At 39.0% G+C, this 144,179-nt stretch overlaps 1 protein-coding gene across 4 annotated transcripts; it reads right to left on the reverse strand.

Moving 5' to 3' along the window:
• Window positions 1-3,763: 3,763 nt before the first annotated feature.
• Window positions 3,764-98,871, reverse strand: KITLG (KIT ligand). 4 transcript variants are annotated; one of them, XM_067697505.1, is made up of 10 exons: window positions 98,652-98,870; window positions 54,611-54,724; window positions 43,472-43,534; window positions 28,419-28,589; window positions 26,952-27,111; window positions 26,431-26,514; window positions 17,639-17,748; window positions 17,192-17,259; window positions 15,865-15,941; window positions 3,764-8,134 (listed from the first exon to the last, which is right to left on the reverse strand). In XM_067697505.1, the coding sequence occupies exons 1-9, from the start codon at window positions 98,664-98,666 to the stop codon at window positions 15,902-15,904; spliced, it is 825 nt and encodes a 274-aa protein (XP_067553606.1). In that variant the 5' UTR covers window positions 98,667-98,870; the 3' UTR covers window positions 3,764-8,134; window positions 15,865-15,901. The 4 variants fall into 4 exon arrangements, with proteins under 4 accessions (XP_067553606.1, XP_067553608.1, XP_067553607.1 ...); XM_067697507.1 differs by lacking the exon at window positions 98,652-98,870 and adding an exon at window positions 43,956-44,074; XM_067697506.1 differs by lacking the exon at window positions 43,472-43,534 and having other exon boundaries at window positions 98,652-98,871.
• Between the last annotated feature and the right edge of the window lie 45,308 nt (window positions 98,872-144,179).

Genomic DNA, 144,179 nt, shown 5'->3' on the forward strand with positions numbered 1-144,179 from the left:
GCCTGCGCGTCCAGAGCCTGTGTTCCGCAACGGGAGAGGCCACAACAGTGAGAGGCCCGCGTACCAGAAAAAAAAAAAAAAAAAAACAGACGGATAGAACCCTAGGACAAATGGTGAAAGCAAAGCTATACTGACAAAATCTCACACAGAAGCATACACATACACACTCACAAAAAGAGGAAAAGGGGAAAAAATCATAAACCTTGCTTTCCAAGTCCACCTCCTCAGTTTGGGATGATTCGTTGTCTATTCAGGTATTCCACAGATGCAGGGTACATCAAGTTGATTGTGGAGCTTTAATCCGCTGCTCCTGAGGCTGCTGGGAGGGATTTCCCTTTCTCTTCTTTGTTCTTACAGCTTCTGGGGCTCAGCTTTGGATTTGGCCCTGCCTCTGCGTGTAGGTCACCTGAGGGCGTCTGTTCTTTGCTCAGACAGGATGGGGTAAAGGAGCAGCTGCTTCGTGGGCTCAGGCCGGGGGGAGGGAGGGGTATGGAGTGCGGGGCGAGCCTGCGGCGTCAGACGCCGGCATGTCGTTGCACTAGCCTGAGGCGCGCCGTGCGTTCTCCTGGGGAAGTTGTCCCTGGATCCCGGGACCCTGGCAGTGGCGGCTGCACAGGAATGGGGGTGTGGATAGTGACCTGTGCTCGCACACAGGCTTTTTGGTGGCGGCAGCAGCAGCCTTAGCGTCTCATGCCCGTTTCTGGGGTCCGCGCTTTTAGCCGCGGCTCGCGACCGTCTCTGAAGCTCCTTTAAGCAGCGCTCTTAATCCCCTCTCCTCGCACCAGCAAACAAAGAGTGAAGAAAAAGTCTCTTGCCTCTTCAGCAGGTCCAGACTTTTCCCCAGACTCCCTCCCGGCTAGCTGTGGCGCCCTAGCCCCCTTCAGGCTGTGTTCATGCAGCCAACCCCAGTCCTCTCCCTGCGATCTGACCAAAGCCGGAGACTCAGCTCCCAGACCCCGCCCGCCCCGGCAGATGAGCAGACAAGCCTCTCGGGCTGGTGAGTGCCGGTCGGCACCGATCCTCTGTGCGGGAATCTCTCCGCTTTGCCCTCCGCACCCCTGTTAATGCGCTCTCCTCTGTGGCTCTGAAGCTTTCCCCCTCCGCCACTCCCGTCTCCGCCAGTGAAGGGCCTTCCTAGTGTGTGGAAACCTTTTCTCCTTCACAGCTCCCTCCCACTGGTGCAGGTCCCGTCCCTATCCTTTTGTCTCTGTTTATTCTCTTTTCTTTTGCCCTACCCAGGTACGTGGGGGGGTTTCTTGCCTTTTGGGAGGTCTGAGGTCTTCTGCCAGCGTTCAGTAGTTGTTCTGTAGGAGTTGTTCCACGTGTAGATGTATTTCTGGTGTATCTGTGGGGAGGAAGGTGATCTCTGCGTCTTACTCTTCCGCCATCTTCCCTTCTAGGATCTCTAATGATGTTCTTAAAATAAACCTTACTCATTAGAATATAGAAAAGCTGGATTCATAAAAGTCTCCAAAGGAGGAAAAGGAGGAGGAGGGGGATAAGGAAGAAGCAGCAGCTGCAGCCAAAAGGATCATTTATATGTGTATCAAAATCCCAAGAAATAAGACAGGAGTACAGATGAGTGACAGTGAAGTAGGTGCTCATGCCATCAAGAAATGAAGGAGAAGAACCTGAGAGTTAGTACATGAAAGCAACAGTGAATAGCAGTGGGTATGTAATCTGATAACATGAGATTCAAATCTGGGAGGGATTAAGGAGTGATGACCCAGAAGCAGCAATGAGGACCAGAGAACCCACTGCCAGACCCAGTGACAGTTATGGAGGAAACACAGCCACCAAATGAGAGGGCTGAAGAGGCAGATATATCCTCAAAAGACAGCCTCATTTTCATTTTGAAGAAAAAGTTCTAAAAGTACATTGGATTTTGCTAAGTATGGACTGAAATTCCAAAAGGCACACATTATAGTACAATTTCAATGTCCATCTATAATTTCCTGGCTATGGTAGTGGATAAAGGTTTATTTGGGCTGATGCAAAGTGTTACACATTCTTCTAATAAATGGGAAAAGTAAGGTTAGAGGATAGTATTACATAAATATGTATGTACACATAGTTTTTCTGAGGGTTAACAAGAAATACCTGTTTTCCTGTGGAGGAAAGAACTTTAATGTTGGAGGGAGAATTTTACCTTTATTTTATACTCTGCTGTAGTACAATATTGCAATGCATGATGATGTGAGATAAAATATGAATACTTATTGGGTCTTTGATATTAAGGAATAATTTTTCTTAGGTGTGACAAAGGTATTACGTTCTAAAATTTATAATTTAGAGATACACATATAAATATTTACAGATCAAATATTTGTAGGTATTAGCCTAAAAATAATATGAAAGGGGTGGTGGGTAAGTGGTGTAGTAGGTGACTTAGATAAAATAAGATCATTCAGCACTTAAATAAGATTGAAGCTAGGTTATGGTTACATGGAAGTTCATTACACTACTCTACTTTTGCATATATTTCAAATTGTCCATGATAAAAAGTTTTAGAAAATAACTTTTAACTTATTGAACATTGCAATAGGTAATACCTATTCAGATTCAATTTTGTTTCAATTCCATGCTTTATTATTGCATTAAATTGGGGGAATGCAATGATATAAGTCTTCACGGTCCTAGTCCTCATGTGTTTATAACTTAAAGGGGAAAACAAACAATTAGCAACCCCCTGCCCCCCCCCAAAAAAAATTATGAGATGTGTCGAGGAGGGCTTTATAAACCATGTTGAGTTTGGGTTTGGTCCTGAAAAATAATGAGAAGCCATTTCAGTGTTTTAATCAGAGAAAAGTATTATCAGTTGTCTCCATATTATTCACTCTAACATGAGGAACTGATTGAAAAAGGGCTAAATAGTGGAGGAGTGCGATCAGTTACAAGGCTATTATCGTCTAGGCTTATATTGATGGAAGTCTGTAATATAAAGCGTGAGCAGAGGAGGAAAAATCAGCAAAGAAACTGAAAAGAAATGGTGGGTGAATAAGTGTGATGTCATAAATCTAGAGGATGTGGTCTCAGGAGTCCAATACCAACCAGGGGCTAGGCAGGATGATTACTTATTGCCTAAACCACATAAGCCATAATGGTGTATGATCTTGCCATTCCATCCCTCTTCTCAGAAGCACGCAATGGCTTCGCATGGCCCCTAAGAAGAATCTGCCCTCCTGTGGCATTCAAGGCTCTGGTCTCATCTCACTGTGTATCCCTTTATGCACTGTATGCTCAGGATTGGATTTGATGGGATAAATTGAGAAATTTTAAAACTACTTGCTTTGGAAAACACTGCTCAGGCTGGGCATAATTATCCTTCTTTATCAAAATTTCTCATCCTTGTAAATCTTAGCCCAAACACCAACTCCCCCATGATCATCCCTAGGCTATCTATTTCTTCTTCCTGTGTGCCCCAAGTACATTAACTAGACCGCAGTTTTGCACTTAGGTAATTACTTCACTGTGGCTTTATGCAGTTGACAGTGGTTTTCCTATCTTCTCCCCAACTAAGTTAGAAACCCCTTGAGATCCAACAGTGTATTAATTCAATTTTACCTTCTTTGATTACTTTACCTATCTTCCTTGATTACTTAACCAATACATATTTATTGGAATAAAATAATTTATCTCCTTTTGTGCATATTAGAATAAAATCTAGATTAATGATGTTTTCCATAGAAAACTTTGAGTTTACCTTAAATGCTCAACCATGTTATGAACATGTGTGATAACTTTAAGATAATGACAGGGCAAATTTGAGTGCATAAAATTCTTTATTTAGAACAATAAAGTATGTGTATATATAATGTAATTTCAAATTCAAACCTGTATAAAAAAGGGTCAGGACATAAACCTATTTTAAAAAGTACACATACAGTACATACACATCACATTTTACAACCTTTTTTATTTAACTTCAGTCATAATAAAACTATAGAATAATGTTGACATACATTTACATTACAATATGCAAACTCCAATCTATGACTGAACTAGCAATATATCTGTGCATCCATCTAAATGTCTGAATACTTTAAGTCCATTGATTTAAAAAATAGTGGCAAGTGGACACTATAATCACACATTAATCCTTAGAATATAGGAGAATAGGGTATTTTGATTGGAAATTTTTATTTAGTGAGTCATAGCTCAGAAATCAAGTAACTGAAAATACTATGTTTTTTTAGTTTAAACAATTTTATTTTAAAGAACAACATAAGATGTAATTGGAGACGGCGGTTATAAATACATGTACGATGCTTAAGAAACATTTTAGGATCAAGAATATCCATTTTAATATGGATTATTTCTAAAACAGTATCTTGTTAGGAAATGAAAGTACCATTATTTTATCTTTACAAAGGCATTTCCAGCAACACCATAAACTGTGTGATCAAACACCACAAATGAACTGGTTGGAATTTCAATCTGAATGTTTATATTTTAATGCCAATTTCAGAATAATACTGTTTCAAAACAAGCTGGCTTTCTCTAAAATTCTTATCCCACTTTCCAATCCTGAAATATAATTTATGGTTTACCCATCTCCAAACGGATTCGAAAGTATCTTTTTGCACTTAAAAACTTTATGAGCATCTTACATTTTCTGCTCTTAGCTTTTAAGAAAAATGAGAGCATTTAAATGCTTGATTTGGTACACTTCCAAATGTTACACACATCTCATCTTGGGTAAAATGTACTCTTGGTTTTCATTCTTCAGAGGTGATCCAAAAATGTTTATTTAAGCAACGGAAAAAGCCATCTCTTGTGTAAGTGGTTATCCGACTCACCCTACAGGAGACTGATTTTCACTTTTACGAATGGACCCTATTTACATTACAAACAAGAACAGCCATAGCTTTTTATGTTCAAATTGCTTATTCACAGAGATCAGAGTTGGATATTTTATATGCGATAGTTTCAGCTCTATTTTATCATCTTTGTCAGTCACATATCAATAGGTTTCTCTCATACCTATGGTATGACTTGACTTCACCATATAGATAAATAAAAATTGAGAGCCAAAGAAGGGCAGTGATTTACCAATACCTGTTAATGGCAGAGTGGAAGCTCCTGACAATTTTTCCTAACATCCATCCCACTATGTCCAACTGCCTTCTTGAAAAATATATTTCTTAGTTAAATTAGAATAGGTTGGGAATGGCTAAAAGCCCCATACTGGAATTACATTTTGAAACCAGAACCTAGCTTCAGAAAAACATTAAGAAATATCCATGAATTCTGCGTGGAGTTTTCTATTAATTTAAAACTTCATTTGAATTAGAATACCAAAATATGCCACAAAGTTTCTCCGGAGTACTTTAATTCTTACTAAAAGCAGATATTTCATTGTGAACATACTTTATCATACATTGTCATTTTTCACATAGTTAATCCTTTTCAAAGAGAATAGGGTACTTGTTCTGTTAAAGTATTGAAAAAAATAACTTGTTTCTGACTCATTAGAAAGTGGCTGTGTGGTAAGCACATCAGATTATAATACAAAATCAAGCAACGCTTTGATATCACAGGGCAGGCACCGTTTATCAGTGCCAGTTTCTCTATAGATTTGGGTTCTACCACAGAGGTACAAAGCTTAATTATACTTTACTCTAAAGTATAATTTAGCATCTGCAGACTTCTGAAACCATTTTAAAAGACAATTTTGAAACATTACAAAAGAGAACTATCAGATACATGGTACCAGTTTAAAAGGTGATTTCACAGTTTAAGATGTCAGTTGTGAGTTTTCCATGATTTATAAAGGATGTTCAGAACACATATTGGATAAAATAAAGCAAAGACATATATGTATATATATATTTTAATCTCCAAGTAGATATGAGAGTTCATTCCCAAGCAACTACCAACCAAAGTAATGTTCAACATTTTTCTATTGTTCGTGTATTTTACTGAATTTTAGTGTTTTAAAAATTGGTAATCCACACAACTCTCAATGAACCAATACATTTAATTAGGCAGAATACATCTCCCCTTGCCTACCGTGCCAGATTTCATAACTTGCTGAATTTGTTTATTTAACCCTATCAATTAGGACCATGTCCTTGTGTGTTAAAACCCAGCTACCAGCTTTGAGAACAAAAGTACATCTATTATACTCTAAAGCTCATTAAGCAGCATTTTTACATACTTACAAAAACTGAAACCATTGCTGAAACAAACTATTAGATTGAGAAGTATCAATCTTCTCAATTGACACATGACCTACACACATACTCATGTTAATCTATGTCTATTTTCTTCAAAACAATCAACATCACACACTGAGACAGGTCCTTTCAGCCATTAAATTGATCTCTGGTTTTATTATATATAATTGGTTGTACCATGGGATATTTGAGGGACTGAATAAATTAATGCAACTTCCCAAAGCATCTGGGTTGTATCTTAGAGACATGACTAGTGTTTGAGGAACCACAGCACTTTAGAGGAGGGATCGTAGAAATCATCTGAGCTCTTTGGTATAAAAAAGAGCAAGGGCCACTTACTAGAGTTGTATTTGAATTAGCTTTGAACATAAGCTAAAATCCAGCTCTACTAGAAGTTCTTGGACTTTTGAAAACAAAGGAAAGATAGCAGTTTTTCATGCCCTTCTCTATCACTGCATTGAAAACAGTCATGTGATGGTGATAGACATGGCAATGATGTTATCACAAGGATCAAGTTAGAATGGAAAGCTTTGGATTCCTGTATGTGTACGTTTGTGATATATTAAAAGAATCTTCATCAAAATAAACCAAAAGAAATCATTCCTTGACCTTAGTCAGATGGTCCTTTGAAATAAAAAAAATTGGCAAGGGAAATTCACTTAATGTCTTACAAGTTCTGGTTTAAAAATGCAATGTCCATCTTGGGAATTCCTGCCAAGTTCACTCAATATGACAAAAACGCTGTCGCATATTTTAATAGCAAACTGACATGCGTAACTACATAAAGCTTTCTTTTTATTTTTAATTCATAAACCTTAATGAATACAGAGTGCCTGATTTTAAATAAATGGATCCTTTAAACAGATAATGGTGATTATACTATAAATAACTAAAGTTTCCTGATCCCCTGCATTCTTGTAAAAGCCAAGTCACCTAGTTTTCAACACCCATATTAGCATGTGTGTGGTTATCTAACCGTAGATACTAAATATCATAATTTATATTTACTCTCTCCCACAGCAGAAATTGAAAATGCGGCCTCCATACATTCAGTGATTTCTCCTAAGTCCCTTTACATAACTCTGTGATAGTTTTAGAATATAAACATTTTGTAATATAATTTGCAAGCACAATTTGTACACGCCATAGTGGTCAAGGGCAAAGGCTGACTTCACCAGGGGTGCCAGATGCCCCCCTCGGCAGACTGTTCTGCTGGGCAGTGTCCACAGCTTCTTCGTGTGATGACTCTTTTGGAGTCTCTCCTCTGCAAAGGCATCACTGTTGTGTAATTCAGTACTGGCTCCCCTGCATGACTAAAGTCAGACAACCATGTCCGTTCGTCTAGTGGGATACGGTTGAGCACACTCTGTGTCAGAAAGAGACCAAGCTCAGACCCATATCATTCCTTGATCAGCAGCTAGAAGGCTGACCTGCCCCTACCCCCACCCTCTTTTCCCACTGCTTTCTAAATGAACAGTGGCTGATGCTATGGAGTTTTTGTTTTTTGAATTTTTTCTAGATCCCTTTGATAAAAATGATGACCCCCACTATCCAGGCTGAAATCTACTTGCAGAGACCAAGATAACTATGAACTGCAGGTTGTAACTGTAAAATAAAGCTATGTGGTTTTTCAACAATTAGACGTTTCTGGAGGCATGCAAAACGGTACGTGCAGCCTGGGACACGTGCTTTCTCTCCCAACATCAGCTGCAAGTTCTAATTGAGACCACAAATCCCCCAGGTCCTTAAAATAGAGTCCTGCTAGGTGCAAGTTCTTCTTTACAGATGATTAATTCAGTGCCAGTTTCACAGTAAAACACTTTGTTCCAATTTCTGAATCATCCACATAGTCATGGGTAGCAAGAACAGATAAAGATGCGGTCTGTCACTCCAGACAGAATAGGAATTTGTTTAAAGCTGCTTCATTTATGAAGCAAACATGAACTGTTACCCGCCTAGAGAAGAAAAAAGAGAGATTATAGCATATCTGCTTTCTACCTTCTTTTCATTCTCAGTAGCTGAATTCATGTGGCTTTGAATGAGTAATAGATTTACAATGCATGCTTCACTTACACAGCCTAAAATAACTTGACAAATGTTTCCTAGATGCAGTGATCAGTCACTTGCTGATCTCCCTAGTAACATTTTACATAATCTGAAATGCTCTTACTGTTTACTGAGTGTCTCTTCCCATTAGAATGTAAGCCCCATGAGGAACATAGAGCTTTTGTTTATCTTTTTCACTGCTGTATTCCAACACCTAGAACAGTGCCTGGTACAAAATAGATACGGGTGTCCCCTGCTTTTCAAAGTTCCCTTTATACCACTTTGCTTTTACAAAACACCTACTTTAGTACCTGTTTTCAACAAACGAAAGAAATCCAAAGAGGATTTTTGCTTTTATGAAAAAAGGCAAAAAGAGACCGTCGCATTCAGGGTTTGTTCTGCAGTGAGCCTACAGAGGCAGTGTGCACCGCCAGCAGTGAGAGTGGCACCGCCAAGTTCTTCCCCGGAACTACACTTAGCCTCTCAGCATAAAGCCACCATAACTTTGAATTGTGTCTACGAGCATCTGTGCTTTACATAGATTTATTTTATGCATCGCATTAGCAAGATGTATCCTAAGGTGATTGCGTCTTTGCTTTAGGCCATTTTGGTTTAAGACAGGTTTCATTGGAATGCTCTACTTTTGCATAGCACTGGAGGGGGACACTTGTACTCAATAAATATTTCTTGAACATAGAGTGGATGAATGAATACCCTGTGGCTTTCATACCCCCAAGCACAGCACAGATTATCTCCATTTCTGATGAGTGTTATCAATCTATGTAGCCTTGAATTTCTCTAACAAGCCTTTGAAGAGGTTGTAAACAGGTGGTGAGGGGAGAGGGTCTGAAGAACAATGGCGGTGTTCAGAGTGGAGAAGTGGAGATTGATGGAGTGGCATGCAAGAGATATCTGGGACAGGCGGAGAGGCTGATCAGAGGCCACCCACAAATGACAGCCTCCTAGCCACAGATCAGTGCCAGTATCCTGACTGCCTAGCCAGGTTCTAGCAATCACTTCTCCCAGCTGAGGAAAGAGCAGCAGTAGGATCTCCTTCAGTGCTGTCAGCCAGAAGAAGAAAGATAGAAATCCTGGCACCACATTCCTGACAAAGCCTCTGGGGAAGTTCATTTGGCCTCAGCACAGCTTACTGTACTTGCTGAAGCATGAAAGCCAGACTCTGTTTTAGCTTTTCAGTGCTGGTGTTAAACCACTGAGCTTTGGACTCAGCTTTCAGATTTTTCAGCTTTCAGGTGAAGTATTTGTACTTCCTTAACTTTTTTTCTTTTTTAATTATAGGCAGCCTTTGCATGCTATCTTCAATCACAACCCCTAAATAAATGTGTATTTTGCATTTAGTTTCTTCCCTACTCTTTTCCTATTTTGTCCTTATTTATCAATCCCAGAACCAGAGATCACTGGTTTTAAAATGTTTGAGATCATTACATAGGCTATATATAAAACTTTATAGTATGAGTGATAAGAAGTACAGTGTTTTTTTCCAGTAATATGCTAAATGTATATTACTCTAATGTAATATACGAAATGTATGCAATCATTAAATGTAATATATTGAAAATGTAAATATATAAAATGTAATAATATACTAAAAACCATATTACATGACAATTTACCAAAGAGAGAACTCTAAAAAATAGAAAACCTGTATTTAGGAAAGCAGAATTAAATACTGGAGGAGAAATTAACAGGCATTAAGAGCAAATTTCAGAAATGCAAATTACTTAGCAGATATTTTAAAAATAAAACTTGGTTAGAAAAGCAGAAGGAAATCACAAAAAAGCAAAAAATATATATATTTTTTGAAAAAGCTACAAATAACTTGAAACTCTAAACGTAAGCGTAGAGAAGCAAGATTGGAAATCTATTCTGATTATGTCTTTGGATCATTTCGCAAAGAAAACAAACATAAAAACCAACAAATGGTTTCCCATAGAACGAAACTACCATTTCTATAATAATACCATGGATTCTGGCAACAACCTCACGAAATAAATAGGGTGAGTATTATTATCCTCCCATTACATTTGAAGAATCAGGGGTTAAAAGACAACTGACTCATCCAGGAACCTACAGCTAATTAAGGTGCAGATTAGACCCAAGTCTAATCCCTTCTAATCCTCTGCATCACAATGTATCTATACAGAGTGAGCTCCAAACCAAAACCTTCAAAATTCTAGAAATTCTTAGGAAATATGTGGTAAAGAGTCAAAGATCTGGCCATTGGTAACCAACCATTATTGAGTCCTGTGCAATAAATGTCCCAGCATAACTTGCCCTCATCCCTATTCCAATTCTAGGATCGACTTTCTTCTGTCTTAGATCTACTGGAAACTTCCAGGTTGTGTTTCTTTTATGAATCTCTCCACCAGCCTAATTATAATAAGAATTACTTTCTAGGGGTTTCCCTGGTGGCCCAGGGGTTAAGAATCTGCCTGCCAATGCAGGGAACATGAGTTCGAGCCTTGGTCTGGGAAGACCCCACAGGCCGCGGAGCAACTAAGCCCGTGTGCCACAACTACTGAGCCTGTGCTCTAGAGCCCACAAGCCACAACTACTGAGCCTGCGTGCCACAACTACTGAAGCCCACACGCCTAGAGCCTGTGCTCTGCAACAAGAGAAGCCACTGCAATGAGAAGCCCGTGCACCACAACGAAGACCCAACACAGCCAAAAATAAATAAATTAAAAAAAAAATTACTTTCTACACTTACCATGCTGGGATAAGTCCCTAAACACCGCCATCTCAGTATCTACAAACTCATGCTATTTACCGTCAACCAAACTGGGCCTTCTCCGTGATTACACGGTCCTTCTCCCAAGGTCTCAATTAAAATTCTTCGTGGATGACTTCCCAATCCCCAATCTATTATTTGCAGCGCTTACTGTACTCTGCATTTCCAGTGAAGCATATTTGGCCACTGGTTAATAATTCCTAACGGCTCCTTCTCCCATTTTTTTCTATTGGCACTGCCATCTGGTTAGTCCCATAGGCTCCAAATCATCCCTGATTACTGCCTGCGATGTCAAGCCTCACATCCCATTAGGAACTAGGACTTATTCTTTTACTGCAGTGACTCCAAAATGGCCTATGCTTTCCTATCTCCATGGCTGTGACCCTAGTTCAGGTTGTCATTCTCTCACACCTGTTTTGAAGATTGGCCTCCTAAGTGGACTCCTTGATTCCAGGTCACCACTCCCATCCATCTGGCCACGCCAACGTCTGATTACTTTCCTAAACCTCTGCTTTGATTGTATTATGTCTTTTCTAAACCCTCCAACGACTCCTTATATTACTCAATAAAGTGTAAGCCCTGTACTTGGAATTCAGACCTTGTTTCAAACTGATGCCCATCCTTTCTCAGCATTTTAACCCTTTATGTGTACGTCTACTGGAGTCCAGCTGTACAAACTCTTGAACACAGTCTGTACTTTCAGCTCCCTGATTTAACTTATGCCATTTGCAGTATCTGGATTTACCACTTCCCTATTGCCAGTAAAATTTTAGCAATCATCCAAGATCCAGTTCCATACAAATGCCACCTCCATCACCCTTACAATAAAGCCTTTCTCCGAATGATTTCTCTCCCCAGTTAAATAAGACAATTGTATATGGGTGGTACAATTCTATGGGATGCCATCTGTACCAGTCATTATCTAGAGCTATGTTCAGGGCACATCCTCTACAACCATATGCAGTGGCTTTGCCTTTGACTCATTATTGCATTTCTTTGTCAGCTTCTTTTGTTGTTTTTTAACCAAAATCTCCTTTAGTCTGTTTTAAAATAGGTTATTATGCATATGTCTTATCTCCTTTTGTAGGCCATAAGCAATTTGAGGACAGAACTAGGTTATATTAAGCTTTGCATCCAACAGTGCACGTACTAGAGCTTGTTGGTGTCACATTTGTGGTTAGAATGAAGAGTAAAATTGTGCTATGATCTACTCTATTTCTTTCTCTTAAACTGTGCTACACGCAACCCAATAAATGAAAAATTCTTCTGGGATGCCACATACGTATACTTGTCATTAGCTAGTTGACTAAATACATTTTTAACTTTTTGCAGAGATAATTTCACGTTTGATGTCAAATAAACACAGCTTTTGTATATTTTCTCTTAGAGGCAACTTCTTTTGTTTCTGGGTCATTATCTACATTCCTTCCTTGTATTTAAAATATCAAATCCTCCTCTTCATTTTCCAATTATAGGTTGGAGAACTATTCCATATGTTTTCTATTCTAGTGTTCCAATATTTGTCCTGGTTTAATTTCTTTTAGTTCATGAAACTTCTATTTCAGGGAGAAATCCTTGCCACAAACCTGAGTCATTCCTTATATTTTCCCCTTTTTTTGTGAAGCAAGAAAATGACTATAATCCAAATTATATCCAATTTTTAAAATATATAATTACAACTCCATATTTCATTTCTATCTTGGTACTTTTTACTACTGTTCTTCTTATTTCTTGGCATATTTCCTCTCCTACCATGTCGCAGTCTGTTCCCCCAAGCCTTTCCCTCCACCACATCCCTTTCCCCAGATTATACTCAAATTTCCTTGGCAGGTTTTACCAAACCTCTGTTGATACAAGGAACAGGCTTTCTGTATACGATGGGTACTCAATAAATGGTTACAAATGATACATATATATTTTGACTTCGGGGTTTGCAGATTCATGATAATGAGCTGCTTCTATTTTCCTCCTTTTATCTATCTTGCCCTCAGTATTTGAATTCTTATTTACTTCTACCTACACACGTCTATTTTTGTTTTTACTCCATAAATTTTATTCTCACGTTACTGCAGTTCTCTGAGGTATTCATCCATCTCTCCATTCATTTATTCAACAGATACATTCATCACTTGTATGTGCAAAGTGTAAACTATATAGTTTAATGGGATTCCAAAATGATATTCAGAAACCAATCCTGTCCTCTAAGAGCTTATGGTTTAGAAGAGGACACAAAACGTCTATGTAAGTGGCTGTGAGTAAGTAACGTCTATGTAAGTAATGGTAACTAATACCATATTAATATTGTATGAAGTGTAATACAAAATATAATTAGAGGGCCATAAAAGAGAGATTACTTTCATTTGGGAAGTTAGCTTTTTGGAGGTGGTGGTTCTGAGCTGAGCCTTGAGAGAGCTTTGCAGAAATGGTGAGAAGTAAGGTCATCTATTTTACACCAGCTCCTCAATGGTATGTGACGAGTTTATTTCTAAACAATTTGGGGCTTCTTTAACCTAATTTCATTCGTTTAATTATATGAGTAACATTTCAGATTTTAAGAAAAATAATTTAGCCATTTCGCATATGACTGTATTCCCCCTTGCTGTACATACTCTGCTGTCCTACTGACCAAAATCAGCAAATTAAACACACACATACACATACAAGATAAAAATAAACCTTACTGCACTTTTTAAAAGATTGTTTTAAAACATCTTATTTTATTGCAGTAAGAACACTTAACACAAGATCTACCCTCTGAACACAGTTTTAAATGCACAATGTAGTTTTTTTAACTCTAAGCATTATGTTGTATAGCAGGTCTCTAGAACATATTCATCTTGCAAAACAAAAGAACCTTAAAAAAAAGGCCACTTCAGCAGAGCTATCTTCCTTACCACTTGGTAAGATTTTCATTTAGGGTTTATTTATTCACTCAGTCACTTCAACAGACATTTATTGAGCGCCTACAGTGCTTAGGCAACAAGTGAGGTACTTGTGAGGAGATATAGCAAGAACCAGACAGACTCACTCCCTGTCCTTGTATATTCCCTGACCAGCATGTGTAAGTTGCTTGACTACAGCTGCTTTAAAATGCCATCTTTCTTTCTCCTAGACAAGTGCCCTGGGCTTTTCCATCATAATCCATTTCCCAAATGTCACAGGACAAATGCCACAATTAAACACCACATCACCTATGTGCCAAAACAGGATCCCAGTGATGCCATTGAAAAGCAAACCACAGAGAACATTACTTGAGCCTTTAAGGTTCAATTAACCATTTAATGTGTAGTTGGTGGATGTCTGGCTTAAGGGAAGTGAAACAGCAGTGGGGAAAAAACAGTAGGTTTGTACTGGGATTGGAGGTCAAAGACATGTTTCTTGGAATAACAATGATTTCAGCTTGGGGAATGCTGCACCCGAAAATAAAAAGGGTCAAGTGAAGGGTTTATTCCTTTACAGTGTTTGACAGGAAACATGAGGCTAGAGGACAGCTAGGATGGGAGCAGAAGAGAGGGTGCTATTCGTGCTCCAGACGTGGTGATCAAGGGCATGATTCAAGGCAAAAATGAAGTCTGTGTAATAGCAGGGTTAAAGTGTTAGAGGCATATGCGACATAATTACTATTATTATATGATGTTATTTTTGGGTTGTTGAAAAATGATGTTTGATAAAAGTGAGTTCCTGGAGGAGACAAAGGCTCTGTGACCCAGTTTCCCTGGGGAAGGTTCAATCTAGAGAGAAATCTCTGAATCTGGGACAGAAGGGAAAGCTGGAAGGACAGTGACCTGTAAGGAAAAGGTGAAGCTCACCGGAGACCATGTCTGTAATAATTGGGCGAGTAAATGATCCTCTAACCACGAGGGAGTGCAGGGGAAGAACTGAAGATTTAGGAAGATGAAAGAACACTTATACACCACTGTAATAAATGGGGGTTCATGAGCAGAACAGAATTAACAGTGAGTTGGCAGAAGTACAAATGGGAAGAGCATGCATGACGTTGGATCAGGTTAGTGCCATTCAGGGTGCTCCCTGCACCGCGTCTGCAGCTTGGGAGTTGAGAAAGTAGACAGGAGAGGGGAGAGGAAGTATAAACATCAGTGCCCTCTGGTCATGTTTTCCTAGTCTCCTTTCTCCCCAGGCCCTTCACAGACCCACACAATCACAACAGGTTATCTGTCCCCGGTTTATATTCAGTGTGTCCTGGGCTCTGGACGGTGATGAGGCACAAGTATTATGTCATGTGGCAGGTGGCACTACCTTGACAATTTCCCTCTCCTACTGTATGGGATTTTTTTTTTTTTTTACTGTATGGGATTTTGACCTTTTCTACTTTTCCTTAAAACAGCAGGGCAATGTTTTTGATTTTCATTTGTTTCAGCATTTAACAAATGAGATACTTTTCCTATCATGTTAATCACACCTAATTGAAATTGATTTTATTTATTCTTCTTCTATTAATAATATTTTATTTTAGTCCTATTTAGTCCAAAATATTTTGCCCCTTGTCTAATTTATTTTCTGGCCTCAAAAATAGGAAACACTCAGAAATTCCCTGGTGGCCCAGTGGTTAGGACTCCATGCTTTCACTGAAGGCACGGGTTCAACCCCTGTTTGGGGAACTAAGATCCCCCAAGTCCCAGTGGCGCAGCCAAAAAAGAAAAAAATTAGGAAACGCTCAACTGTTAATGCTTTGTATATCTCCCATACAAGATGAATCCACTACACTGGAATAATACTGCTTGCCTCTCAAAACTTGAGAATGCACAATTACATAACAGCTTCAGCTAACATACTGACCCCAGCTTGATAGAAGACTTAATAAATTTTGGTGTCTAGGATGCTGCATAGTTCTTGTTACATCTTTTAGCTTGAATTCTTAATACTTACCAATGTACGAAAGTAACAGTGTTGATACAAGCCACAATTACACTTCTTGAAACTCTCTCTCTTTTTCTTGCAACATACTGAAAAAGAATAAGAAACTTGCTTATTTGCATTTAGACAGAGATTCTGAAGCAACCATGATCTGGGCATTGTAAAGGGCAGTTTTTATTTTTCTGTAAATACAGTAGCAAAAGATTGCAAAATTGAGTGGGAAGCTTACCTTCATAATATTACTGTAGGGAAGAGGGAAGACTTCATCTGCTTCCACATAGTCTCCCCAAGTAGTTAAAAAATTCTCTACGCATGTGCAGATACACATACGGAAAATGCTTATATGCACTTAATTTGTGAATATGTACACATACAGCATAAGAGAAAATAACATGCCAAATGAAAACTATAACTGAATGTAAAATCAAAGCATTGGTCCTGGAGCAGTATGGGATAGGGTAAAAACGTGATCAGCGTCAGCCACCACTTGTTTTGTGGCAAGGTCTCACAAAACAATTTTTGTATTTGGCTTTGAATAAAATACTGAGTAGGTTGAGAAAAATTAAGGGCTCTGAAAGCCAGAGTGAGGTCAAATATATGAAGTATGCAAGAGAAAAATAACTGAAAGTATCTTGACTAGGAAGTGATATTAAGAATGGGGTTTAGGGCTTCCCTGGTGGCGCAGTGGTTGAGCGTCTGCCTGCCGATGCAGGGAACACGGGTTCGTGCCCTGGTCCGGGAAGATCCCACATGCCGCGGGGTGGCTGGGCCTGTGAGCCATGGCCACTGAGCCTGCGTGTCCAGAGCCTGTGCTCCGCAACGGGAGAGGCCACGTATGGGCAAAAAAAAAGAAATGGGGTTTACAGAAGAATGAGACAAAGGTGGAGTTTAGAAAGGCCGAGGAAAAGAAAGATTCTGTGGTAGCAACTCAGTCAAGACATAATAAAGATATGGATGAAGATAATGACTATTGCCAAAGAAAGAGCTAAGCATGTCTTGGCTATAGTGTGGAAAAGAGGAGAATAAGCAAACGTGCCTCCTGAGCTCCATGACCAGGAACGTGAGCAAGATTCTGCTGTTTATAGAAATAAAGAGAGCAGAGACGATACCATAAGAAGGGTCATGAAGACAATTATATGAAGGTATTTCCCAAGCAAATGGAGATGTAGGATTGAAGAGACAAGGAGAGATCAGAAATGTGGATAAAACTTGGAAGACATCAGTTGGGAGCTGCCACCATAAGAGTGAAACACTTCTTAAAGATGTTATGAGCACATGCACGGTATGTGAAGTGGCAAGGTCAAGCTTACTTATGCACACATTTAGTAAAACAAAATACCTTATCTCATTATCCTCTTCATTAATCTGTATATTTTCAACTGCCCTTGTAAGATTTGGTTGTTTCTTCTGGGAAAAGAACAGTGATATATACATATATTATAAAAATATCAATATATCATGTACTATTTAAGAGGTAAACAGTCTCCACTTCTATGTTTTCATCAGCATGCAGCATATAAAAATACTTTTGCAATAAGAAATTATGAAAAATGCACGGTTTTATCAACTCAGCATTTTTAGGATGTTGGAGATGAAAGAATAATAAAGAAACTGAAAGATTTAAATAGTAATCAAATGAAAAATATTGTTTTCTTGGTAGGATCCTTTCTTAGAAAAGGGCAGTTTGTTAGCTAATCATTGATGTAATATAGTATGAACAAATAAATATATAAAGTTCAGAAATTTTGTGATCAAGGGGGAAGAAAAAAAGAATAGCAACACTTACCTTCCAGTATAAGGCTCCAACAGCAAACCCAATTATAAGAGAAAAGAATGCCGGCAATGCTACGGCTGCCCATTGTAGGCTGGAGTCTTCAATGGGATTTGAGGCCTTCCCTGTAATTTAAACAGTACAGTGGTGAACACAGTACCTCCATGCCAGAGGTTTTGCTCTTATCCTGTGGTTGTTCCCAACTGTTTCCGAAATGTACTCTTGACCTATCTGTTTAAAATATTTAAAATGCTGATTTTCCTGCTTGCAATGCAAGTCCATGTAGTCTCCAAAAGATACAAGTTGAAAAACGAAAGAAACACCACAGACAGAGGGCTATTTGACTTGGTTAATGCAGACCCATATGGAACACAGATGACATATACCTGCAGATGATTTCTATCATCAGGCAAATCCATCTTCCATGCCTTTATCTTCTAATATCTTCTCACTTTCTCACACTTCACATCTTGCCAAGAAATTTTAAAGAAGACATTTTGCAACCCGGATCAAGGTCTGGATGCATGCCTCGGGCTATGTTTGGCCTGCCTCAAATATTAAGTTAATACCTGTACATTGTGGTTAGAGTACTTTTAGGGACCTCAAGTTTAGAATTATGGTGTCTCCTCATCACATCTTCAGCTGACATTTATTGGATGCCAGGTAGGGCCCCGAACTGTACCATGGAGTAAAGGTTTGAATTTTCAGACTTTCTGTGTTCGAAAGTCTGAGACTACTGAACATGAAAGAATGGCTGGAAGTACCAGTGTCTCCTTAAGCTGACTCTAACTATGTAATTTAGTGAGAGAGAAGACACACACATGAGTTTAACTTGGGACACCTCCCTTCACCCTGCTTTGCTCTTCCATGAGAAGCAGAATGATTCAGGAATTAAACAACACATCTCCCCCAAGCGTCTCTTGTTCCCAACACAAAACTTAACATTTTGACAGATTTTTCTGTCTATCTCCTTACAAGGAACAGCTTAGTTGTTTGAAAACATTGACACATATGTGTCAACTTGTAAGAGTTAAACTTTCAGTTTTCTGTTGAAGATGTAATACAGTTAGAAATTGTACACTTTCAACAATCGTATGATCAAAATGTAAACCAATCCAAGGGAAAGTGACTGTTTTGGGCTATGATATTTTGCAATGATACTTGGGTACTGTGTCAGCCTATAGTCACCTATTTAACATATAAAATACCTAAAGTACATGATATAAAAGAACCAAACCACTGTATGTGTATCAGCGTTTAAGATGGAAAAATAAACTCATAGATTTAACCGAAGAGGCAAGAAACAAATGTTATCTATTATAGTGAGAACAGAAATTGCCCATTTCCCTACCATTGGTAAACCTGGTACAGGAAATTCATTAATTCTATGATTCTTATGTTTCCCAAGAGGCTCTCAAAACAGTAAGTCTGTGTGTGTGTGCTGGGGTAGGAAATGGGGGGGGGATGTAGTGAGTCATGGGTGTCCCTTATCCTAAGGGACATTGGGTAAAGTGGAATCTTCCATTCACGTAACCATGGATCACTTCCTTAAGACTAGACTGACAGCTCTTTTGGCCCACCTCACATCCTATAACCCCATGGGAAATATGTTTTAGGCATCTTAAATTAAAGCTCAACATGAATTCTATCACCAAATTAAGGCTTAGTTATAAAATGGGATTTGGCGTAACTGAAGTAATACTGTTATTCCAATAACATAGCTATTTTAAGGGTTATATAAGATTATGTGTACTTGTCAGGGATTTTACTACCATTTATAAAGGTGTTTTCTATGAGGAAATGGATTTGGAGTTAACACGCAATTCTGACCGTTTTAGAAATGCTTATATCGTTATCTGTAAATAACTTGGCTGTTTGTGTTTATATTCCAGTGACATGTTTGAATTCTCCTTGATGGCCAACCCACGATGGCCCACACTGTCTATTGGGATTGCTGGCATGTGATTATGATTTGGCCAGGTGACATACATAGACATGTACAGAGAGAACAAAGAAAGCTGTTAATATTTTGTCCCCAGCTCCAAAGGAAAACTAATGGGCTAAGATGGTGCTATGGAGAACTCCATTACCTATGTTTGGGCAGCCAGATGCCCCAGAATCAAGGCAGCTAAAACCCTGCTCTTCTTGTTCTATCCAAAAGCCAAATCTTGAACTGCATCGATCAGACCAGAGGAAAGACCACACCCACCAGCAATAAGCAAAAGGAGCTTACTACAGAGTGAGGTGTTCTGGGACTCCCCACTCAAAATCTTTCTCAGGTAGGAGGACAGCCCCTGAGGGAGGTGTTTCTTTAGAGGCTAAAGAAAGCTCACCTCCCTCTACCAGAGCACTGTGACTTTTTAACCACTTTAAACTTCCACCCCTAGGACTATGGCCCTGAACAAAGTTCTGGAATCTGACTAACACGCAGCAGCAGTCCTCCGGCAGGAGAGAGGGAGGGAGAAGGGAGGGGGTCAGACCCACAGGAACTGCACCTCCCTCCCACAGAGGTGTCACCTCACTTTGCTTATTTCTCTTGTTAATGCAAATGGCTTCACAGCCAGGCCTTGGCTAACTCTTCAGTGATCCTGCCAATTCCTCTTCCAGGGAGAGAAAAATTGATGATATCAGAAAAGGCTTGCTTACGCCTCCAGGGCATAATACTTACTACTGCTGCTATCAGCCAGGGATCAATGAGATCTGAATTATGTGCCTCAAGGCCCATATGAAGGGTATTAGGGCCAAAGCTTCTCTTTTATGAAAAGATCGCCCCAGAAAGTGTATGGGGTGGTGGAGCTCATCTGGACAGGATTTGAGTAATCCCAAATTCCTGGGTTGTTTTCATGTTAATTGTATCATTATTATGAAAGCTGTCCACAGTTCAAAATTTGTGGGAACTGATTTGTGTGGTTTGACTAATAACATCAGACATCTCTACAAACGCAGAACACAAACTGTGCAACAATTTTGCCGAACTCCTTTGTAGAGTAAGTCTGCTTATGGGGACCATGCCTATGAACATGGCTCTCTCCTTGGTCCTTAAAAAGTATGCAACTCAGTATTCTCTCCCTTGATTCAGGTTCAAAGCTCACCGCAGGCTTGCTGGCACTTCAAAGCTCACCACTGACCCAGCCTCGGTGCTAGATCTCATTGTTCTAATAATTAATGATGAACACGTACTATACATCAAGCACGGCTCCAAGTATACATGTGCTAACTCATTTAAAACTCACAGAAGGGCTTCCCTGGTGGCGCAGTGGTTGAGAGTCCGCCTGCCGATGCAGGGGACACGGGTTCGTACCTCGGTCCGGGAGGATCCCACATGCCACGGAGCGGCTGGGCCCGTGAGCCATGGCCGCTGAGCCTGCACGTCCAGAGGCTGTGCTCCGCAACGCGAGAGGCCACAGCAGTGAGAGGCCCCCGTGCCGCAAACAAAAACAAAAACAAAAACTCACAGAAAACCTGTGGCGAGATTATCAACCTCCATTTGATTGAGGATTCCAGAGATTAAGACAGTTGCCCAAGGTCACATAGCTAGCCAAGGTCTAGAGCTGGGATATAAACCCAGGCAGTGTGACTCAAGACTGTCTGGAAGATGAGTAAGTTAATGCCAAAGTAAGGATTTTCTTCTCTATTATTTAAATATACTATCTGTAAGAATCTCAATCATTTTAAAGACATCCTTTTAGCTTGGTACTAAGGATATTACTGTAACTTTGAAAACACAGTTCCCTTTGGATAACTTATACACTTTTACATTATCCCATGATTTTCCCTTATAAGCTACAGAGAGGGCATTACACCTCTGGATTCCTCCTTCATATGCACTGGTCCTCTGGCCAGCCTGGCCACATTTGGGGTCTGTCTTATCCCTGAAAACCAGCATGCTTTCTTCAAGTTTCCCTGACCCTACTCCCGAAAAAGTCTTACCTCCTTTATGCTACAACTAAAAGCTTTTACATACTTCTATTATACATATTATATTATAAATAATATATATTATAAAATACTATGACTTTTTATTTGTGTCTGTTTCTCCTATGAGAATGTACACCACATAAGAGCTAGTCTTGTGCATGGGTATCTAAGTGCCATATTCATTCATGAGTGACAACACCTGGCCAAAAGCTGATTATGCAAGACCCATATTTTTTACAAAAAGGAAGAAAAAAGAAAGGAAAACAAAAAAGAAGACTGGTCATTCACGTTGCAATTTAAAAAGTACCTATAAACTCAGAGGTACAGGACCAAATAGGTGTTTTATATTCAGTTTGTCTTTTAAAGTAAGTAGAAAAGACTTTTTCTTCCAACCATGATTACAGCATATTAGCCTTCCCAACTTAAATAATTATTATACTAAACAAATTATACGAGGCAGCTATTTTCAGACATCAGCCAAGAGGCAGCCCAAGAGTGTAATCCCCGAGAGAGGAAAAAACACACGTGGTAAGGCTCACGACTGTCCTGATTTTCTGGCTGGGAGGCACCTTCAGACTTAGTAGTCTCACTGAGGTAGGGAATCAGAGAATGAAGTTCAGGGTTGCTGCCCTAGCTGGAGTTTATGAGGCAGGGTTATTTGTGGGAAAGGAGCTGTGCAGAACAGGAGCGGTAGAAGTCTCTGGAGGAGTCTCCTTAAGTCATTGGTTGACTAATAAGCTGTACAGGCACAGGGAACGACTTCACAAAACCTGGCAATAAACAATGCCCGGGAAGCTATGACTTTAACAGAGACCCTGGCAGTCAATTCAGAGACGAAGGAGTTCTGACAAGCAAGAATGGAGAGATTTTCCAGGTACTCAAGAAACATCTCAGAAACTCTGTGCCTTAGAAATAAAGCTACTCTCTCGCCTCCCTCTAAGAAAGCTTAAAAAACATGACTGGGAAGGAAAATAAATCTGATCTGCTAGGAATTGAACTGCCTACCAGTAAAAAAACCTCAAAAGTCTCTGAAGGAATGCTACAAAATCCAGATATTCAACAACATAATATCCATAATATCCAACATATGTTCAAAAATTACTAGCCATCTAAAGAGACATGTGACCCATAATCAGGGAGAAAAAAATCAGTTAATAGAAACCAAGCTGGGATGACCTACATGTTGCAGTTAGGAGATAAGAGCTTTAGAGCAGCTGTTATAACTATATCCAAGGGCCAAAAAACAAAATATTGTTATAATGAATATGCAGATGAAAAATCTCAGCAGAAAAATGTAAAATATAAAAAGAATCGAATGGAAATTCTAGAATACAAAGTACAAACTTAGAAATGAAAAGATACACTGGAATCAAACCTGCAGACTGTATACCACCAAGAGTGAACCCTATGTAAACTATGGACTGTGGGTGATTATGATGTGTCCATGTAGATTCATCACCTGTAACAACTGGACCACTCTAGTGGAGGATGTTGATAATGGGGGAGGCTATGGGTATGTGGTGGTAGGGGGTATGTAAGAAAATCTCTGCACCGTCCCCTCAATTTTGCTGTGAACCTTAAACTGCTCTAAAACAATAAAGTCTTAATAAAAAAAAAATTTAATGGCAAAATGAAAATTTACTGGAAGAAAAATTTAGATTAGAGATGTCAGAAAAGCCGGGGAACTTGAAAACAGATAGGTTGAAATTATTCACTTTGAAGACTAGAGAGAAGAGAGGTTGGAAAAAAAACCAAACTGAACAAAACCTCTATGATCTGTGAGACTGATATTATCAAATTGCCTAACATATATGGGATTGGTACATGTGTGATTCTACATGTGTGTGATTCCTCTCAAAAGGAGCTGAGAATGAAGAAAAAAATGTTTGGAAAAATTATGGCCAAATTTCCCCCAAATTTGAGGAAAATAAGCTTACGTATCCAAGAAGCTTGGCAAACAACAAGAAAACCACTCCTAGGTGCATCTTTTTTAAACTCCTAAACAGAAGAAAATTTTGAAAGGCAGAGGGGAAAAATGATCCAGTACATACAAGGGAAAACATCATACAAATGCTGCCTGCCTTTTTGTCAGAAACAACAGAAGCACGAAGACAATGAAGCGACATCTTTAAAGGACTCAGAAAAAAAATTCTTTTAACCCAGAATTCCATGTCTAGTAAAAAGTACCTGCAATACTGAAGGCAAAGACATTTTTCAATTAAAAGAAAAAAAAATTGTTTTGGTGGCAACAGATCTGCACTACAAGAAATGCTAAAGGAAGCTCTTCAGCCAGAAAGGAATTAACACTAGACAGAAATTTGGATTTACAAGAGGGAATGAGGAGTAACAAGAAATAATAAATATGTGGGTAAATATAAAAGATTCTTTTTCCCTTCTCTTACTTTCTTTAAAAGACATATGATACTTTAAAGTAATAATTTTAAGACTGCATTGTGGGGCTTATAACCTATGTAGATATATGTCAACACAGCACAAAAGATGGTTGTGGGCAAGTGGAACTATCCTGCTTCAAGGTTCTTATATTGTTTCTGGATGTGCTACAACATTAACTCTAAGTAGAATGTTACAAGTGAAGGTGTATGTGGTAATTCCTAAAGCAACCACAAAATGACGTCAAGAGGTGCTGTTGAAAAGCCAACAGAGTAATTAAAATAGAACACTAAAAAAAAAAAAAAAAAATCAACACAAAAGAGGTCTGTAAAGGAGGAACAGAGTATCAACAAACAAATGGGGCCAATAACAAAATGGTAGACCCACATCCAACCATACCAATAACTGTACTAAATACAAACAGATGAAACACTGTAATTAAAAGTAAAGTACTAGATAAAATAGCAAGGCCCAACTATATCCTGTCTACACGAGATGTACTTTTAAAATAAAGACAATATGTTGAAAATGAAAGGAAGAAAAATGATATACATGAAAACAGTAAGCAGAAGAAAGGCTGGCTCTACTAATGTCAGACAAAATCCACTTCAAGACAAGAGCTCTACCAGAGTTAATATGGGATATTGCAGTAAGATATAAAGGTCACTTAATCAGGGAAGACATAACAATAATAAATGTATAAGCACCTAATAGTAGACCTGCAAAACAGACGAAGCAAAAAACTCAGAACCAAAAGGAGAAATAACCAAATCCACATCCCACATGGAAAAGGAAATCCCATTTCCTTTTCCAAAAGGAAAGATTTTTAATGTCCCACTCTCAGTAGGTAATAAAAAATTAGACAAAAAACTTAATAAGGATATAGAAGATCTAAACAACACTATCAACTACTTGGATTAAATCTGAGAATGCTACACCCAAAACTTAAATAATACTCATAAAATGTCTCAATAAATTTCAAAAGATTACAGTGTATGTTCTCTGACAATAGTGGAGTTAATAATAAGATATCTAGAAAAAACACATATTTTTAGACAACAACCCACTTTTATATTACCCATGAATCAAAGAAGAAATCACAAGGAGAATTAAAAGAAGTATTTTAAAGGTATGATAATGGAAACACAACATATCAGAATGTGTAGAATATAGCCAAAGCTGCTTTTAATGAAATTTATATATGTGCTTATATTACAAAAGAAGATGGTTTAGAGTCAATGATCTACTTTTTCTACCTTAAGAACTTAAGAAGTTAGAACAAATTGAGCAAATTAAACCCAAAGTAGAAGTAGGGAAATAATAAAGATAAGATTAGAAATCAGTGAAATACAAACAGAATTTAAGAAGACAAAATTTCTTCTTTGGAAAGATTAATAAAATTCATAGTTAGTAGGAAAGACCTTAACTGACTAACATACAAAGTGTCTCTTCAAAACTTTTCAGATCCAATGTGTTATGTGATTCAGAATTTTAGATCTTAGAAGGTTTGGTCCTGTAAATATTGTATATTATATAATATTTTCAATGAGGTCTGGGTAGTACCCTATAATCAAACACATTAATATTTCCTAGTGAAATGCATAGATATTCACCTTTAGAAAGATAAATATTATAAATAGCTTCATCACAATTCAGGTCAGGTTTTGTTGGCAAAAAATCCAAAACAAATTGGATTTTAGAGCTTTTTCTTTTAATTTCTGAATTGTAGCATTGCTATTGTGGATTTGTATTAAATTGATTACTCCTTTTTACAGATAGGTCTTTGATGTCCTTGAACACATGAGAGTGCCCCATTACTAAGTCTTAAGGGATGGCTTTCTTAGCTAAGATCAAAGGATGAATTTTTTCCCCCTACAGTTGCCATGAGGCTAGAGGATCAGGATACTTAGTAAATCCAATGACCTTTATAGTGACCTTTGCCTCCATTTGAAAAAAAGACATTAGACTTCCAGGTAACTGGGTTCTTCTTCACCACCGAGGACAGAAATCTCAGAGAAAAAATATTCTCCCCTAACATGTAATTTTATAGTAAAATAACAAAAATCATCAAATTTCCAAACACAATAGTAAATAGTGATGTACACAACAAAACAGAAAATATCCTTGGAATTTTATAAAACCAGCACTTGTATTTTCCACTTTAAAAGTCCATTTTCGTCAGGCAAATTCTACGCGAAATATACTTTAAGTCAACAATGAAAAAAGTTCATAAATCATACATCTAAAAGTAATTTTATGCCTTATTTAAAATAATCTTAGCAGAAAATTTATTGCCCCGATTAAACATTATCTCTAGCTATAGGGAAATCCAATTGTACAAACCTAATATTTAATTCTCAGGAAGATCATAAGAGGAAGAATAGCAACAGAACAGCGTTAATAGTAATGATTGTAAAAATTTCCTTTAAAGCCCATGCAATACTCCTACAGATGCTAATTGGAGCCATGCATGCATTAAATCAGATACATGTACTTACTATTACTGCTACTGCTGTCATTCCTAAGGGAACTGGCTGCAACAGGGGGTAACATAAATGGTTTTGTGACACTGACTCTGGAATCTAAATAGAAAGCAATAATGTGTCAGTGTTGCATGGTGATTTACATAAATTACAGAGTCCTCAAAAGGTGAAGTGCAATATCAGAGTACTTTCCAGGTCTGCTTCCCAAATCTAGATTATTCAGATTTGAGAAGGGGACATTAAGAAGACTGGAGGTGAAGAATAATATAATTGTACGTTACTAGCAAATATCAGATAAAAATATGACTATCTCATATATTGTTTACTCATGCACAATAAGTGTTGTTTTGGCTTGAACACCAACAAATCTACAACTGTTTGTTTCTTTCATGCCACTGATATTTGCTTTTATATTAGACATACACACATCTTTCCCTAGCTACACATATATTTGAGTCAAAGGTAGATTCTTACCTATACATATAAGACTCAAACTTGCTTTTTATACTTGTATTAGAAATGCTTATATGTCTTACCTTTTTCAGGACTTGATGTTGAAGACATCACACATTCACTAGTTTTAGAAGCCACCATCTTCAAGTCCTTGAAGGCATCGATGGATTTATTAAAAATTCCAAAGAATTTTTCAGGAGTAAACAGCCTAGGTTCTGGGCTCTTAGATGATTTTTTTACATTCTAGAAGAAGAAAAAAAAATAGGATTATATTTTTCAAATAGTCTATAGATTTAACTGATGTCAAGGTAATAGACTATAAATGTGTCCTTGAAAGATTCAAGTGAAACGGACACTTTTAGACAACTGTTTTAACACATATAATTCAAATTTGTACTGCAGGGTAAATGATCCCATCCAGTTCAGTCTGGGGCTCAACTCCGGATAAAAGGAAGAGGGTGGTGGTGAGGGTGAGAAAGGTGAATACAACATCATAACAATGAAATAATCCTAACAACAAATTACAGACACTGTTCTTTAGAGATGCTCATTAAAATTATTACTCCTCATTAAAAAAAAATACCCCTCCATTAATACATGCTCCAAATAGTCAATAATTTAAAAGTCTGACGATAATAAGTACTGGCAAGGACATGGAGCAGAGGGGTCTCTTATAAGTCACTGGAATGCCATAAATTGGCACATTTGATGTTACCTAGTAAAGTTGGACATGCGCCCATCCTGTGACCCAGAAATTCCACTTCTAGGTAAATACTCTGAGGAAGCTCTTGCACAACTGCACCAAGAGGCATATAAGAAAGTTATTTCCAGCAGTGTTTATAAACCCTTACACCAATAAACAGGAGAGTGGTTTAATAAACAGTGGTGTATTGAATCAATGGAATGCTCTATAAACAGTAAACACACACACACACACACACACACACACACACAAAACTACAGCTTTATGTGGATATATCTTATAAACATAACGCAGAGTGAAAGAAGCAAGTCTCAAAAGAATAAAAAGAGTATGATTTTCTATAAAATCCTCCAAACAAGTCAAAGCTCTATTTTAGGAATTCATAAATACATGATTATAAATAAAAGCAGGTAATAATAAGAGTTAACACCTATGTAGCACTTACTATGTACTACTCTATGATTAGTAAACGGACATTCTCTGGTATTTGGAATGCTCTTCCAGACACTGCCATTTACTGACCACCTAACTCATCTTTCATGCCCCAATGCGTATGTTATTTCCTTCATGATACCTCGTCTAATATACCCTACTTTTTGTGACCTCTACTTCTTATCAATGCCATTAGCACACTATTTGTACTGATACGATTAGCACTCTATTTGTACTGATACGATTGACATAAAAAGAGATGTTAACTCTAAGAGATGTGCTCATCTTAAAAATTTTTTAATTAAAAATTTATAAATTAGAAATCTCACAAATATGCCCCCATCCCAGCCATGACCAATCAGCACAGGTTTTAGAGAAGAGTAATAAAAAGCAATCCCAATGAATACAAAGTTACCTCAAATGAGTGTTCTTCCATGCACTCCACAAGGTCATCGACTATTTTCACAAGTTTGTCTATGATAGAGTAATTACTCAAGCCTTCAGAAATATTTGAAAACTTGTCCAGAAGATCAGTCAAGCTGACTGACAATTGTTCCACCATCTCGCTTATCCAACAATGACTAGGCTGTAAGAAATTGAAAGAAAAGAAGATAAAGCACCTATTTTAAGTACAGGTGGATTACCTGTGGATTACCCTTCAAAGCCATCAATGTTTCAGTAATGGACTCCCGGACAAAGGATTTCCTTATATCAGAACAGGTTAGTTCTTATGTTTTGTTTAAGTCATACCCAACATCTGTTTCAAAATTTACAAATGCATAAAGATCAGAGGAAACTGTTGATGGTAAAGATTTTGCTCTTCCATGGAAGTAAAATTAAGACAAGAGCCAAGACAGAGTCCTTGACAAGGTTCAGATACTAATGGAATTTAAAAGAATTTTAGGCCCAGAGGAAACTACAAAAAAATTATTGTGGGAGAGAGTCCTAGTCTTCAAGGAACTTCCAGTCTTTTGGTGAATTGGAAAATGAATCAGTGGATTAATAATAGATTATTTTTCTAAAGACCTTGATAGATTTCAAGGCTTCTTCATAGATGAATTCTCGTGCGTGTTTTTTTTTTTTTTTTTGCGGTACGCGGGCCTCTCACTGTTGTGGCCTCTCCCATTGCGGAGCACAGGCTCCGGACGCACAGGCTCAGCGGCCATGGCTCACGGGCCCAGCCGCTTCGCGGCATGTGGGATCTTTCTAGACCAGGGCACGAACCCGTGTCCCGTGCATCGGCAGGCGGACTCTCAACCACTGAGCCACCAGGGAAGCCCCCCGTGCGTGTTTAAAAAACTAAAAAGTAGCCCTGGCAGAATGTGGTCTGAGAGAGAAGCACGTTTGCCTTAGTGGCAGGACCAGCTACATAATTTGTGCGGCCAATGGCAAAATGGAAATGTATTTATTGTTCAAAAACATGTTCAAAAAAATGATTAAGAGTTTCAAGATGGCGACAGCAGAGCATGAAACCAAGCATGGAGCCCCCTCCCCATGAAGCCAGACCTGCCCACTGGTTAGAAGCTCAAGCCTTGGAGTCAGATATAACTGGGTTCAGTTCTGGCTGAGACTCCAGACAAGCTACATAAATTCTCTGAACCTCACTTTGCCTCTCTATAGAATGGGAATAATGGAAACAAGGTAGTTTTGAGGAGATGAGGTACATAATTTGAATGTAAGTTTCATGAAGGCAGTATTTTTATAAAATCTTGTTCCCTACAGTGTCTCCTGGGGCCTAGAACAGTGTCTGTCATATGGGAGTTGCTCAGAAACTAATTGCTGAACTGATGTAGGTGTGATTAAAAAATGAATGAGAGGGGCTTACCTGGTGGCGCAGTGGTTAAGAATCCGCCTGCCAATGCAGGGGACACGGGTTCAAGCCCTGGTCCGGGAAGATCCCACTGGCCACAGAACAACTAAGCCCATGAGCCACAACTACTGAGCCTGTGCTCTAGAGCCCGCAAGCCACAACTACTGAGCTTGTGTGCCACAACTACTGAAGCCCACGTGCCTAGAGCCTGTGCTCTGCAAGAAGAGAAGCCACCGCAATGAGAAGCCCACACAATGAAGAGTAGCCACCGCTCACGGCAACTAAAGAAAGCCCGTGCACAGCAACGAAGACCCAAAGCAGCCAAAAATAAAAAATAAATTAAAAAATAAAAATGAATGAGAAAAAATACTCCATCATAGGGGTCCATGTTTTTCTGGAAAGGGCTAGATGGTAAATATTTTAGGCTTTCTATGCCAAGAGGCAAAAATCAAGGATATTGTGTAGGTCCATTTATACAAGAGAAAATAAATTTCCACAGTTTCTTTTATTACAAAGTTTAAAAGGTAATGATTATATTTGAATATAATTTCTTTTGCATAATAACTGAATTTAGGGCTTCCCTGGTGGCGCAGTGGTTAAGAATTCGCCTGGCGATGCAGGGGACATGGGTTTGAGCCCTGGTCCGGGAAGATCCCACATGCCGTGGAGTAACTAAGCCCGTGCACCACAACTACTGAGCCTGAGCTCTAGAGCCTGTGATCCACAACTACTGAAGCCTGCGTGCCTAGAGCCCGTGCTCCGCAACAAAAGAAGCCACCACAATGAGAAGCCTGCGCACTGCAACAAAGAGTAGCCCCCACTCTCAGCAACTAGAGAAAACCCTTTTTGCATGCAGCAGCGAAGACCCAGTGCAGCCAAAAATTAAATAAATGAATAAATAAACTTAAAAAAATTTTTAATTTCTTTTGTAATACAGGTCTACCAGTAAAAAGAATGGAATGCTTTATATTGGGTCAACATTTTGCTTGGGGTTAAAAGCATTCTCTACCATCAAGTAGACTGTAAAGGTTTATCTGTAAAAAACAAACTCAGCTACCTGTCCATATAAAAGTAGGCAGCAGACTGGATCTGGCCTATAGGGTATAGTTTGCCAACCCCTGCTATAAATGGCTGTGGATCAATAAAGGTTTAGATTATTAGGAAAAACTTCTTAGTATGTTAGAATGGATTATAATTTTTTTAAATTAATGTGACATCACTTAAAATATAATCATTGGTCATAAATTCACATACTTGGTATACTGTAACGTTATCTTCTCTCTTATAAAGATCTTTAAAGTAAAGGTCCTGATTTATTTTTTTAACTCTGTTAAAATGTTATACTGAGAAAAATAAGGTAATTATTGGCAAAGATAAAATGGCCTTGGCTTATTAAGATCCTAAATAATTTAAAATGACTCCTATTGTAATAAAAATGTTGTAATCAGAGAGAGTAACTGATGCCATGTAAAACGAATAAAACCACTAAACTTTATTTCTTTACCTACCAGCAGAATATCTCTGTGGGGGAAGGTCGAGTAATTTATGTATTCTAAATTATACAAGAGGGCCATTTTACATTTATTTAACAGAACAGTTTTAATTAATATGATTCAGCTGAAAGGGAAACTGGCTTATCTACAGATAGGTAAGCTGCAATTTCTGGAAGCATTAAATGCCATTCAAAACTTTTAGGGAGTGTTGGCTCTGGCTTCAGATAAGTAGAATAAACAAACCCCTAAATGGGAATTAGTTCAATTAGGCCATTTCATTTGACACATCAACCAAGTTCTCAAAGACTGTGTTTCCAAAACATGTTGAGAATGAACTCTTTGTTTTGTAAAATTAACGCTTATCTCAAGCATATGCAAGTTCATATTTGCATCGTTAACAAGTCTCTTTACAAGCTGTCAGTCTTTCTTTTGGGGCTGACTGCTCTCCAAGTTTCCGCCTGTTTAGACAGTGATAATTCCCTTTAGATAGTCAGCCCTATCAGCAAGGGGCAGATTTCCTAGGATATAGGAAACAACACATTCTGTAAATACTGCCTTAATAGTACTTATTCGGTAGAACAGCCTTCACCAATTCGTTCATTCCGTTGAAATTGTGCAAATTTTTCCATGGCAAGCAGATCTCATGTATTAATCTTTTCAAACTCTGTCCTTGCTCCACTTTGTGAATAAGCTTGCCTGTCCTCTCAGATCCTCTGATGTGTAGGAACCAAAATCAAATTCCCTTGTTCTGAACTAAGGTACTCCTTTTGTTTCTGTGGTCTTTGCCTTAAATGAACAGGTTGGTTTTTTTGTTGCTGTTGTTTCTTTTTGGTTTTGTTTTTTGTTGCTTTTTTGTGGTTAAAGCAGAAAAGAGTTTGTTTGTATGTTTCTTATTTTTAACTGGGAACTCGGGGGTGCTTACTGCCACTTCTGTTTGTCTCTATTTTCAAATGAACTCTATGTTTACATTCCATATTCAAGTTCTTATTTAACTATGACTACTCGCCCCATGGCCACCCACCCTTGTTTTCACATACCTAATCAACAGTCCAAGCAATCAACTTTTCCCAGTAACATTTTCAACCCTAAACCTCTAATTTCTTAGTTAAATCCTGCCTAGCCCAATAGCTGCCCTTTTAGAAGGACATTGAGTCAATGTCCAATTGACTCAAAAAAATTGAGTCAATTTTTATGAAAAATTCGTTGATATTTGATATAAACTTCTGGACTACACTGCTGAAAAATATATTTCTAAACGTCTTTAACTGTATTTCATTCATTATTCATTCTTGGAAAAGACTAATCCAAAGTTCTTTCTTGTCACTAAATTTGTTTAAACAGTTATATTTTAGCTTTTAAAGATTATTGGATTTATTAAAGATAAAATTGAGGTAAACAATATTAAATATTAGCCAGTTTTAACTCGTCTGCCTGCAAGAAAGGAAACCAGTTTTGACAAGAATATCAAGCAGTTTCGCATTTTCTTTTTAATTAAATATAGTCAATGATTTGCAGAGAGAACAAAACTCAGTGAACTAAATATTTCATTTCTGAGATGATAGGAAGTCTCTCTGTTTTTCACCTCTTCCAAGATTATGATTAGGAAATAGATAATTAAAAGTTTGAGGGTCACAAATTTAATTTTTTCCTTTACCTTAATAACAGGCATTATTGTCACTCTTTATCTTTCAGAGACCATTTTAAACAAATAGTTTTATATAAATATTAACTCACAACATATATCAGAAGAATGTAAGCTATACATAATGTTCTTTATTTCACTAGAAGAATGTGAAGAATTAATAAAGTTGATAAAGTCACCCAGGATGTCAAAGAGGTGATGTAAGGAGTACCTTTCAAATTCCTGAAGTACACATAATTTAATGTTTTATTCACCCATATACATACAAAAAGAAATATAGTTTTTGCTTTGAAAAACTCCAAACTCCTTAACTCCATACTCTTAATTTCTTACCTTCTTTCTTGGTAGCCTCTGTCTTACATTTTCTGGGTCAATTATAGCAGCTCTATTTAGGACTACTGGAGCAACACATGCTTTCTATTCATCTTTGTATGTGTGTGTATATATATATATATTATATATGTAATGTATATATATATATATACACTACATATATATATACACACACACACATATAACATGTATCATTCTAGAATGCTAACTGAATCAATGATATTGACTCATTGTCCTTGACCTGCTAGCATGCCACCACAGAAGATCTGGGTAAAAACTGTGAACTTCCTAAGGGATTTTAAAATACCATAAGCACCAAATTAATGATTTAACAATTAAAGATATAAAAACTACTACAATTGAAAGCATTCTAAACATAACCAGGAATATGACCGCTTCCAAAAACCAACAATGAAAATTTAAAATAGATGATATATGAATTTCATAAGATGTATGACATAATACCTCTGTGGACCCAGAACTGGTAAATTTGAGTCGCTGGCTGAAATAAAAACATCCTGGGGACTTGCTAAATCTGGCCTGCTTTCTCATCTCCATCCCCTGCTTCATTTAAGAAACTGTTCCGGTTTAATAGTAGAAAACATTTGACACACTCTTCCACATCAGTCTTAGATGAAGAGAGAGTCCCTAAGAGCAGTCACCATAAGCCTTTTGGAATTAAAATCTGAAAGTGGACAAAACATACTCTAACATTTCTTCATGGATGCACTTGGCACTACTTTTCCATTTGGAAACTGTCTTAGATACGTGTCTGCTTCGTTAGTGGGCCTCATGGAGTTGTCTGCACTGTGAGGGATTTCTCCACAACGGAGCTGGGGTAAAATATCCATTAGAGACTCAGAGGGAGGAGAGGCCTGGCTCATAAGCTACGAGGCTTCTGAGGAATAGTCACAGTCGGTCTTCACTCCATCTTCTAATCCAACCAATCGAATTACCAGGATTACCACCCAGTTTGATCGCTTTTGTTTGGTTTTCTTTAATGAGTGTCAACCCTCAATCTTGCCAGAATTAGAGAAATAGAGGTATGGATGCCCAGGGTACAAAAGCATTCCTTTCTTTCCTCTTGTGCTTCTAGCATTTACCTACTGGCTGGGCAGACAAAAGAATCTAGAGCCATGCCACTGGAATCACAATGGTTTAGATCTGGAAGAAATGCTGAAGACCATCTGGTCCAGTCCCACCAATTTCATAACTGAGAAAACCAAGGCCTAAAGCAGTGAAGTTGCTTGCCAAGATTACACAACAAACTTAAATATTAGAAACCAAGACTCCCAAGCACTCGTCTAGTTCTTTTATCAGTGAATACAGTCAAAGCACATACAGCTGAAGTATTTTCTTCTGCTGGGCTCTCCATGACTCATGTGGTCTCACATCTGGACGAGGCACACTGGTCCTTAACCTCAAGAGATTTCTTAAGAACTGGAAGTGGCTCTGTCTCATTTCAATGAATCCAGAGCTATACTACGGAAAGAAAATTTCTCCCAGCAATCGTTGCAACCAAAGAGCAAATGCTAATCGCCTTTAGCGAACTCTCTCTGGTTTTTACTCTTAGGGCTAGAAAGCTGACACTCCCTGCCACTCTCAAACATTCCATGGGCAGGCAGATTTAAAACATTCCTACAATAACACTTTGTAAAATATTGTGCGCTCACATTACTACTGTAGAGTCTCCAAAATCTTAACTCCCTTTTAGATGAGCTGGGTTTTGTCATTTATTTTAGTCTTCTGTCTAAACAATTAATTTGGGTTTTCAGTGTTCACTGTAGACATCTAACTTTGCATTTTCTTGTTTGAATTAAAGTGATGTAGAAACCTCAATCTGATTAAGATGGTAATCAGTCCAAACACTATAAATATGTGATGTTTCCCGGGGCAGGCCTATAAATGGCCTCTGAACCAGACACAAAATAGCACCATGAGGAAGGATCAGCGTGGGGAGGTGAGGGCAGCAATGATGAACTAGAGGCTGTGTCTAATTCTAACTCGGTTAACACACTTCGTGATTTTAGGCAAGTCACTTATTCAGAACTTCAGTTTCTCTATAAAATACAGGGGTCTGTCTAATCTGTGCTAGCTGATAGGGGGTCCGTTAGCCACCTTCAGCTACTTATCACTCAAAATGTGGCCAGTGTGACTGAGGAACTAAAATATTACTTTTGCTTAACTAATTCAGTCTGTTGAAAGTTAAAAAATCAATACTTGATTTGGTGACTGGAAAACTTTTAAGTATGTTTGGAAAAGCTTAGGTATGGGAATATGCATTTTCAACTGTAAACTTTATAAAAAGCTAAATGAATAAATATTTCTGATGAAAATTAATGTCTTACTGGAGTGTACTGTAGGTATGAAATACACAGTGGATTCTGAATAAATATAAAAAAATGAAAACTATCCCACTGATAATTTTATATTGATTGTAAGGTACAATGATAACATTTTGAATATATTGGACTAAATAAAATTTAATATACTTAATTTTTCCTGTTCCTTTTTATTTTTTAAAATGTAGCTACCGGACAATTTAACATTACATATGTGGCTTCTATCAGATAGTAATGGTCTAGATGTTCTGAAAGTATCTTAATATAATCACTTATTTATTAAGATGGGCCCTGTACTTTGAGAATACAAAAGAGCCACTTAAAAATCGTATTTAATCTTATATTTCATTCACTTACCTAACATTTTACACTTACTCCTTTGAAATACATACTCTATTATATGAGAGATAGAAGTAATTAAGTACAGTGTCTACTTGACTGACATCTATTTCTATAGGGAGCACATCAAATCATAGGGGAGGATTCTGAGGATCCACACTTACAAATAGTGAACTTGCCCTGCAGCCACAGCTGACTGAACAATAGTGCCCTCCTGAGCCAGATGGGTCAATCAGAAAGTCCCTCCCCAAAACTGGTAGTAATGATAGGAACTGACAACGAGTCTCTGAGCAGGGTCAAAACCAATATGTAAATGTGGGAGCTCTGGGGCAGCGATATGCCCCCCAGGTGACTGGAACAGAGAAAAATTCTGCACAGGCAAAACAGAATGAGGCAGAGCTGCAGAGAAGGGGAAAGGAAAACCTGGTAGCTTTCCAATCCTGGCTCCAGTCCCTTCATGAGGCCTGGCTGCATCCCTATCCTTGACTGGAATGCTATTCTTCAGTCTCCTTAAAATAATGGGACTTTTTTGTTTTGTTTTGTTTTGTTGGTAAAGCTTGAGTTCATTACTGTTAGTGAGAACCAAAGGAATATAAACAAATGAGATGGGCTCCTCAAGATTTGGAAATCACGCATTTTTTGCCAACAGTTAAATGTTTACTGGTAAGTAGTTTTTGAGTAGCTACTACCTGCTTAAATGGTAAGGAAATACAAAGGAGTAAAAGATTTGATCCCTAATCTTTAGATAAATACAGCAAAAAGAGAAAACATAACAACAAAATAATTGTGATGACATAGGACAATCATTGTACGTATACTATATCTTGGGTTTTTCATATCTTAATTATTTCTCACAACAGTACTTTGAGACAAGTCCATAACGCATACGATTTTAAACAGCTATGTAAGCAATATATGATCAAGTACCCCAAATGATTTGTTTCTGGACAAATTCTATAGAAATTCAGAGATAATAAACTAAAAGGTAAGGTCCACAGAGCAGATACCACATCAGTGTTGCTGACTACTTGTCCCCCACAAGCATCAAGCAGAAGCACAAAATAGGGGTGATGTCAATTTTTAGTGGCCAAATGATATGGGGAAGAGAGCATGGTCTGGAACACTAGGAAATGGTCTTATGAGAAAGAGGGTTCTTAAGTTGACCTTGGAGGCGGATGACCACTAAAATGCTTTTAGCCCCAGGGTATTGTATAATTCTGTGGGTAGAATTTGGATGAGAGGATGGGAGAAAAGAAAATTCCTAGCAAAGGGAAGTAGTACTAGGCAGCCTTGGAATTGAGAATAAGCAAGGTGATTCTAGGAGGCAGGGATGCATCTGGCTGGAGGGGCGAGTCTGTGTTGGGGAAGAACGGGTATTAAGATGAAGTGGTTTTGGTGGGGGTAAGATTAGGGAAGGTCAAGAACATCAGATTCAGGAATTTGGCTTTCAGCCTTCAATCGCTGAGAACAATGAGAAGGTTCTTGATTAAGGAAATGACTCAATAAAAGTAGCGTAACAGAAGGTTCACGGAAACCATGATTCCTCAGAATTGCATGATACAGCTCTTAGACCTAAGAGTTTTTACAAAACGCACACATATCTAAAAGAAGATAACAGTGTGACATTGAGGTGCAGATAATGTGTGATGAGTTACAGTTATTCGCCTCATCATCAAAATCTTGTAGATTCTATTCAATTGGTGCCTCAGGGAAATTACAAGTGATTACATGTTAGGGCACTTTCCTCCTTCCTTCCTTCTTCATTTTCTTTCAGCAGATAATTTATTAAGTGCCTATCATATGTTGGACACTGAGGATAGAAGAGCAAGATTATACAATGCCTGCCCTCAGGAAGTTTACAGGTGAATAGAAGATTATCAACTAAATTCCACAAATAAACGAAAGCACTACTACTCTGAGGAGTGCTATGAAAAGAGTTTCTAATAGGAGGATATGGCTTCCTCAAGGAGAGGGAAGGCTTCCTTAAAGAAGTGACATTGAAAATGAAAGAGTCAGACAAATAACAAATGCTGGAGAGGGTGTGGAGAAAAGGGAACCCTCTTACACTCTTGGTGGGAGTGTAAGTTGGTGCAGCCTCTAGGGAGAACAGCATGGAGGTTCCTCAGAAAACTAAAAATAGAGCTACCATAGGATCCAGCAAGCCCACTCCTAGGCATATACCCGGACAAAACTACAAGTCAAAAAGATACATGCACCCCTATGTTTAGAGCAGCACTATTTACAACAGCCAAGACATGGAAACAACCTAAATGTCCATCGACAAATGAATGGATAAAGAAGTGGTACATATATACAATGGAATATTACTCAGCCAGAAAAAGGAATGAAATAATGCCATTTGCAGCAACATGGATACAGCTAGAGATTATCACACTAAGTGATTAAGTCAGAAAGAGAAATACAAATACCATATGATATCCTTATATGTGGCATCTAAAATATGGCACAAATGAACCTACCTACAAAACAGAAACAGACTCACAGACATAGAGATCAGACTTGTGGTTGCCAAGGGGGAGTGGGGGAAGGAATTTGGGTTTGGTAGATGCCAACTATTACATTTAGAATGGATAAACAATAATGTCCTACTGTATAGCACAGGGAACTATATCCAGTCTCCTGGGATAAACCATGGAATGGAAAAGAATATGAAAAAAAAGAATGTCTATATGTGTATAACTGAGTCACTTTGCTGTACAGCAGCAGAGCAATCTCTGCTACAATCACAGCATTGTAAATCAACTATACTTCAATTAAAAAAGAAAACCATAGAAGGAAAAAAAAAAGAAAATGAAAGATTCAGGAGTTACCTAAACAAAAGGATTGACCAGCACTCTAGGTACAGAGAAAGGCATGCAGGAAAGGAACAGTGGCAGCAAGGAACATGTGAGGTTGAGGGACTGAACAAGAATTTGGAAAGGTGCCAGATCACGAGAACCTTGGAGGCCTTGTTTAAGGAGCTCCTTTTCCTAAGAACAACCATTCAAAGCTTATGAAGAGGAGGGGTAAAATGATCAGGTGTATTTGTTTTGTTTTGTTTTTTAAAGAAGAACCACCCTGTCTTCTAAAGAAGAGTTGAAACCTCGCATAATAAATCCTGGAATGGCGAGGGAGATGAGAATATCCCAGAGGGAGCAAACCAGGCAAAAGAAGGTGGGGACAGTTGAGATAGTAAAATCGTACAGGAAGGGTGCTACAGAGGGAAGATGGCTGGGAGGCATATTGTTAGAATAACATTATGTATGGCCAATGGCTTATTTAACCTTGTCTTTAAAAGAATAATGATTAAAAACTGACAAGACAGTAAAGACTGGTTCAGGTAAAAATCATCAATAGATGCTAAATCCACGAGAGAAATTTTGATGAAGAACTGTACATGGTCTTCAAGTGTCTCCCCAAAGATTGCTTCTTAGTTGTTAATGAGTAAATACACAGAAATGGTGGAACACCTGAACCAGGAGATCAAAACATGCAGCAAGAGAAGATGGACATTGTGTGCCTTTGGATGTGATAACCTGAGGACACGTCATCACTTAATGTAGCATCACGGCTTGGAATGCTTATTCTGAATATAATCATTAAAAAACATTAATTGTTTCAAAGAGAAATATTTTATCGAAAGGGGAGGGCTGTATAACTCAAAAATCTCATTGTCATAAAGACAAAGAAAGGCTGGGAAGTCTTAAAGTAAGATCAAAGAGACACGATGCATTAGTTTCCATGAACTTAGTGGGCTTAAAAGAGCACAAATTTATTATTTTATAGCTCTTGAGGTCAAAGTCCAAAATGGGTCTTCCTAGGCTCAAATCAAGGTGATCACAGGGGCTGTGTTTCTTCTAGTGGCTCTACAGAAGAATCCCTTTCCTCGCCTTTTCTAGCTTTTAGAGATCTCCTGCATTCCTTGGCTTGTGGCCCCTTCATCTTCAAAGCCAGTAGCGTAACATCTTCTCTCTGGTCCCTAAACTCCTGCCTCCCTCTCATAAGGATTCATGTGATCAGACTGGGCCCACCTGGATACTCCAGAATACTCTCCCCATCCCCAAATCCTTAATTACATCTGCAAAGACCCTTTTGCCATGGAAGGTAATATAGTCACAGCATGAGACATCTTTGGGGGACCATTATTCTGCCGATCATGGATGATATTAAAATGCAAATCATGATCCTAGATTAGATCTTGTACTAGAGGGAAAAAAATGCAAAAAAAAAATTTGACAAAATTGAAATACAGCCAATAGATTGAAGTATTTTAGTTACTGCTAAATTTATTGAAGCAGACAACCATACTGTGGTTATGTAAGAGAAAATCCTTAGGAAACACACACTGAAGTATTTTAGGGGTTAAACAGCCATTTTGTATGCAACTTACTCAACGGGTTTAGAAAAATAACACATGTGCACACAGAAAGCAAGCATTTAGTAAAGCAAATGAGGCAAAATGTTAAAAATAGATGAATCTGTATTAAAAGGTATATGGGTGTTCTTTAAATATTCTTATAACTTTTCTGGAAATTTGAAAGTATTTTCAAATAAAAAGTTAGAAGAAAACTGATAAATATGTAATTTAACTAAAAAGGGATGCATTTTTTTACTCAAATACCACAAGCAACTCATAGTTTATATCATTTTAGAGGGGTCAGAATGACAGCAGATGTGTGGCCCAAATTCAGCAACTCAGTTTTTGTTCTTTCTATAATAACATTACTTGTAAGTGGAAAGGGTCAGAAATGTTTAGGATTTTTTAGTTTAGGAACTTAAAGGAAATCCTAACAGTCTGACACTATTATAGTTTCAAAGAGTTTAAAATAAAATTGGTAATTATTGTTAGATTTAAATACCAACCAGTGGATCACACCCTGCTATTTGTGAGAGACAATCTGCTGGGTAATTTTCTTAAAAGACCCTTAGAAAAGTAACCTCCCCTTTTCAGGAGTATTTAGCTTATTTTTAAAACAAAAGCAAAAAATAAAGTGTATTCTACCCTATTGCTTTCTTCTGCCTAGTGCCTCTGGAAGAATTTTACTGCTCTGGCCCCAGAGAATCTTTCTGGTACCCATACTGGCTCCCACTCTACCCTCTGTTGTTTAAAGACAAAAGATACAGCAGCTGGGGCTCTGACCACTGACAAATAATCAGGGGCCTCTCCACTGGGAAACTCCTCTGGTCTTGGCAGAAACTAACATTTTAAAATGAAGGTAAAACAAAGCGTAAGACCCCCTATTTCTACCCAAAGGCCTATGCACGGGCTTGTTTTTCTTGCCAACGGCGGTAGCCAAGAACAAAGTTTCTCCAGTTGTGCCAGGACAGTGTGCCAAGACCAAATAATAGCGGACTTTTCTCAATTACAGAAACAAGAAAAAAAAAATAGGTGGCAATGAATCAGCTTTATTTTTACAAGTTTAGTGCTTGTTATCAATAACCGATACTGAAATATATGATTTAGCACAATCTATGATTATACTAGCACAATCTATGATTTATACCAGCACAAAATAATCTATTTCGCTATTTTCAGTTTAACATTGTTTTTCAAAGAGTTGCGTGATTTCTTTGAGAGAGCTTGGCAGTCCCAGGCCTAAGTGCTTCTATAGTCAGGAGCAGGGTGCATCTTTATTACTTAGATGCTTCACTTAGAACACTTTTCCTTGCTATTATAATTATTTAGTTACCCACATTTAGGGTTAAAAGTCAGATGACCTACGGTTTCTTTTTAAGGCTCTATCACTTTCTAGTTGTTTAACTTTGGGCAAAATGCTTCTGGGTTGTAAAGCTCAGGGTGTCATTTGTAAAATAGGAATCACAGTAGCTATCCTGCTTTCCTCGCAGGGTTTTTCTGATCATCCAAGGAGATTAAAAACATGAAATCATTTTGAGAATAGAAAAGCATTATGAAAAGGCCAGCTACTCCCCCCACCCATTATTATTAAAGTTTTTGAACATAAGGCTAATTGATGTATATGTTTCTTAAAGTGTCTCATAAAGTGCTAGCTCCATAGTGTTTCCTAAACGGACACTTGCTGAGTGAGTAAGCAAATGATTAATTAAGTTTCAGGCTGCTATAATGTTACATTATTATTTCCAGAGAACTCTCCTAATTCAATAGGACATTGACCTAGACTTGCTAGGTCAACAAAGAGGATAACTTGTTCAACAAGAAGGTACATGTTCTAAGGAATTCTAAGGAACGTAGTAGAGAGTAAATATTTTAGTATAAACGAATGAAAAGAAATATGCCTTTCAAGAGAATGTTCTTGAAATGACAACCTTATAGTCTTTGAAAGACATTTTAAACACAGCACTGAGTGGCGTGCTTAACATACTTGAACTGGTAATAATTTTGATGGACTCGTCCACAGAAAGGACTCAAAGTTTAAGACAACTTGCACAAAGTCGATGTGTAATAAGTATTTTTGTTAAGTTATGGAAAGATGTCAAGTTGCAGAGCAGAGAGTAACGCAAATGATTTTAAATTAACTCAAAGGAACAATACAGTAGTTAAAATGAATCAACGTGGAACATGTTATACGTCAAAGGCATGTTGCAAAATATAAGCAAGTTGCAAAGTGATACATGCAGTATAATGGCATTAACATAAAATATGCAAAAAATTGGTATCTTATGAATGGATGTACAGTTTGCAATCAAAGTATTAGAGCAGGGCTACTGTGGGCTGTTGCACTCAACACAGCTCCAAGGGGGTGGTATCTTCAGGTCAAGCCTTGAAAACATGCACTGGAATGAAAAATTCCAGCTCAGAATACTTATTCCTAAGAGACAAAGTGAGCACTAATGGGTATAGGAAAGGGGCATATATGGGGCTTTAGTTATATTTATCATAATTCAATATTAAAAAATACATTTGAAGCAAATACTGCACAATGGTACCATTTGACAAGCTATGTGATGAGTACACAGGCATTACATTATTCCCTATGCTGGAAATATTTCTTTATGTATGAATACTGATACTATGTAATGAGAAAAACAAAATTGCTTAGTTACAGTAATAAAGGAGTACCTATAATCATAGCCACATATTTTTATTGTAAGGTTTTAAGAATCAATCACATTGCAAATAAATTCAGAGATAAAACATTTGTGTTCTCAAATTAACTCAAATTAAATAGGAGACTTATATAGGACCTTTTCAGGTATGAAAATAATTTACATAATTTTACACTCAAGCCTTTTTTGGGGGAAGACTGAAGGAAAGAGAGAAATCAGTGGCTAGCTCTAAGGAAGGTGATCTTATTTACTTTGGGAGTACAGGTGTAAGACACATGTGCTGAAATGCTCATCCAAAACTAAAGTTTAGCAGTTGCCTGAGGAAAAAAAATATGTAAGTCAAATTCCAAAGATACCTTCTTCAAATTCTGACAATTAGCAAACTCCTAAATGGCAGATAATTTCCTATCTCAATATGAATGAATGATCCCATCTCTTTTGTCAGCTACCAAAATGAAACCCAGAAATGTACAGTTTACATACCAAAACGTCCATCCCGGGGACATATCTGAGGGTTATCTTATACTCTTTTGGAAGATTTGCCACCTACAGAGACCAAAAAAAAAAAAAAAAAAAAAAGGAAAAAAATATCTGTAAGAAAATCCATACATATCAGTCATATTGTTTTTAGTGGTTTGGAGAAAAACACCTACAAACCTATTATGCTTTTAGTTACTACTGAATTTCAATATTTACATATATAGTGATTTTTCATTCTTGATTTCCCTTTGCAATCAAAGGCACTCTCCAGAAATAAAGTGATAATACAAATCTTTTTTCCTCCAAATTCAGTTATGGGTGGCTAAGTATAATCTACTGAGTTTTGGAAACATGATTTGAATTTCAATTTCCATCTGTGGTCTTGAAATTTCCCTCTAGGATTATATTCCTATTTGTTCCTCCAAAGGATCAGTAACACAGTATATTTTTCTTGTAAGTGGTTTACCAAGTGATATATCAACATCACCATGGAATCTGTAGAAACGCAGTCGCGGGCCACACCAGACCTACTGAATCTCATGTAACAAGTCCTCCAGGTGACTCTGATGTACGCTTAAGTTGGAGAACTACTGTTCTACGTTGATCCTAGAAAAAAATGTTTGCGAAATTTCAAAAGATCAATGATACTTATGAGTGGCAAATGCTTTATCACTTAATTAATTTAGAAAGATTCAGTTCTGTGATATAACTTAATCCACTTAGCTGGTGCTGAACGTTTGAGCTGCCTCAAGTGTTTATCTAGCTTCTTTTAAAGGCTTTCAAAGACTATCTAACCCATTTCCACCAGTCACTGTGGCAATAAGTTGAACAAGCACCTGATTTAGAACCAGGGAATTTGGAACAAATCTAAACTGTACTTTGGTTTCTCTCATCTGTAAAGTGGAGATAAAAGTACCCATGTCTGACAGTCAATTTATGAGCTGAGATGAGTGAACGTGCCAATCAATCCATATTCTTCACTGAGAGCTATACTGTCAACTGACTTCCAAGGCACACATCCTGGTAACTTACAGAGTTCTAGGTTCACTTGTCTCCTTTTCTACATATAGTACCACCTCTTACATCTCACCCTTCTAGCACAGATAAAATTTCCATCTGTATCATATGGCCCGTTTATAATATGTATAAACTGACTTAGCCCATTGAGTCTTAAAATAATATACAATGTAAAAAAAGTGGTTTTGCTTTATTATATCCTCAATGGGTCTACCTTGCCTTGGTGGACTCATTTTCCCCTTTACCCTGTCTCTAAAATCATTCCTATTCCCCATAGTAAGCTGGGATGTTGTGCATGTTTGCCAGACTAGGTCATCTCTGACAAGTCTCCCAGAACACAGTCCATATGGTTTCTTCTTGGCTTTGCCAATAGCTTCTGGAATCTGAGAACAATTTGGTGAGAAAAGAATCTAGTTAAAGGCATAAGCAGTCAGAGGGGAGCCAAGGAAGTAGATGATCCCACTGTGCATGCTACCATTCTACTTCCAATGGTACCATCTCCCACTCATCTCAGCCTCCAGCCTAACACTTACCAAATATTTATGATGTGCTGGCACTGTGCTTATCAAGGGCTTATGTTGCATGATCACATCCAAGCCTCAGAATCCCTTTCACATACTATCTCTATTTAATGAATGAAGAACTTAAGGCTCAAAGAGGTCAAGAAACTTGACTAAGGTCACACGATTACTACGTGTTAAGTCTGGACTAGAATTCAGGTCTCTGACAGCAGAGCCTCCCTTGCCTCTTAGCTCAACTACATATTTTCATCTATCTACTCTCTGCACACTTGTCCTAGATATTTTCCACTTGTGAGGCTCACCATCAACCCTCCTCATGCCACCCCCAATAAAACAGTAAAGTCCTGGGCTTCCCTGGTGGCGCAGTGGTTGAGAGTCCGCCTGCCGATGCAGGGGACACGGGTTCGTGCCGTGGCCGCTGGGCCTGCGCATCCGGAGCCTGTGCTCCTCAACGGGAGGGGTCACAACAGTGAGAGGCCCACGTACCAGACCTTGTTATTTTATGTAAGCCCCAGTGGAAAACATAGCTGACCTAAAAGCTGGAATCAGAACGAGCAGCAACATGCTGTTTTGTTATGAACCAACCGTGTAAATGAAAGTCATTCCAGATGGAGAAACATGGCAAGAAGTGGCAGGTGTTCTGAACACAAGCTGCTTGACAATCTAGCCGTCCTTAAGCACAACTAACATTATCAGAAAATAAACACAGAATTGACCGAACTGGTATTCAGATAACTTAGGATCTGAGTATGTACCGAAAGGGCAGAAAAAATGTAAGCAATATGCTGGCCAATTTTGTTTTATTAGTAATCTATACGTAAAAATTGGTGCAAAGAAACCTTACAAGAAGTTCTCTGACCAGCACACTGAAATCTCCACACCTTACCACTTGGGGGGTATATAATAATAATTTCTGCATTAAACTGATTTACTGATATTTAATTTCTGGTAGAACTGAAAAGTAATACTATTTTTGAAAAATGCTTTACAGTTTAAGTTTTCATACACAGTCTCTATCACGACCCCAGAGATATGTTATTAAGCCTATTTCACAGAAGAAAACACAGAGAGGTTAACTGGCATCCCAAGGTCACAGTCATCAGGAGTACCTACTGGAGGTAAGGATACAAATCTTGGCGCTGTGCGCTGGTCTCAGCACAGTTATCTACAGATCAGTCTCCGCATTATTACTTTCTTGGCTTGCATTGGTTTGTTTCCAATTACATTTGGAAGAGAAATTAGGAAGTCAAGTTGTATATTTTTATGGCTGCTTCATGAATTATTATATTACTTTCCAAGCATTTATAGTATGTTAAATAGCATTCAGAAAGCACAGAATTCTCTTATGTATATTGAGCACTGTGGAAATTTGATAAGAGTAGAGGGAGCCTTTGACCTAGAACTAGGAAGATAAGCTGTTCCTTCCAAGCAGTTAGTTTGATGTAGGCCTCACAACACAGGTCCCGGGGACACACTGCTCAGGTTGGATCCATGTCCTGCCACGTGCTAACTCAGAGATCTTAGGCAAACTACTTAATCTTCTTTAGCCTCAATTTCCACATGTGTAAAATGGGAATCATAGAATCGAGCTAGTGGATCTATTAAGACTAAACAAGGATTATATAACTTGTTTAAAATACTTAGTGCTTGAGCATGGTGTATGAATGAGTATGAGTATTTATTATTAATTGCAAGGGAGTGGGACATTCTAGGTATAGGGTTATATGTAAAGACAAAGACATGGGAGACCAGGGACAGATCATTCAGGCTCTAGCAGGTAGGAAGTAAGAAATACCCCGGGAAAGCCATTATTAGTGAGGGACCTAAATGTTGGGCCAAGGAGGCCAAGAGGGAGGCAGTGAGGTCCAGCACGACCAGTTCCAGTGGAACAAGTTCCAGCGGGACCAGTGAAACCTCTGCTCCTCGTCTGTAAGATGAAGAGGGTGAAGTAGATAACTATGAACAATTCAGTCTGATTTACCTTTCTCATGGAATTAAGCAGTGGTGCTATACTGCAGGTGTTTAAGCTGGAAGGGAACATGACTGTCAATTTAGAAAGGTGAGTCTGGAGGGATGGATTGGAGCAAGGAGAGAATAGAGACTGGGGGCAGTTTAGAACACCATTAGGAAAGTACTGAATATGTATTAAATATTTATACAGAGACCGTACGCTGAAAAAGCAGAGACGTGGTTTAGATTCCAGGGAAGCATACTGTTGGGAGGGTGAAATGGATACATAACCAAGGCTCCAGATTTTGAAAAAACCAATCTATTCTCGTAAAATATGTTCAGGGCAAAAAATAAAATAAAATAGAACCTAACTGGTGGAAAATTTACCAAAGGTCCAATTATTCCAAAGGTCCAATGAACTTTGTGGTGTGGAACGTGAGGATGTAAGTACTGTGCCAGATCATTAAATGCATAAAACTGCAAAAACAAGTCACTCTGTGATGGGCTCACTCTACTACTAGATGGGCCCATTTGCTATCTTTTTCTGGATGTCTTAAGGACTGACCATACTCAGTGACACGAGGAGGTAAAATGCATACGAGAATGGCATGTAGAAATGCCAGAAACCCAGCCAAGAAAAAGTCTTTGCAAGCCAGACAGGCACTGGCTGCCTACCATACCCTGCAGGTATTTGGACTCAGGAGAAAAGGAACTCAAAGTCAGAACATTTAACTCCCTCTCTAGATCACTTATCTAAAATCTTTGGATTTCATGATTCAAATATCATTGAGGTCTCCAAGTCTCATGAAATCAGTGGCTTCTTGGACATCTTTAGTGAGACACACTTGTCTCAGTTGTTTCTCCCAAGTTCTAGATAAGAATCAAAATGCAGCAGTAATAACTCATGATTCCCTTGACACTACATAAAATGTTGCACATATGTGAACTTTCTGAGGAAAGAGTCCAGTTTTCAGAGTGCTGGGAGACCCAGAGAAGTTTAAGAATCACTGCTGTAGAGCAAAAAACCTAACCTTCTACACTTACATTTTAAATATCCCAGTTCACTCCTGCAGCAGCTTACTGTAATGCTGGTTGTTCAGTCTTCAGAAATAACACAGGACAAAGATTTTTGCCTTTAAAAAAAAATTAATTTATTTGGCTGTATTGGGTCTTCATTGCTCCACGCGTGCTTTTTCTAGTTGCGGCGAGCAGGGGCTATTCTTCATTGCGGTGTGGGGGCTTCTCATTGCGGTGGCTTCTCTTGCTGCGGAGCATGGGCTCGAGGCACGCGGGCTTCAGTAGTTGTGGCTCACGGGCTCTAGAGCACAGGCTCAGTAGTTGTGGCGCACGGGCTTAGTTGCTCCGCGGCGTGTGGGATCTTCCTGGACCAGGTCTCAAACCCGTGTCTCCTGCATTGGCAGGCGGGTTCTTAACCACGGCACCACCAGGGAAGTCCCAGCTTTTTGTCTTTTTATTTCTCCTTATAAGCCATCTCTTGTTAATGTTGACTAAAAATCTAACTAACCAAGTTAATTACCCTTTTTTTTCCTTTAATAACAACTCAATTAGTGATTTATAAAAAATTAACATGACAACTCAAAGACTTTTCTGGGTCATATTTTCTCAGTGAAGAATATCTAAATGAAGTTAGATGACCCTCATTCTCCTTTCAGATAGAAGAGATTAAAACATTTTTGGTTTATTTCATAGACACACTTTATAATGTGGATTCCAATTAAGTAGTACTAATTGAACTTCTATAATACGACTGCTTCCTAATAAGATAAGGTGACTACTACCTAGGAAATAAAATTCAAGAGGATGGAATGCTAATTCTTAAATTTCAGTTGATATTGACATCTTAAGTTAAAACATCATAAATTATGAACTGGGTTCTTATGCTCTAGAGATGGGCAGTTAGGGGTTCAAACCTCTATTCAGCTCCCTGTTTCCAGGTGAGGATTGTCAGGTTACTAACCATCACCAGGCCTCAGCTTCCTAATCAATAAGCTGTTGGTAAAAATAATTACCTCCTAGGGTTGTGATGACTAAAAGAGAAAATCCATACAAAGTGCTTTGCATGGATACTCACACAATAAAGATTACTTTAAAAAGTCAAGGAGCAGGAGATTTTGTACCTAAGTGGTTTATCTTATAATGGAAGAACAATTTTTTCTTTATGATAAGATTGACATGCTTGGTAACATAGCCCGCTACTTGTCAGTTTTTACGACTATTATTTCTAATACGCTTCTGTCCTTTCTTTGCATACTATAAGTCCTAAATTTAGCTTAAAACAGAGAAAAGAATTTTCTACTGACCACAGGAGCAGAAATTTAAATGCTAAATATTGCAAACTAATCAAAATAAACTTTAAAAACTCTCCAGCTATCAAACCATTGTTCTTCAAGGGTCAAACAAAATTATGTGAGACCTCTGCTCTTAAAGAGAAGATATGCTTAATAAAGCTCAGAGTTCACCTAGAAATGGGAAGTCTCAGAGACTCCAATCTTCCATTTTAAGGCAGTGGTAATCATATCCAAAGAACATCGTATTTGAAGAAGAATAAAAATTCCGCATCATTCAAAACTGTCCATTCAAAGTGTGAAATTTGTTATCTAAGTATATTTTTATAATCTTCCATTATTTTAAACTCTAAGAGTCATGTATTAATATAATCTACTTAAAATAAGTGCCTACTTCAAGACCAGGAAAACCACGAATTCTTGACTTTTAATTCTACTCTACTCATTTGTAGACTGACCTTGAAAAGACAGAGTAATTTCACCTTTACAAGATGGGGCTGGGACAGCAACCTGCCTTAAACATTTTGAGGAAGACAAATAATTACTCAATAGATAGTAAAAGATAAAAAGGTTTTTAAAAAAGCAACAAAGTCATATTCAATTAAATTCCCCCAAATGAAGGAAAAAATACCACAAATGAAAGGAACAGCAGGAAGAACAAAAGGAAAAATTAATTTGAACTATTTCAATATTTGGATTCCTCCTTAAATTAACACTTAAAAATCATTAAAAGCTACAGCTGAACCATCCCATAGATACAAGTTTTTAGAGTTTCATTCATCCCCTTCCCAGATACTTGACCCTTTCTTTAGGTAGGTCTGAGTTTGCCATTTAAAACAAGTCCTGCAACATTTTTTGGAAACAAAGCAAAATGTTCTGTAAATAGATGAACTATTATGCTGAGTAAACATGCCAGAAGGATTTCAAACGAAAACCACGGGGATTGCAGGGGCAGTAAAAAGTGTCCAATAAGAAATTTAAAAGGAAATGACAGTAAAGTCATAAATCGTGTGCTTCTGTGACATGACAATCACCCCAAGCAAACAAACTTAATGTTTGTGGGCACAGTGCAAGGTGCCACCTAAAGCAAAGGAGGAACTGGCAGAATGGGCAAAGGAATGATTTCAGCTGAAGAAATTACTATGAAAAGCAAGGTAAAAAGGTACTCTCAACCCACTTTCTTTTTCTCAAATAAAATGTACCAAAGTTATGTCTGCAAAGAAACCAGATCCTCTTGTTCGATATAACCTCCTTTTGTCAAGGCATAACTGAAGCTTTCCAAAAGGTACAAGCTAAAAGAAGTATCTCCATGGAATAAAAGAATCTCAGAGCTAAAAAGGGTCTCCCAAGTTATCGGATTTAGTAGTTCTTATCTTTTTGGGTGTCACAGACGTCTCTGGGAAGCAGATGAAAGTTATACATGCTCTTCTTAGAAACACACATAAGGCACACGTAGGCATAATTTAGAGTTCCATTTGCAAGAATTTCAAAGTTTATGAATCCTAGATTAAGAACTAAGTATTGATCATGTCCTAGTTCCTCATTTTCAAAACCACAAGTTGAATCCCAGAAAGGTCTAGGGACTTATTTGTCCAAGGTCACACAGCTGGGTAATGGCAGAGCTGGTATTCAAACACCCCGGTAAGCCTGACCTACTTGAAGATGCTTTTTTGCCCCACTGTTCTCTAGAGAGAGGCTGTGATTATCTATATCCATAAAACTCAAAAGTGACTCATGTTGTTGCTTGAATTAGTGAAATTATGAGTTTTAGGCTAAGGATGGGAACACAGCTTCTTTTCAGACATGGAAACAACCCAATATTGTAAGTATTATGGCCTAAGCGGTCCTGCCACTTCTATGCAAATAACTATCACCTGGCATATTAGTCAGAAACATTAACGTTCCTACATCTCATCTCCACAAGCTGTGATTCCGTATTTCTGAGGCAGGGCCCTGATAGCTATACTTTTAACACGTACCCTAAGAGATTGTGACTGGATGGTTCTCAAATCATATCCCACAAATGCTGATTTAAAGCAGTGGCTTGCAAACATTTTTTTAAAAGCTCAATTGTTTTTTCAAGCCAAGTCTTATTTAGAAACCCAGACACATAAATAATAAAAGCAGAGAGGCTAGGTGGACTCTTGAAGCCAGTTTGAAAACCACTGTCCTAGAAGATACAGCACAGGTAATGGGATCAGGAGCTGGGCTTCACCACTCTTGGGTCTCAGCTTTCCTATTTTGGAAGTACTTCGTCTAGATTGTTTCTAAATTCCCTTCCGACTCCAGTATCCTATGACCCCACAAATGCCACTACTACCATTACTGACAGACAGTATTTAGCAGGCACTTGCTATGTTCCTAGCACTGTTCTATTCACTTATTTAAAGTTACTCTATGAGGTTAAGTACAGTTGACCCTTGAACAACGTGGGTTTGAACTACATGGGTCTACTCATACCCATGTTTTTGTTTTTGCTTTTTTTAACAGTTAAGTACGGCAGTGCTACATGATCCATGGTCGGTTGAATCTGCAGATGCAGAACCACAGCTAGGGAGGAAGCTTGTATACAGAGGGCCAACTACAAGCTGTGAGAAGGATGTTCCACTGCTAACTCCCACGTTGTTCAAAGGTCAATTGTACTGTTAATCTATTACACTGATGAGGAAACTGAGGCACAGAGAGGTTATGTGATAATAACTGTGGTAAAAAATTTATATATACATTCTCTTATTTAATCTATACTACAAAAGGTAAGGAAGAACTGAGATTTAGAAACGTAGTTACTTATCTAAGGTCAAAGAGCAGGTGTGCCAGATTCTAAAACCATTCTTTGAACCAATAAATTAGCATAGGTTGGTTCCCACGCTATACCAGAAAATCTTTCAAATGGTATCCATTTACGTGTGGTTATTGCAGACTGGGTGATATGCACTCATATATTCATAGAGATGGGTTAGCTCCCAAACTAGATTATAAACACTCTGAGACCAGGGATTATTTTATATCTTTCAGTGTCCTACTCTATGAAATATTGGCTGGGCATTAAGTAGGTCTTTATTCAGTTAGAAGTGATCTTCTAAGTCCTTTCTCGTTACTAACTTGATTTTTCCCCCCCGATAATCCAAAGTAAACACACTAATTTCATTTAGATCAACTCTTGAAATTAAAAAGTTCCCCTCTGAGTCAGGTGCTCGAGGGGTGACAGAAAGATTTTTTTCAGTTTAATGATTTTTTTACATTTGCCCTTGGGGGAAGGAATTATATTTTAGTGTTAATAAGTATCTCTTTCCAGGCACTTCTTTCTCCATGCTTCCTGCCATTTTTCACTGTATCAACTGATAGGTAACAGACTGAAAATAAGCAGATGGTCAAAGACAAGAGTGGAAAATCTTGGAAGGTGCTTATAATACCTACTTGTGCCACTTGAAAATATCGGTTTGACATTTCACAGGAAGTGGTGCTCATTAAGTAGTGTTCCTCACACAGCAAAAAATAATGACTATAAGTAATTTTTCTTAAATACCATTTTAATTTTGGACATGCTCAGCGTGTGGTCAGATACACCATCACCTTCCATCTATGACTCCTTGCCCACATATTTGAAACTGGACACCTAGGACCACTTCAGACCTCCCCTGCTCATCTTAGCTCCATGGTTCTACCAGCAGCCCCATGAGAGCTGTAATTTCCCAGTTGTGGCCTACTTTAAGCATATTTTGGAGACTCGTATTAATCTAACATTTATATAAATCCATACAACATAGATAAAACTACTCATAATAAGAAATGAGATTAAATCAAGGTCACAATACTTTGGTCTCTAAACTGTGACAGAATAGACCATCTAGAGCACTGGTTCTTAAACCTCCTTTAAGGAATGTCTTTAAATGTAGATGCCTTCAGGCCTGCTGAATCAGTGGGGCCCAGACACCTATGATTTTCGTAAACGCCACAGGTGATTATGATGCTGCACCGTGGTACACATCCTTACTTCACTGAACAAACATTTCATGAGTGCCTTCTACTGATACCAAATTTCGAATATAAACCTTTTCTTTTTAATATAGTTTCTTGATTCACAAACTAACATGCAGCTTGAGGGAAAGGATCATGATACATGTTTTAAAAAAAGTTCTTCATCACCCCACCCCCATCCTTATACCTAGCTGGGCATATAGTAGGCAAATGTTGCATTGCTTTGGTCACCAGCTCCTCAAATAAAACATGGTGATATATCTTCAGGCACTGCACCAGACCTGGACTTTGTAAATATCCAAAGAAATCTGCATGGGGTGTGTGTGTGTGTGTGTGTGTGTGTGTGTGTGTGTGTGTGTATTCTTAATTCTGCATTGAGACTAAGCCAGCAAGACTCAGATCGTAACATTAAACTTCTGTTTTGGAATTTGGCTATGAACCCAAAATAAAACACATAAACGGGGAAATGCATATCAAAATAGGAAAGATAAATATCTCAAAAAATATACTTTTCTTTCTTTCTACATACTACAATCCTCATTTCTTTCCTATTCTCACATCACGTCCGTTCCGTAGACAATATTCAAATAACTGAGTGCCATTTGGCTCTTTTGAACCATGAACTTAGAAAACTGCTTCTCAAACTTTGTTCATCCTGAAAGCACACACTGTAGCTCAAGTGAGCATGTACAATCACCGCTAGATCGTGAGAGTTGGGAGGAAGGCATTTCAGATGCTGTGTCATGCTCTCCCTCTCTGTGGTTTGCATCTTAAGAGAAGCATGGCACAAAGCCGGCAGTGACCAAGGGGCACCAGTGTAAAATGGCTTTTCCTGAGGGAAGAGTTCCAATGTGATGGATGTGGGAGATGAATCTGGTCAACATTTGGGCAACAAATGACTCCAACTGTGTTTACTGAGGGAGCAAACACCCACCCGCATGTGACAGGGTCTTCAAGCTGCTGGAAAGGGGAGAAAGACCATCTCAGATCTTTTGTTAGGCTCGTTAGAGAAGAGTAGGAAGGCATGTGGAAGGGAAATAAAACACTTTTAAGAGATAATGGGGAACAAGCTAGTGCTGGCACATCAGCACACAGAGAACTCGCCAGTATCCTTCACTGCCTGTGAAGGAGATGAAAAGACCAGCAAAGAAACAAAGCCACTTCCGTGGCGTGCAACAGGCCAACTTTACCAACAAGATGCTCCATGACCTTAAATATCTCCCTAGCTGCTCTCTACAAACTCTTTAGAATAACTCAGTGACTTCTCTCCTGGTCTTCGAAAAATACTAATTTGGGGCAAGGAAAAAGGAAATATTTTTCAAAAAGTACAAGAAAAAGAGTCACAGCAATTGAAAGCATTCCTTACTTACCAATTTTGTAACGTCTTTCACATCATCAGTCACACGGTTCCTGCAGATCCCTTGAGTTTTGACGAGAGGATTAAATAGGAGCAGTTGAAGATAAATGCAAGTGATAATCCAAGTCTAAATGAAAAGACAAAAAATGCTGGTGATCATCAGTGAAAATCCGTAGTCACTAAAACTATTAACAATTAACATCTTCTGCCTTAATGTGGAAAAGGGAATCTACCTTTTTTTTTTTTTTTAACGCTACTGGCTTAAATACAATTAGATGCAATTAGATGCTGAGCATTCAAACTATGCTGACCAAATTTTTAAAAAATTTCTTTTAAAATATGGTTTGGATTTTTCATTTCAATGACAGTATTGTTAACTTTTGTCAAAAGCTTTCTACGGGCAATTCCCCAATGGCAATTAGGAATGAACTTGTAGCAACATGTGAAGTATTTATCACTTAAGGTGTTTTCTAAAAACTAGGGAATGCATAAAATTCATACCTGAAGGCACCAAAAGAAACTTTCTCTACTTTAAATGTAGACTGGCAAGTAGCAGCAAAACCCTGAGCAGTGCTTTAATCCGATAATCTAATAGTACACCCAGTTAAAGTGAGGGGGAGAGACAGAGATTCAGATATAGGACAGAATTTAACCTAACTGTGAGACATCAAAAGAATCATTGTTTTGAATCACAGCTTTTTGGCCATTTAATAAGGAAAAATATTTTCTAGTCAATGGGAAGATATTCTTGAATCCTAGCATGAACCCACACTCACACGCCCCCCAAGACACCTCTCTTTGAAAATAACTCTTTCAAATATGTAAAATAGTTACCTTTGTGCATGGCTTATTTTTTCTTATTACACTATATTTTATGTTTTTAAAAATCTGGGCATCTATTTTTTTTCTTCAGTATCTTTACAACACATAGCAGAACCTTGAATATAAAAAACTCTTAAATTTGCTGGGTGAATCAGTGACCAAGGTAAAAAAAAAAAAAGAGTGTAATGCTTCAAATTTGATACCGGTTTATTGAGCCTGTATTATGAGACAGGGACTGAGCCAGTCACTAGAGAAACAAAGGTGATAAGACACCCTTGAAATGCAGATGCAGGTAAGTGACACCCACACCCCAGTGATAAATGCTTTGGGAACTCGGAGGAGGAAAAACTTAATCAGTTGACCTTAAGGGAGAGAACTCGTGGCAGAAAGACAATGCCAAGAAAAGCCACAGAGAAAATGTGACTCTGGCTGGATTTTAGAGGACAAAAGAAGAGTTTGCAAGAGTTGACAAGGAAGGGACAAGTATTCCAGGAAAAATAAACAGCATGAGCAAAACATGGAGATGTGAAGATATTTTAAAATATGAGAGTTCTTTTAAGAGTTAACATTCATCTATGGCATCTTAAAATTACACAAAGGCCCATCTGCACATGGCTAGAAATCTTTCCTACTTATTATGTAACCAGCCATGTATTATATGGAACTGGATTATTATTTTCAATTAATATCTGAAAGCTAAATAGATATTACACTGGACCAAATTATAATTATCATTTACTAAAATTTCTAAGACTCAATGCTACCTACATAGATAATAGTGGCTTCGAAACAAAACTAAAACCCTTTTATTGTTTTACCACTGTAATCTATGTCTTTTAGCAGTAATCCTGCTTAATTTTGTTTAAGGCTACTTTGAGCATGGTGGGGTCCCACTCTTCATAGCATCATCTCCCTTGGACCAAAATGAAGACTGAATTGTGTAAATGATTTGTTTGGGGGATTCTTCTTTTTGGACAATCCCAACACATAAAATATCCTCTAATATCCCTTCATGTATGTAAGTATAATTGCTTAAACTCAAGCTTTCTTTCATACTGTCATTGCTAAGACCTAACCCTCCCTTGAAATATATTTCTCCAAGATCCTCTTCCATGATATGATTTTGGAATCCTCCCTAAGGACCTCTGTAAATGGCCAATCTCACTAATAACCATATTCATATTCTAGGCTCTAAGAAATATAAAGGCATGGGGTGGGGGAGGGGGAACTGGAGGAAGGTGGTCAAAAGGTACAAACTTCCAGACATAAGATAAATAAGTATTAGGGACGTAATGTACAACATGATCAATATAATTCACACTGCTGTACGTTATGTAAGAAAGTTAACAGAGTATATCCTAAGAGTTCTCATCACAAGGAAAAACATTTCTATTTCTTTTGGATTTATATAGATTTTGTATCTATATGAGATGGCAGATGTTCTTAATATGGTAATCTTAATATGGTAGTCACTGAATGATGTATGCAAGTCAAATAATTATGCTGTACACCTTAAACTTATACAGTGTATATGTCAATTATACCTCAAAAAGACTAGACGAAAGAAAAGAAATATAAGGGCAGAAATTCTGTTGACTTCTCTTTGCCATGTCTTATGCCTGACACTGAAGAAACTACACAAACATTTGTTCACTCATTCATTCATTCAGCAGATATTTATTAAGTACCTAGTGCTACTGTGCCAGGCACTGTTCTAGATGCTGGGGATATATTAGTTAATTAAAAAAAAAGCAAAAATTCCTGCCATCATAAACTTAGCTTTTAGTGAGGGAAGGCAGACCATAAACAATAAACATAATAAATAACCAGATTATATAGGTCAAAGGTGTGCTGTGAAAAAAGAAAAATTAGATCACACGAAAGGGGATCAGGACTATAATGCCTACTCTGCTCTACTAGCAGCATGGTCCTAGGTTCAAGGTGCCAGTCACACTCATAAGGCATCAGAGGCTTCACGCAGCACCAAGTGTACTACTGAACTGATATCTGATGGGGCCACATTGGGAAGGCAATGTTTTATCAAAGATGAGATGGAGCTAAGGGAGTTATCCAAGCAGATGTCTATGGGAGAGTATTATAGACAGAGAAGCTAGTGCAAAGGCCCTAAGGTCTATCTTGTGTTGTTGTTGTTTTCAATTGAATCTTTCAAGATATTTTATTATAAAAGTAATATATTACCATTATCAAACATTTGGAGAAGAAAAAGAACTTAGTTGGAATGTCACTACCCTGACAACTTAGAAAGTATATCTTTTTTCCCCATTATTATAAAATAAATGCATACTCATTGATTTAAGGAATCTGCTTTAAGGAACAGCAAGAATAAACCAGGGGGGCAGTGAAGTTGATGATGTCAGAGAGAATGGAGAGGCCAGATCATGTAGGGTCTTGTATACCCATCTGGACTTTTGACTTTTACTGTGAATGAAAAGGGATTCATTGCAGGATTTTGAGCATAGGAGAGATATGACATATTTAAAACTTTTTTTTAAAGACACTGTTTGGAAGTTTCTTACAAAACGGAACATATTCTTATGATCCAGCAATCATGCTCCTTGGTTCTATCCCAAAGAGCTGAAAATGTGTGTCTATACAAAGACCTGCACACTGATTTTTATAGCAGCTTATTCAAAATTGCCAAAATTTGGAAGCAACCAGGATGTCCTTCAGCAGGTGAATAGTTAAATAAACTGTGGTATATCTGGGGAATGGACTTTTACTCAGCACTAAAAAGAAATGAGCTATGAAGCCATAAAAAGACATAGAGGAAAAAAATGCATATTACGAACTGAAGAAGCCAGTCTGAAAAGGCTATACACTGTTTTTCTTTTGTTTTTTTGTTTTTGTAGTACGCGGGCCTGTCACTGTTGTGGCCTCTCCCGTTGCGGGAGCACAGGCTCCGGACGCGCAGGCTCAGCGGCCATGGCTCACGGGCCCAGCCGCTTCGCGGCATGTGGGATCTTCCCAGACCGGGGCACGAACCCGTGTCCCCTGCATTGGCAGGCTTACTCGCAACCACTGCACCACCAGGGAAGCCCCCATACACTGTTTTGATTCCAACTACTATGACATTCTATAATAGGCAAAACTATGGAAACAGTAAAAAGATCAGTGGTTGCCAGGGGTTGGAGGGGAAGGGATGAATAGAGCACAGAGGATTTTTAGGGCAGTGAAAGTACTCTATATGATACTATAATTCTGAATACACGTAATTATACATTTGTCTAAACTCATAGAATGTTCAACACCAAGAGTAAACCCTAGTGTAGACTATGGGCTCTGGGTGATTAAGATGTGTCAGGGTAGGTTCCTCAGTTGCAACAAATGCACCACTCTGGTGGGGATGTTGACAATGGAGGAGGCCATGCATGTGGGGGGGGGGCAGGGGACACTGGGGAAATCTCTGTACCTTCCTCTCAATTTTGCTATGAACTGCTCTAAAAATATAAATTATTTCCAAAAAAAAAGAGATCACTTTAATTGCTGTGACTTTAGGCTAACAATAGGTAGAAACAGAGTGACCAATTTGGGGCTATTGCTATAATCCAAGCAAGAAAGTGTCGTAGCAGTGCATTGCCCAGAGGTGGTTAGATTCTGGATGCCTCCTGAAGATTGAGCCGATAGGATTTCCTGACAGTTGGAGAGTGCTTTGAGAGAGAGTCAAAGACAACTCCAAGGATTCTGGTCTGAGCAACTGGAAGGATGGTGTTGCCATCAAATGATATGGGGAAGGCTGAGGGGTAGAGAAGGTTTGGGGGGCAGATCTGGAGTTAAGTTTTGAGTGTGCTCAGTTTGAGACGTGTTTTGAGACATCCTAGTGATGAAACTAGGTCAGGATATTTCAATCTGGATTGAGGAGGGAAGTTTGGGCTGGATATATAAATATGACAGCTTTTGATATATAAATGGAATTTTAAGCAAAAGAGTAGATGAGACCATCAAGGGAGTGAGTACAAACAGAAAAAAGAACAAAGAACTGGGTCCTATGGTGCTCTAACCTTAAGAGGTCTGGCAAAAGATTTAGAACACACAAAGGAGCCCGAGAGAGGAGCCAGAGGAGAAGGAAGAACACAAGTTAAAAAAAAAATTAAAAAAGTAAAAGTACCTTAAGGAGAAGGTTAAACTATGAAACTACGTCAAATACTCGCAATAGGTCAAGTAAGATGAGGACTGAGAACTGATCATTGGATTTAGCAGCATAGTCACTGGTGACATTAACAAGAGCATTTTTATTGAAGCAGTTTGGGAAAGGCCAGGCAGGAGTGGATTTAATAGAGCATGAGAGGTGAGTGATTAAAACCAGTGCATAGAGAGAGCTCTTTTAAAGAGGTGTGCTTCAAAGGAGAGCAAATAAATAAATGAACAAAGAAATAAGTAAAAACAAAGTGAGACGGGAGTTGGTGAGGAATTAGGTTAGGGGGAGGGGAGAGTCTTATTTATAAGATGGTAAAAATACCAGGATGTCTGTATGCCTATGGGGATGATCCAGTAGGAGGTGCAATTGGCACTGTGGGTCAGAACAGAGAGACATCAGATGTCCTTGAGAAGACAGGAAGGGGTGAGATCCTGTCTCAAGCAGAGGGCCTGGCTTTACATAGAGTACATACTGTAGTTCATCAGTACCATCAGGCAGGATGTCTATGCAGATGCTTGTGCTTTCTGAACAATACAGTGAACAACAGCTTCCACTTACTGAACATTTACTATGTACCAAACATTTTGTCTAGCTTACCACAAACAAAATTTAAGTTTCATATATCCTAACTCTGAAGATGAAGAAACTGAGACAGAGAGAGATTCAGTGACTTCTAAGTGGTGAGATCAGGACAAAAACTCAGGTCTGTCCAATTCGAAATCCTGTCCTCTTCACCACCTCATACTGTCACAGCACTTCAAGAAGGCTGTTATATCACTGGTGAGGACTCTGACGCCATCTCTCCAAGACTTTAATCATTTTTCAAATATCACGCATATGGAGATAAGTTTGTTCCCTATTCCAAGCTAAAGCTGAATATTGTGCATTTTTCAGAACTTTTAACTTTATAATTTTTATATATGTTCTTTGATAGTTTAAAAATATATATCAATACAGACTTCTATAATAATTGCAAAATAATTTCACCAGGGCAGCATTTTGTTTTTGGATCAGTTATACACAAACATCTGTACAGATGATTTTGCTCAATTTATTGGAGTCTATTTGGTTAGGACTAAACTTAAATGTGTTAATACATTCAAATATCCCTGAGAGAATGTAAATTGGTGCAGTCACTATGGAAAACAGTATGGAGGTCCCTCAAAAAACTAAAGATAGAGTTGCCATACAATCCTGCAATCCCACTCTTGGACATATATCAGGAGAAAACCGTAATTCAAAAAGATACACGCACCCCAATGTTCACTGCAGCACTATTTACAATAGCCAAGACATGAAAACAACCTAAATGTCCATCAACAGATGAATGGATAAAGAAGATGTGACACATATATACAATGGAATACTACTCAGCCATAAAATAGAACAATGCCATTTGTAGCAACACAGATAGACGTAGAGATTACCATATTAAGTGAAGTAAGTCAGACAGAGAAAGACAAACACAATACGATATCACTTATATCTGGTATCTAAAATATGACACATGAACTTATCAATGAAACAGAAACAGACTCACAGACATAGAGAACAGACTTGTGGTTGCCAAGGGGGAGGGAGGTGGGGGTGGGATGGAGTGGGAGTTTGGGATTAGCAGATGCAAACTGCTATATATAGAATGGTTAAACAAGGTCCTACTGTAGAGCAGAGAATTATATTCAATATCCTGTGATAAACCATAATGGAAAAGAATATGAAAAAGAACGTGTATGTGTATATGTATATACATATATATATGTATGTATAACTGAATCACTTTGCTGTACACCTGAAATTAACACATTGTAAATCAACTATACTTCAATAAAATAAATTAAAAATAAATTAAAAACCAAATATCCCTGAGAAACTTATATTTCATGAGGCATTTTATTTTAAAGTTATTAAGTAAACTAATATTTTAACTTAGTATATACAGTTGACCCTTGAGCAATGCAGGAGTCATCCGTGTGTAATTTATAGTCAGCCTTCCCTATCGCTGGTTCCTCAGCATCTGGGGATTCAACCAACCTGGGACCATGTAGTACTGCAAGTATTTACTATTGAAAAATATCCACATATAAGTGGACCCATGCAGTTTCAAATGCATGTTGTTCAAGGATCAAGTACTTTGCTACTGATGAGTATTCAGCTTTCATAAAATTCAATCATTCACTCAGGCATAACTAAACGTTAGGATGGAGGAGCAGTCAAGGCAGAAATGTACTGAGAATTCTGCACAGCAGTAGTAATACCTCCCTATCAGTATTCTTGGGAGAGTGCCGAAATGAGGAGCTTACTTCTTTAAATGGAAAAGTATTTTTTCCATATTATTCTATGCAGAAATTTTTCTAATATATAGTACACACATTTCCCTGATTTCCTAAACAGTGGCTAGAAATATTAAACTTTGCTTCTCTTTGATGATTCATTTTCATCAAATAAAGGGAAGACTAAATGAAATAAGCCAGACACAGAAAGACAAATATCATATGATCTCACTTATATGTGGAATCCAAAAAAAAAGAAAAGTTGAACTCATAGTAACAAAGAGTAGAACAGAAAGGTGGGTGCCAGAAGCTAGGGAGTAGAGGAAAATGGGGAGATATTGATTAAAGGGTACAAATTTTCAGTTATAAGATGAGTAAGTTCTGAAGACCTAATGTACAGCATTTTGACTACAGCTAATAATACTATATTGTTTACTTGAAATCTCCTAAGAGAGTAGATCTCAAGTGTTTTCACCACACACAGAATAAAGGGTAACGGGATAGTTTGACTGTGGTCATCATTTCACAATGTATCCATATATCAAAACATCCCATTGTGCACCTTAAATATATACAATTTTATTTGTCAGTCACACCTCAATAAAGCTGGGGGGAAAAAGCATTTTGGTTATGTAGTTGTGACTGCCCACCTCCAAGGAGCTCCAAATTACTGTACTTGTTTGAATGACTGTTTTTACAATTTTATTTTCATTTTTGTTGGTTTGTTTCTTAGTTTACCTATTTCTCCCATACTGTCAGGTCATTATTTGCAACATATTTTTACTGTTAACATGCCCATCTCTAGCCTCCTGTAGTCCCGGAGGCAAACATAACACATGGCCCATGGGTGGTGCTTATAGTAGGCAGAATAATAGCAAAAAGACGGCCACGTCTTAATTTTCTTGGAATTTGTGACTATATTGACTTATATGGCAAAATGGACTTTGCAGATGTGATTAAGCGAAGGACCTTGACATGGAGAGATTATCCTGGATTCTCTGAGTCCCATCTAATCACACAGGTCCTTACAAACTGAGAACGTTTCCAGCTCTGGTCAGAGAGATGCAGTGATGGGAGAAGGGTCAGAAAGATGTGACACGATAAGGACCTGACTTGCCATTGCTGGCACTGAAGATGGAGGAAAGGGCCCAGGAGTCAAGAAATGCAAGTGCCTTCTAGAAGCTGAAATAAGCAAGGAAACAATCTCCCTTAGAGCCTTCAGGAAGGCACAGTGTCATCGACACCTTGCTTTTAGCCCAGTAAGCCCCATTTTGGACTTCTGAATCTCCAAAACTATAATATCATAAATCTGTATTGTTTTAGGTCACTAAATTGGTGGTGATTTATTCCAACAGCAATAGAAAAATAAATCAGAGCTCAATAAACTTACTCTCTGGGTGAATTACTGAATGAATGGAGCAGTGTGCGATGTTCAAGCTCTTCCTGGTAAGGAAAACACACTGCCCCGCCAGTATTCTGGGCCCCCAACGCCTACTTTAAGCAAAGTAGCTCAGTTTTTTTCTGTTCTATTTTTTCATGCTTCTGGGTAAAATTTTGTTCAAACAAAGGTTTCCAAGGGCAAAAAAGAAAAGAAGTTCACGCTTATGAAAACCGGTAGTGTGATGGCAGGGTATAGAAGATGGATCCAGAAAACCTCTGAGCCCCACCATGTGACCTCAAACAAGCCAGTGAATCCTTCTGAGTATCTGTTTATCAGTCTCTAAAATGAGAATCGTTTTTGCCTTACCCGTTCATGGAGTGGTGGTGAGAATCTTTTCAAACCACAGGTGTTGTGCAATTATTTGCTGTGTGGATTATAGGTTTTGGATTGTCTAGGAAATCAGGAAAACAAGTGCTTAAAAACCATACAAACAAGAGTCCGGGAAAGGACTTTATAGAATCAATCTTGCATGAACAAAGAGTCTGACCTTTAGTACATGGTATGTTGATGCTGATTTGGGGGTCAGATGCATTTTTCAATTTATTTCTTAGTTCTCAACTGTGTTGAGAGTAGCTTCGGTTAATGGACAATTGGCTTCCAATGGAGTTTTCTCTCTCTTCCTCTTTCTCTAACTTCTGGAGACTCCAACAAGGGTATTCGGGTGCCTGAACGTGTGGGCAGGTGCGCACACACACACCCTATTAGACAGAAAGCTGAAGCAAAATGTCCCTGCGTTTGTGACTTCTGCTCTAAAATGGATTGTTTCCATTTGGGTAATCATCTCTTGCTGTTTTTACTGTAACACTCTCTGCTTCTGCATATGACATTTTTCTTTGGCTACTTTGTTTTTAGCATCGTACAACTCTTCTCTCTAGGTCACGCTTGTTGTGTGATAACCTCTCATTTCACGATAACCTCTCACTGCACAGTCACATTAAACGAATCTTATTGTCGGCAGTTCTAGATTTTTTTTAATTTAGAGGCATGCGTCAAAAGTGTCCCCTACGTACTCTGCACAAGACACAAAATTCCAATAACCCTTTCTTTGCTAAAAGTCGCCTTCAATTTATTTACATGATGAAAAAACTAATGAGAAATCCTTATGCACTGTTAGAACTAAAATATGCAGTAGAAACAGTCATGGTGGAGGGAAGTAATAGTGACTAAAATACACAATTGTGAATGACAGATATAGCAAGGAGGTCTCTTTCTGGGAGCAGGTTTTAACAGTGGCAGATGGTACTGAAAAGGAACTTTAAAAGGGAAAATTTACAGGAAGACAAGGTTGGAGACTCTGAAGGCAAAAGTCTTACTTAAATCTCATTTTTGTTGAGAACCAATCTCAAAAGACCCCAGTGGAATATTCACCCATTCATCAATTCTTCCTGAGCATAACAACCTTCCGTACAATAAAATGCCACATTCCAGAGAAAGGAACTGCAAAGCCCCCCTAAAGCAAACTATTTACTTGATCTGAACATGTGTTATTACACAGAAGTCAGGTTGCAGACTCCTTTCCTTTAGTAGAAACTAACATGCATGCAGCCCAAGAACATCAGGGCAACATATGCTGTTCAGGAAACCAGAAGATTCCAATCTTCTAACTTGGGGGAAAAAAACAAACTTTTCTATGACCATGAGAAGTGGTTTTAAAATATTCATTGCCAGGATCCACGTTACAGACTTTTCAAAGTCGAAAAGGTAAGTGGGGCATCTGTGTAGCTCGTTTTCTTTATGCAGAGAACTACAAAATAGTATTAGGACTGCCCCGAACAAAACAGCAGCTGCTGCCAGAAACAACATTCATCTCTTCTTTAATCTCGCCTGCCAGCTAGCCAGGCAGGCAGTTCCCTTGCAGCCCAAATGTGCTTTGGAAGAGAGCCAATTGGCTCAGCTACCCAGAGCCAGGAAAGCAAGTTACCAAGATACAGGTATAGGAATTAGTCCTGAGTTCAGATTTTCTGCGGTCATAGGAACAATACCCTCCCCAAATAATCTTAACCTAAAGCAACAACAGACTGTCGGTCAGTGAATAACGGTTTAATTCTACATGACTTCTTCCTTAAGATTTTTTATTGCTCAACAAGATTTTACCATTTAACATTATGAAGGAAACACCTAAGCAACCTACACTGACTCAAATTCTTCTCTACTGATTGTCCAGTAATCTCGAAGGGTCAAAGAAAACCGCAGATTGGTCATTTTAGTGCTATGAGGAAAGGAGACATTAACAGGCCAGTTAAGTGAAACTCAAACAAGCTGAAGTCCAAGTTGGTCCACTAAAATCCTGTAAAGTTACTCACTCTTCTGCCTCTCTCAATGCAGATCTTTTTGTGAAGTAGAATATTTGGTAATATGGGTAAGTATGCTCTTATAACAAAATCTGAACATCCTAGAAGTGAATTGCTTAATAGAAAAAGGCAGACAATGGCTTTAAGGTAAAAGGAGAACTTAAGGATTTCAAGGTATTCAATCTATAGGAAGAAATGGGGAGACAGAGAGAATCACCCTGTGACAGTTCATCCTTACTCTATATTTAAATGCTACTTAAAGGGAGAAATGACTCACATATATTGACTCCTACTAAGGGCCACACATAGCAGTTTGCAGACATTATTTCGTATGATCTTCCCATCAACAAGGTAGGTTATTTTTATCCCATTTTGTAGGCGAGTAACACATGATTCAATGAGACTAAGTAACTTGTTTATGGCTACTCTGCTAGTAAATCCCTGGACCAAGTTTATTCTTTTAATTTTATTTTATTGAAGTGTAGTTGATTTACAGTGTTTTAGGTGTACAGCAAAGTAATTCAGTTGAATATATATATTCTTTTCCATTCTTAAGTTCTTACAAGATATTCAATATAGTTCCCTGTGCTATACAGTAGGTCCTTGTAGTTTATCTATTTTATATATAGTAATGTGCATCTGTTAATCCCAAATTCCTAATTTATCCCTTCCTCCCTTTCCCCTTTGGTAACCATAAGTTTGTTTTCTATGTCTGTGAGTCTATTTCTGTTTTGTAAATAAGTTCCCTTGTCACTTTTTTTTTTTTTTTTAAGATTCCACATATCAGTGATCTCATATGATATTTGTCTTTCTCTGTCTGACTTACTTCACTTAGTATGATAATCTTTAGGTCCATCCATGTTGCTGCAAATGGCATTATTTCTTTTTTTTTTATGGCTGAGTGACATTGCATTGTGTATATGTATCACATCTTCTTTATCCATTCATCTGTTGATGGACATTTAGGTTGTTTCCTTGTCTGGGCTCTTGTAAATAGTGCTATAATGAACATTGGGGTGCATGTATCTTTTTGAATTACAGTTTTTTCTGGATATATGCCGAGGAGTGGGATTGCAGGATCACATGGCAACTCTATCTTTGGTTTTTTAAGGAACCTACATACTGTTCTCCATAGTGGCTGTACCAATTTACATTCCCACCAAGAGTGTAGGAGGGTTCCCTTTTCTCCACACCCTCTCCAGCATTTATTATTTGTTGACTTTTTGATGATGGCCATTCTGACTGGTGTGAGGTGATACCTCATTGTAGTTTTGATTTGCATTTCTCTAATGATTAACGATGTGGAGCATCTTTTCATGTGCCCATTGGCCATCTGTATGCCTGGACCAAGTTTAAATCAAGACTAGAAAGAAAAACACTGGGCCAATCAGATAATAAAACTGACTTCATTTATATCTAATGAACAGTTAAGTTTCATTTACAATGCCTATGCTGTGGACAGCATATAGGTCTCTTTAACTGCATCAGTTTCTAATTGAAACAACCATGTCAAATTATGACTAGGCTGGATAAACAAGTAGTGCATGTAAATCAGGTTATACTTGCGGTAGCTTAAAAAAAATTGCATAGCTAGAGGGAGAGGAGAGCTCAAAAAAAGTGATAAGTTGTTCTTTCTGGTAAAAACAAAATTGAGTGCTTTCAGACTTCTAAGAAGAGCTATTTATGCTAATTATTCATTCAACAGACACATATGGAGTACCTGATAATTACAGAAGGTAAAGATACAGAAGATATGGTCATGGCCTCAGGAAGCCCAAGCTCTTGGCGAACACAGCAGGTAGAGTATCTAAGAAGGGAAAGGCCCAGGGGGACAGCTAAACCTGACTTTGGGGTGGGGGAGGGAGACTGAGGGAGGGGCTCAGAGATAGCTTCTGGGAGGAGACATCTTTTCCAAAGGTGAGTGGAAGGTAGCCAGGTCAACGGGAGCTGGGGCAAAGACCCCTGACAGAGAAAGTAAAGAAGCAGGTGCCCACAGAAGTGAGGGAAGGAGACAAAAATGAAAAATTAGTTTCAAGGAATAAGCAACAATAGATGAGGCTAAAAAGATATGCAGAGGTCCTCCCAATTTTGCTAATTGATTTGGATTTTATCTTAAAGGCACTGGGGAGCTCCTGGCAGACTTTAAGTAAAGGAGTATCAAGATCTGATTTATTTTTGAAAAGTTTATCAGTCATCAGAATGAAGGATACATGGGGTGGAGGGGGGCAGCCAAAAAGCCTGGGGGCAGGAGGTCACTTAGGAGGTCAGTGAAGTTATCCAGAGGCCACATGAGGAGGGCCTTAACTAGCAAATGGCAGTGGGAATGGAGAGAGACAAGTTTAAGAGGATGTAGAAGTAAAAAGGAAGAACTTGGGTGACTGACAGAAAGCGTGTAGGGTATCGGCGGGGGGGAATCACCAATGACTTCCGTGCTCCAGTTTGGGTGACTGAGGCAGAAGTGGTGCTATTCCCTAAGCCAGGATATGCAGCAGAAGTGACAGCTGGGGATTGGAAGTTATCACCCAAAACGCTGGAGAATACCATTATATAAGAAGAAGAAAGAATTATCTGCATAGGAGACAAGAGAATGAGAAGCCAAATATATGAGAGGCAAATCAGTTGATTTGGGGGTACTGTGGCCAATAGGAAAATAAAGTACCAAAGGGAGAGTATAATCAATAAAATAAGCACTAAAAAGATGTCAACCTGTTGGTTGTTGAAGAGGACGTAATGGAGCTGACCTTGATGAGGACAGTTTCCATGGAGTGAGACCATGGAGGATGAACCTTAGGGGTAAGTGAGAGTGAAGGAATTTCAAGGGCATACTACAACAGAGTGGTAATGTCTGGAAGGGCTAGAAAGTTCAGTTCAGTCTTGGTAGATAAGAAGAGACATCTCTGAAAGAATGGGGCTAAAATGATAAACCAAGCCTTCTTCCTCCTTAAATAGCCTGTGCATGGGGGAACTCACCTGTGGTTAAGGAGAACCAGGTTAGCTCAGAGACTTTGCCCCTGTGTGAAAATACCTACAAAGGACTTCTACCTCAGGCTAGAATCTAGGGTCTAGGTATACAAGTTTTATTATTTTTAATAGAGACTTACGTGAGAAAATAAGTATTTGTGCCAGCAGTATAGATTTCATCAGAAACAATGGTAATAGATAGGTCATTAGCTAGTCATAAATATAGGTCTTCAGCAGTTTTATAAATGCAGAGGGAAAGGACGTATTTTACAGAGATGATAGTTGATGACTAATTCTAATCAATATTATGAGGAAGATGACATGTAACAAACCAAAATGGTCTAGAAAACTGGTGGGTGCAAGTTCACCATTGAACCTAGATTTACATATCTGTTGCTAATTCTTTTTGCTATAAGTGTTTGTTTTCAAAAACAATAAGAGCGACAGGCCCTCAACATTGGCAAGTACAGGAATATCACAATAAGAAAAAAATGACAGTTCTGAAATCCACATACCCAAATTCAGCACTTCGTGGGCACTGATTCTTTGGGGATGGCATTGTTCACTATTATGTCAATTAGTTGCTCTTAAAATTGAACCGCGATGACATGCAATCCAAGGGTTGTAGCTTTCCAAAAACAGCTACAAAAACCTAAATCACAATTTGTATTCTTCCAACTATGTGACTCATTTCTGAAATTGTGATCCCCTGTAAATCAAAAGTTCTGCAAAATCTGTACAATCTTTTGAACTCCAAACAACTGAGAGATGGAAAATGAGTGTGGGCTCCACTTGCTATCTGATTCCATGCACTGAATTTGGACTGAATGCCTAAACTTCCTAGAACTTCTTGTGGTTTTTTTCCCCTATGGCTGTAATTAAATGTGCTCAGATGTTTCGTCAGATCAGCTACTGGGAGTCTGACGAGTTTGGTCTCACAGGCCCTTTTAATTTTTAAGAAGACTCAATCTGAGGAAGCAGCTCAGGAAATCTCCAACAAAAGTTTTTGTTTGTTTCCCACCTGGGTTTTTGGACGACAAATAAACTAAATCTTTATACTCTGCTGGAACTGTTCCAAGTAGCATCTAAACGAGGGGGTCAAAGGCCTGAGCTCAAAGAACACTCACAATCTTGATCATTTTCTCCATCACATCAGATGACAAGCCAGATTTGCAAAGGTCACTGTATGAGTTTCCCTGATTATGCGATGTGTGCCGGACATACCAAGTACCTCTGGTTGAACTGAAAAAACTGCTGAAATGTACCCCTTCATGGAAGGTGCTCCAACTGAAACAAGGGGAGTTGCTGTCTTATGTTTAGATCAAAGTGTAATCATCTGGGGGTATTTATTTAGAATGCAGATCCCTGGGCATCATGTGGAATCCAAAATTCTGAGGGTCCATCTCAGGAATGTGTTTCTTTTTCTTTTTTTTTTTTTGCGGTACGCAGGCCTCTCACTGTTGTGGCCTCTTCCATTGGGGAGCACAGGCTCCGGACGTGCAGGCTCAGCGGCCATGGCTCACGGGCCCGGCCGCTCCACGGCATGTGGGATCTTCCCGGACCGGGGCACGAACCCGTATCCCCTGCATCGGCAGGCGGACTCTCAACCACTGCACCACCAGGGAACCCCAGGAATGTGTACTTTTAACAAGATTCTTAGGTACTCTCTGAAGTCTTAGACATACTATTTTAGGCTGTACTAGCTCATGGGTGCTATATCATTAGAGAAAATAAAAATGTCTGAAAAGGTAAATAAGGTTGCATTTGGTTCAAGGGCTACATATTAGATACTCCTGATTCAGAGGAACTTGGAAAAAGAAAAGTTAAGTAGTGAGTGTAGAGGATACTGTGAGTTGACTCAATTCCCATTCCCACTCTCTGAGCATATTCTTCTATACTGTAGTGGCTGCAAAATTAAAATCTCCATATCTTGGACTCCATTGCAGTTAGCTAAAGTTGCAGGTACTTAGGTTTCAGCTGTTAGGCACAACTCTGCAAGATTCGATATGGAAAGAAAGTCCTGGAGAAGAGAAGCTGGATGGATGCCGGGCAGGCATTTTGCTGGGTGGTAGTGAGGCACCCTGCCGTCAGCAGCAGTCCTGGTTGTACAGCACTTGCTGTTATGTAGCTGCTTTACAGATGGCCTTGGACTTAACCGTGTTCTGGGTGATGGGAGTGTTCTGAAATCTCAACCTGTTCTTCTAGCCCTTCCAGTGGTTTTATAACCCATCAAATAAACTTCAATATATCCCTTTATGTTTAAACTAGCTAGAGTAGATTATATTGTCTGCAACTAAACCCTAAGCACTAGGAGAGAAAAATCCAAGTTACTGAGCATTTATTTCTCATAAAGATCAGTCTAAACTTTCCTTAGGAATTTTCTATTAGTATTTCAAAATTCAAATTGTAAAATAACAATCATTTAAATTTTATCTTTAAAAGGCAGTTTAAAAAAATTATTTATTTATGGCTGCATTGGGTCTTTGTTGCTGCTCATGGGCTTTCTCTAGTTGAGGCGAGCAGGGGCTACTCTTCATTGTGGTACGTGGGCTTCTCATTGGGGTGGCTTCTCTTGTTGCGGAGCATGGGCTCTAGGTGCGTGGGCTTCAGTAGTTGTGGCTCGTGGGCTCTAGAGGGCAGGCTCAGTAGTTGTGGTGCACGGGCTTAGTTGCTCTGCGGCCTGTGGGATCTCCCTGGACCAGGGCTCAAACCCATGTCCCCTGCATTAGCTGGTGGATTCTTAACCACTGCGCCACTGGGGAAGTCCTAAAAAGGCAGTTTTTGATTGGCAATCCATGAGAATGTTAATGCAATTCTACCACCTGAAGCCCAGCAATAATGTACCTTTGACATGTCCAAAACATGTTCCTCTGGTAATTCTACCACCTGAAGCCCAGCAAAGCGTCTGCCTTTGACGTGCTCAGGACATGTTCCTCTGATAACAATACACTTCAACTGCAGGTTCATTGCTTATGAAAGAGATGAGATGATGTTTAGAAAAGAAGAACATCAGCAAAGTAAGATGTAGATTCAAATCCTGATTCTGTCGCTTACATGCTGCAACCTTCAACAAATTAAGGAACCTCTCTGAGCCTCGGTTTTCTCATGGTGATAACATTTCTTTGGATTTTTGAAAAGATTAATAAATAAGACAATGTTATAGTAGACCATGACATGACTGTTAATGCTATACTGGTATGCCTTGGAGATATTGGGGGTTCAGTTCTAGACCACCGCAATAAAGAGAATATTGCAATAAAGCAAGCAAGTCACACTAATTTTTTGGTTTCCCATTGCGTATAAAAGTTGTATTTACACTATGCCATCATCTATTAAGTGTGCAATAGCATTACAACTCAAACAATGTACAGATCTTAATTAGAAAATACTTTACTGTTAAAAAATGCTGACCATCATCTGAGCTTCAGCAAGTCATAGTAGTCACATCAAACATCACTGATCACAAATCACCATATTATAATAATGAAAAAGTTTGAAATACTGTGAAAATTTGTGATACGGAGACACAAAGTGAACAAATGCTGTTGGAAAAGTGGCGCTGATAGACTTGGTCCAGGCAGGGTTGCCACAAACCTTCAATTTGTTAAAAAAAAAAACACAAAAAACCCGTAATATCTGGGAAGCGCAATGAAGTGAAGCGCAATAAAACAAGGTAGGCCTGTAGTTATTATTTTATCACTACTACTAATTTTTTAAATGTTGACTTTTAAATTAAAAGCTATGCTAACAGTGGATGTCACAATCCCATTTATGTTCTGCTTCCCCCATAGATTAAAGATCAGCACAGCAAGGTGATAAAAAGAGGTTGTGAAACTGACCCTTGGGCTTGGATTTGGGATCAGCTCTCCCAAAGCGGGCAGGCTCATCTCTACCTGGAGCAAAAGTGAGACTGAATTGTTTGGGCAATGGGTGAATGTTAACCTGAATAGTAGAGTTTCAAAAGTCAACTTTAGCTTCAGTAATAATCCAAGATGGCTTAAGAAAACAAAGTGTGTTTACTCAAGCACAGAGAACGGTATAGAGTGGGGGGCTGGGAGGCGGTGATTCTAGAATCAGGCTGCCCTAGCTTTAATCTCTACTCTGCCACTGACTAACCTTGTGGCCTTTGGAAAGTTATTCATCTTTCTGTGCTTCAGCTTCCTCACCTGTATTATGGGCCTAATAATAGAACTTACTTCACAAACTTCGCACAAAGTTATATAGACACTTGGTATATAGCATCTGACAGCCAGTTCACCCTCATAAATGTCCATGATGGTTATTATCACTGCTGTCTTTTCAACCACACCTAGAACAAGCATCCCCAGTAATGTCATTTCCAAAATTGAAGCCTGGTGGTTCAAGCCACAACTCTGAGCACCATCCTTGATCCTTCCCATTTCCCTAGTTCCATATCCACTCTGTCAAGTGCTATTAGTTCTACCAGCAAAATAAATCCTGAAACATTCACTTCTCTCCGTCTCATCTTGTACCACTACAGCTTGTGCCGAGCTTCCCTACTCCTGCCTGCAAGACTGCAAGGACCCCCTAAATAGCCTTCTTTGCTTCCATGCTTGCTACCCACAAGACTGTGGTCTTCAGGGAATGCAAAACATCACCACCTGCTTGCAGACTCTGAATGCTTTTCCATTACATTTACGATAAAATACAAACTCCTGCTCAAGGTATACAAGGCCCTATTTAACGTAGACTTGCCCACCTCCATGCTCATTCTCACCATGCCCTCTTCCCACACCATACTCCAGCTACACTGGCCTCCTTTCTGTTCCTGAAACACCGGGAATGTATTCCTGCCTTAAGCCCTTTGCACTTAGTTACAAGCTTTCTCCCTCCTGGGCTCTGAAAGAGGCAAGTCGTTCTGATCCTTCAGGCTTCAGTTCAGCTATCACCTGCTAGGAAAAGCCTTCTCAGGTGACCTGCCTTAAGCAGCTCCAGCACTCTCAGATCAGTTTTATTTCCACCGAAGCACTTTTCATCAGAAATAAGAAACTGATGATAACCCAATTCGTTTACTCTCATCACCTGTTCCTTCTGACAAGTGTGCAAATGGGGTGAGGACGAGAATTACACTATTCTTGTTCATCATTCTTATCTCTAGCACCTTGAATTGCTCAAATACTCCTACCATCAAATTCTCTTTCATATAGTACGGACCATTGTGGTAGCACTCTCTAAACTGTCTGAATAGAGAATAAATTCAGGTGTGTGAAATGGGGCACAAATGAAGTCAGGACAGTGTGATTCACTCCTTAGCAGATGGTGGCCCTATCACACAACGGAATTGCAACATCATCCACCAGTTGTGCTTGTTACCTGTCTCCTGCTCGAGTTTGAGTCCCATAAGGCAAGTACTTTCTGTCCCTCACTGTTTCGTCCAAAGTGGGTAGAGCAGTGCTGAGTACAGACAAGTCTTTCATAAATATTTGTTGAATGAATGAATGAAGGATAAACAGAAGAGTTTTGCTCATCCATTAGGCATAAACGATTATCCTCCTTCCTACCCTTGGGTCCAACAACTACTAAACCTTAATGATAACAAGGGTGAGTAATGTTGCAACATTCTCTTAATTATCCAAAATGTGACATTAGATAAATGCTTCTCAGTTTGAACTTTTAAACTTTTTCTTTGCACCTTTAAATACTTCTCTAGCCCCATGAAAATGGAAAATTAGGATATAAAACCAGGGATAGACTGTAAGCCCCATGAAGAGCAGGAATAATGTGTTTTGCTCACTGCTGTGCTTTAGCCTCTAGCACAGTGCTCTGATTGTAGTAAATGCTAAATAAACTATATATTTTTAAATAAATTATTTTTAATGAACAACCAGTGGAAAATGCCTTCACTGGCAGATGTGGCCAAGATGTGATAATGACCCAAAGTGCAGGCCCGCCTATAAAATCCCCAGATTCCCTTTCTAAAGGAACTAGATGAGTATCACGTGTAGTTACTTTCCTTTACTGACTCAACGGGGGCAAAACAAAACAAAACAGAAAAACAAAAAAAAACCCCACAGACCTGGAATGCAGACACTTTCCTACAGTAGGTTCAGTGGAAGTCTCTGAGAGGTCTACAATTCTGCACTTTATTTAGAATTCAATATAAGATGCATCTATAAATTTCTTCCTCTCTCCCAATGAGCTGCAATCCATCAAAATTTCTAAAGCAGCCATGTATAAAAAATTATTCATGGTGATTCTGCACTGGGAAACACATGCAAGGAATATGATTTCACTTGGGAGCAGGCGTGTTCAGAAGTGATGACATAGGTTAAGCTTTTAAATGCTAATCTTATCTCTTCTCAAAGCACTGGATGACTTATCTGTCATCCCTACCAGAGAAGGCAAAAGAAAAATAAAAAAGCTCACACTCACAGAACTAAATTATTTTTTTTTACGTCATCCAGACCCATTCCTAGTTTGACTAAAGAATAAAATCAACTACCTTTTCTTCAGAGTAACACAGGCATAATATCACTGTTCCCCTCTGACAAGACTTGTTTGCAAGAAACAGAAAGTTGCATGCCAGACTACTCAGGAGTGGACTCAAATCACACTCCCCCTCACCACCCCCCTCCAAAATAGGCTTTATTATTGCATTTTCATGCTAATAAGCATGATTAAGTGGCAACTCTTTTATTCCGATTTTTCACCATGACATCATGGAGTTGTGCTGAGCAATCTCCATAATGTCACTATGTAGGAAGAGACTCCACATTCAGCAGAGACGGAAGATGTAGGACAGAAATCAAAAAGAAGACTTTTTACAACGTATCAGGATGTGAGCAGTGGCATCACACAGTTTATTATTACTATTTTTTAAAAGGTTCTGAGTTAACAATCTTCAAAGTAAATGTCAACTATTTTGTGTTATGAAATTCTTCCTCCAAGACAACCTGGGAAGATTATCAATTAAGCTTTCTTGTTTAATAAAACAAAAGAAGAATATGGAAAATGTACTTTAAACCCTGCTCAAGTCCTAACTCTAAATAATGCTAGGGGAAAATAAAAAGGAACTTTCTCCTTGGGTCAGGAAAGAAGATGAGTGAGTATCCATTGCAAGATTATCCTTTGGGCTTTTTTCAAAGCAGCTGCTTTGCTGCGGAATCAAAAGTGGCTGGAGGAATATATGTAAACAGGAAGACTGCTTGGAAGGCAAAGAGATTCTCTCAACATATAGGAGAGAATGGGAATCTCAGGAAATGAAGACAGGGCCGTGTATCCAGCTAAATGAAATTTAAAAGATATGCTTCAGCTGCTGTATGATTCAAGTGCCAAAGCTGCACAAGCCATTTTGCACATCCACTTCATTGTTTAATTTTTGTGTGTCATCTCCTCTTCTCATTTATGGTCCTTTTTGGAAATTCTGTTTGTAAATTGAGACAGGAGGTAGATTCTGCTCCTTGTTATGTAATCATTATCCAAAACTAGAAAAAGTTTTATGGCTTTCAGAAACGATAACCTTTCAGTTTACACACAAAACCAAGCAGCTTACCTGATTTAAAAAAACAGAAAAAGAGAAAAGGTAAAACAGGCCATGCTGTAAGGTTGCATAACTTTAACAACTTCAGAACTTTTGAAAACTTGGCGTCAAAACATTGGGTTGGCCAAAAAGTTCATTTGGGTTTTTCCGTAAGATGTTATGAAAAAACCCAAACGAACTTTTTGGCCAACCCAATAGTTTTGTGAATTTTTTAAAGTACACAAATCTAAAAACGCTTAACTTTAGAGCACTGAATTGTAAAGCAGTTGTATCATTGCCTTGGGTCACTAAGATGGTGGCTTCTAATCACAGATGAAATTTGAAAACATCACTTATTAAATCCTTCTCCAACTTTCTTCCCCCACACTTAAATATGTCTTTGATCTTGAGTAATGAAACATCGTTTTTGCTAAATTCCTTAACTACATCAGTCTTAAATCCACAAATATCATTTAAAATGAACCATCTAAAATTCTCATATTGTCTATTGCCTCATATTTATTTCATCAATTTCTTGCTAGAGATTATACACATCAGAATCTAAAACTACACAACATCCTTTCCTTGTCTATTGCACTGGCTAACCATTAACCAACACAAACTGTGGAAAGAAAATATGAAAGGAAGCTTTTTGAATGGGGGTGAGCTGGGAAGAAGAATTCATTTACTCTATTTATAACAGTCTTATTCATTATTATGTATCAAGAAAAACATCTTACCTAGGCAAAAAGAGAAGATGTCAGCAATACTAATACTAAGCAAACAGACTGGGTTTAAGACTAACTAGTTGTAAGATGCTGAGCGACTTGCACAACCTTCCTAAGCCCACATTCCTCTTCTGTAAATGGAAGGATATAACCACCCTCATAGGTGGAGAGAATCAGGGGAGATGAAAGTATGTAACACACTTAGCTCAGGACCTGGCACATGGAATAAGCATCACAATCAGCATTTTCTTCATCATCAGCAGCTGATTATGTACTAAAGTCCTTTCTGGCTCTTATACCCTCTATAACTTTGAATTAGCAAGCACCATCTGGCACCTGCTATTCAACCTATTGTGTTATTTCCTTAAAAATGGCCAGCAACTTGCCCCCCACCTTCCTCTTTTATTAATCCATGGTCTCTACCCTCTTCTACAACCCCAAGTGGCCCACTTCTCTCTCCAAACAGAATTATGTTTGAACAACATATGTTTGTGCCAGGTGGTACTGAGTACAGTTATATGCGTTTCCTATGTATGACATCAATGCGTGATAGTAATGTTCCTCCTACCTTCCAAATAACCCTCCTTGGCACCAACCCATGTGTCAATTGAAGTCAGCAGGCATAAAACGGATAAGTACTCAGATCCATGCTTAGAATGCTATAGTCAAAGATTCAGTCAAAGATATATCTCACGTGATCCATTAACTCATAGTTTGGTTCCAAAAACCTTTACTAAGATTTTGGTGTTGTACCACTAGCTGGGGATACCAGCATGAGGCAATTTAGCCAGGTAGACAGGTAAGTAAGAATATAATTTCATTATATTGTTTTCAATATATGATTTTTTTTTTTTTTTTTTTTTTTTTTTTTGTGGTACGTGGGCCTCTCACTGTTGTGGCTTCTCCTGTTGTGGAGCACAGGCTCCAGACGCGCAGGCTCAGCGGCCATGGCTCATGGGCCCAGCCACTCCGCGGCATGTGGGATCTTCCCGGACCGGGGCACGAACCCGCGTCCCCTGCATCGGCAGGCGGACTCTCAACCACTGCGCCACCAGGGAAGCCCTATATGATTTTTTTTTTTAATGCTATAGAAGCACGGGGTAAGATCACTAAACACAAGGAAAGTGGGGGCAGGGAGGAAGGGCAAACAGCCTTCAGGGAGGACTTCCAAGAGGAGGAACCATCTCAGCTAGACCAACTGGAGGATGAAGAGGGGCTACCAGGGCTTTCAAGACCAAATGCAGTTGTGGAATATGTCACTATTTCACTGTACTTCGTTAAGTGACGCCAGCATGAAATTTACCACTCAGGGAGCAGTAGAGATAAGCAACAGCCAATCACAGAGAATCTTGTACAGTGTGTTGAGGGTTTGGACTTTATCCTGCAGGTAATGTAAAGCCAATGGAGGATTTTAACCAGGGTAGTCACATGGTCAGCAGTCCATTAATAATCTAGATTGTGTGCATTAGAGAGAATCTTTAAAATTACAGAATTCACTCTTCATTTTGTTGGATAACAAAATGGATACCCTCGGAGGGATGAACCCCATATCAACACCACATAGTTGAATTCAGGATGTGGATCTCCTATACAGTCAGCAAGTGCTTGTTCTGACTTTCCTGCCTTGCCCCACCAAGTGCCAGGAAACACATTTCAAGCAAATATGCAAAGCTAAGTCCCTTATAATCCAGCCCTCCTCTTAAGTGACTTATAAAAACCAATGATTCTGTCCCATTCTCCTTTGGGCCTTAAAAGAATGGATGTAGACTTTTTCCTTTTTCAACGTTTAAAAGATTTTTGCTTTTTGGTTTCACTTGAGTCTTGGCTCAAATTGTTGTGTTAGATCCTACTCTAAACTGAACCCAAAGTTACGTCACACTTGTCTGGGTTGATAACTTAATTTTTGAGGTAGTGATAGTCAAAGATTCAGTCAAGAAACCTCTAGAAAGAGCGTTCAGATTATACAATGTCAGAAAACAGGAGCTGTTTTCTGTCTTTCACAAGTGCTTTGAACAAGTCCATCAAAAGGAACTTAACAGTTTAATGTTCTGTACAAGAATGGAATGCTTGTTTACCTGAAGTAATGGACAGATAAAAGTAACGTGCGTCTGTCTTGATTGATACAAAACTTACTTGAAGATTAACCTGGCCAATCAAGCCCTTAAGCTCTAAATACCATCACCCACAAGGAAAACCTGGATTCATAATGCAAACATTCCCAAACTGTTGATCCTACACCCTTAACTAAATTCAACACATGCAAAGAAAAAAAAAAACAAGAGCAAAAAAAAAAAACCACAACCTACTTTGAATGCAAAAATGAATTTTTCTTGAAAGCAGCTAGCATTTACCTAGGTTTTCTGGGTACCTGGCATGAAATAACCCTTCTCATGTACTGGCTCATTTAATCCTCAAAACCATGTGAGACGTTAAACACTATTATAAATGTCATTTTAGAAATGAGAAAATCAGAATGTTAGAAGAATGATTCAAAGTCATCCAATTTGAAGAGGTGACGCCAGATCTATGCGTCTCCAAAGCTATTAATACATACTATATAAAGTAGTGTGCGGCTCATTTTGGAAGACATTAATAAACTCAAAGCTTTCATGTATTTAGAAAGTTTGAATTTTTCATTACTCAAGGCTTAGAATAATAAGTATGACCGTAGGCCTCTGAATGGAACACCACACACAATAACTGGTGACACAGCCAAGTCATGCATCAGCATTCTTGGTTACAAAGGGGGATGCTGACCCAGATCCAGACCCTTACTAATCTCAGTTCACGGTCACACAATCCAATGTCACATAATCACCCATAATCTCTCTCTGCTTTTCAATGACAACAGGTTTAAATAAATTGTAGCCATCACACAAGTGAAGCAAACAGACAGAGTAGACGAATCCATACTGATCTGTTAGCTGGCATAACCCAGTCCCTAAAGATTAGAGATACTACTTACTGAACATCAGTTCTGGGTCAGCCAATTTCCATATATTATCTCATTTAATCTTTGTATTCTTCCAACCACGTAATATTATCCTTACCACCCCATTATACATATGAGGACATTGAGAAAGAAAGTAAATAACATGCACGTGGGTCTTGGTGAATAACAGAGCTAAGGACTTAAGCCTCATTCTAACTCCAAAGTCCATGCTCCTTTGAGTGTCTACATGAGGCCAATGAGTCAAACATTTGTACAAACACAACTTAGTTCTTAATAGTATAGCAGGAAAATGTGTTAAGTCTGAAAAGTACTTTTTTTTATAATAGTACAATTCTGTGAGTGACAATCACAAAGCAGGTATGCAACATCCTATTTCCAGGTTAAAAAGCTACAAAGTATTATTATTCCATTTTACAGAAAAGGAAATTCAGTTTAAGAGAAGGTTAAGCAAAGTTAAATAATTTGCTTAAGATCCCTTGGCAAGCTAGAGCCAGACGTAAAACCTTGGTGCTTTTGACACAAAAGCCATGCTCTTTCCTTTCTCCCTTGACAAGTGGCTATATTTCTGTTGATGCAGAAAATGACTTCTCCTCCCAGATAGGGAGAAGTAGATCACTCACCAATTCATGGGAAGGACTCATGTTCTGTCCCCCCAATTCCAAGCATAGCATAGCGTTTAGGAATGTAGGCTCTAGTTCCAGACCGCCTGGTTCATAAGTCAGCTCCACCATGTATTAGCTCTGTGACCTTGGGCACAGGATAGAAAGAAGTAACTTTGCTCTAGGTAAACTATCTTGCGATTATAATTATACACATTTAGCTCTTTTTCAGTTTTTGGTTAAAGTAGAGAATGAAAACAATTATTCAGGGCTAAAGTGAATTCCAAGCCTGAGGTATTTGGATAAATTGCTTGAACTTTCTCTTTCATTCTGACAATGGAGACTTTGTAATTAAAGTCACTTTCTTAAGAAAGGAGTCACCACTGTTGATAAGCTTACCATTTGTTTAATGCTGAAGATCAGAGTGAATATTTATTTAGGATTTCCTAGGTGCCCGGCACTGGACTAAGGGCTTTTTGTGGATTCTTTCATTTAATCTTCACAACCACCTTTGAGAAATGTACTCCTGCCCTCTCTCTGTGGCAGATAGGGAAACCGAGGCTCAGAGGATTAGCCAACCAAAGTGGGTCATCTAACTGCAGTCTATTTGGTTCATCACACCTCTGTTCTGTTGTTTCCTTCACCTGCGTTCAAATGATTCCAGGACCTTTTAGCAACCTTTTAAACAACTTCATTTCCACTAAACTGATAAATTACATAGCGATGCTGCCCCTAAGGGTGCTCCAACAGTCAATTGTTTCAAAAAATCTAACATCAATGCAGAAAATGAATTTTTACTATTCATGCGGTTGGACTGACAAGGAATTACAAAGCAAAGGTCACAACTTTAATGGCTGGTAGCTTTAACAAACAGACATAAGCATAAAGACATTATTAAGTAGTTTTCTAAAAATGATCACCGCCACCTAAAATTGTGTTTGGAAACAGCATGAAAATAGAGCAAACTGATTAAAGTAATCCCCGGAGCATCTTTTATCCCCCAAGAAGTTATTTTGCAACACAATTTTCAAATATTTAAAAACCTCCCCTCTGCCAAGAAAAGTACCATTTTATTTGAAAGACACCAAGGTTTCGGCAGTAATTCTTTTTTTTTTTTTTTTTAAACATCTTTATTGGAGCATAATTGCTTTACAATGGTATGTTAGTTTCAGATTCACAACAAAATGAATCAGTTATATATATACATATGTTCCCATATCTCTTCCCGCTTGCGTCACCCTCCCTCCCACCCTCCCTATCCCACCCCTCCAGGCGGTCACAAAGCACCGAGCTGATCTCCCTGTGCTATGCGGCTGCTTCCCACTAGCTATCTACCTTACGTTTGGTAGTGTATACATGTCCATGCCTCTTTATTGCTTTGTCACCGTTTACCCTTCCCCCTCCCCATAGCCTCAAGTCCATTCTCTAGTAAGTCTGTGTCTTTATTCCTGTTTCACCCCTAGGTTTTTCATGACATTTTTTTTTTCTTAAATTCCATATATATGTGTTAGCATACGGTATTTGTCTCTCTCTTTCTGACTTACTTCACTCTGTATGACAGACTCTAGGTCTATCCACCTCATTACAAATAGCTCAATTTCGTCTCTTTTTATGGCTGAGTAATATTCCATTGTATATATGTGCCACATCTTCTTTATCCATTCATCCGATGGACACTTAGGTTGTTTCCATCTCTGGGCTATTGTAAATAGAGCTGCAATGAACATTTTGGTACATGACTCTTTTTGAATTATGGTTTTCTCAGGGTATATGCCCAGTAGTGGGATTGCTGGGTTGTGTGGTAGTTCTATTTGTAGCTTTTTAAGGAACCTCCATACTGTTCTCCACAGTGGCTGTATCAATTTACATTCCCACCAACAGTGTAAGAGGGTTCCCTTTTCTCCACACCCTCTCCAGCATTTATTGTTTCTAGATTTTTTGATGATGGCCATTCTGACTGGTGTGAGATGATATCTCATGGTAGTTTTGATTTGCATTTCTCTAATGATTAGTGATGTTGAGCATTCTTTCATGTGTTTGTTGGCACTCTGTATATCTTCTTTGGAGAAATGTCTATTTAGGTCTTCTGCCCATTTTTGGGTTGGGTTGTTTGTTCTTTTGTTATTAAGCTGCATGAGCTGCTTATAAATTTTGGAGATTAATCCTTTGTCAGTTGCTTCATTTGCAAATATTTTCTCCCATTCTGAGGGTTGTCTTTTGGTCTTCTTTATGGTTTCCTTTGCTGCGCAAAAGCTTTTAAGTTTCATTAGGTCCCATTTGTTTACTTTTGTTTTTATTTCCATTTCTCTAGGAGGTGGGTCAAAAAGGATCTTGCTGTGATTTATGTCATAGAGTGTTCTGCCTATGTTTTCCTCTAAGAGTTTGATAGTTTCTGGCCTTACATTTAGGTCTTTAATCCATTTTGAGCTTATTTTTGTGTATGGTGTTAGGGAGTGATCTAATCTCATACTTTTACATGTAGCTGTCCAGTTTTCCCAGCACCACTTATTGAAGAGGCTGTCCTTTCTCCACTGTACATTTCTGCCTCCTTTGTCAAAGATAAGGTGACCATATGTGCGTGGGTTTATCTCTGGGCTTTCTATCCTGTTCCATTGATCTATATTTCTGTTTTTGTGCCAGTACCATACTGTCTTGATTACTGTAGCTTTGTAGTATAGTCTGAAGTCAGGAAGCCTGATTCCTCCAGCTCCATTTTTCGTTCTCAAGATTGCTTTGGCTATTCGGGGTCTTTTGTGTTTCCATACAAATTGTGAGATTTTTTGTTCTAGTTCTGTGAAAAATGCCAGTGGTAGTTTCATAGGGATTGCATTGAATCTGTAGATTGCTTTGGGTAGTATAGTTATTTTCACAATGTTGATTCTTCCAATCCAAGAACATGGTATATCTCTCCATCTATTTGTATCATTTTTAATTTCTTTCATCAGTGTCTTATAATTTTCTGCATACAGGTCTTTTGTCTCCTTAGGTAGGTTTATTCCTAGATATTTTATTCTTTTTGTTGCAATGGTAAATGGGAGTGTTTTCTTGATTTCACTTTCAGATTTTTCATCATTAGTGTATAGGAATGCCAGAGATTTCCGTGCATTAATTTTGTATCCTGCTACTTTACCAAATTCATTGATTAGCTCTAGTAGTTTTCTGGTAGCATCTTTAGGATTCTGTATGTATAGTATCATGTCATCTGCAAACAGTGACAGTTTTACTTCTTCTTTTCCGATTTGGATTCCTTTTATTTCCTTTTCTTCTCTGATTGCTGTGGCTAAAACTTCCAAAACTATGTTGAATAAGAGTGGTGAGAGTGGGCAACCTTGTCTTGTTCCTGATCTTAGTGGAAATGCTTTCAGTTTTTCACCATTGAGGACGATGTTGGCTGTGGGTTTGTCATATATGGCCTTTATTATGTTGAGGAAAGTTCCCTCTATGCCTACTTTCTGCAGGGTTTTTATCATAAATGGGTGTTGAATTTTGTCAAAAGCTTTCTCTGCATCTATTGAGATGATCATATGATTTTTCTCCTTCAATTTGTTAATATGGTGTATCACGTTGATTGATTTGCGTATATTGAAGAATCCTTGCATTCCTGGAATAAACCCCACTTGATCATGGTGTATGATCCGTTTAATGTGCTGTTGGATTCTGTTTGCTAGTATTTTGTTGAGGATCTTTGCATCTATGTTCATCAGTGATATTGGCCTGTAGTTTTCTTTCTTTGTGACATCCTTGTCTGGTTTTGGTATCAGGGTGATGGTGGCCTCGTAGAATGAGTTGGGGAGTGTTCCTCCCTCTGCTATATTTTGGAAGAGTCTGAGAAGGATAGGTGATAGCTCTTCTCTAAATGTTTGATAGAATTCGCCTGTGAAGCCATCTGGTCCTGGGCTTTTGCTTGTTGGAAGATTTTTAATCACAGTTTCAATTTCAGTGCTTGTGATTGGTCTGTTCATATTTTCTATTTCTTCCTGATTCAGTCTTGGCAGGTTGTGCCTTTCTAAGAATTTGTCCATTTCTTCCAGGTTGTCCATTTTATTGGCATATAGTTGCTTGTAGTAATCTCTCATGATCTTTTGTATTTCTGCAGTGTCAGTCGTTACTTCTCCTTTTTCATTTCTAATTCTATTGATTTGAGTCTTCTCCCTTTTTTTCTTGATGAGTCTGGCTAATGGTTTATCAATTTTGTTTATCCTTTCAAAGAACCAACTTTTAGTTTTATTGATCTTTGCTATCGTTTCCTTCATTTCTTTTTCATTTATTTCTGATCTGATTTTTATGATTTCTTTCCTCCTGCTAACTTGGGGGTTTTTTTGTTCTTCTTTCTCTAATTGCTTTAGGTGCAAGGTTAGGTTGTTTATTCGAGATGTTTCCTGTTTCTTAAGGTAAGATTGTATTGCTATAAACTTCCCTCTTAGAACTGCTTTTGCTGCATCCCATAGATTTTGAGTCGTCGTGTCTCCATTGTCATTTGTTTCTAGGTATTTTTTGATTTCCCCTTTGATTTCTTCAGTGATCACTTCATTATTAAGTAGTGTATTGTTTAGCCTCCATGTGGTTGTATTTTTTACAGATCTTCTCCTGTGATTGATATCGAGTCTCATAGCGTTGTGGTCGGAAAAGATACTTGATACAATTTCAATTTTCTTAAATTTACCAAGGCTTGATTTGTGACCCAAGATATGATCTATCCTGGAGAATGTTCCATGAGCACTTGAGAAAAATGTGTATTCTGTTGTTTTCGGATGGAATGTCCTATAAATATCAATTAAGTCCATCTTGTTTAAAGTATCATTTAAAGCTTGTGTTTCCTTATTTCTTTTCATTTTGAATGATCTGTCCATTGGTGAAAGTGGGGTGTTAAAGTCCCCTACTATGAATGTGTTACTGTCGATTTCCCCTTTTATGGTTGTCAGTATTTGCCTTATGTATTGAGGTGCACCTATGTTGGGTGCATAAATATTTACAATTGTTATATCTTCCTCTTGGATCGATCCCTTGATCATTATGTAGTGTCCTTCTTTGTCTCTTCTAATAGTCTTTGTTTTAAAATCTATTTTGTCTGATATGAGAATTGCTACTCCAGCTTTCTTTTGGTTTCCATTTGCATGAAATACCTTTTTCCATCCCCTTACTTTCAGTCTGTATGTGTCTCTAGGTCTGAAGTGGGTCTCTTGTAGACAGCAAATATATGGGTCTTGTTTTTGTATCCATTCAGCCAATCTGTGTCTTTTGGTGGGAGCATTTAGTCCATTTACATTTAAGGTAATTATCGATATGTATGTTCCCATTCCCATTTTCTTAATTGTTTTGGGTTTGTTATTGTAGGTCTTTTCCTTCTTTTGTGTTTCTTGCCTAGAGAAGTTCCTTTAGCAGTTGTTGTAGAGCTGGTTTGGTGGTGATGAACTCTCTCAGCTTTTGCTTGTCTCTAAAGGTTTTAATTTCTCCATCAAATCTGAATGAGATCCTTGCTGGGTAGAATAATCTTAGCTGCAGGTTTTTCTCCTTCAACACTTTCAATATGTCCTGCCACTCCCTTCTGGCTTGCAGAGTTTCTGCTGAAAGATCAGCTGTTAACCTTATGGGGATTCCCTTGTGTGTTATTTGTTGTTTTTCCCTTGCTGCTTTTAATATGTTTTCTTTGTATTTAATTTTTGACAGTTTGATTAATATGTGTCTTGGCGTATTTCTCCTTGGATTTATCCTGTATGGGACTCTCTGTGCTTCCTGGACTTGATTAACTATTTCCTTTCCCATATTAGGGAAGTTTTCAACTATAATCTCTTCAAATATTTTCTCAGTCCCTTTCTTTTTCTCTTCTTCTTCTGGAACCCCTATAATTCGAATGTTGGTACGTTTAATGTTGTCCCAGAGGTCTCTGAGACTGTCCTCAGTTCTTTTCATTCTTTTTTCTTTATTCTGCTCTGCAGTAGTTATTTCCACTATTTTATCTTCCAGGTCACTTATCCGTTCTTCTGCCTCAGTTATTCTGCTATTGATCCCATCTAGAGTACTTTTAATTTCATTTATTGTGTTGTTCATCGTTGCTTGTTTCATCTTTAGTTCTTCTAGGTCCTTGTTAACTGATTCTTGCATTTTGTCCATTCTATTGTCCATTCTATCTCCAAGATTTCGGATCAACCTTACTATCATTATTCTGAATTCTTTTTCAGGTAGACTGCCTATTTCCTCTTCATTTGTTAGGTCTGTTGGGTTTTTATCTTGCTCCTTCATCTGCGGTGTGTTTTTCTGTCTTTTCATTTTGCTTATCTTACTGTGTTTGGGGTCTCCTTTTTTGCAGGCTGCAGGTTCGTAGTTCCTGTTGTTTTTTGTGTCTGTCCCCAGTGGCTAAGGTTGGTTCAGTGGGTTGTGTAGGCTTCCTGGTGGAGGGTACTAGTGCCTGTGTTCTGGTGGATGAGGCTAGATCTTGTCTTTCTGGTGGGCAGGTCCACGTCTGGTGGTGTGTTTTGGGGTGTCTGTAGACTTATTATGATTTTGGGCAGCCTCTCTGCTAATGGGTGGGGTTGTGTTCCTGTCTTGCTAGTTGTTTGGCATAGGATGTCCAGCACTGTAGCTTGCTGGTCGTTGAGTGAAGCTGGGTGCTGGCGTTGAGATGGAGATCTCTCGGAAATTTTTGCTCTTTGATATTATGTGCAGCTGGGAGGTCTCTTGTGGATCAGTGTCCTGAAGTTGGCTCTCCCACCTCAGCGGCACAGCACTGACTCCTGGCTGCAGCACCAAGAGCCTTTCATCCACAGGGCTCCTTAATTTGGGATGATTCGTTGTCTATTCAGGTATTCCACAGATGCAGGGTATATCAAGTTGATTGTGGAGCTTTAATCCGCTGCTTCTGAGGCTGCTGGGAGAGATTTCCGTTTCTCTTCTTTGTTCTCACAGTTCCCAGGGGCTCAGCTTTGGATTTAGCCCCGCCTGTGCGTGTAGGTCGCCGGAGGGCGTCTGTTCTTTGCTCAGACAGGACGGGGTTAAAGGGGCCGCTGATTCGGAGGCTCTGGCTCACTTAGGCCCGGGGGTAGGGAGGGGCTCGGAGTGTGGGGCGGGCCTGCGGCGGCAGAGGCCGGCAAGACGTTGCAGCCTGAGGCGCGCCTGTGCGTTCTCCCGTGGGAGTTGTCCCTGGATCCCGGGACCCTGGCAGTGGCGGGCTGCACAGGCTCCCCGGAAGGGCGTGTGGCTAGTGACCTGTGTTCGCACACAGGCCTCCCGGTGGCGGCAGCAGCGGCCCTAGCGTCTCATGTCCGTCTCTGGGCTCCGCACTCTTAGCCGCGGCTCGTGCCCGTCTCCGGAGCTCCTCCAAGCAGCGCTCTTAATCCCCTCTCCTCGTGCACCAGGAAACAAAGAGGGACGTAAAAGTCTCTTGCCTCTTCGGCAGTTCCAGACTTCTCCCCGGACTCTCTCCCGGCCAGCCGCGGTGCACTGACGCCCTGCAGGCTGTGTTCACGCCGCCAACCTCAGTCCTCTCCCGGCGCTCCGACAAAAGCCGGAGCCTCAGCTCCCAGTCCCGCCCGCCCCGGCGGGTGAGCAGACAAGCCTCTCGGCTGGCGAGTTCCGGTCGGCCCGATCCTCTGCGCTGGAATCTGTCCGCTTTGCCCTCCGCACCCCTGTTGCTGTGCTCTCCTCCGCGGCTCCCAAGCTCCCCCACTCCGCCTCCCGAAGTCTCCACCCGCGAAGGGGCTTCCTAGTGTGTGGACACTTTTCCTCCTTCACAGCTCTCTCCCGCTGGTGCAGGACCCGTCCCTATCCTTTTGTCTGTTTAGTTTTTTCTTTTGCCCTACCCAGGTACGTGGGGGGTTTCTTGCCTTTTGGGAGGTCTGAGGTCTTCTGCCAGCGTTCAGTAGATGCTCTGTAGGAGTTGTTCCACGCGTAGATGTATTTCTGGTGTATCTGTGGGGAGGAACGTGATCTCCGCGTCTTACTCTTCCGCCATCTTCCCGGAAGTCCTCTCGGCAGTAATTCTTAATTCCATAAATTAAAATGACATTTTTCCAGTTTATAAGGACCTCGCACACAACAGGTCAGCTGACGCAGGCATTCGATGGCTAAGGAGACTGAGGTGGGAGAGGCTGGGGACCAAACCCTGGATCCCCGACTTGTGGAGGTGCTGCTGCTCTTCACAGCCATTTACCCTCCTGCGTGGTCCTGACAAGCTGCATCAGAAGCAACCCCTCGCTCTCCCGGGAACCCTGCTTCGCTTGCTCTCAACCTTCCCCTTATAAGATTAAAAAACCATCATCTTCACCCGCAAATTTTTTTTTAAAAAAAGGCTTGAGTCTTACAGATCGTATGTATATGTATATTTAAATATGGGTCCATTCCATTGACGTGGTTCAATGGAATCTAGTTTTTAGAATTAAATAGGCTTGGGCTTCCCTGGTGGCGCAGTGGTTGAGAGTCCGCCTGCCGATGCAGGGGACACGGTTTCGTGCCCCGGTCCGGGAGGATCCCACGTGCCGCGGAGCGGCTGGGCCCGTGAGCCATGGCCGCTGAGCCTGCGCGTCCGGAGCCTGTGCTCCGCAACGGGAGAGGCCACGACAGTGAGAGACCCGGAAAAAAAAAAGAATTAAGCAGACTTGGCTCCAAATCCAAGCTCTTCCACTTACTTGCAATTTTTTTCCCTTTTAATCTTGGTTAAGTGTTCTTAATCTCTCTGAACTTTAGTTTCCTTGTTAAAAAAAATGAGATCAATAATCTCTTTCATAACTTTTTTTTTTTTTTTTGGCTAGAATCAAATGAGATATTCCTGTGCAGTTTGTGGCCTGGTGCCTCATCTATAGTGAGTAATCAACGGATATTAACATATTAACTAGTCTTATTCATTCTTTCTCTTGTTTTTTTTTGGCCGTGCCCCGTGGCATGTGGGATCTTAGTTTCCGGACCAGGGATCAAAACCATGCCCCATGCATTGGAAGTGCAGAGTCTTAGCCACTGGACTGCCAGGGAAGTCCCCTATCCTTTCTCTTCTTAAGCAGCTTGTCTTTTGGCCTATTTTGTATAATTGTTGCCTTTCGTAGAAAGGGGAGAAAGATAAAGGGGGTAAAATTGGAGGAAAATTTTGTTTAATTTGCTAAGAGTGCTTGCGAGTGTTAAAGAAGGTAGATTGTGTATAAATAAGGCAGTTAAGGTATTAAGCTCTATTATTTTAATTCATTTATTCATGCAAGCCCTATAGCCAAAGGCAGGAACTGTGAACAATGAATTTATGTCTTACAGCATGTGGATTTGCTGAAAGCTTCCATGATTCCCTCCTCTTGCAGAGAAGGAACTGATTATTTACTAAGAGCAAGTACCTGTGCCCTTACACAGCCTGTCTCACTTAATCACGACATCAGTACTACCAACAGATAAGTTATTTCTGCACCCATTTTAAAGATTGGGAAGGAAAAGTTCAGAGAGAAACACTTACTGAAGGGCACACTGCTAGTAAGAGGCCGAACCACTACTACATTTGATTCAGTCCAGTGTTTTCTGTATTCTCACATGCCCACCAGTTTCACTTAGTAAATAATAGTGCACATTCACTGAAAATTAATACTGTAAATGGGGAACAAAGTAGCCTTTCTAATCATCAACCAGACACATCTGTGTATAACAGAGCCAGGACAGTAGTTAAAATTTGCCTTCTGTTAAAAAAAAAAAGAAAAAGGCTTCTAAAAAAGGTTGTTGGCACTTAACAACCTGAAATCAGGCATTTATTTATTCAACAACATTCCATCTGTGTTCACTGAACCTCTAGTATGAGCCACTCTGCTAGGTAACTGGAATCACAAAATTTTTGTTGCCAACTATTACAGGCAACTGTTTTTAATATCTGAATTGTGTTTGTTTTTGATTTAATGTTCCTATAAGCAGAACGTGTATCTTTGAGGTTCTGAATAGGCCGCACTAATACACTGTGGCAGTGGCAGCTAAATCTCTTTGGGTGTTAATCATGACCATAAAACACTTGGAGTTGGCACGTTAAAGACCTTTTCCTCATCTGTGAATTGGGGTTTAAAGAAAACAGTACCTACCTCCCAGAAGAAAAGTTCTTTGAATTCATCTTGGAACTGTTTTCTACTAAATGCCATTTTGGCATGATCTTATTATCAGGGTGATTTGATTTTACAAAACAATCATGAAAGTATTTAAAATGGATACACATTTAAATGTCAAATGCTTGACACAGACTGTAGTAAATTTCATTCCTTCAAGCTGAATCATTTATGTGTGACATTTATACAGAAATGCAAACAATAAATGGTCAAATCGATAAAAGTCTATGGAATTGTTTAAGACTAAGAAAGATCCAAATTTCAAACGGGGAACTATTTTTTATAGTCCACTATTTTCTAGTACTGTTAAGAGGTAGAGTACCATTATGGCCATAGTACATTATAAACAAATGTGTCCTAAACTTTTAAAGTATTTTCCTGGGCAGGGGTTAAGAATTAGAGAAAACAAAACTGTTACAATTTGTTGCGTAACAATGGAAGGATTATATAAACCCTATTTTGTCGTTTGATGCTTTTCTACACAGAATTAATTTCATCCAGCACTAAAAACATTATACTAATATCGTCCTTTTGATTCTTCATGAACGTTTTCTAACTACTTTATTATCCCTGCATTTTAGCAACCCCTTTGCACCACCTGGAAGCAGAAAGCACCAGCCCAGCTCCTTTTACTGTGATAATTTATCTTTCTAACAAACAGTAGAATGACCTGTGTTAGTTCTCCACCTAACAGAACACATCAGAGATCTCTGGGTAGGGCTGGCTGAAGATAGCAGCTTTCTAAAATCGCCAGAGATCCAAACTAAAGTAATCACAGAGGTTTTAGTCGGTCATCAAAAATGGAAATCCCTAACGTGTTGACTATTTCAGAAGTGTTAAACTGTAGGTTTAACACAGAACCATAAATAACGATGTGTGACTGCCGGGGTTTGTTTTGCAATCCTTGGGTTTTCTAGATCACATTAGAAACCCTTTTATATGAAGCACCTCTACCCTGCCTCCCTCCTCCCATCTAAAGTTCGGCAGTGAATGTAAATTTTAACAGCCATCCATATGGACAACGCATACCAGGAAGGGTGCAAGGCCTTTATAAACACAACCTACTTTCTTTGCAACACTCTTCTTGGAAATCAAGGAATCTGTTTTTTCACAAGGTAGCTGTCTAGGAAGGCTTTGCGAAAGGGACCCCAAGTAAACAGTGGAAAACTCAGCACAACGGGGTTCCTCACAATAGACAACCACTATTAAGCTGTAATTTTTAGAGGCAACCTGGTTTACGACCACTCAAACACTGGTATTTAGAAGAAACAGGCCAATTACAAGATGTGATTCAGCCCTGGACTTTAGTAAAGGCACTTAAATGGAAAGGTCCTTGGCTTCAGAGATTTCAAGTCAAGAGGAAAAAGAGGCAAAAGTGCTAAGCACCCACAGGGCTTTTAAACAAAAGATGAACTTCCGCTCCTGAAAGGGCAACAGAGTATGTGTATGCAAGACAAACAACGGCCTCCTTCAGGCTGTGCTCTGTCCTCCCTGGTCTCCAGTGGGGGCACAGTATGCAGTCAGGGTACATTATACAGTGGGCATGCCCTTTCTGCAAAGGTGAAGGAGGCTGGGGCTTACTTTTTCCAGTGAGCACTGACGATGGCTTTGCTCTCGCTCTCTCGTCTTGTGCACCCTTTTGCTTGGTCACCCTAGAGAGCAAAGGCATTCTTTGCAAGGCCACTGTCAGATTTTTGAGCTGCTGTCTGTGCACCAGGAACACAGAAAAGGTACCCTAACTGCCCCCTTAGAGACTACATTCTAATCAGCAGCCCTGCAAGCACCAAGGCAACAGCTACACCTGCAAAGTCAAGTGCTGAATTCCTTCATCCAGATAAATGAAAGATAGCTACTGCTACTTTTTTTTAAGTGTCTGGATCATTGCCTCAATTCTGAACATGGTTTTAGCAGGAAGTTCACTAGATTTTGCTGGTGCTTAGAGCATTATCATCATTGTCACAGCTCTATTTTCTGCGGAATCCGTGGTCTCTTGCCTGGAGGAGGGGGTCCAGACCTGCAAAAAGTCAGGGCAAGGAGAGACTGAGACTCGGCAACGTGCCATCCACAGAAACTGTCTTTCCCAGAGGCAGAAGGGCTGCTCCCTCCTTTTTCAGCCTCTGTGTCTCCAGCTGCAGACCTCTTCCCTTCACTCTTCTTCTCAGGATTAACTCTAGGGCACAATATTACTGAGGCTCAGTGACTTGCCCAAGACTATGAAGATCCAGTGACCGGCCCTGGAGCCAGAACCAAGTGCAGGGTCCGTACCTCTGATTCCCTGCACGGAAGTTCTTTCCACTACAGGATCAAATTCTCTCCATTTCTTCTCCACGCACACAGATATTGGAGACCGCAGGGGTAGAAACAATGAGCAAATACGGGGAGGCAGACATTCATTAGTTATGTAAGATGACGTCCTCTGGCTGTCTGACTTTGCCTTATGATTCTTCTTCACTTAGAGGATTTAAAGATTGGGAGAGAGAAAGTAAAGATCCCTTTCAACTATGGATATTGCCCAGATAGCAAGTGCAAATACCATTCTTGTTATAGAGGAATATCAAATAGCAGGTGAAAAGGCTAAAAGTAGAATAGTCTAAGTTGAAATCTCCTTCATTTCTCCCCATTGGCTGCTTTATCATCATAAAAAAAGGGTTAAAATTTCTATTCACACCAAAGCAATGACTACATGAATCTCGGAACCAAAGGAAGCTAAAATGCCATCTGGTTCAAACATCTATTTTACTACTACCTTAGACATAGAGAATTCTAGAACTGGAAGGCACTTAGAAATCACCTAGTCCTACTCTCTCATTTTACAGTGGAGGAAACTGAGGTCCAGAGAGATTCAAATGTCTTCCCGAAGTCATACAACATAGTATCTGCGCTAATAAATGAACTCCATCCCCTAATAACCAAGTCAATGTGGCAGCCTAGAAAAAAATAGTAAAATGTAGTCAAAAGACAAAGAGAGTTACGTAACAGACAGTCTTCCTTTAGATGACACACACTGCAATTTTAGAAAAAGATCCATGAGGCCTAATTATAAGAAAATCACCCCCTATCACCTCCATTTTTCTGGACAGAAGGAAATAGGTAGAGATGGGATAATGACAATTCTCTCCAAGTCCCAGCCCCTGTAAACAGTTTTTATCATGCCCATAATTAAGTGAAAAGGCAAAAACATCTCACTGCATCTATAAATCAGTAAGTCTATAGTCAATGGCTTCTATGAGACAAAGTCTAAATAAAATAACCCTGAAAACAGCATATATTATAAAAGCATCCTGGTGTTCCTTCAATTTGTTTTATAAATTGTTCTGACTACACAGGTGGCTAACACCAAAGAGAGTCTCCTGCAGGTGCTCATGATTCATGTACTAGAAAACAAAGATAAAAGATCACTCCTGACAGATTTATATCCAAATGCCTTACCCTAATTTACGAAAGGGAACATTAAGGAAACTGAGAAAAGAAAAAAAAAATCTCCCAAACTTGCATAATGAAAAAAATTAAAATGTCACTACATGTTGCCTGATAAAGACAATAAAGACACACTGCAGACACGAATGCTTGTCCTCACTCTGAAGAGCAAGTTCACGAACACCAAGGACAGGAAACTGACCCAGTCTCTTTAGTCTAAAATGAAATAAAATAAACCCTCAGAATCAGACAAGAGGCACTTAGAAAGCAAAAGTATGGAAATATGAAAGTGAATCAGAGATGGTGATTATATTCCCATTTTCGATTCCTATTTTCAATTTTAACTCTTATTTTCACTTTTTAAGAAAAACTTTAGGGCTTCCCTGGTGGCGCAGTGGTTGGGAGTCTGCCTGCTAATGCAGGGGACACGGGTTCAAGCCCTGGTCTGGGAGGATCTCACATGCCGTGGAGCAGCTAGGCCCGTGAGCCACAGCTACTGAGCCTGCGCGTCTGGAGCCTGTGCTCCGCAGCAAGGGAGCCGCCATAGTGAGAGGCCCGTGCACCGCGATGAGGAGTGGCCCCCGGTTGCCACAACTAGAGAAAGCCCTCGCACAGAGACGAGGACCCAACACAGCCAAAAATAAATAAATTAATAAAATCCTACCCCCAACATCTAAAAAAAAAAAAAAAGAAGAAAAACTTTAAAGCATTTATCATCTCTCCTGCCACAGATAACCTTTCTTTTCATACATTCCTGATTTGATAGTACAAACAGGTATCAGTTTATAAGGCTGAATGCAGAGATCCAGATTTATGAAAATTTGGTCTCTGTGCTTTGATGGTTAAGCAACATTTACCTGCAAAAGCTAGTTTTTTTCTGGCTTTTAAGTTAGTCGGCAGGCAATTCTCTTCTCGGGGATAATAAATTCAGACTGTAACTACAGTAAGCCACTGTGCTGGGATACAGACATATATAAAATCTCATTTAATCCTTACAGATCTTTATAACTATTTTATAATCATTGTACAGATTGCAAAATGGAAATCCCAAGAAGTTAAACCAAGTGCCTAAAGTCATTTGTCTTACCAGTGGTAAGACAGGAATTAGAATCAAAGTCTTGAAAAGCTAGAACCTAAGATCTCTCCACTATATCTCAGGTGTTCCCTAGACATGGTTGGGGAAGGGCACACTCAGTGGGGCTCGCCGGACCATGCAAGAAACCTCCAGTTTCAGACTAGCTATTTGGGGAGAATTTTTTTTTAATGTTATTGATGGTGATGGAAAGATTTCAATAACCCTATCATTATAGCATAAATGTGATTCATAACTTGCGATCTCCAAATCAGCAGTTAGATATAAATAAAATTTGGCGATTTTAATTGGTTTGGCTTGGGCCGGGCCTTCAGACTTCCATATGGTTATTTTCCTTGTTTTATGTTGCATGTAATCGACTTAGCACTTGAGTTTTAAAGTCTTGGCAGAATCTATCAATTAAAAGCTACAAAAATTAGGATTGTTCAAAGCACACATTCCAAATGGAGTGATTTTAAGGACAAAATTTAAAAATGCTCTTTTCATAAATGTTAAATTTTTCTGTAAACTTGCATCATCACCCAGATGACAAACTTCATACAGACAAAAGAGGGATATTTTTTCTGGAAAAACAAAAGCTAATAAACATCCTATTTGCTTCTTCTGAGAACTAATGTGTGCCTAAAATGGCCTTTTCTACACCGTTCGCCAGATGAATTTTTCCTATCTTCATATTTCTAAAACTGACAGCAGTCGTGAAAACTCTCACAGACCAGACCATCTCAAAACTAAAATGTAAGTACAACATCAATAAACATGGCACCAGCCCTGTTAAACTGATAGCACTTTTATTTATTTATTTATTTTTTTGCTGTACGCGGGCTTCTCACTGTTACGGCCTCTCCTGTTGTGGAGCACAGGCTCCGGACGCGCAGGCTCAGCGGCCATGGCTCACGGGCCCAGCCGCTCCACGGCATGTGGGATCTTCCCGGACCGGGGCACGAACCCGCGTCCCCTGCAACGGCAGAAGGACTCTCAACCACTGCGCCACCAGGGAAGCCCAGCACTTTTCTAACTGGTCTTGCAAATTAATGTCCAATTGTTATTTAATATACCAGTTTATCAGAGTATTACATTGAAAAAAATGATTACACATTGAAATAATGTTCTTTCTAAGCCAGAGACACAATTCCCTTCAGAAAACGTAAAACCACACAATATGGATAAAATACATTCAGAAATCTGAAAAACACAAAATGCTTTCATTTCTGTAGACTTGTGACTAAACTTATTGTTAAAATTGCTCCTCACGACTACTGCCCATGTAATTATTTCCCATATGCTAAAAGTTCATCACACGTGCTAAATAAATTAAAGAATCATTTATCAAACCTCAAGTGGTTGTTGGTGCATTTCCACATTTATTTAGCTTGACTGAAAGTCCAGAATGCCTGGTGTCCCTGTGATTCTTGGAGAGATGCACAATTCAAGTGTATTTTTAAAATTATCATTAAATTCTCATTTTATATCTTGGGTAATGGAAGGGTACACAACTGTTTGTTTTATAACAGAACTCTGGAATTGATGCCATCTTTACAAATGATTATTTAAACTATTGAATGTTAATAGATATTCCTCCCTGGCAAATATAACATTAGATTCAGTAGAACAATCTTACGACTTAATGTCAGATTTCCTTATGCTACTCTCCATCCATACAGAGGTGCACAGGAAATTTCTTTGTAACTTTTGGATTAGAAAATTTAACAATATGAATGAGGATCTAAGCACCCTCCCCCATTTCCACTGATTATTTCATTGATTTCATGCTATTTCCAGGGTCCCCTTTTTCTGTGGCAAGAATATGGAATTGCTAGACGTATCTTTAAAGGAAACCTTGAAGGTCATTAGATCCCAGGCAATGAATGCCTTCATTCACCAAGGGCACTGCCCTCCTTTGCCTTCAGTCCTTTAACAGCAGCAAGTTCCCCCAAAGGGCTTGCACTTTTACTCGGCCTGAGCAGGTCACATTTCTAAAATATTTAGCTGCCTGCAGTGTCTCTGGTCAGCAGTACTGAGTCACTAACACCAAGGAGTTTCAGGCTAGTTTGACCTCTTTCTAGTTTTCAATGGAATTATCCCATGTAATCCAATTTACACAGCCATTTAATCAAAGTGAGAAAGGAGATTACAGAGCTCACTTTTGTTTTGCAAAGCAAGGGTGCAAGGATCATCAATCCTACTGACTCTCAAAGTGACTTGATAGTACATCGCCCCCCTTTGGATTGTTGGTCATTAACCTGATCTGTCTCCAGTGATCTTGTTTAAATAGGAAGGTTTAGGCTCTTTTCCTGAACTAGAAGGTAGCGGTTTCTCCACCCACATCTCACCACTACCATTCACGTGAGCAGATGCTACTATAACAAAGAATTGGTTCCCCGTCCGCCCATGCTTATTATTCCACAAAGCAGAAAGCATGTACGAATCAAGTAATTAGATTAAAACTTCTCTTCTGTTGCCAGTCTTTAACATTTGCATTTCAACAGCCCACTGTGGTGATCCCAGGTGCTTTGCCTATAAACTAACCTGCTTGCAGGAGAGGAACTTGCGCTCCGCTCCTCTCCTCGGTCTTGGGCAGCTGCCCTAGAGACTACATAAAAATTTCTTCCAGGCCACGTCCCTCCCTCCTGCCCTTTTCCACACGGGTGCAATGGGCTCGAGTCTTCATACTCCCCTCTGAATATGTACCCTTCCCAGGTCTAGACACCTATTTAAAATATGACACTAAATATGTCATTAAATAAAGCATTTTCAGCACATTCTAAACTGAAGATCTGTACCAACCTTTCCCCCACCAATTCCACCCCTTCGACACACTTCAGGAACTGCTATCTCCGACAGCACCTCTGGGGGGTGAAAGGGCAGCCTTACCCAACCCGCGGCAGATAACAGAAAAATTCCTAAGGGGAGAAGTAAGTGGAGGTAAGACCTGCAGTGGCAAAAATAACTGTGCATGGGAGTACGGTGGCGGCCCTTTCTAAATCCAGATATCTGCTGCAAGAAAACAAACAAACTAAACTAATTGTACCCCTGGACGGTGCTTTACCACTGTGCTTCTGTATAATGCACAATTTTGCAGCACTGGGAATTACCTCAATAACTACCATCAGAGGTGCCCATTAACACACACACAAACAACTTTTTCTCTTCTGTAATGGAAGAAAGTGGGTGCAATGTGGAGGTATTACCCCCTTTAGAGCTCTCTTGCCTAGAGCCGCAAACCTGGCAGACGCCGCGGGAGTCAAGTTTCCCGGGGCTGGCCGGGGAGGTTCTCCGGCCAGCGGAACGCGGCCACTAAGGAACTCTGGGTTGGCTAAGTTCCAGTGGCTGCACCCGCGTCCGCACGAGCCAGGTACCCACCCAGGGGCTGCACAAAAATCTGGGTGCGCGAGCGAGCGTGGCGCGTGGGGAACTGTTGTAATGTCCCCGAAATCCACGGGAAAATGTCTGCGGTGCAAAGACATGCCTTTCAGTAATCACTTAAACTCTCCGGCCAAAGGACAGATCCTTCCATCTTACAGGAACTGCGGCTCCCGACTGACAGCTCCCAACTTAAGGGCTACAGCTCCAAACTTGACACGGGCTCCCTCTCATCACTCCCACTCCTCCTCTCCCAGGCTCACCCGGGCCAGGCGGCTGGGGCTCGCACGCCACACCCGCCTCCCCAGCGCCCTCCAGGCTCTTCCGGCAGGCACAGCCCCGAACGCCCTGGCACTTGGGGCCGGGACGCGCCGGCCTCCAGGCACGATTTTCTTGGAGAGCCAGCGAGCTCCCGGACGCGCCCTACTCACTTGTGTCTTCTTCATAAGGAAAGGCAGCGCTGTGATCCAGCCCAGGCAGCGGTGTGGCAACTCCGTTTAGCTGTTCTGGAGCTCCAGCATATTGCATGAGCAGCGGCTGCAGATAGTCCACGCATTGGGTAGCCCGAGCGCAGCGCCCTCTCCACTGCTCGTGCTTCGCGGAGCGCTCCCGGTCCCGGCGAGAGGCGGCGAGTGAAGCCCGGGTAAGGGAGCCGCCAGCACTTTTATACAGCTCCCTCCCGCCTACTCCGGACACGCCTCCTTCCCTTCCGGAGCTCCGGGGAAGCAAGGCTGGGCTGGGCCACGGGAGGGAGACCCGGGAGGGCGGCCGGAGCCCCGCGAATACACCAGAGTTGGACAAATCAAGCCAAGCGCGTCCCCACGCCGGGGGGCCCATGTGCGCACGGCCGGGAGGCCACCAGGGCGCGGGGGCGCCGAGGGTGAAGCTGGACACCATGCAGCCGCCGCTCGCGCTGCACGCGGGTAGTCGAGAGTCCCTGCTCGGCCTCTTAAGATCCGCCGGGGCTCACCTGGCACCGCCGGGGGACGGAAGAAATACCTCGCGCGCTGGCGAGGGCCCGGAGCTCCCTCTTTTCTGTAGAGGCGGTGTGGGAGAGGTCACTGGGGGCCTAGCAAACAATTCGCCCCGTCCTGCTTTATGGAAATGTTTTTAAAGCTTAATTAGGATCTATATAGTTAGGCCATTGTCTTACCCTTGTTGTTTTTAAACAATTACTTTAGTGAATGAATATTTAATCATTGAAATAACAGTTGACTCAGGATTGAATACTGCTAAGGGAGATGCTGTTTCCAGAATGGTTTACTGCTGCTTCTTTAGAAATTAAGATTGAAAGAGAAGCGATAGGTTATTAAACGTGGAGATCACCAACCCAGCCAGAGTTTTGAAAACTGTACTTTTTTGCTGGAGAAGGTTTTGGAGTCGGAAAGATAATGCAACAACAATAATAGTAGATAAAACCATTATATGATGCACTTAATTACATACCAGGCGCCGTACTAAGTACTTTACAGAGATTATCTCATCAAATCTTTTCCATAAATCTATTGTATAGGCCCTGTCATTTTTATTCCCAGTTTATAGCTGATGAAACAGTCTTAGGTCAATTTTCCCAAACCACAGCTAGGAAATGACAGAACTTAATTTGAATCCAGAGCCCTGGCTATACAGCTTTTTGTTTGTTTCTTTGTTTGGGGCTTCGTTGAGTCTTTGCTGCTGCGTGTGGGCTTTCTCTAGTTGCCCGATCGGGGGGCTACTCTTGGTTGCGGTGCTCGGGCTTCACATTGAGGTGGCTTCTCTTGTTGCGCAGCATGGGCTCTAGGCCTGCAGGGCTTCAATAGTTGTGCCTCGGGGGCTCTAGAGCGCAGGCTCAGCGAGCCATGTGAGATCTTCCGGGACCAGAGATCAAACCCGTGTCCCCTGCATTGGCAGGCAGATTCTTAGCCACTGTGCCACCAGGGAAGTCCCCTATAGAGCTTTTAAAAAATACTTAAAACAAATATTAACTCTCCAAACCCCGCCCCTGCCACCCCCCCCCCCCGCTTTTTTTTAGTCTGTGCTGTGTCTTCATTGCCGCAGGCGGGCCCCAAAACCCTTTTATATTTGTTCTTATAACTGGAGAACACTAAAAAGCATTTTATTAATTTTTAAAAGAAAATATTTACTAGACATTAACATCAATAGTCTATGAAATAAGAATAATGTGTAAATTTAGGAATTAGGTATTTTAATAAGAGAGTAGGATTCCAAATTTGCCTTAATTAGTTCAGTGTGCCTTTTTTCAAAATGAATATGCCAAACCTATAACCATGAGAAACAAGAAACTAGGTAAAATTTGAAGCTCACTGTGTTAATTTTCTATCACTGCTGTAACAAATAACCAAAACTTAATTGCTTTAAACAACACAAATTCATTATCTTAACGGTTTGGAGGTGAGGAGTCCAAAATGGATCTCCCTGGGCTAAGTGTTGGCAGGGCTGTGTTCCCTATAGAAGCTCTAGAGAGTTCCTTTTCTTGCCTTTCCAGGCTTCTAGAAGCTATCCAGATTTTTTGGATCATTCCTCTTCAAAGTCAGTTGTGGTGAATTGAGTCCTCACATCACCCACTCTGCCCTTCCCTTCTGCCTCCTTCCACTTCTAAGGGCCTTGTGATTACCTTGGGCCCACCTGGATAATCCAGGCTATACTCCCTAAATCAGCTGATTAGCATCATTAATGCCATCTGCAATCTTAATTCCCCTCTGCTATTAAGGATAGCCTATTGACAGGTTCTGGGGATTAGGACACTGACATCTTTGGGCGTGGCAGGGGTGCATTATTCTCCCCACCACACTCAATAGCGAACAAATTCAGGGAGAACATGGAGTGGAAATGTGGGCTTGTTATGTCACTCTGCATCCTTCATCAAGTGCTTCACTCCAAGTGGCTACAGAGCTCTGACTAGGAGACTACCTCCCCCTCCATGGTTACGAAAATAAATGTTTGAAAAAACCAAAAGTTCAGAGTATTAAATAATTACTTTTACTTTCAATCGAAACAGTGCTACAAACCATTTTAAGCAGAAGTGAAAAGAAGTCTGTAAACAGAAGCAAATGCGACGGTATAGGAAAATCATTTAACTAATGACTCCTCTCTGCCAATCCCAATCTTAACACAGCCAGCCTTTAGGAGTAATTTTGGTCTGCCAGAATCTTCCAAAGAGTTGCATATATATTATGCACAAAGGAGTTACACTCCTGAAATGTATCATTATGGTCTAATGGAAAGGGAAACGGGTTTGAGAAAGGTTGATTCTATTTCAGACTCTGTTGCAGGCTCTATGACCTTGCCACCAATCAGGGGTTTAGCAGTGTGGCATGCATAACTGCAAAGGCTCCCCAGGTGACTGTAGGTGCTGCACTGATGAACATCTTTATCTTACCAAATGAGTATAAATTAAAATGTGTATTTTTAAAATGTATATAATATATACATGTATAACCCACATATATCAAACAGATGATTCCAAGTTGATTATTGCTTAGAAAAAAAGAAATTTGAAGGGTCAATTTAAAAGCAGTTTAATGTATAACATTAAATAAATATAACTGGTAGTAAAGGAAGGTGTATAACGACAAAAATCATGACATTGGTAGAATTACTGAAGCTTGGCAAACATCAATCTAACTGTACTAATTTTATGAAACCAATAAGAAGGAATAGCCTAATAGGTTAGAACAGGTTTAAAGAAACCGGGGAGTAGACCTAGCAGAAATTCAACCCAATTTCTTTTCAATCAACTGGATAATTCATCTCAGGACTCCATATACTAACCTCCTAGAGTGACTTGCTCTCTTCGCTTCCCTTCCTCCCTCCTTCCCTTCTTCTCCCTCTCAGTTCTTTCTCCTCCTCCCACCTCCACAGCTCAATGGCTTTCTAGCTACACTAATATCATCACTGACTTTCTCATCCATAACTGTATCTGTTGTTTCCTTCATACTGATGCACTACAGTTATGCTGTATAATCATGATACTTGAAATCAAAATGAAGAGAATATGAAAGCAGATACCAAAGAGGTTAGAAGAGGTAGCATGCAAATCACAGACTGTGGGCAAGCTCTTCACGAGGTCAGAAGTGGGTCAGAAAGACAAAGATCTTCCTTCGGTGTAGGCCTTTGAGAGGAGACAAAGGCCAGCCTCTAGTCCCTTAGCAGAAGAAAAACAGGAGCTACTTAAAAGTGAACAAGAGGTAGGGCTATGCCCCAAATGGATAGGAAGCATCAGGAATTTTTTCTCGTAGAAAAGTAGCTCCTGTTATAGGGTGCAGGGAGTTCAACATTTGATACATTGGAAAGAAAGTCTATCCATGATTATCTAGTCTTTACTTGCATACTTTCAGTGCTAGTTGGTCCACCATGCTGTTTTTGATTAATCTAATTATTGGAAAGATTTTTCTCTTTTGAGCTTTAACATTTGTTGTTGTTTATGTTAAGAGATAGGTTTAATTTAGTAAGGAAATCTAGTAAGTCTTGTGCGTATGAAACATCTCTTGTTTGTTCACCCATTCTGGCTGCCCTCTGTTAGACACATCACTCTTTGGTCACAAAACTTCCTGTGCTGAGAACTCTGGTGGCTTGCCATTCATTGCTCTTGGAATAAAGAAAAGCAAAGAATTTAAGGCTTCCCAGGTCTGGCCCCCTCCCTGCCTCTACAAAGTCAATTTGTGCTGTGCTCCCTGCTCCAGAGGCAAGAAACCTTTTCTGTTCCTCAGAGTTCCCTCCCATTTCAGAGCCTTTGGTTATACTCTTCCTTCTGCTTCTGCAGAGACCACTTTGCTCAAATCTCCTCTTTACCCAGTAGATATTTTCTTATTCTTTAGATCTCAACTCAATATTCCCTATATTCTCTTCCTCAGGCAGGTTTTCCCTAACCTCTGATTTGATCAACTCCCCTCTTATTATAAACTCAAGTATGAATTCCCTCTTTCGTAGCATTTATGAAACATTTGTTTGTGTGATTATTTGATTAAAGTCACTGACTATGACTGTCCTCACTCATTAGTTTATCTTCAGTGTTTAGTACAGTAAGCAGAACACAGTGAATCTCTTAAATACTTTTCCAATTAGTTTACTGACGCCAGGCAGGAGGCAGGAATCGGATAAGGCCCAGAGCTTGTACGACGTCAACAATTTCTCACAACAATCATGTAAGGGAGATAATTTTTCTGTTTGATAAATAAGGAAACTAAGGACCAATAAGGTTAAGTAATTTATTCAAGATCCCTCGGTTGGTAAGTGGAAAGGCATGATCTAATCCAGGCATGTGGACAACGGTTAGGATTTTTTATCTGCTCTACAACTCTCCTATTCTTCTTCCTCTGCTACTAGCATCCCACTTTCTTTTGTAGAAATCACGCAAGATGATCCCATGTCTCTCAGAAGGGATTGTCATTCACAAGGCTTTGCCTCCCCTTCCCCCCTCACTGTAGGGGTTGGTTTAGGATCCAGGTCTGGCCAATCCCCTGATTGGTGAGGTATGGGTATATCACCTGAGGTGGGCTAATCAGAATCCACTGAGGTATTTTCCTGCTAAAGTCAATTGGAAAGATTACCTTCTTCCTATGGAGTTGCCACAAGCTACAAAAATGTGAAGTTTCCTTTATCCTATTGGTGTCTGGTTTGGCCAGCCTTAAAAATGATGAAAGATATCCGTTCACAGACTATTCTTTGAAAAACCCCGAATTTCTTATATTCAGGGGATACCATCAAACTCATTTGTTTAGTTTTTTCTTGATTATAGAATAAAGGTTAGAAAATATTGCCAAGGATAGTAAATACTTAAATTATTGATAGTCGGCCTTCTTTTCCCTTTACATTGTGCTTAAAAATTAATCACAGGTCCAATTTAAAAACAACAGTAAATAATTACATTCCTGAAAAAACGTTGAGCCTGTATGATGTCAAATCAGAGATATTTTTTAACTCTTTTATGAAATCTAGAGATGTTTACAATATTAACTCAGAATGTTCAATTTAGTGTTGTTAATAAATATTGATCACATATCAGAAGGAATTTGGTTGACAAAAAGAAAGGAGTGTTGGGCTTCCCTGGTGGCGCAGTGGTTGAGAGTCCGCCTGCCGATGCAGGGGATACGGGTTCGTGCCCCGGTCCGGGAAGATCCCACATGCTGCAGAGCGGCTAGGCCCGTGAGCCATGGCCGCTGAGCCTGTGCTTCCGGAGCCTGTGCTCCGCAACGGGAGAGGCCACAACAGTGTGAGGCCCCCGTACCGCAAAAAAAAAAAAAAAAAAAAAGAAAGGAGTGTTTCCTGAAGATAATTATAATATACAAAGATCATTATCATCCATGGATATCAAATAATCTAGAAGTTATTAGACATCATGACCTACTGAAAAAGTGAGATTATCAAGAAATTCTAAAGGAATAGACTTATTTAAACATTCTAGTAGAAACCTGAGTAAAAAGGAATCCAATGGATCTTAGAGAAAGAATTTCCTGGTACACTTAAAACTATTAATTCAACTTTGCAGAAATAACTCATATTATTTATTCATTAATTAATTCATTTGACAAATATTTTAATACTTCCAGTAATTATAACAAATAATTTTAAATTACTTCCAATAATCTCCTCTAAAATGTATCATTCATTTCTGTTATCACTGCCTCACTTCAGAGCTGATGAATCTCATTTAAACTATTGCAGTATATTCATCAAATGTCATCCTGTCCCATCCACTTCACCAATATACTCTTCCCATCTACTTCATCATCACTGCCAACATTACTGTAGCATCTATAAAAATCTAGGCACAGCACCTCACTGTCTATAAATGTATTCTGATTCTCCATACCTAGAGAATAAAATCCGAAGCTCCCCACAATTTGGCCACAACATTTGTAGCTCCCTAGACTCATCAACTGTACTAGCCACTTCCTTCCAACTAGCCATATTGGACTTCTCAACATTTTCTCTTTGACACCTTTGTTCCTGCGTTCACATTGTTCTTTTAGCACGGAGTAGTAGCTTGTTCTCTATTTTCTGCCTGAGATCTCCTTTTCATCATTCAAATCCTGGTTCAAATAACACTTCCTCTTTGAAGCAGAGTGGTTGCTCATTCCTTACAAACATCATTAGGCTTACAATTAATGGGAAAATTATTTTGTAATCCATGAGCCCTCATCCAGTGAAGGAGAGAAGGATACTTCTCAAAATGTGCTGAGTGAAAGAACAAAATGAGCTGTGGAAATTTGATGGGAACATTCTAGGGAGAGAATATGCATATGGGGACTTGGTAAACGTTAACTATGTCTTCATGTTTTTTTTTGCTACTAAAAGTTTAACAAGTATTTTTTGACTCCAAATTTATTTTTTAATAAGTATAATTATTTCATTTAACTTATATAAATGTTTTTGTTTATGTTTTTTTCTAATCCTTAAAGATTTCAGAAACTGAGTTATTTCACAAACACGTAGCTTTTAAAACTAGAAGAGAATTTTGATAAAATGTGGTTTACACGGTTAATCTACATATGAAGAATTGATGCTACAGACAGGCTTATTTGAATGAGGGGTAGAACACTTGTCTCCAGAATTGACTTATGAAACACTTTCTGGCTAGTCCGGAAACACTACTTCCAAGGAATCAAGATCAAAGAGTAAATATTCTACCCTTGTTTATAGTAAAGAGTGATTATTAATAAGACAGTGATTTTAAGATTATTTAGAGGAGAATTTCTAGGCAAGAGAAAAAGGTAGAATTGATTTTCTAAATAATATGTATATTCTGGGAATATGCTTTTCTATAGTCTATATTCCCAGAATATAGGAGAATGTTCACTATATATATATATATTAGACAATCAAATACCATGAACTGTTACAAATTTTATATGTTTTACTACAGGTCCCTCTTCTCCATGACATTTAAAAATATATTATTTAACTCTATGTTTTTGCATAATTTTCCTGGATATTAAGACTTTCATATATGTCTCATAACTTTTATGTGTATTAGATAAATTAATTTAGGTTGATGTTTTTGTCAGTGATGTTATCCTCTCCACTTATCTGATTTTAAAAGAGATTTGTGACTTCAACTGTGGCAGTGTTCTTTTGTACATTGTACTTTTGAAATGTGTTCTCTAGTGAATCATTTAAATGAGAAGTTTCTAGAGTATGGCCTATTTCCTAATTGACAAGTTTGTTCTATACAACTCTTGAATGGCACAGTTAATAAAGAGTATAGAGACATAGACAAATGCACTAGTACTTTGTAAAGCTCTAATGATATAATATGACTCCCCTAGTTATCTCTTCCTTTAAAAATTATAAACAGGAAATAACAGAGAAGCTGTCATGTATTTGGAACCTTCTTTCTTTCCTTCTGCAAGGTGGTGGGTGAAAAGAATTTGACATTAAGGCAGCTAGTGAACAGATAAACTTTACCACTGTGGGTTCCAAAGTCTGAAATAAGCATTGTGGTTACTTTTTTTTTTAGTGGACATTCAACTTGCTTGGACAAGTAGCAGATTTTTCGTGTCTCCCTCCAGCGTCATCAGACCACTTATCAAGTTTGGATAAAAGACATTTGTTAACAATGTACCTTATTGTCTATGTTTTCCCTCAGCTAGAAACTATTTGCAATGACCCTATCTTCAGAGGTTATGGGGATCTTGACCAGTTTTCAACCTAGTCTAAAGAGGCCTTGAAGGAAGAGATGGCTTTCAGAATTGAGATCCAAGCTTAGAATGGCTAGTAAGCCCTAGACATTGTCATCTTAGCCACATACAGAGGCCACCCTCACCTACCTTCCTTTAAAAAAATTTTTTTTCCATTCAAATCTGTCATTCCATACTATGGAGACCCCCATGGCAAATCCCCGTTACCAGCTTTCTTATTCTGAAGACTATACCCAAGGTGAGACAGTAGATAAAAATAAGGTGAGCTGATTATTGTCATAATCATTGATTTAAATATATGTTTTGTTTTTCATTTATAAAGAACACATGCTTATATTGGATTGATTATTGCTTAAAATATGCAGTGTGGTATTGTGTGTGTGTTATTTGACTGAGGGCACATCCCAGATGCTGGAAACATTCTATTCAAGAATTTCAGTCCAGGGCCGTCCAGCTAGCTTTCAAATTAGAAGTTCCATGCTCTAGAGGTTACTAATGCAAGCACTTCTATTATTCATATCTATGCTATCAAAATCTAGCTTATTTCAGCATAGATTTTGGAAATAAGTTAGAAATAAGAATGTTCCCTATTATTCATAAACAGCATACTATATGGCAAATAATTTTTCAGAGGTGAAAATGGTGGCTTATTGACCAGCATCATTAATGTAAGAAGACCATCTCATCGGCAAAAATTAAAGCTCTTCAGGATACCTGTACTGGCTAAAATTGTTCTAGAAGCAGTCATGAACAGGGTATAATAATTCAAGAAGGCCTGAATTTTAGCAGTAGAAATAATGCTTTTAAGACCTGAGCCCTGAACAGACTGGTTCCGGCCATCGGTGTGAGAGGATTTCTAGTGATGTGTTTGTTTTGAGAAACTATTTCATGTAAGATGCTAATGGAACACTTAACTGTATCAAGAGCTGAGACTTTATCAAGCTATAAAGAATATTTTGTGTCACCTGATTCATGTCTATTTATCAATATATTAGTCTATATGTATTGCAGAACTGGGTCTGTGATTTGCTTTCAAAAATGACCTGGTGGCCACATAATCTACCATAAAGAACCTAAGACTTTTACATATTGAACTGGCTTGAGGTCTGTTCATAATTGTTTATGGAACACTTATCAAGTGATAAGTACTTTGCAAATATTATTTAACCTTTATAGTAATCTATACAATAATCCTCACAATACTCCTAGCACAACTGTATTGTTTGGTTTTGGTAAACCATCTATGCATAGGGTGATGCTAATCATTGTCATTATCTAGAGAAAGAGAAGCAACATGATCAAATCCACCTATGAGGTGGGCATGGCACAGTCACCTGTTTTACAGATGAGAAAACTGCAGCCACAGGGTAGTTAAGTGACCACTCAAGGTCACACAGATGGAAAGTGCCCAATCTTGGATTTAACCTGTACCTGAATGACTCTAAAAGCCCATCCTTCTAACCATGATATTTTACTGCATCCCTTAATGATTTTTTCTTATTAATAGAAGAATTTATGGGCTAAGAAGTGACTTAAATATTTCTGATAGTACAGTATTTACATTGCAGAGTTTTCTCATGGAGTCTAATGACAGAAAATAATTTGTCAAGTCTAGGGCATGCTGGGTAGTTATCAGGACTATAAGATAATTAGACACTTTTCAAAGCAGGACTCTCAGAGTGGAAAATGTCCTTAAGGATTTTGATTCAAATGACTGATTTCATGACAATGAACAGCTCCAAAAGCAAAGAAATGTTCTTTTATGTAGAGCAAAGGAAATAGGCTAGCATTGAGTCTTTTCAGGGCAAACTTTGGAAGCTTAAGATTATCTGTGCTGATTTTTCCCCTAATCCACCTTATTGGGTTTCTGGTTACCCGACCTTAATATAGCTTGTACAATATCATCTCTGTAACCTTTGTGTTTGTCGGCTTATCTTGATCAACTATCAGTGCAAAGTGAGAAGCTGCCTTTCATCTGGTTTCCAATGGTGCTAACTAGGAAAAGAGAAACCAAAAAGTTTGCACTGAGCAGAAATAAAGTAGTAAAGGTATTAAAGCACTGAGAGCGAACCTAAAGAAGGTATTTGAAGAAGGAAGGCTTCCTAGGGAGAAGGTTCACTAAAGAATATCAACACCATAGGATGTTGTGAACAAAGAGGGTTAGCTAAAATCTTGATTTTTTGCAGTGGTACAAAGTTTTCCTATTTGAACTTCAATAAAGAGTTTTTGTCAATTCATCCTTACGCTGAAGCTGTTCTCCTAAATCTAATGCATCAAAGATCTGGCATTGTTAAGGAAGACAGTCCTTGAACTCTCAGCAATATAAGCAGAACTAGCAAGAAGAAAAGAAAGTATGATGCTATATAAACCTTTCTCTCTGAAAAGAAAATAGAACAGGTTTGAATTTTGGAGACCAGCTGAATCAGGCAGAAGAGCAGAGAGAGGCTTTGTAGTCAAGGACGGAGGGAAAAGTGAACAAGGAAGTTGTAAAATGCAAAATGATTAATTTTACTACTGTGTATTAAATAAAAGGAGGAGGTATATTTTGTGTATCTAACATGCTTCCTTTTACACTGTGTGGTAGTGAAATGAACATTGGCTTTTCAGTCAACAGACCTGGGATTAAATCCTGGCTTCAGCAGGATTTCTTTCTGCCTGGGAAATTTAGGGCAGATTCTTAAACCTCTCTGAGCCTCAGTTTCCCCATAGGTTAAATGGAGCTCCCAGTACCCATCTCCCAGAAGTGTTGGAGACTATATCTGTCACTAACCTTCTGTTTGACTTTGGGCAACTCAACCTCTCTGAGCCTCAGAAGCTCCATCTATAAAATGGGAATAGTCATGCTTTCTGGCTCCAATCTAGAACATTTTTCCTGCACATGTGGACAAAACATACAGGACTGATGCTCTTGATGGTTTTTGCTCTGTCAAATCAGAATAAAAATGACTACCTAGTAGTTGCCTTCTAAAGATTAGACAGTGATACATTTCAAGTCCCTAGATCATAGTAGCCAGGCAATAAGTGGTACACAATTGGCATGCAGTAAATGTTCGGAGTACATTGTTAACTTCTCATAAGATCTATTGGTGGCATTGGCTTACTCAATACTCATTTTCATAGAGAAAAATATATACCATAGCAGACAACATATGAGACAAAAATTTCCCGTATTTAAATCGTGTTCTCCATTTTTCAAAGCATAATCATATTCTCATGGAGAAGGATACACACATCATACTTCCTATTTTCCAGAAAAGAAGGCTGAGATCCAGAGAAATTTAGTGATATTCACCAGAAATGGTGTGATTTAGCAGGATCAGGGCTGGAATCTGGATTCCTGAATTCTGTCCCCGTGATCCTTCCATCGCCGAACAGTCTCGCTGTCCTATGGTTCTGGTATATCTTTCCAGAAATCCTCTGTTAGGGTAAATTGTAAGAGCAAGAAATCAGCAATCAAGATAGCCTTTCCTCTTACGAGTTCATGATTTGTTGATATCCGTGGCTTTTTGTTTCAGCTTTTTAAGTGCAAAAAAGGTAATGAATTCTCTGTAACATTTAGAGAGGAACAGAGAACTCACTTTTGCTAAATTGAGTGGACTTGTGCCACTATCAGCTTTGAGCCTTGAACTGACTGCAGACCCTTGAAAGTTGAAAATTAGCAAAATGTTTTGCCTTTTTTCAGAAAAAAAAAAAGATTAAAGTTTTTAAGATCAGAAATCAAATTAATCAACTCTAAATAGCAAAGGAAAAATTAAATTTTTGATCAATAAAGCAAATTGGAATACCAACAACATTATTAAATTTTCTTTGAAACAGAAGTCTTCTTATCATACATGGTTAATGACTACATATTGTTCAAAAGCATTGGGTTTATAAGAATCAAGCCCAAACTAACTTAGATTTCTTAAAATAGTTTATTTTCCCCAGTTAACTGCCTTAACATTTGATAAAATTTTTTTCTTTGCAATATTAAAATACTTTTAGAAAGTAACAGAAGTATAAGACGTGTAAATGTAATATAATATATATTTTGGTTCAGCCCAACAGACAATAATTTAGTTCAATCTACAATACTCATAGGGAACCTATTCTCTAGGGCATGATGCTGGCCCTAAGATAACAGAGGTCTCTGTCTTTGAGAAATTCAGCATCTGAGCTTTATGGTAATAAAAACTTATAGTTGCCAACTTTTGATTGATTCTTGTTATGTATTAGCCACTTTGCCAAGAGTTTTGCATATGTTTTCTTATTTAATCCTCCCACCTCAATCTTTTAGAGATAGAGTTTTATTTGCCCCATTTTATAGATGAGGGGACAGTGGTTTTTTTGTTTTTGTTTTGTTTTGTTTTAGATTTAGGAATTTATCCTAGGACACAGAGTTCATAAATGGTTTAATCTATTGAATTAATATGCTAACACAAATATACAGACACAAACCAACAAACTTACATAAGTAAACACAAGTACTTGCAACTTCTATTTTTTTAAAAAAACTATGAATATATTTTTCCCTTTTTAAATGAGACAAAGGTGTTTGTTGTTGTTTCTCCTGTCAGCTTATGCTTAAATAATGATTGTACGGTCATAGCATCATCCTTGTGTAGAAAGGGCAATGCATTTATAATCACACCGAGGAGTGCATAAGTCTCTCATGGCTATTAAGTCTCAAATGCTCTGACCCTGACACTGCATTTTGTTCATGTTTTTAAAAACATCAATTAAAACCAAAAGGTTATTTAAACATAGGTTGATTTCATAATAGAACTTCTAATCTTAAACAATACTTGTGTTTTTCCTGGGGAATTGTGGTAATAACATGCTTTGAATATACTCAGAACTGTCTTTTATAAAAGGATCCCAAACACACAAGGCCAGAGGACCTTAAACGTGAGTGCTCAGGGGCACAAGTGTAGGAGGGAAATTTAGGGAAACGTGAGGCTTTACAAAGGATAGACTTCCCAAAATGTATTTAAAGTTTTTGGATAGAAAATTCTTCATAGAATATTTAGAAAAATATTGAAAGATATCTAATTCTGTTTATACATTCAAATAGTAGATTGAGTGACTATGTTAGTTTACTAGGCTGCTATAATGAACTACCACAGACTGGGTAGCTTACACAACAGAAATGTATTGTGTCACAGTTCTAGGCTGAAAGTCCAAGATCACAGTGTCAGTGGCGTTGGTTTCTTCTGAAGCCTCTCTCTTTAACTTGCAGATTGTTACTCTCTTGCTGTGTCCTCACATGGTTGTCCCTCTGTGCATTTGTTCCCTGGGTATCTCTGTGTGTTCAAATCTCTTTTTGTTATAAGGACAGCAGTCAGATTAGATTAGGGTCCACCCTATTGGCCTCATTTTAACTTAATCACCTCTTTACAGGCCCTCTTTCCAAATAAAGTCACATTCTAGGTATTGGAGGTTAGGGTTTCAACATATAAATTTTGAGGGGACACAATTCAGTTCATAACTGTGACCTTTAGCTGTTAGGGTTAGCAAAGAGCTGAGAATTCTTCCAGATCTAGAATGTCATGCATTTTCTTCAAATTTTTCACTGCATATAAACTGACCACAATTTAATTTGCTAATATAATGCTTTTATTTATTTATTAAAAATGACATTCCTGCTTTCCTGCATTACCCAGAGAGGGGTCCATAAGGCATTGTTCTGGGTTCCCCTCAGAGGTTAAAGGGAAACGTTCACAAAGTCCGGAGCCCTTGATGGCCTGCAAATGAAGGAGGAGAATTTCCTCCAGTTCCTTGGATCAGGAACCCACTTAGGTGACACCAACCTTGACTACCAATTGGAACAGTACATCTACAAAAGGAAAAGTGATGACGTTACCTCATACGCCTAAAGAGAACCTGGGAGAAGCCTCTCCTGGCGGCTCGCGCCGTTGTTGCCATTGGAAACGGGGCTGATGTCAGTGTCATATCCTCTAGGAATATTGGCCAGCGAGCTGTGCTGAAGTTTGCTGCTGCCAGGAGCCACTCGTATTGCCAGACACTTCTCTTCTGGAAACTTCCCTAACCAGATCCAGGCCGCCTTCCCAGAGCCACGACTTTCAGTGATTACTGATCCAGGTTGATCTCGGAGGCGTTTTATGTTAACCCGCTTTCCATTACTGTGTCACAGTCTCTCCTCTGCGCTTTGTGGACATCGCCATCCCCAGCGACAACAAGGGAGCTCCCGAGGTGGGTCTGCGGTGGTGGATGCGGGGCGGGGGCTGCAGGAAGTTCTGCGCATGCGTGGCACCACCTCCCGTGAGCACCCGGGGGAGGGCAGCCTGATCTCTACTCTGCGGAGATGCTAAGAAGGCCGCTGCTGGAAAGGCTGTGACCCAGGAGGAAGTTCAGGGCGAATGGACTGCTCCAGCTCCCGAATTTGCTGCTGCTCGACCTGAGGTTGCAGATGGGTCTGCAGGCGCCTTTTGCGCCTAATCAGCGGTTCCCTACTGAAGACTGCAGCGCTCCGCCCACCACTGGGGACTGGACTGCAGCTTCCACTGCTCAGGCCGCTGAACAGGTAGGACTGACCACTGAGTGGTCTCAGCTTGTTCTTCCACAGACTCTTAAACAGAAAATGGAAATAGATTAGTGGAAATAAAGTTTCTTAAAAAAAAAAAATGACATTGCTGAATTAGCTTTAGTAGGACACTATATATATGTGTGTGTGTGTTTATATATATATATATTATATATACATACACTTACATATATATGATGTGTCCCCACATATATATGAATGTGTTTAGGTAGTAGAGAAATAGAGAGACAGCTGTGTTTACATCTACCTTTTTTTTTTTTTTAGAAAGGGCAGCTGGGCAGCAACTGAACTGAGATGATGTTTTTGTTTTTATAAATTTATTTATTTATTTATGGCTGTGTTGGGTCTTCGTTTCTGTGCGAGGGCTTTCTCCAGTTGCAGCGAGCGGGGGCCACTCTTCATCACAGTGCGCGGGCCTCTCACTGTTGTGGTCTCTCCCGTTGCGGAGCACAGGCTCCAGACGCGCAAGCTCAGTAGTTGTGGCTCACGGGCCCAGTTGCTCCGCGGCATGTGGGATCCTCCCAGACCAGGGCTCGAACTCCTGTCCCCTGCATTGGCAGGCAGACTCTCAACCACTGCGCCACCAGGGAAGCCCCATCTACCTTTTAACGCATACATTTACAACCAAAAGTATATACCTATTTATTGACCCATTACATATGACTAAATGAATAACCACAATCATATATTTTCACCATGCTAAAAGCATTCTGTTTACAACTGCATTTGAAAAGTTTCTCTTTTAGATTAACCTATAGTTTCATTCTACGTTCAACCTGGTTTTTGGATACATTTGTATAGACTAAAATAAATTATGTGGGGTTGTACTATGAGTTAAGTCATCCCAAGTATGTTCAATAAGAACCCCATGGTTGTGGATTGTATTTTCCAAAAATGGCTGCAAGAACATTTCCAATCCCATAGACAGTGGCAATTTCCCAGTCCAGAGGTGGAGTCTATGTCTCTCCCCACTGCAACCCTCCTCTTTAAAACTTGGTGGGTCTTTATGACTGTCTCAATAAATAGAATGCAGCAGAAAAGATACTATGGGACTTCTGAAAGCAGGTCATAAAAAGTAACATGGCAGTTTTTTTTATTAGCTTAGTTAACTACTTTTAGGCATGTTTTTAAAATATATGTTTGATTTTTTAATGATTCATATAGTTCAAAAAGTACTTAATTTCTTGAAAATGATTCATATAATCAATATTGATGCTGTCGTGTAATACATTTGTTTGCCATTCCATAAAGGATAGTTCTCTGTTTTTATTGTGGAGATAATGTCTTATAAATCTTGAATTATTCTGTCTACTGCCTTAAACTATGACATAGTGAAAAGTTAATTAATAGTCTCAGGTTGGCTGTTATTAACCATCAGTATTTTACTTCTCCAGACCAGCTACCTCATTTATTAAAAAATAGGACATTATACCACACCAGTGTTTTCCAGATTTTATGACCACGAAATTACCTAAAGCTTTTGTTATAATAATGTTCCAAGTCTCTCCTTGTGGAGATTCAGTAGGTCTGCTCAGGATCCTTTTTTTAACAAGACCCTGACATGACTCTTATGGTTAAGCAAGTTTTGGAGTAATTTCTAGTTGTCCAATTCTTTAATATAGGAAGATAAACTAAGTAGAGTTACATTTAATTCGTAATCATCATAAATAATGGGAGCAGGATGTTAATAATTGGGAGTGTATAATCCCCAGATTTTGTACTTTTGAATTCCAAATGAGTTTTCCATTATTTTGTCTATTGTTACATAGTCCTAATTATTCTTTCTCATTGAGATATAAAAATTAGTATTAATTGCAAGAGCCTTATCAACCATATACACTTCCATCAAAAAATTTTACGTCACAATAAGATCTGTATTTTAGGAAAATAATACGGCAGCAGGATTTAGGAGAAATTGAAGGAAAGAGAAAAACTATATATGTTTTCTGCTCCAAGTAGTTTTTCCTTTCTGAAATGGTCACCTATGTTGCCAAAATATGCTTTGTTTTTTTTAATACTACTTGAAGATTTTATATTTAATTAGTATGCATCTTCACTTCTAAGACTTTCTTGGGGCCATATTTTAGCACTCTAAAATTGGGCTGCACACATTGGGATGCCACAGAAAGGCAGTTAGTTATTAGATATAAGATGGGTGGTTGAAGACCTAATGCCTGTACAATCCACCTGTAGACTCAGGTTCACTTATACTCTGAAGCCAGATCATATTCTGGACGAGAGGGATATCTATCTCCCCTGCTGAGGTAGCTTTTGGCAGAGTATATTCCCATTCTAAGACATGGGCAGCAGCAGGATAGGGTAAGTTAGAAGGGGTGGGACTAAGAACCCACAGACAGAAAGGATCAGGTGGGCATGATGATACGTCTGTGGAAATTAGATAAAGCAGGGATCTGCATGCAAGTTCTGCAAGTTAAACAGGCAGTGGGTTGGTAGCAGTCATGGGGGTTGCGGGAGTGGGGGAGGAGAAGAGAATCTGTAGCTTGTGCCAATTTCCCTGGTATGAATACTCCTACCATGATCACTTTCAATCTACCAAAGTGAGATAAATGGGCTTGCAAAAATTTTTGAAATGTTAACAATTCATTCTTGTGAGCTAGTTTGGGCCAGCTCCAGCACACTACCAGTACTGCCACAGAGGTTTATAACTCAGGCAGGTATAATGGACCGAGGGTCAGTGACTAGGCAAAGAGATTGGGTGAGAAGTTGCCTGAATCCAGGCAGATCATCTGAGTGATATGTACCAGTATCATCAGCAAGAAAAAGCTAGCTATGTCATTGAAAATCGTCTGAGCCATGGTCTGCTTAGATTCATTTTTTTTTTAATTTTCTGTGGGCGTAGGTTAGAGGCAGATGGAAGCAAGTTGGAGTATCTGCCAGAGTAGGGAGCAAAAGCCTACAAGGCACCATATGGCAGTCCCTGCCTTCTTTCTCCCGGGTAGATATGCTGGGTTTCTGGGTTATTAGTGTTACCGAGTCCAAAGTCCAAGCTTGTACTTCTCGCCTCACGATAGGCCAGTAAATCTAGAGACGAGTTGTTGGGGCAAAGAATAGCAACTTTATTTAGAAAGCCAGCAGATGGAGAAGATGGTGGACTAGTGTCCCAAAGAACCGTCTTGCCTGCGGTAGAATTTAGGCTTCTTTTATACTAAAAGAGGAGGGAGTAAAGTCACACGTTTTCTGGTTCTGGTCAGTCTCTGGAGGGGATGTGCTAATTTCTTCCTTCCTGTAGTCATTCACAGTTGGGCCTGGTCAGGATGTTTCCCGTGAGCTAAACAAAAGTATTTTAGCTTAATGCTCATTACCTGGGAGGCAGGTTTCCCAGAGATGCACCATTATGTATAATTTATGTATAATCCCTTTAGTGATTAACTTGTGAAAGAATACAAAGGTTCTTGCCTATTACGTTAGTAATGCCTTGGCTCCTGTCTTTGATTAGATGCTTCATTCTCAAGCCTGCAGCATGAGAGGTATGAAACAGGTAAGACAGTCATTGAAGGAAAGGATTTCTCTGTCTGGTAGTGAGTTGCTGGTTTCTAATCAGCTTCAGGAATTAAATAAATGGGATAATTTGTACAAAAATCTTCCAGCTTCTCTCTCTTTCCTTTATAAATGTTCTGCCTTGCTTGAAGCAATCTATCTTCCAAGTGATGCCATTCTCAAATTTGGTATTTCAAGAATATTCTTTAGGGGGGCTTCCCTGGTGGTGCAGTGGTTGGGGGTCTGCCTCCCGGTGCGGGGGACGCTGGTTCAGGCCCTGGTCTGGGAGGATCTCACGTGCCGCGGAGCGACTGGGCCCGTGTGCCGCAGCTGCTGGGCCTGAGTGCTGCACCTACTGGGCCCATGCGCCTGGAGCCCATGCTCCAGAACGGGAGAGGCCACCGCAATGAGAGGCCTGCGCACTGCAGCGGGGAGTGGCCCCTGCTCGCCGCAACTGGAGGAAGCCCGTGCGCAGCAATGAAGACCCAGAGCAGCCAAAAATGAATAAATGAATTTATAAAAAAAAAAGAATATTCTTTAGCTCACATGCTAGGATGAGAGTTTTCAGTGTTTAAATCTGTGAATTTATATCATTTTATTTCCAGAAGAAAATTTTTATTTCCAGAAGAAATTTACAACCTAAATAATGGTAAAAGAAATTCCAAGCGATATGATGACTGTAGTTTTCATAACTTACTAAATCCTTTAAAAATAGCTGTCCTTAACATGTCAATTTTTTTTTAATGAATCTGACTTTTGGGTACAGTTTTAGTCACAGTACATTCATTGATAATTTCTGCCCTTTAGTTATAAGGTAAGAGAAGCCCAGAGAAGCCTTCTAAAATGTCAGTAAAACAATTAAATATGACATTTAAAGGATCCATATTTGATTAGAGAATGAAACTCTAATATTTCTTCATTAGAATATTCCCTTTTTTTCCAAATGATGTTTGTTAGTTGTAATGAAATATTATGAAAATAATTCTGTAAATAGTGTTTTCTGAAGATACACATCAGCCTTATATCATGAAAATTGTTGACACCATTTAAAAATATGGTGTATATAAATTTAATTATGTAAAATCATTGGAGGTCATAGAATTGGAAATAGTTTGTGATTGGATTCTATGTCTCCTGTGAAGGGGAAAAAAAGATAAATAAACATAAATTTAAAAAGCACCCTGATCAAGCCTACTGCCCATTTCATTTCTCATTCCATGACTCTTAACCCTGGACTACTTCTGCTTTTCCATGCTACCAAGCCTGCCTCGACCTGACTGTAGAGTTCAGGTCCAAGCCTGTCTCTGATGAAGTACCTGAGCCTCTTCTCCAAAGCTCCCTGCAAGGCCCTAGTGCTTCAAGATGGTATATACAAATTTAATTATGTAAAATCATTGGAAGCCATGGAATTGGAAATAGTTTGTGATTGGGTTCTATGTCTCCTGTGAAGGGGAAAAAAAGATAAACATAAATTTAAAAGGCACCCTGCTCAAGCCTACTGCCCATTTCATTTCTCATTCCATGACTCTTAACCCTGGACTACTCTTGCTTTTCCATGCTACCAAGCCTGCCTCGACCTGACTGTAGAGTTCAGGTCCAAGCCTGTCTCTGATAAAGTACCTGAGCCTCTTCTCCAAAGCTCCCTGCAAGGCCCTAGTGCTTCAAGCTTTTTCTCTCTTACAAAGTCCAGAGGCTCTCCCAAGTATGAACTTACAACTCTAGGCCCAGACTGATAACATTTCTGTCCTGCTCCTTATAAACCCACATCACATGGTTGTGTGTTGGGGCCTCTTTGTCCCTCCCACCCCCCTTTTTTTTTCCTGAGAAGGAACTGGGAAAGTAGGTTTGGTATCCTATTTTCTTGGCTTTTGTGAGAAGCCATCCCTGGAGTACAAATTAGAATCATGCTTCCCTAAGCCATTTCTTGACCTCCCTATTTAGAATTAACCCCCTCAAAACTTTAATCATACTCGCAGCACTCTATCTCCTTTTCAGCTTTATTTTCCTCCCTAATATTCATCACTGACTAGAATGCAAAATATTCTACTTCTATATTTGTCTATAGTTTGTATTTTTTCCACTAGAATGTAAATTGCAGGAGATCAGGGCTTTTGTCTGTCTCGTTCATTGCTGTCTCCCTGACACCTTGAGACATGATACACCATAGGTACTAAACAGTTATTGAATACCTGAATACGTAAAAGATCAAATGAACAAATTCTGGAGGACAGGGTTCAGACCTGGTAATAGGGTTCAAATCTGTGGCTTTCTAGCAGCTGGCTTCATGAGAAATAAGATGAAGGTCATTTCCATGCATGGCTATTATTTATGTTCCATTCATTTATCCATTCATTTAACGACAAATGTTTGTTGAGAACTTTTTGTATATAAGGCACTTTTCTATATGTTGGAAGTTGGTGCAGAGTTCCAGGTTAGCAGGTTTATTAGGGTCAGTAGGGTTTAGAAATGATATTACTATACACTGTTATGAATGCTTACTTACATGCTGGCTGAAAGAATATGTGAATGAATGCTAGAGAAAGTGTCCTGTTAGAGGTAGGTGCAGAGTGGGAGCGCAGAGAAAGATGTGAGTGCCTTGAAGGAGGTTATGGACAGGTGTTGCTGGGTGTAGATTTACAGAGGAGAAAGCATTTATTTTACACACTGAGGAGTTGTTGGTAGACTTCCCTCTGGGTTGAGAGAACTGAATGCCCAAAACATAGATGAGGAAGCTTATGTCATTTGGGGGGAATTGCTGAGTTATTTGTGACCAGGGATAAGACTGGGAATGTAGGTTGGGGCAGGATTAGAAAGTATGTTAAGAATTTTAAGTTTATATCCTGTAGGTTGTGGGACACCACTTAAAGTTATTAAGTGGGGAGTGACATACATGTTATATGTTGCAGAAACATGAACATTTTTTAGTGCAAAATATTTGGAATTGGAGAAGGAAAGAAATTTCATATAGGAATGCCTGCTAGGGAGCCATGACTCTGGTCCAAGTGGAGATGATAAGGAAGACTAAGGTAATAGCAATGGGAGCAGAGTGGTGATGACAGAGTACATAGATATTTTGGAGGTGGAATCCATAGGATTTGATGAGAAGAATAAAGTAAAGGGAGGAATGAGGAATGTTTATGGAGTTTCTGATTCGGGAATTGATATATTATTTTATCCTTAACTTATATGAGTAATACATGGGGTAGAGGGAATAGGTTGGTGGAAAGATGGGGAGAAGACACCAATTTGCTGTTAGACATGCCACATTTGAGTTGCAGATGCTCTTAAGAAGGTGAGCCCTGAGCTCAGTGTAAAATGGGGCTGTAGATGACGATCTGGGTATCATTGCTGAGGCTATGAGCTCCATCAGACAGAGGATACAGAGCCAGGATAAAAGCAATCCTAGGATGGGATGCTGAGGTATGTGAATATTTAAGAGAAACTGGTAAAGATGGACAGTGAATACTCAGTTTCACCAGAACCAAAGGAGATATAAGGGAGGAGGAATCTTTGCAGAAGGAAGAAATGGTTACATAAAAAATGCCGCAGAAGGTAAGAATGAGGTTCAGTAGTTAGGGGTCTTGGATGACCTTAACAAGAGCCATTTCAGTTGGGTGCTGAAGGTGACAGCTGGATTGTGGGGTTTAGAAGGTAGGAAAGCAGGACAAATGCTGTACATTTTGTATGAATGCATGGCAGCACCCCCTTTATGCCCTTGGCCCTACCCCATGCAACCCTTCTCACAGAAACAGATCCTCACTCATGCAGGGCTTACAACAAGTTGAATTAATTGAGCACCTTGTGTTCCCATGAGAACTCTGTGATAGTATTCACCCGTTTACATGATGTGACTGCCCGCCCTTTCCTTTTCCTTTAGCATCTTCGCAGATGTTTTTTTTATGTAACTGAGGAACACTACTTACTGACCAAAATGTATTTGAGGAGGTGAGTGAGGTCCAGAAAGTCTTCATTTTTAGAAAGGTCAAGGGCAGATGCTGTAATTACCAGTAGCAGTCACATATCCTGAGATGTCCTTGATTTAAGTTCTGTGCTGGTGACAGTATCCTCTGTCACCTATATAATAATAAAAAAAAAAATTGCTGAGATCATTCTCTAAGCAGAACTTTGCAAATAAGGGCAAAAATCACACACGTACTTATGTATCTATGTATCTAAATGTATAGGAAAATCTGAAGGGTACACACCCAGCAGCAGTAAGTAACTTTGGGGAGAGGAGTGAGATTAGGGGAGGGATAAAGGTAGAACCTCACTTTTTAGTTTATAGTCTTCTGCACTGTTTAAAATTTTCAATGAGCATATACACATGCATTACTTGTGCAGTTTTTTAAAAGTGGTAGTATCTCCTTATGTGGGAGACTGTCCTTTCCACAACTACCCCAGCACAAAATACTACATGGAGTTTTAAAGCACTGAGGGTTTTAATATGAGTTCTTCTTGTTGACAAATGAGTCATGAGCCCATTGGCAAAGGAAGAAATGTGAGAGAGAGGCGAACCAAGAAAAGCAGAAAAATGTGTATAAATAGCACAAGCAAACTTTGGTGCTCTTTTCAGCAGCCAGGTGGTATTGTACACTGTTCCAGAGTATGGTCCACTTGCATCTGAATCACAAAGGGCCGCTCAGTAGAAATACAGATTCCTAGGTCCCACGTGATCTACCAGCCTGGATGCTCTGAGGATGAGACCTAGGAACTTGCATTTTTCAAGATCGCTGCTGGTGATTCCAAGGTATATACAAACATTTGAGGATCACTGGTACATATAGAAGAGTAGTAACTGGGAATCTGAGGGCCTGAGTTTTAGTTCTAACACTTACCATTGGTGTGGGCTTCGCACACATGGCTTCCCTCTCTGAGTCTCACTTTCTCACCTGAACATTGAGCAACCCCTTCCAGTTCCAGGATTCTATGCTTTGTATGATTGTAAGCATGACACAGCTCTGTGAAGAAGAAACGTTCCTCCGAAGAAATCTTCTCGTTATCTTGTTTGTGTTCGTGCCTGCTCCTACTAAAGTAGGAAGCAGGCTTTAATGAAATCATGTTTATTGTTTCAAACTTTTGAAACCTGAGGTTATCAAGCCCTTGGGTGCTTTTCTCTGACAGTAATTCCTGCTGCTAATGGTCATGGGTGTCCGTTATGGGGCATGTCCTTGACAATGTGGTAATAGAGCGGTCGTTAAAATTTCTCCTATCTCTTCCTTATTTGTAAGTATTTAGGTGTGAAGTGTCTGGAACTGGCTGGGGCAGGAGATGAGGTTGGTGGAGGAGGCATGGGGAATAGAGAGAGTGTTGTGAACATAAAGAAGTTTAATTCCTTAACATGGAGGTCACTGAAATGCTAAGTAGCCTTTAGTGTGGGTGTGATGCTTTCTTTACTCTCACCTCCTTTCTATGTTTAGTGACTGGATAATTAGGTCTCCTGCAAGCTGCTTTGCTCCTGTTCTGGCACTTTGGACCAGATTCCCTGTTTGCTGGCCACAGAGTGATAGAGGGTTAACTTGGTGAAATGGCCTTGGAGTTATACCCTAATATAAGAAAGTGGGAGCAAGCGGTTGGAGAGTATTAGGATAGAGAGTATCTCTTCTGCTGACCTTTGCTTGGCTTCTAACCTAAAAAAGAAAAAAGGAAGAAGGAGGATTTCTTCCTTCTTTGGAATTTCACTGTACAGAATTCATGAGAATTTCTTACATTTGTTTAAAATTACAATTGTTAAGGACATAAAAATGTGGTTTCACTGTTGTGTGGTACTCTACTGAATTCGGTATAGGCTGGTATATCATAACCACAAGGAAAATAACCACATTCACATGCACACACATACAAACAGTACCCTGAAATTTCCTGATGGTATGTGGGATATTGAAGTCCCAGTTGTATTTTGCAAGAAATTGTGGCCCTTCTTTGCTGTTTCCTTTTCTTTTCCAGCCCTAGAACTATCACCCTTCCTTTCTCTCTCCCTCTCTCCTTCCTTCTCTGCCTCTCTTCCTTCTTCCTTTGAAAAGTGACATGTCTAACACATTTGAGCCCTAAGAACACTTTTTCATAGACTACTGTGATTTAATACATGCAACGGGCCAATATTTTAAAAGTGCAACTATTTATGAATTCTATAATGGCGGGGGGAGCAGGATATAATGTTGAGAGGAGACTCTTCTTTTGTTGAAAAAAATCACCTTTACAGGACTATTGCTTATAAAAAAAGCAAAGTCCAGAGCATGGACTCTGATGGGAGAGGTTCGCACAAAGGAAAAAAAAATTCTGTGCTAAGTAGTGAAAAGGACAGTGTTCATTGAGTAAGTAAGCAATTCTAAGAGGTTGTTAGGCTAACATTTTTTAAATGTCCTTAAGTTTAGCAATATCCCGTTAAAAGTGATTTCATAGACTATTAAACCCTATGTGATGGTATGGGGGTTAAATCTTATCCAGATATACAAGACCACTGCTTGATTGCAATGAAAAAGATGGATAATGTTGGAGAGTCTGAACTCTTAGAGGTCATCTAACTTTGAAAAGATGAATGGAGTTTACTTGATTGACAGATCTCATAGAAGAGAATTTTGATGGAAACAATCTGACTTTGTAATCAGTCACAGTGTTGTTTTTCACTGTCACCCTGGAATTCCTCCATTGATACAGTGCCTGCTTTGCAAGCTGTTTTTTCTTAGTCACTGCTTTATTCTCCAAAATTCTCTTCAGGTTAAGCAATACAAAGCCACACTCAGTAACAGTGATTCACAAATAAAAAGTTCATGATCTATAGTCCTTCTATAGCTCTCAATTTTTTTTCTCCTCCTTGAGCTTTTCAGTTTAAAGATAAATAGAGACACTTCTGGGACGACGAAATTAATTTGTCTCAAATTGTTGTCATCAAGTTAAAAATTACCCAATTCATATTGGTTCATTCTAGCCCAAACAGTGAGGGTTTTATAGATAATATTTCTTAAGTATAGTTCGTTTTAATCTTTGGGGGAAAAGAATCTTTACTGCTAGTCAATAGTCCAATGCCTGGGATTAGAAGGTGAACGTGGGTATTAACTGTGGTTGACACTGCATGCCCTACATCAGTGATTATATCAGGAGTCAGGGGCCTTAAAGGGAGATTGGTGCCACAGACCTGGCGCCAGGCACAGACAGGGCCTGGCTCTTAGTCATGACTGATGTTGGGCTGTCAAAGTGATTTCTGGATGTTGTGACCTATTACCAGGTCCCCTGCCCTGAGATGCTCAGCCGGTATTGAATAAACTTGCTATTAATTTGTCTTTTTGCTTTTGTGTTCCCTTAATTTTCTAGCCTCCCTTTCTTCATTTTACCCCATCCGTGGTTAAGAGACTATCATCTGGAAAGTGACTTTTGAGGAGTTGGCCTGAGGGACTATAATTGAGATCATGAAGGAGCCCAACCTCAAAAACTATCGACGTTAGAAAGGGAATCTTAGGAGGAGGAAGGTATCGAGGAAGAAAGCTTGGGAGATGAGGGATTTCCTCACAGGATGTCCTGACAAAAAGAGACAGCTTGGGTGTCACCTGGGAAAGAAAACATTATAGCTAAAAAATCAAAGGGAGTCCTGCTGAGAAGGAAAAGATGTGGGGAAGAACTGGTTAGGAAGTGTTAACAGAGAAATCAAGAGGTTGGGAAAGAAAGCAGGAGTACACTTAAGAAAGAACCATGTGCTAGAGACCATTTCAGAGTTTCCCCTAACTGATGGTGTACATTCATGCTTTCCCCACACCTGAACTTTTCTGTAATCTAACAGCCTTCAAAGCAGTCGGTGTTCCCATTAAATAATTAAATATCTATAAAGATATATATTATGAAAGTTCATAAAAATAAATGTGATTATTAGATAGGAAAATCCAATTTCTTTTTTTTCCTTAACCAGTCTTAAGAGTCTAATGGAGAAGGGCCTCTGAGAATTTCCCTTAAATCAATATTAAAAAAATTCTGTCCTCTCCTCTTCTGCCATTAAAGCCTTGCATGGCAGTGAACCAAAGTGCATTAGAGGTATACTGGGGATGTGTTAGTGAGGAAACTTACAGTCAAGGAGATGAGAATGTTTCTGCTGCCCTCTGTTCCCATGGGTTTTAGTTTAGTAAAGTCACCATCAACATTCTTAAGCTGTATTTACTGTGTATATTTAGTTTTAAATCAACTGCACAAGATTTATTTACTGCATGGGTTATCTAAGACTCCTTTTTAATTTAATATCAAAATATTAAGTAGAGTTTTAGGGTCTGAATTTCCTCCCATTGTGCCGTTGATATGTAAACACGAAGAAGGCTATGGTGAAGTCAACAAAACATAGGGAATCTTTTTGTGAAAAAGACAATATCTCACAGAACATCTAAAATCAAATACAGTGTGCTTTAGGTTGTTCATGATCTGAGATTATTTGTTGTTAAAATTACTCCTCTTAACTAGCATGGATGGCTACCAGTTGAACAAATTCTGGTGCCTGGAACTCACAGATAACCAAGAAGACTATCAAATACTATAAAATCACTGATAGGTACATTCTTAAATGACCAAACATTTGATACTTCTTTAGAATCACCCTTGATCTCATTTTAAAGTCCAAGCAATAGTTTAAAAAAATTTGTTCTTTCAAAACCTTCTAGTTTTCTGTACTTATGATGTGGTGGGTTAGAGTATTACATACAACATTTTTGAAAAATTTAGGCCACTTCTGCCAAGATAAATATTGTGTAACCCTCTAAACTATCATAATGGCCCCAGAAGTAAATTTACAACAAATAAAAAGAAAACAACCCTTTGTAAAAAGCATGATCAACAAGGCAGACATCACAATGTATTCTTGATAGACATTCAATGCATACATTATCTTAAAGGAAATATGAAAAGAAAATATTTTTGCTTATATTTTGGGATAAGATCTAAGAACTCATACTTTTGGGTTTTTATTTTGTTTATGGTAGAGAGGAATGGTATATCAATATGTCCTCCTGACTGCTTTGTTAATTGTGTTTATAATAGTCAGCAATAGTATTTGAAGTCTTTTTAATGTCCTCTGGACTATGGTTGGTTTCCCTTAAATGTTTCCTTGGTTGTTCTTCCACTAGAGGTCATGGTGTTGGTTAATTTATATGTCAACTTGACTGGGCTATGGGGTACCCAGATATCTGGTTAAACATTATTCTAGGTGTGTCTGTGAGGGTGTTTCTACATGAGATTAACATTTAAATTGGCAGACTGAGTAAAACAGATTGCTCTCCTAAATGTGGGTGGGCCTCATCAAATCCGTTGAAGGCCTGAATAGAATAAAATGGTTGAGTAAGGAAGAATTTTCTCTCTCTGCCCGACTGTCTTTGAGCTGGGACATCAGTCTTTTCTTGCCCTTGGAGTCAAACTCAGTCTGAAACTTACACCATCAGCTGTCCTGGTTCACAGGCCTTCAGACTCAGACCCAAACTATCCCCCTGGCTCTCCTGAGTCTCCAGTTTACAGCAGGCTTCTCAGCCTCCATAATTACAATAGCTATTTCTCCATAATAAATCTCTTTATATATATATCCTATTGTTTCTCTAGAATAGAAACACCAGTTTCAAAGATCTGTACTCCCTTCCTGCAAAGTCTCTTCAAAGAGAGAGCTCCAAGAGGGGAATCAGGGAGAGCCAATCCCATTCATGGGCCTAGAAACTGTCCAAGGCAACCTTGTTTAAACAGATGATCAGGGAAGTGGTGTTCTGAACCTCCTACCTCGGGCTCATTTCATGTAGCTCTATCTACCTCTGGCTTGGAGTCCCAAATGCTTTTAGCATCTGGCAGCCACTGGCTTAGCTCCCAACTGCTCTGCTCGGCTGCTAGAGGACTCCCTCGGCTTCTGGAAGATTACACCCAACCTCTGAAAGTCGTCTTTGGCTGTTGTTATTTCCAAAGCCCACCAGTCTGGATGCTTCTGCTGGAGCTGCTTCTGACTTCCTCAGGGGTCCTTATCCTCACATGGATGGATGGGCTTCTGGAATCTCAAGAAATAAAAAAAATTGCATATGTGTCTTTTTCGGGGAAACAGATCATATATACGTTTTATTTTTTTTTCCATCAGATTTTCAAAAGGTCCCAGTACCCCAAAAATGACCATTATCCTAGGGAGTTGGTAAGCTTGCTGGTTCTTTGAGGCATTCTGGTTCCGTTTTGCCTGGGAAGAGACATCAACTTCGTCAAATGCATTGTTTGCCTTGTTGAGCCCAAAGCAGTTCAGCAGTTTCTTAGCACTTTCTTAACCAACCTTGCTCCCCTTAACTGAGGAGGTTACATGTACTTTGTCCTCAGAATGACATGCTACACCTTGTCAGGCATTCTCACATTGAAAAATGTGCCCTCCCACTTCTTCTAACATGTCTCCGTCTCCTCTGGCCTATATTTGGGGTCACTAAAGTTTAGTGTTAGGGTTTCAGTGATTTCCAACAAATACTTAACTTATTGCCTCTCTTCTTTTTTTTTTTTTTTTTTTTTTTTTTTTAGCGGTACGCACGCCTCTCACTGTTGTGGCCTCTCCCGTTGCTGAGCACAGGCTCCGGACGCGCAGGCTCAGCGGCCATGGCTCACGGGCCCAGCCGCTCCGCGGCATGTGGGATCTTCCCAGACCGGGGCACGAACCCGTGTCCCCTGCATCGGCAGGCGGACTCTCAACCACTGCGCCACCAGGGAAGCCCACCTCTTTTCTTTTAATGGTTGAATTTTTACAGTTGTAAGCTACACGATAGAGTCACTGCCATAATGTTTCCCTGAGTAAAGGAATAGTACTGGAACCCATCTGTGTTCTGCCAATTTGCTGCTGTTTGACCATGATAACTTGGAAGGTTTATTCTTTGTTATGTTTCTGTTGCCTAACGGTAGGAGTGGTCCTTGTCTGCATGAGCTGCCAGTCTAGCAGGAGAAAGAGTTACACGTATAAATGGCGATAATTAAACGCAACAATGACTATAATAATGGTCTCTATAAAATACCATGGAACTGCAGCCTGGGGAGCAATGAACTCTGCTTCTACGTGTGCAGGTGGGGGCGGGCCAGGGGAAGCTACTAGGAGGAGAGAATTTTCTCCTGTGCCCTGACATGGATGTAATTTGGCCAGGGGACCTGCAGGAAGGGAAAAGAAGGAGAGCTGATAACCAACACTTAAAAAAAGATCTAGAGAGGCATTCTTTCTTAAACTAATGTTTGGAAAACAATTACTGTTTGAATAAGAGTGTTTAAGTGTTCCTATTAAGCAGTGTCTTTGAAATGCTTAAGACCAAGAAATTCTGTGCCAGTTTTTTTTTTTTTTAGAGAAAAAGCTGTATGCATTCATGCCTTATTACTTTTGATTTTAAACAACAACTTACAAACATTTTAAGGAGTAATTTTTCTTTTGCCTTTGAATTATATCCATTCTTTTTATACAAAGACATTCTAATTTCCTTATTTGTCTAACATTTGTGGAGTGTTTTATAGACTTTATCTAATATGTATTTACTCTCTTAGGAGGGAAGTTAATGCTTTCTATAAAACAGAATTGCTACTGTCAGCTACTATATGATTTGATTTATTACAAGAGTTTATAAGTTAGATTCATTAACACACTCCATACAAGGGGTAATTCTAGAAAAAAATTTGATTTAAACTTTAAAGTTGTTAGTTGTTATAATTACTGGTCAGAACTTCCTGAAACACCTAGTGCCCTATGCAAATAAAGTATCAGAACTCTGTATTCTTTATGCCTTCATAGACTAGGGTTATTCTTGGACAGTTATTTGAGGAAATATATTTGAAAGCATTTATGCACATTCATTTAGCCCCTGTTATTTAAATAACACTTTAATGACCATAAATTTTTGTTGTTTCCAGTTGTAAGTGTTCTCTTTATAGATCCTTTGCCAATTTGTTACGCAGATGTTTTTGCTGTTTTAACAGCAACCAAAACTTCACTCTAAAGCTCTAATGAATTTGAGCACCTACAAGAGCACCTACAAAACACCAAACAATGTGCTCAGTATCTATAACATAGTCTTGAGGAAAAATAAGCTTGTAGACAAAGAATTATAGGGCGATTGGTTAAGTGCTATGAAAGAAGTACACAAAAACACTCACACATTCAGAGACTTACGCGTTATGAAGCACTGTATTCTGTTTAGGGAGAGATGAACCGGCCAGGAAGGGCTGCAGAGGGGAGAGGATGTTTGTGAAAGATTCTAGAGGAATAAGGAGGAGAGTATTTTAGTAGGGGCAATATCATGAGCACCGTGAGTGTGAAGGGCGGTGAGAAGTCCTATGGAATAGGAGGTGAGGATGGGAATGAGGTTGGGGACACCTTGGTACAGGCCTGGTGTATCACTTAACCTGAAGAGGAAATGGAGATCATGTACTAGAGATCACCTTGGTAACAGAAAGGAGAATAGACCCCTTCCAGAAAAACTCCATGACAGGAATACCAGTTAGTAGTTAATAGGCAATGTGAGAGTCTTAAATGCAGTGTTCACCATGGAAACAGACAAGATCAGTGGGGTCCGAGAACTCATTGGGGATGGCGGACTTGACAAGAACTGGTGACCAATGAATGAGAAAGAGAAGAAGGGGTAGATACAATGGAAGAGGAAGAGTGGTAAATGACTAATTTTTCAGCTTGTGAAATAGAAGAAATAGTGGTATTATTAAATAATCTAGGAAAGATAGGACAAAGAATTTTGAAGGAAGCAAAAGTTCTTAGTTTGGGGAAGAAATGCATTTTAGTGAAAGGAACATGGACACAAATTTTAATCTTAGTTCTCTGCTCTATTATTCACTAGCTCTGTGAAACTTGGGGAAGCTCTTTAACCTCTCAGAGCCTCTTTTTTTAAAAAATTTATTTTATTTTATTTATTTTTATTTTTGGCTGCGTTGGGTCTTTGTTGCTGTGTGTGCAGGCTTTCTCTAGTTGAGCGGAGCGCTGGCTACTCTTCGTTGCAGTGCGCGGGCTGCTCACTGTGGTGGTTTCTCTTGCTGCAGAGCACGGTTTCTCTAGGTGTGCGGGCTTCAGTAGTTGTGGCTCGCAGGCTCTAGAGTGCAGGCTCAGTAGTTGTGGCAAACGGGCTTAGTTGCTCCGCGGCACGTGGGATCTTCCCGGACCAGGGCTTGAACCCATGTCCCCTGCATTGGCAGGTGGATTCTTAACCACTGCACCACCAGGGAAGCCCCAAGCCTGCTTTTTAAAGTAAGGAAAATTGTACTTACTTTCTAGAGTTGTTGAAAGGAATAAATGACAAAATGTACGTAAAGTGACCAGCACTTTCCTGAAATACAGGAGACACTCAAGGAGTATTATTTTCACTTGCACTTTCTCCTTCTTTTGAATTTGAGGAGCAGAAAAGATCTAAGATAATTAGGCAGCAAGGCAAGTAGAGTTGGTTAAAAAAAATAGAAAATCCAGCCAAAGGAAGGAATCAACGGAAAGTTTCCAGAGATTTAAAAAAACTAGGAAAGCTGGGGAAATTTGTATATATTTAATCCTGATCTCTATAGCTACTTTAGAAATACATTATACAAACAAACAACTTATTTCTATTGGTTTATCTGCCCAGTTAAGACAACATTCAGTTAAGGAGTATGACATGAGAGACACTAACGTTAGGCAGAGTAGGAAATGGATTCTAGGAAGTAAATGTGTTCTGAGAGGAGAACATATAAGATGAGATGTAGTTGTAATATTTTTGTTTGTTTGTTTTTTGTTTTTGCGGTATGCGGGCCTCTCACTGTTGTGGCCTCTCCCGTTGCGGAGCACAGACTCCGGACGCGCAGGCTCTGCGGCCATGGCTCACGGGCCCAGCCGCCCCGCGGCATGTGGGATCTTCCCGGACCGGGGCACGAACCCGCGTCCCCTGCATCGGCAGGCGGACTCTCAACCACTGTGCCACCAGGGAAACCCTGTAATATTTTTTTTGATTGTGGTAAGCTATGGGAAGCAGGGAGGAAGAGGTGATAGCACGGTGACTGGCATGCAATTGGTGATCAGTAATGATTTGTTGGCTGAATAGATTCGTGTTCCATTGAACATTTTGAAATGAGTATATTTTAGACCACTCTGTTCTTCTAAGTCATCATTCATGTAGCATTTCTTTTTGTTACAAGTATTAAAAACACTTCCCCCCCCAACAATTGTCTGAATTTTCTACAAATATCTCAATGTCAGATTCAGCCTTCTGAATAGATTCAGATTCCAAAAAGCTTTTACCTTTTTTCTCTTTTATTCCCTACCACAAGAGGGCATGAATTTCATCTTCTCTTAAAAATTTAAATAGAAAAATATGGGGAAATGTGAGCCATTTCCAGTCTGTTCAGTTGTCTACCTGTTCTGAGATCTCAGATTTAGAGAGAAGTTTCTAATCACCTTACGATTGCCTTTGGTGTGAAAAAAGGTATACCTATTTATTTCTAATGCTCCCATTTAGTATCATGAATTTATCTAGTACCATCTAGAGTTTGTTTGTTTGTCTTTTAAATGTGAATCATCTCACTACATCAAGCAAAGAACATGGCTTTACCATGTGTTCTATCAAATACTTTAGTAACTGTACTCAACCACCTTTCCAAGCGCCAAGGTGCTCCATCTTTCTGCAGTTTTGCAGTTTGGTCGATAAGATGATGTCCTTTCTGACATTAGAATTTAATGATCCCACCTCATCTTTATTTTTCTTTCCTCTTTTTTTCCAGAAAAGAGACACCCTAAAATCCTGGGAGATCACCAATTGCCCTGTAGATCTAGCTCCAAAGGACGGGTTTGGTAAAGCAGGATAGGTTAGGATTTTGTTACATTGTTATATCAGATGTAAGTTTATTCCAAAACAAACTAATTTAATTTTTCTAAATTAAATTAAACATTCTTCCTTACCTTGAAGTTAAGAAGGGTTATGCCACCTCAAAAGATGCCTGTTGCCTAGGCTGCCATGGCCCATTAGAAGGCTGGGGGCTCTGCAGCTGACCTCATAGATTTCTGGCTTCTTAGACCTTCCATGAAGCTTCTAAAGCTTTGGTTTTTAGGGTTCAGGTCCCCAAACTTTCCAGGCCCACTTACATTAGAGTTATTGGTTCCTCCCAGAGTATTTTCCAGTCCCCAGAGATTTCCCCTCCTTCTGGAGTCAGGATACCCTCTTTTATCCCTGTGAGACTGTCTCTTTCTAAAATAATCCTGATCCTTTTTAATTAAATTTGAGAGCAAAAGTCTCTAGAACACAAAAATATTGCTTGTCTTCTAGAGAGAGAAAGGAATAATGATTCCCATTTTCCTGATGCACCTACAGGAAAAGTAAGTATGGTTTACTTCTTCATCTGATTGACCTGTCATATTGGTCAAGTAACTGTTTCTACTTTAATGGTGTTAAAGGCTCCTAAGTGGATGCTTCACCATTGCTGGTGTAAAAAAATGAGATCCTAGAGCTGGGATTTTGTGTGTAAAAGATATCTTAGGTTGAGCAAATTTTGTGTGTGTGTATGTGCAAGTATCAATAATTCAGTTTGAGGTATGATTAAGTAGAATATCAGATATTCATCTCAAAAAGATTTCATGGGCCACCATCATGTTTTAGGTATTATGATTGGCACTGGGATTTGAGGTACAGCTCTGAACCAGACAGACAAATCATAGGATCTTACATTCTATCAGGAATTTTTCTGGAGCAAGATGATGGTCAATAAGATGATGTTCTTTCTGATATTAGAATTTACGACAGGCATTGTCAAAAATGCTGTATGTAAATTATTTTATTTAATATTTGCAATAACCCTGTGTGCAGATGTAATTCTTAGCTCCATTTTATTTATTTAAATTTATTCTATTTTTTTAAAGTTTTGGCTGAGTTGGGTCTTCGTTGCTGTGTGCGGGTTTTCTCTAGTTGCAGCGAGCGGGGCTACTCTTCGTTGTGGTGCGCGGGCTTCTCATTGTCGTGGCTTCTCTTGTTGCAGAGCACGGGCTCTAGGTGTGTGGGTTTCAGTAGTTGTGGAACGCAGGCTCAGCAGTTGTGGCACACGGGCTTAGTTGCTCCGCGGCATGTGGGATCTTCCTGGACCAGGGATCGAACCCGAGTCCCCTTCATTGGCAGGCAGATTCTTAACTACTGCACCACCAGGGAAGTCCCAGTCCCATTTTATAGATAAGAAAACTGAGGTGGAGAACATTTAAGTAGTTCGCCAAAGTCTATAATGATTGTAAGTTCTTGAGATTAAAATCCAGGTATTCAAAACCTGTGCTCAATGCTGCTGTACTAGTCAGGATGGCCATAAAGACTGGGAATATAGATTTTTTGTTTAAATAGAGGGGCTTTCTTGATCACTTCTTCTAAAATACTCTTAAGGTGCAGGTTTATTCAGTGAAAATTAGAGACACAGACTGTTACAGATTTAATTGTGTCCTTCCCAATTTCACATTGTTGAAGTCCTAATTTCCAGTGCTTCAGAATGTGACCTTATTTTGAAATAGAGTTGTTGCAGACAGAATTAGTTAGTAAAGATGAGGTCATACTGGAGTAGGGTGAGCCCCTAATCTAATATGACTGATGTCCTTATAAAAAGGGGAAATTTGGTCACAGATACACATAGGGAGAACGCCATGTGAATGTAAAGGCAGAGATAACGAGTGATGTGTCTACAAGTAAAGGAAAGCCAGATTGCCAGCAAAACACCAGAAGCTAGGAGACAGGCATGAGACATTCTTCCTCACAACCCTCAGAAGAAAGCAAAACTGCCAACACCTTGATCTTGGACTTCTAACCTCCAAAACTATGTCAATGCATTTCTGTTGTTTAAGCCACCCAGGTGTGGTACTTTGTTACAGCAGCCCTAGCAAACTGACATACAAGCCACCTGAGGCATCACATCACAGACGCATGAGTAGCGATTTAAAATAATGCTCCCTTACTGTACTCTATTCATTGGTGATGAGGAACAGAAGGTTGAACAGATCACATATTGTAACATAATAGCAATAAACCATTTAGTGTGCACAGTTCATCTCTGTTGCCAGACTTTATGGCTACCCTGTATATTTCCCTTAGAGAAGTTGATTCATTACAAAAAAAAATCACTAATTAGATTTATCCATCATATCAAGTAAATGCTTCTTTGGTTGAGGAGTTTAACCAAAGGAGAAGGGGGAGAGCCATACAAATTTTTGAAAACAACGAAAATTATTAAATGTGAAATCTGAAAATAAGCATTCAAGATAGTCAGCCTAGTCTGTGATGCTCTAGGAGAGTTCATCAGGTATCAACATCTCCCCTTCCAGCTCTAAACTTCTGTTTAATATTGCCTCAGAATTCATAGCTGAGGGTGCTGTGGGAAATAAATATCTGTGGTCGAGTAGGCGAGAAGAGACAAGTGCATAAATAATGGTCAAATCAGTTAGAGAGTGATGTAAAACACAAGAAAGCACATATGAGGGAATATATTAACCCTGACTTAGGATAAAAAAGTGAAAATAATAACGTAAGGTTTCTGTTTGGGAGTAATTTGGAATTTGAGAATCTTGAAGTTAGTACAGTATTTCAAATGGTAAAGAAAGGTAAAGAAAACTAGAGTTTTGGTTTTTTTTTAACCAGGGCAAGCATTTGTTTTTTTGCTTGTCTAAAGACAGAGTAAATACTTCTAATATTTTTTCTTTTTTTATAAACTTCACTTTTTTAGGACAGTTTTAGATTTATAAAAACATTGAACAGCTAGTACGGAGAGTTTCCATAGACCATCCCCATATACCTACACTCACACAGTTTTCTCCATTAACATTTTACTGTGTACATTTATTACAATTAATGAACCAATATTGATGTATTATTATGAACTAAAGTCTATAGTTTGCATTAAGGTTCACTCTTTGTACAGTTCTGTGGGTTTTGATACATGCATAATATCATGTATTCACCATTATCATGTTAGTCAGAATTCACTTTTCTAAATTTCTACTGTGCTTCACCTATTTATTTCCTAATCCTCCATCCTTGCCCCAACCAAAACCTTGGCAACCACTGAAACTTTAGCAGTCTCTATAGTTTTGCCTTTTCCAGAATGTCATCTAGTTGGAACCATATAGTATGTAGTCTTTTCAGACTGGCTTCTTTCACTTAGCAGTATGAATCTAAGGTTCCTCCACGTCTTATGATTTGAAAAGTAGGACTGCGTTTAGCTTTGTGAGAAACTGCCAAACTGTTTTCCAAAGTGGCTGTACTATTTTACATTCCCATCAGCAATGAAGGAGAGCTCTCTATTGCTACACATCCTCACCAGTACTTGATGTTGACAGTATTCTGAATTTTGGCCATTCTAGTTGGCATGTAGTGATATCTTTTTGTTTTACTTGCATTTCCTCAATGACATATGAGGTGGAGCATCTTTGCTTATTTGCCATCTGTATATTTTCTTTGTTGAGGTGTCTGTAAATATCTTTGGTCCATTTTTTAATTGGGTCTTTTGTTTCTTTATAGTTGATTTTTAAGAGTTCTTTGTATATTTTGGATAATAGTTCTTTATCAAATGTGTCTTTTGCAAATATTTCTCTCAGTCTGTGGTTTGTCTGTTCATTCTTATGACATCATCTTTTGCAGAGTTACAGTTTTTAATTTTAATAAAGTTCAGCTTATCAAATATTTCTTTCATGGATCATGCCTTTAGTGTTGTATCTTAAAAGTCATCACAATTCCTATGTTCATCTAGGTTTTCTCCTATGTTATCTTCTAGGAGTTTTATAGTTTTGTATTTTACATTTAGGCCTGTGATCCATTTTGAGTTAATTTTTATGAAGAGTATAAAATCTGTGTCTAGATTCATTTTTTTGCATTTGGCTATCTAGTTGTTCCAGCATCATTTGTTGAAAAGACTATCTTTGCTCCATTGTATTGTCTTTGTTCCTTTATTAAAGTTCAGTTGACTGCATTTATGTGGCTCTCTTTTTGGACTATATTCTGGTCCATTGATCTGTTTGCCTATCCTTTTGTTAATATCACATTGTCTTGATTACTGTAGCTTTATTGTAAATCTTGAAGTCAAGGAGTGTCAAATTTCTGACTTTGCTCTTTTCTTTCGATATTATGTTGGCTGTTTTGAGTTTTTTGCCTCTCCATATAAACTTTAGTATCAGGTTTTGGTATACATGACATAACTTGCTGAGATTTTGATTGGGATTGCTTTGATCTATGGATCAAGTTGGGAAGAAAAAATACCTTAATATGAGTCTTCCTATCAATGAATGTGAAATGTCTCTCAATTTATTTAGATCTTCTCTGATTTCTTTCATCAGTGTTTTGTAGTTTTTCTCATATAGATTTTACTTGTATTTTGATAGATTCATACCTAAGTATTCAATTTTGGGGGTGCTAATGTAAATGGTGATGTGTTTTTAATTTCAAATTCTAGTTGTTCATTGCTGATATGTAGGAATGCAATTGACTCTGTCCATTACCCTTGTATCCTGCAACCTTGTTACAATTGCTTAGTAGTTCCAGGATTTGAACTTTTGGATTTTTGTTGATTCTTTTGGATTTTCTACCTAGACAATCATGTCATCTGCAAATGAAGACAGTTTTATTTCCTCCGTCCAAAACAGTATTCCTTTTTTTCCTTTTCTTGTCTTATTGTTAGGGCTTCAAGTATGATGTTGTAAAGGAGTAGTCAGAGGGGACATTCTTGCCTCTACTTGATATTAGTGGAAAAGCTTCAAGTTTCTCACCATTGAGAATGGTGTTAGCTGTTGGTTTCTTGTAGATATTCTTTATTAAGTTGAGGAAATTCCCCTCTATTCCTAGTTGCTTAGTTTTTATCATGAATGGTTGGATTTTGCCAAATGATTTTTCTGCATGTATTGACTTAATCCTTTATCTTTTATTCTTTAGCTTGTTGAAGTGATAGATTACATTAGTTGATTCTTTTTCCATATTTATTGAGATATAATTGACACTGTATAAGTTGTGTACAGCATAATGGTTTGACTTACATATTTTTTTTGGAAATTTATATTAGTTGATTTTGTAAGTTTGTCAAACCGGCCTTTCATACATAGAATAAATTCCATTTTGTCATGGTGGATATTCTTTTAATACATTGTTGGCTTCAATTTGCTAATATCTTGTTGAGGATTTTTATATCTATGTTCATGAGAGATATTGGCCTATAGTTTTCTTTTATTGTAGTGTCTTTAACTGGCTTTTGTATTAGGATAATTCTGGTCATATAGAATGAGTTTGGAAGTGTTCCATCTCCTTATATTTTGGGGGAGAGATTATAGAGAATTGGTATAACTTCTTTCTTAAATATCTGGTAGAATTTCCCAGGAAAACCATCTGTGCCTTGCTTTCTTTTTTGGAACATTATTAATTTAATACTTTTAATAAATGTAGTATATTTGTATTATTTACTTCTCCTTTTGTGTGTTTTTGTTTTTGTGTGTTGTGTTTTTGTGTCTTTCAGTAAACTTGTGCATTTCACCTAAGTTATTGAATTTGTGAGTGTGGACATATGCATTGCAAAAACTGACCTGAATTAAACAAATGCCTTATTTGACTTAATTCAATCAAATAAATTATACCTAATTTTTTTCTAAAATTTTATTTAGTTATTTATTTTGACTGCATTGGGTCTTCATTGCTGTTGGGGAGCATGGGCTCTAGGCATGCAGACTTCAGTAGTTGCAGCATGTGGGCTCAGCAGTTGTGGCTCATGGGCTCTAGAGCGCAGGCTCAGTAGTTGTAGCACACGGGCTTAGTTGCTCAGTGGCATGTGAGATCTTCCCAGACCAGGAATCGAACCCATGTCCCCTGCATTGGCAGGTGGATTCTTAACCACTGCACCACCAGGGAAGTCCCTTTATACCTAAATCTTAAAAAAAAATTTTCTTAGTACTTATATCACTTAATTTAGCTGTTTAGATGAATCTCTGCCTGGCTCTAGCCAGGCACAATAGCTAGCACAATATAGCTACCACAATAGCTGCTGCTTCCTTCTGTTCACTCCTCCTGCTCTACAAAGTATTTGCAGGCCTACATTTTGAGTCCTAGGGTATAGTTCTCTGCCCTTTCTGGTTTCAGGAACTTGTGCTTTCTTCCCTGCTTGTACCTTCCCCCATTTTACAGCACTTCAGATTCCCTGAGCATTGGACAGTGTTCCTTTTCCTACTTTCAGAATTATCTTCTGGTTCTGGTCTGTTTATCTGACATTTGACCTCTTCCTTCTGTTGACCTCAGTTATTTGGGTGAGGAAAAGACTCTCCTTTGAAAAATCATGGAAAAATATGAGCATGAGAGGGGATGTGTCCCTCTTGACATTTCCTTAGTTCTGTCTTGAGTTTATAGTTGAAATAGAAACATGCAATCTTCACTGGAGGCTCAGACAGCCTTTAAAGAAATAAATCTTCTAAGAGGAAAGATAACTTCCCTGTTATTATGAAATGCTAACTCATAACTATGTTCATTACAATAAATTATCTAGCCTTTAAAAAGCTTTTAGAATTTCAACAATGAGAATCATTTCTAGAGTGAGAAGAAAAAAAATTTTCTTTCTACAGCATGATTACAAATCATTTCTCCTGCTGTCTAATGGTTTTCAAAATCATAGTGCAGTAAAAAAAAAATCCCTCCACTTCCTTTGTTGAAAAAGGAAGGAACTGAAGTCATTAATGGTTCTGATGAAATTAGGAAATTCATACTCTCCCAGCCCCAAAGAGAATATGTTAAAAGTTTTAACAGCTTAAAAGTCTCTCTCAACTTCTCTCTGTGTTCATGAAGAAAACACATGAGAAATTCCCGTATGGAAAGTATAGATTTTTCTTTCCCCTAATCTCATAAAGTAGCTTCTTATCTCTCCTCTCCTTTCTACAGGAGTGAACTGAACTAAACCACAGGCTACTTACTGTCTGTTTCAGTGCACTCTGACCCATCTCTACCATTGATTATTTGCCCTGTGTTCAAAGACAAAGGTAATCAGCTTTTATGCTTCTAGAAATGTGTTGACCCTTTCTCTTAAGTATGTATACAGAGAATTTTGCTAAAGTTTTGAGGCACTTTGTCAAAGATTCACCTTCTGTAATGGGGATGGGGGAGGCCACAAACACTAAGAGCAAAGCACACAGCTGCTTGGAGGAACATTGCCAAGATAAGAGCAGCTTTGAAGGATAAACTGGGAGATTATGTTAGCAAGCATGGCTAAGACTTCTGGAGGGCTGGAGGAGGTTGCACTTCCCTATAACATTCTATTACAAGTCTAAGGATTTTACTCTTTTCTAATGAGCTGTTTATGTTCCCTGTGGGATACCAAACACAACTTTTCTTTCCAAAGAGTAATATTTCATTAAAAATGCTTTGACTTTGTGGTAAACATATTTTAGGACCTAAGAGAATCAAGGACAATGATTTCCACAAATGTCTTATCTATTAGAAATGAATGCTTAGATGGATTCAGCATAGTCACATTATTAGGTTTTTTGGCAAATATTTTCCAAATGGGTAACTCTTAAGCCAATAATCTACTCTGTTGTATATGATTTCAAATAAGATCTAATTTTTATTTTCTGTCATAGTTGTATTTTATTTCTTTGGAGTAGTTTCCTTTCCTAAAGTATGTAGTTCTAGGTTTTAGTGTTTCTTGAATTTTTAGTTTTCTTTATATTTTCCCTTTTGTGTTCAAGCACTGCTTATTAAAATTAAATTTCAGAAGCTGGTACAGACATTGGTAATATATGGAATTCATATATATTCCTGCTAACATATGGGATTTAAATGAATATCTAAATTTTAGATTTTGTGGTGGTCTATATGATTTTCTTGTTACAGTCTTGCCTTCCCAATTGTATTTTTCATTGGGCTAACATTAAATTCAGTTTCCTTCCTGAAGAATACATATTGGGAAATAGACATGGATATGGCAGCCGAGAGCCATACCTACAAGTAGTAGATGGTAAATTTACGCTGGCTGAATGAGAAAATGAAGAGATGTTGCTGAATGAAGACCTTCAGAAAATCAGAATAAGAAATGGTTTTACCAAATATCAAAAATTGAGAACATAATATAGTTAATGTAGGTTATCGAGAATATATCATATTTTTTCAATTTTCATCATCATGGCATACTAATATTTACTTTTCTACTGTGATAATGAAATATATATATTCATTTTAACTTATTTTAAGTTATCTATGTATATATGTTATATTATGTGTTATGTTATGAATATTTAATGAATATTGAATTTACCTAGATAATATAAAAGAAAATAAGGCTACAGTTTTCAACAGTGCATATGGTATTAGTTTCTACCTAAGTAATTTTTAAGCTTCTGTCCTTACTCAGTTTTTATTCAGCTCAAATGCTCTTTGATATTGGCCTGAACTTCTGTTGAATCAGGACACAAAAAGGATGAAAGGCTACTTTTGTTCACAAGTTTAATTCTTACATTTTTCCTTCTGTCAAAGTACATTTGTCAGAAATCTTTCTTCCTAACTGTATAGTTAATAATTACCCCTGACTATTTTGAGAATGGAACCATTTTAATATTTTTACTCCATGTAACAGAGGATATCTTTACAACATCTAGAAGGACTTGATTGATACACTCAGGATATGGTAAAGGGTAATTTGAGAATTGCTAACAGAAAAAGAGGTTGTACATGTTGGGCAGGAAAATATCATAAATGTCCACTTGTACTATTATTCAGCTAATGCTCTATGATTTATATAACCATTTCTCTACAGTTGAATATTTAAGTCATTTCTGAGCATTTAGCTTCAATAAGCTTCTTTTTTTTGTTTCAATTTCACTAATTTCATGATCATGCCCCCCTGTCAAGGTGGGTTGATTTCTAATGTGATTATTTTATTTTATTTATTTTTTTAACATCTTTATTGGAGTATAATTGCTTTACAGTGGTGTGTTAGTTTCTGTTTTATATGAAAATGAATCAGCTATACATATACATATATCCCCATATCTCCTCCCTCTTGCGTCTCCCTCCCGCCCTCCCTATCCCACCCCTCTAGGTGGTCACAAAGCACCGAGCTGATCTTCTTGTGCTATGTGACTGCTTCCCACTAGCTATCTATTTTACATTTGGTAGTGTATATATATCCAACAATAAGCATTTTTCTCTAAAATTAATTTTTGAGAGCAAAATTATATGGCCCAAATATATTAGTATTTTTTTCCTTTGATGATCTATTTTTGTATGTTTTCAAAATGATTGTATTGATGTTGTTGTGTTAACTGGGTACCATCTGTATGTGACAGTAAAGCAGCAATTTCCTCGGAAAGAGTTATAGAAAAATTTGATCTTGTCAGAGGTTATGCACCAACTGGAATTTAGAGTATAATGCACAGAACTAGTGGACTGTGTTCCCCCAAACCTTGAAAACATTTCAGACACCTTCCTGTGCTTGGTTGGTGAATATATCATGTACTTATTTAAACCCCATCTTATTCCTGAAAGTAAATGTATCTATAACAATAACACAGAACAGACTTGACAAAACTGAGCAGAATATACATCGAATTTTCTTCCAAGTAAAAGATAGGAGGAAGCAAAAGTCACTTAAAAGTCCTTTAATTACAACTTTTTTGTGTGTGTGTGGTACACGGGCCTCTCACTGTTGTGGCCTCTTCCGTTGCAGAGCACAGGCTGTGGACGCGCAGGCTCAGCAGCCATGGCTCACGGGCCCAGCCGCTCCGCGGCATGTGGGATCCTCCCGGACCGGGGCACGAACCTGTGTCCCCTGCATCGGTAGGCGGACTCTCAACCACTGTGCCACCAGGGAAGCCCCGAAGTAATCTTATTCTTATATGTTGATGTAATATTAAAAAACAGGTAAAATTGCTGTCAGAAAATTAACATTTGGTAAGTGTTCCCAACGTGCTATGGCCTATATCAGTCCCAGCTGGACTGCGGTAGATGGTGTGAAGTTCTGCAGTGAGAGGACCACTGAAATCAAAGGGAAGAACAAGCTTATGAGGAGGGGGAGATGGTGGAAGCTCACAGGGTTTAAGAATTTGAGAAAAGTCAACAGCCTAAAGCTTCAAATCAAAATGGGGCACAGCTTAGGCAATCCATGTGTAAGGAGACCCTAAGGAACCAGAAATATCCCGCATGCATGGAACCAGTGAGTGTCAGAGGGGATATGCATACCCAGATCTATGCTAGGCCATGCCAGAATTCCATCCCTGCAAAATGTGAATGCAGTCATTAAAACCTGTCTCTATTCCTTCTTATAGATGAGAAATGGAAACAAACAAATAAAGTATTAGGTGATGGCCCTAGCTAGTTGGAGTGAAATCACATAGGATTCTCTTTGAACATGGCAAGAGAATTCCCTTTTTTTTTTTTTTTGTGAACCTACTGTTTTACAAAACCTGGGTTCAGTGCTTTATCTGTGTTAGTTTATTTAACTCACACAAAACCCTATGAAGTAGATGATGCGTTCTTACTTTACAGAGGAGGAACCTGGATCCCAGAGAAGTCACATATCTTGCCCAGGGGCACACAGCTATTGATGGGGTTAGGATTTGAACCCAGATCTACAAAGCTCAGGTACTTTCTATTATTTCTAATGGGTCTGAGAATGAAATGATCCAGTAGCTTAAGTCCAGTGAAGTGTTACTACATTTCTACCCCAAGGCATAGAGCAAATAAGATGGAATTCTATATCTCACTTACTCTGGAAAGCAATTGAGTTATATTAACCCACTTACCTATAAGTGATAATATAAAGACCATATTCACCCAGCTACATTCAAGATAATTGGAATATGTTCAGGTCCAGAGCAGACCTACATTCAAGATAGTACTGATAGTGCTGATGGATTTGTAGAGAGAATCTTAGATGTTGCTTCCAGTCTTGTGATATTTAGCATCTGGTGAGAGATGGATTAGCTCGTGTTGACAAAAGTACATATTTCCAGAGTGCAACAGTTTAAATTCAATCCAAACCAGCCCAAGCTGAACTGAATAAATCAAACCGAAACAAAACAGCTCTTACGAACAGCTGGTGACATTGTTATGCAACATTGTACTGTAGAGTTTGGTCAAGCAATGAAACAATCACTGACCAGACATTTACCTACGTAGTTATGTTTATGCAAAAGAAAAATATCATATGTCAGATACACGTACTTGTGAGTAAATAAGTTCCATATATATTCATCTTATTTGGCAGTTTGCATTTTGTCTTTGTTATAGTTTTAAGGTCAAAAATGATCTTCTTTTCCCCAAATTATGTCTATTTCACAGTTTCTGCTTTACTCCAAAAGACTTGTCTCAATCTTCCAATATCCATTGTGAGCTCTTGGCTCCCACAAAAATGCCATTTTTCTAAATCCTGTATTAGAGTCACGTATTTTAAACATGCGAACCTAGTCATGCCATGCTATTGGTAGATCTATTGAATATTTTCACTTTTAAAAATAGAAAATCTTTAACCAGATACCCAGTGCTTTGGTAGAAGGTTCAGTTTACCTGCTTAATAGATTGAGGCTAGCTCATCTTAAAGTGAGAGATTGGAATCGACCAGAGTTGGTCAGTTTTCTGAAAGCAACAAAATCTAATAAGAGCTTGAATTAGGGCAACTTAGGCCACTCTTCCTATTACTGAAAGGTAATCAACTTTAATAGACCCACTGTAGTAAAACAGGGAGAAAGCTGCCCTCCTTAAGACCATAATAGCTGACTTCCTTAAAATGTGATAATCACACCTGAGACTATCTATTCTAGAGCCATTTTCAGTTATAACTGAAATGTGAGACAGGAAAGAACTTGGAAGAGGAGAAAAAAGCTCATCATTATTAAGCTTCTCTGTGTTGAAATCTAAGGTTCTATTTAGTATCCAGCACACTGAGGACCATTACATAACAATCTCCCCTCCTTTTTTGCCTCTCCCTTCCCCACTGCTGGTTCCACTGCCCACTCTCAAAGCCCCTCTTTTCCTGAGCATGGTAAATATTACTGTTGTGTGTCCCTACATCAGCCCAGCCCCTGTGTAACTGGTCTCTGCTTTTCCCAACAGGATTCATTGATCTTTTCTTAATTCCATTTCCTGGGCCAACTTTGGCTCACCAGAAAACATCCCTGTACCATTTAATACTCTTCTCTTGCTGGTCTTTGAGATTTGAAAAATAAGTTATCAAGAAGCCAATCTGAAAAGGCTCCATACTGTATGATTCCAGCTATATGACATTTTGGAAAAGGCAAAACTGTGGAGACAGTAAAAAGATTAGTGGTTATGAGGGATGCAGAAGGAGAGGAATGAATAGGCAGAGCACAGAGGATTTTTAGGGCA

The sequence above is a fragment of the Pseudorca crassidens genome, chromosome 11, assembly GCF_039906515.1.
Source record: "Pseudorca crassidens isolate mPseCra1 chromosome 11, mPseCra1.hap1, whole genome shotgun sequence".
Taxonomy (NCBI): domain Eukaryota; kingdom Metazoa; phylum Chordata; class Mammalia; order Artiodactyla; family Delphinidae; genus Pseudorca; species Pseudorca crassidens.

What these genes read in the sequence shown, in the direction of transcription:
- KITLG (XM_067697505.1), bottom strand. An exon ending in TGGAAGAACACTCATTTGAG is followed by an intron (nt 27,112 to 28,418) that starts GTAACTTTGTAT and finishes TTCTTCTTCTAG; the next exon opens with AATGTAAAAAAATCATCTAA. An exon ending in TGACAGCAGTAGCAGTAATA is followed by an intron (nt 17,749 to 26,430) that starts GTAAGTACATGT and finishes TTTAAATTACAG; the next exon opens with GGAAGGCCTCAAATCCCATT.